This window comes from Tetrao urogallus (assembly GCF_951394365.1).
Source record: "Tetrao urogallus genome assembly, chromosome: 4".
Classification (NCBI taxonomy): Eukaryota; Metazoa; Chordata; class Aves; order Galliformes; family Phasianidae; genus Tetrao; species Tetrao urogallus.
The window spans coordinates 62,513,810-62,657,988 of NC_136817.1; the positions used below are offsets into that span (position 1 = coordinate 62,513,810).

Consider the following 144,179-nt stretch of genomic DNA (forward strand, 5'->3'; position numbering starts at 1 on the left):
GGGGAAGGATGAGGTAGAGAAGATTGGAATGACAATCTCCTTACATGCAACATCACCTAAGCTCCTTCACTCTGTTATGTGAATGATAGTTCTAAAGCATGAAATCCAAGTGGTTTTTGTCCTTTTCCTTGCTTGCAGGTAAGAGGTTTGAGACCTCAGAGCTTTTGAAAGATGCTGACTGATAAAGTGAGGGAACCCAGTGCAGGCATCACACGTGGGTGAGCTTCCACCTGCAGACATGGGGACACAACAGCATCCTGGTGGGTGCAATTCCTGGGTATTGACAACAGCCACCTTCAGACCTGCTCCACATCCACACAAATTCTGACAGCCACTGTTACGACCTCCTGGAGCAGGGGGAATGGGGCCTCCTTAGCCATCAACTAAGCCCTACATAAAATGCAGTATAGCAATCAGACCTAAAGAGATTATAAGAAAGGTATGAATTACTACAGAAAATAAATACTAACTTAAAACTGGTAGAAGTAGTAGTTGGTTATTTTGCCAACCAACACCAGAAGCAGGATTTGACCCTTCACTGATTATCACAAATCTTGAGCCTAATTATTCCCAACAATGAATTGCAAAAAAATAGGGCTGGAAAACCTCAGATAATCACGAGGAGTCAGAGCCAACCAAATTAAACAAAAGGAACTGCACAGGAAGAGACACTTCCAACAAGATGCAGCGTCATGCAAACCCACAGATTCTTATTTTAATCTACAAGACTTTCTTCTTTCTAATCAACACAAAAATTTGTTTTTGTTCCATGAGGATGTTGTAAATAGTGTGCAAAAATTCTTGGATGTGAGAGAGAACTTGAACAGCTTCAGATGCTCATTAGCTTCTGGACAAGACAGCATCTAGGCTTTTCAACATAAATTCCAGTTTCAATTCTGATTTTGTGTAACCTACTCTTAGGTCTTGTTCAAATCATTCTTCATACCAATAAATTGAACTAACAAATTATTACCATCCTTTAACAACCTGAATAGTGAATACAACACACAACTAATGGGTTTTTTTCTTCAATGCTTTTACCTATAAACTGTTGTATAACACAGAATTTTGTTTTTCTTGACCCCCAAGGACAGTTACCAATTAACAGTGATGACTCACTGTCTTTTGTTAATAAGTATTACTTAAAATTATCAAGTTGAATCAAATAAGAAACTCGCTGACCATTACTGACACAGCAGTATTTGTTTGCAATATCTAAAATCAGAGATAGCGTGTTAGCAGAATGTCTAATAGATAGCATTATCTTTTAGCAGAAAAAAAATGAGCCTAAGACTCGCAGAGAAGAAAGATAAATAGCAACACAACCAGAGATAATTTGCAAATTCTCCAAAACTGGTCACCAACTAGAACAACACATTAGTACAAACAAATCAAACCCTGATTTTGTACTGATGCTGAAATGAGTTCACATTTTAGTAAAAATAAACAGTAGGCACTGGAAAGAAGAAAAGGATCATGACAGGTAGGCAACAAATAACAACTTGAAAAAGTTTCCAATTCATTCTCATTTGTAGTTCAATCTCATCAAAAGTCACAATGACCCCAGTGTACAACCTCTTCAGCACATGCATGGCCTGGATGAGATCTCCTGCTATTTGAGCTAATTGTTATGCAGGTGAAAGTCAAGTCCCTCACCCCCACCCTCACAAAGATGAAAAACCCTAAGAGGAATTGATATGAGACTAAGCAAAGGCTGGCTCTTTGAGGCAGAGGCAGTGGAACATCTTGGGATTTCCTATTCAGTGTGTGCATTCCCATTGCAAAGCAGTGAAATTCTCAGGGCTGTGAAACTGTGCCACTTATGTGATCTTTCAGACAGTTTTGGGGAGGGGGATAATTCTGTGTGACAATTCTGTTGCTGTGGTTTGTAAAAGATGGTTTCCTGCCAGGCTGGGCCTTCAACACAAGTTTCATAAGAGAAAGAAAAAAAATGAAAAAGGTCTGACAAGCAAGCTAGACACAAGTTTAGACTCTCCAGGAAACCACAAAATAACCTTTCTGAAGATGGTAGAATGTGCTATTTCTACACACCTTTATCATCTTTTAAGATGAGTGATGGAGGAAGAGTGAGAGAGGAGAGCTGAGCACAAAAGCAGAGATGAATGAACACAGGCATGAAAGAAGCAACAAGTGGGAAATGCCAAGCCCTACTGAAGTCAACAGGAATTTCATCAGCAGCTTCATGGAGCTGGGGCTGCAGCCAAAGATACAAATCCTTCAAGACAGGAACAAAGACAGATGTCCAATGTCAGCCTGGGAGCATTGCATGGAAATGCCCCAGGATAATAGAGCAACCTACGCATGAACAGTAGGCTGGAATCACCAAGCTGGCCAGAATTACTGCAAGATTAAGCCACCACAACCAGACTGTGGTTGAGGTATGCTGATATTTTAAGCAAGCCTTCTGCATAGCAGGGAGGGCAAAAGGGTGGAAATTGTTAGCAGGATTCTCTTTGAGCATCACTAACCTTCACCACAAGGGTTTGAAAACCTCGTGGTCAAGAGCAGAGGTTAGCCTCAACACTACCTGTGTGCTCTATATTTGCTCCAGCTCAAAAAGCTGTAACTGAGAAACATATAGCTTGTGGAACATAAGTATGAAGCAGAATGGTTCATCGACTTCATTTGCTTTTGACACTTAAAACTGGGCAACATTTCAAAAAGAGAGCAGCTAGGTGAAAGCATTTGTATCAGATTAATGGCTCTCAAATGTCAGTGAACTCTTACCCTCTGCCTCGCTTCATGGTTCACATTCATTCTCTAGCAGTGAAGAAGCACAAAAAGCTGCATTCATTAGGCCAAACTCCAGCTTTATGTTACACACTCGCACTGCTGGACACCACACAAACTTCCAGTTGTGACTGCTAAGAGCTAGAGCACAATCAAACACTAAAAATGAAGAAATATCAGTTGGTCAAAACCAGACCCTCATCTGACAAAGGCAAAATACCATTTTGCAGAAATTGTCAGAATGCTTGCACCCCTTGCTATCATTTTTCAAGATTAGGTGAAAAAGCTCTACAGTTTTCTACAGCCAACTGGCAATCTAACAAAGAAAACAAAATGGAATATTTAAGTCTAATAAACACATTCCTTAGATATATTTTGAACATTTTAGTCTTTCAATCAAGTGACAGATCCTCTTCAGCAGTAGTTCCAAATATATTCATGTTCTGCATTCAAATCACATAGCGTTTAATTTCTTTATTTATTTTTGGCAGCTACTACCTCAGCAAAGAAAATCTGCTTTTAAAAAGTTTTTTTTTTTTTTTTTTTTTTTTTTGCTCCAAGTGGAACAGTAAAGCCATAAAGCCACAGGGGGAGAAGGAAATTTCTTCTTCGGAACAGTAGTCAGTTTATACTTCTAACACATGCTGCCAGCTTGATTCATCAACTTCACTTGCTACAAAATTGTTTAGTCCAAGTCTAAATGAGTCTCTGGCTTAAACATGAAGAGGAGCCAGCAGACAAGGTGAGATGCCCCATACTCAGCAACTCTAACTTTCAGCAAGTCACTTAACTCTGCAGTTTATCTCCAGTTGACCTTACGAATGTCCTGCATGCCCTCAGCATGAACAATATATGAAAAGTGCTAAGCAAGTGTAAAATAATCTTATCAGAGCACTTTTTTTTTTAATACTTGTTTAAGTAGCATATACTACAGAGAAAGGTTATTGGGGTTACAAGCATAAACACACTCAGAATTAAGAAGTTGCTCTCTCCAGCAAAGCATCAAATCAGTTCCTTTGCTTACATGCTATGGCTGCATATTTACATCATCACCAGGAGACCCTTGCCTCACACAAAGCTTAGCATGGACTCCAGGCATTCTCTAACTGGAATCGTGAGGGGGTTGGAGCTCAGTAATCTTTAAGGTCTCTTCCAATTTAAGCTATTCTGTGATTTTATGAGGTATATTGCAGAGAAATGACAATAAAAATCCTTCATTCTTTGCCAATACTTTGATTCCTCCCCCCTCCTGCTGCCTCTGGTAGAACACTGCACTGCCTTCAGCTGAGGACAAGTTGAACCAAGGCCGAAGGCCAGTGACAGTGTGCTTGCAGAAGACAGCCTGGCTGGCTGCAAGCTGCCTCTTTATTCTTCCAGCTTCCAACTCTGGCTCAGACCTATTTTCCCTTAAACTTAAACGGTTTTCAGCAGCTGTGCTTCTCCTACTTTGCTCCCTGCAGGTGAATCTGCGTCACGAGTCAGCAAGCTAAGAAAGTTACAGTAAGATATTCTGGTACTGTCAAAGCACACAAAAAGGTCTATCTCCTTCTTGAAAGTGATTCCCCTATTAATAAATTGTTTCTACCTTCATATTGTATCCGCATACAATAATATGACACAGCAAGGCACTCCATCCCAAGGGTTCAGAGCTTGCATCAGTCTCTGGTCTATTTTATTGCAGTGTTTTTGCCAGAACCAAGCATTGCAAGGCATGTTCTTCTGGCTATAGGCAGGGACAGTGAAGGAGAACAAACCCAAGCAATTTGATCACTCACTCTGACAACAGCTGTTGCATAGTGCATATGCAACAGCATAGACATAGGTGTGACGACAAGTGCTGTGCCATAAGAAGTACATACATTAAAGAACATGGGCCCATCTCTGGAGCTTTTATAAAAGAAATTCCATCTGACAGAAGTCTGAGGAGTGAGTGGAAGAGGAAGGGATAAATCACAATGGTCAGCTGGTTTCTCTTTTGAAAGATTCTCTCATACCATGCACAGCAGACGTCCCTCAAAGAGAAAGGACAAGAAGAAGCTACTGAGATACTACAGCAAGTGAGCACATAGTAACTTCCACAGCTATGGAGAAGTGCTATGGGGAAGTGCACACTGAGCTCCTAATAATTGTTCTAGGATAGTTCCTCTTCAGATAGTCAGGGCACTGTTTAGGAGCCATCACAATCTTACTGGAATTCACCTGAAGTACCCTGGATTTCTTATAATTATCAATAGTTGATGCACATATCTGAGTAGAGATGAGGATGTGGGATGAAGGAACTGCAGTCTTCCAGCTTCTGAGAAGAGGAGGAGGAAGTGACAGGTCAGACACTATCTGATTCTACTCCTTTATAATGGAGAGAGGAAGAAAAATTTCTTTAGTTCTTCCTCACTGGGGACTAATTCTCAAGCTCACTACATGACAAACAGACACAATCCATCACATAGAAAAGCACTGAACATAAGCAAAAGCTGGACAAGTGGTTTCATCTTGAGACTGGAGGTCTCCAGCATCTTTATCAATAATATAGTGGGATTGAGTGTAGCTTCAGCAAGTTTCCAGACAACACCAAGCTGAGGGATGCCGCTGGTATAATGGAAGGAAAGAATGTCATTCAGAGGGACTGGGACAAGCTTGAGAAGTGGGCCTATAAGAATCTCATGAGATTTAACAAAGCCAAAAGCAGTGTGTTGCACATGGGTTGGGGCAATGCCAGGTATACCTATAGACTAGGATAACCCCCTTGACGGCAGCCCTGCAGAGAAGGACTTAAGGGATCTGTGGGCAAAAATATGTACATGAGCCAGCAGGAATATGCTCTTGCAGCCCAGAAGGCCAACAGTAGGCTGCTAAAAGAGGGGTGGCCAGCAGGGCAAGAGGAGATTGTTCCCTTCTATTATGCCTTTGTGAGGCTCAACTGGAATACTGCATACAGGCCAAGGTTCTCCTGCAAAAAAGAATCAGAGTTGTTAGAGCAGGTTTAGAGGAGGGCCAAAAGTTGATCAGAGAGCTGGAGCACCTCTCCTATGAGAAAGGCTTGTTCAGCTTGGAGAACAGAAGGCTCCAGGGAGTCTGATAGTGATAGGAAAAAGGGAGACGGTTTTAAACTAGAAGAGGGGAAACTTAGGTTAGATGTTAAGAGGAAAGAACATTTTACTCAGAGGATGGTGAGGCACTGGAACTTCTCTGCACTGGGCTCTTCAGAGAAACTGTGGATGCACCATCCCTGGAGGTAGTCAAGGTCAGGTTGGATGGGGTGCTCAGCAACCTAATTTAGTACCTAATTAAGTGGTTGGCAATCCTGCCCACGGCAAAGGGGTTGGAACTGGATGATCTTAGAAGGTTCCATCCAACTCAAGTCATTCTATTATTCTATCATTCTTTGATATCAGAAAAACTGTTAACACCACTGCTTCCCCCCATCACCAAGGCTTGACATCAGGGATCTGGTGGCTAAATATTATTCCCATAATACCGTGACACTGAAAGGCCCCAAACCCTTAGAGCAAGCACAAACACAGCTTCAACAATACAGTAAAATAACTAATTCAATTAGGATAAAAAGGGACTAACAACTTTCATGTGGAAGACACCCAATCCCACTCTTTTTTTTTTTTTTTTTTTTTAACTAACTCTTCCAGTATTACAGAGCCTCCTCCTTTAAAGCTTGGATGCAACTGTTATCCTGGAAAAAGTTTCTTCGTAGAATTAGTAGAAGTCATCAGCACCCTGCTGCTGCTTTGTAAAATAGCAGTGTTTTGATGTAATGCCAAAGTAACCATTAGCACGAAGGGGTTTAAAAAAAATAAGCATACAAGACCACTCTCCAAAACTACTTACATCATAGTAATTTTACATCATAGTAATACCCAGTTTCAAGGAGCTAACCTGAAAATACAGGAGAATCAGCACAGCAAAGGGAACAAACCAGACAAAAAGTAGGAAAATGAATAAGAATACGAGGAGCATCTCAGCAGTTCTCAGACCTTTTAATTGAACCACCAGCAAGATAACTCCATGTACATGTTCCAAATTCAACTAATAAAGCAAAGCTGCTGCAACTACACGCTTACACCCAGTGCTACAACAGGAGGCAGCTGAGCTGGAACAGCGTGTGTCTTGAGACAATAGAAGCTTTTGAAGTTGAAGTCTTTTTCAGACCCTTCTTGACACTGCAACATTCTCAACTGAGTACATGCACTCATAGAAGCTTGCTTTAATGAACTGAAAGCCTCAACTTCCCATTGGTGTGGCAGCTGGACTTTTTCTGCAATGGAAATGATTGTCTAGGCAGCATTTGCGTAGGGCTGCAGACACCAGTGAGCTGTTCAAGTACCTTTCATAATAAAAATGAAACTATGAGGAGAGACCATTCATTCTTTACCTCTGAATCAGGAAGTCCACTCATTCAAGCAACCATCAGCCCACACTGCAACTGCAGCATTCACACCACCCCTTACATTCTTCCCCCAAACATTAACTCACAAAAAGCTGTTTCAGAGGTGTCCTTAAGCTCACCAGGAAAATCAGTGGGGGCTTTTAGTAATGCTGCTTATAGTAGTCTAAGGTCAACAACTAATTTCATCCAGGGAAAACCCAATGCCATTTATTTAGTATTTTCTTTACTTAACACACAGATCGTGTAGGTCAAAAAAAGGAAAGTCCTGAAACAACCATGATGTACCCAAAGTGGAACAATATTTTGTGTCAACAAAGAACAGCCCACAACAACATTGACAAACATATCACACTGCATGCCAGTTGCTACACTATTCTGACGAGAATAAACACTTACCGCAATGCTTACAACACTTTGTTACATCGTGTAACCTCCCATAAGAACGGAATCTCTATCTCAAGACTGAGCTAACCCAGGAACTTGACCATCCAGCATTCATTAGTAGATACAAGTTATTTGAACACAAATTGTCAAGAAAAGTTGCTGCTTTAGAAACAGGAGAGCTGGATTCTGTTCTCATCTCACTGTTCCGAACCACTAGTGGTGATAACTAGCTCACTAAAAGGAACATCAATGGTTTGAGATGCATAAAAGGTACTAAAACAATTCCAAACAGCCCAGAACACATGAAAAACAGTCCTTCCTCTACCACTATCACAAGGATAGATGAGGAACCATGAAAGGAGAAATAAGTAGGTAAAGACAGTGGAGATTTAAAAAAAAAAAAAACAAAAAAAACAAAAAAACAAAAAAAAAAACGTGGAGAGAACAAACAAAATGAAGAATTGGGAATGCTGCTTCATTTGCAAATCCTTTAACAGCAAGAGTTAATACGTGTCCAGAACTTTCTTAGGTGCCTTTTTTTTTTTTTTTTTTAATGTAAATAGAAAACTTAGTGACACGAAAAAATGAGATAAAGCTAGAAAATGAACAATAATTACTAAAATGCCAATTTATTACAACTAATAAGTCATTAAACAGGCTGCAAAAGGAGGTTGCAGCTTCCATCCTGAAAGGTTTAAGGCCAAACTGAGTAAACATCTACATAATTTGATCCGTTCTCAAAGCTAACCCTGCTTGGAACAGTTGCATTAGAGAATTCCACAAGTCCTTTCTGACCTGAAAAATCTTACCCTGTGCTCCTATTCTGAGATTTTTTCTGGTTTCAGCCTCTGACTGAACAGACCATCCAATTTTTCAAGGTTTGCAATATGGACATGAACACAAGCAGCATTCAGAGTTAAAACTCCCTCTGTAACCAAGTAACTATTTCCCCCAGCAAAATAGAAGCCATCTGGTGATCACCTGTTGCCAAGTAATGCAGCAGCTTTGAGAGAGCAGCAGAGAGCTGGCAACAGCCATACAGTCTGCACAGGGAAGGTGCTTGAGATCACCTGGTGTGGCCTTACCTCAAACAGTGGATGCAGGTTTGGCACCACGATAGAAGGACAAGAAACTTAGAAAGCATCCAAAGGAGGGCTACAAAGATAGGGAAGGGTTCAGAGAGCGAGATGTGTGAAGAACAGCTGGAGGCTCCTTGTTTTGTTCAGCCCAGAGCAGAGGAGCTGAGGGGAGGCCTCATGGCAGCTGCAGCTCCTCACAGGAAGCAGAGGAGCAGTGCTGAGCTCTGCTCTGTGTGACAGCGACAGGGCCTGAGGGAACGGCATGGAGCTGTGTCAGGGGAGGGCAGCTGGGGTGAGGGAAAGGGTCTGCACTGAGGGCAGTGGGCATGGAACGGGCTGCCCAGGGCAGTGGGCACGACCTCAAGCTGTCAGAGCTCAAAGAGTGTTTGGACACCACTCTCAGAAAGATGGTTTGAATTTTGTGTGGTCCTGTGTGGAGCCAGGGGCTGCACTCCATGACCCTTTTGGGTCCTTTCCAAATCAGGATATTCTATGATTCTGTGATTTCATCTGTAAGAAAAGCCCAGGCTGTAACACATTACACTTCAGTGCCCTACCAGATTTCAGGGCTTACTGCCACTATGAAAATTGCTGCCTATGCTCCATGTTTGCAATTGGGCCAGATTACAAATACAGTACGCAGCGATGCTGCGACTTGGCACCTTGCAGCATGCATGGCCTAAGTCCACCTCCTGGAACTGTCAAACCCTGCATGTGGCAGGGGGGTTGGAGATTCAAGATCCTTAAGGTCCCTTCCAACCCTGGTCATTCTGTGATTCTGTGAAATTATTTAAAATCCGGCTGAAGTTCGAAATAGTCCTGATACTGATCTCTATTCATGAGAAAGCATCTACTGCTGGCAATGGCAGACAGCAGAAGATGACTGTGAACATAAACAGGAAGCTCACTTGGCTGCAGAGCAGATGAACTTCTGTACAGGCCACACCATTCTTACTATGGGCAGAGCATTTCCTTTCCAGGGCACCTCCTACAACTACGGACCTCAAGAATGCTACTAAAAAAAGGAGCAGAAGTATTTCAACAATTCATCCTAGGGGAAGAACAGTACATAACCTCCAGATTTTGAAAGGATTGGATGCACAGCAATTACTCCTGTGGTTCCAACAGCTGATACTCAGATCGACTGTATTTTAAAGATGAAGCTTCCACAGTGTACCCAAACTTCCTCGGTTACACACTGGGCAAGTAGGAGATCGCTGACATGAGCATTGCTACTTCAGCAAAAGGTACTCAAATATTTCAAGTTGACTGCTGGGTCTTATCATTCCTGAAAAACTTGCAGCTTTTGCAATCCCAGTAACCCCACTTTGGCTAATGTAAAGCAGTCAGTACGCTCACATCTTCTGCTCAGATTACGGCAACTCTCTTAAAGCATCATACCCTCTTTACAGAAACCTAGTATCCAGTGTTTTGTACTGTTGGATAAAAGGACAATTATTTCCTCAACTAAACACTCCATAAAATCAAAGGTAACGGAAAACTTCTTTTCTTTTTTAAAAAAGTAAATCAAGTGTCAAATTTCATACTGAATTCTCAATAAAAAGCTTGAAGAGGCAACTTTTCATTCTACTGGAATAAAGTTATCCTTCCAGACCAGGAGGCCTACATACACTTGCCACACTATTTGCATATTCCTTGTCTCCTTCCCTCATGTTAGCACAGCAATAGGCGATTTCAATTCTCTATACACTTCTCAGAGGGAAATGGCAAGATTTAGCTGCATTAGATGAATCCATTCTGAGCTGATCATCTGAAATTAGCCCACTCTATGCAAATGAGTACATCTGCTATGAAACAAGAATCCTCACTCAATACAAAACTCACTGCTTCTAATGAAAGTTCTTAGTTTCTCTCTATAAGAGAAAGTAAGGTGAACAAAATAAGTCACGTGCTTTCTTGGAAATTCATTTCTAGTAGGTAGATATAATGATCACTGTACACAGTAGACAATCACTGCTTGAAGTCACATTTATACCATAGCTAAACTCCTTCCACATATTCAACATGTAAGCTGTAACTACTTCGTACGTAGGATGGTGATATTGTAGCAGTTTAGTCCATGCAGTACCGACCCCAGAACACAACCCACAGCATTAATTAGCTTTTAATGCTCCTATCGCCTCATTTGCTACTAAAATTTTGCATGACACCTTTCAGATGAAAATTTCCCCCTATCTCCATTCTGTGCTCCACAGAACAAGCATCCTTCAGAGACATAAAAGAGCTATTTAATAATGATTAAAACACCTTTCCACGTAGAACGGTGATATGTAGTTTTCAGATCACAGTTCCCACTCCCTCAAGGAAATGTGGTGACAGGAAAAACTGCAACCAAATCAACCTGATTCCCTGATGTGGTAAGACAAAAGACAAATTTACTAAAACAAGGAGCAGGAAGGGAAAGGTGCACAGAAAAACAAAGCACCAGGGGTCTGTATTACTTCCTGGTCACAGCTTTGAGTTATATGCTTCCTGCTTTATCAAAATCTTTATGAAATGACAGAAGACCAGCAGATCAACAGTTCCTACATACCTCACTGACTATCTTCTCCAGCACATGAAATGTCATTACTATGCTTGGAATGAAGGAGCTAAAAAACACCAGACCTCTTCTACGACCACGTAGAGAACAGCTAGGAATTTTACTTCATTTTGACCCTATCAAGCTTACTCACAACATGGTCTGGCTATGGTACAGGCTGCTACATCTGGTTTTAGCCAAGCATCTGTCCACACATGATAAGAAATGCTATGGCATAATTGCAGCCTTACAGGCACACGTGAGACAACAGTTTAACCAAAGAAACTAGAAAATGTAGTACTAATTCCTAAGATCTATTGCCACAAAGCCTCTACAGCACATCATTGCTTACACAACCCAATTTCTTCATAAGTACTTTCAGAAAACCTCAGTCACAAGGTCTGTTTAAAAGCAAGAAGGAACAACTTGTTGAGACAGCTTGGGATACAGTGGCTTAAGTTGCACAAAAGAACAGAACATTTGGTACATAGAACACCATGAAGCCAAAAGCTCAAATGCTTTACAGCTCTGCAAAAATCACCTCTTTCTTTTCTTTTAAAAATTGTTAAATCCATACCCTCTACAAGATCTCACAACATAAGTCAGGCATGTAATCCAGCCACAGGTCTCTGCTGAACTGGGTTTGGTGTTTCAAACTCCCATAGCAACTCGGGCAAAGCAGCTCTTTGCACCCTGCTTTTTCTATGAGAAGGAAGAAAGTGTCTCACCTCTTTCCTGGCCCAGTTATTCCAGCTGTACACTGGTCTGGGAAGTCAGCCAGTTTGGAGATATTTTAAACATAACTATTCATTAGTAATTATCATAATGAAAGACCAAATCTCAATTTGGCAATTTGCTACTGAATTACAGGAGTAACAGTAAATGAGAAATACTGTCAAAGCAGGTTGAAACAAAAGCTTTTTCAGAAAATAAATGGATTAAATCAGTCCTCTAACAGAACAAAGCAACTTTTCCAAAAAGCTGCAAGCCATAAAAACTTGCACTCAAAAGCTTCTTCATGCTTTACAATTTAAGTTACAATGAAAAAAAAAAAAAAAAAAAAGGAACTACTAAAGACTTCATGATGGAAACAAATATCCGTTAGTACACATTTTAGAAATATTTTTAAATTATCTTTTTTCCTCTTCTTCATTTACTCACAGCTACCTCATTTTGGTTCTCACAGAAGATAAAATTAAGTGCATGTTTATTGAGCATAGCCATGAAATAAAGGGTTCTATAAAGTTTAGGCCTACAAGATAATGTTACCACAAGCAGAAAAATATAAAGAGGAAGTAGGATCTGAAGTCAGCATCTCTATGCAATGTTTCAACTCGACACATTCAAAACAATGTTATCTTAACACCACAGGCCTGTTACACCATTTAATCACACACTGAAACAGAACATCAATTTTCATACATGTAATTGAAACAGGTAACATGCATGCTTTTCTCAATTATGTTGCATTATCTCCTGCAATCTAACACACAGAAGGCATTCCAGACCATACCCAAAGAGCATTAGGCTTTTGCTTTTCTCCTCCTCAGTCATTTCAAAACACTATCACTTCCACAATTTCTCAACCAGCTGCCCTGTTTCCCCATTGGGCTACCTTTGTTTGGTTGAATCTGTATTGCCAGAAGTATTATTAAGAGTGTCAACTGCTATAAAAAAAATCAATCTAAGGTATAGATGATAATCTCCCAGTTTGAACACATAAGTTTTTTTGTTTGTTTAAACAAGAAAGCTGAGCAACAAGCAGAATCACCCAGCCAAGTCTAGAGATTACCATCTAAGACTGTATTTGGGCTCCAGCTCCCAAAATCTCATACCTTTACATGCTCACATACTGCTGGTATGAGAAAAAGGAATTGGCAAGCAGACCAACCCCTACACCACATTATTTAAAAGACTGACATTGAGAGACAAACATATCTTTATATGGGTAATAACTTCATTTTAAGACTTCTCTTCTGTGTTTAGTCTACTTGCATGCATCACCATGCAGATTTTGGCAACATCTTGAGCTAGAATCTCTGCCCAGACCTAATCCATTCAAGACTCCCTCAGTTTCTATGCCTAAGATGTTTCAAAGCGTGCAGAAATGATGTTCCTATTGCACAAGCATAGATTGATGTAAAAAAAAAAAAAAAAAAAAAAAGTATTAAGTGGAGAAAAAAAAACCCAACACATCAGCTACCAGTAACAAAAGCAGGAGACTGCAAATTCAGACCAAATAAGATGCCAGCTCTCTCTAGTAACTCAGCTGTGGCACACAATGCCCAAGAGGGCAATGGTCAAGAGGGGTTTAAAAAGCATTTCAGAAAAGCCATTGCTACAATGATCACAACTAGTGGTCTTCGAACTGAAATTAAGAAATATTTTTTTAAGAGAGTAACACTTCTGATTTTGCTTGAGAATTATTTCTCATACCACTCAATCAGTACACTGGCCTGCTTAATTCTCACTTTCTCACCTTCTCATCTTCCTGTGTAGCATTACAACCCCGGCTGCAGCTCATTAGAGAATTTCAATAACATCTGAAACTTCTTGCAACTTTACATGTGCCTTATGTCAATTCTTTCATCATTATTGGTGCACAGCTACCAATAATGCTTTTGTATCAGTTTACAGAGCAGTAAAATACAGTCCTAAGCAGAAAAGTGATGTATTCAAAACCTACTTCTTGCAGGTTGACAAATTGCTATAAAGTGTTTAACACCTGGCATAGCTCAGATAAGGAGCAACACATTACATAACAGACTAAAGCCCTTTGCCTTTATTCTGTTCTCACCCACTCTCTATATACTTAGAAACATCAGGCCAGCTAATCACAGATTACACAGAAACAACAGGCACTCCCAGGTTTATTTTATTTTTAAAAATGTACAGTCCATTTTACACAGTGAAGATACCTCTCACTCAAGTAACATAACTCATGGTATTGAAAGAATAAGCTTTTCTACAGAAAAGCATTCAGAAATTTTCCCCACCTGGTGAAATATGTGAAGTATGATCAATGTAAATGACACAGGCTCAAAGGCAGCTGGGAGAATGAATGACTGAAACAGTTTCACTATAGACCACAAATGGCTTGGGCAAGTAACCTGCAACCCAGTTACACTATTGAAAAGGTTCATCAATTCTTTAAATGGACTTTTCAGATAAGCCCTCAGTCTCAGAAAGGAAGACTACCTTATAAAGCTTGTAAGATGGATGACAAAGAAAGATGCAAGTAGAAGCTGCACATAAGATGAATGACAGCAAGCCATGTTTCCATTATGCTTTTCAAACAGAAGAGCCTGTTCACTTGCTAACCAGGAGGCAAAGACTTAATCTGCTGGCTGCTATAGAAAGTAAGAGTAAACTCAATTAAGAAAATTGAAAATATGACACTGCATAACGCAGCAGAGGAAGGCAAGAGTACCACTACTCCCACTTTCAGGAAACAGTTCAAGCAATCACATCTTTCACAGTCAGCAGGACTGCAGAGCTGTGGTCTCACTTACAGTCATGAAAATTCACTCACTAGAGCAAAGAACTTATACCCTGATATAATCAACATATGTCAGTGAATATGGTGATGAAATGCTATATAAAATTTGTCTTTCCCCACTAGTCTGTTAAAGTTGGTCCACGAAGAGCCGTTTCTCTTAGAACTTGGCTACTTCTTATTTGCTCTTAACTTATCAGTGCCTATAAATACCTGAAGGGATGACAGAACCAGTTTCTTCTCAATTGTGCCCAGTGCCAGGACAACAGGCAGAGGGAATAACCTGGAGCACTGATCTATCTGAACATCAGGAAATGCTTCTTTCTTATGCAGGTGGAGATCTGGCACAAGGACCCAAAGAATTTGTGGGGTCTCCTTCTGGAAAAGCTTCAAAAGATGCCTGGGCATGGGGGCTTGGACACCCTGCCCTGGATGGCTCTGCTGGAGGCAGGAGTTGGTCCAGAGGCCCAAACTACTCTCAGCCATTTTTTGAACCTGATCCTGTGAAAACAAGGCCAATAAATAAATAAATAAATAAATAAAAAATTAGAAAACCTCAACTTAATTGCTCTTAGCTGCACTGCAGAATCCAGTTAATGGTCAATTAACAAATGGACAAAAAAGCTGCAAAATGTCCTGAATACAGAGTGTATGAGATAAGGCTTATATATCCAAATACATGATTCCGAGTGACTTGATTCCCCCCACTTTTTTGTTTTCTTGGAAGAAGAGGGCTTTGCTGTTTAGGTATTGCCAGTTAACAAAAAATCACTTGATGTAGATGAATGGTTTGCAGCACGCAATCCGTTGGAGCAACAGCAGGCAGCAATACAGTTATCCGGTCTGAGGAGTTCAGCATCCCAACCTGCCACTCTCCAGAGCTCTGGATTTCAATCCTGTACTTGAGACATAAGAAAAAACCCTCACACAACATCATGCTGCTTGCATGCACAAGACTACTATCCCAAACCGCTGTACTAACTTGAGTCGGCTGTCTTCTTGAAGGAAAACAAAACTGGAAAGCAAGTCTAGACATCTTTCCTTCAGAAAAATCAGACTTGTATAAGCTGTGACATACTTAATGTGGAATGCATGCTAGTTCACATAATGTAAGTTGCAGATAATCACAAGTTAATTACAACAGTATTTTATTAATTTTACCATGTAATACTATGCACTCTTTTTTCCTCCACAGGTACCACACCTACCTACTGCTTCCTTTTATAATAAGGATAAGCTGAAAGTAAGTATTTTTGCAGCAAAAATGTTAGCTTCCTATATGTTCTTTACCCTTAACATATTTGAAATGATCATTTTGTGTCTATTAGGGCCTATCAAAGAGATGCTGGCTTGAGTTCTCTGTTTAGCTTTCAGGAAAAGGGGTGAAGAAAACAAAGGCAGGTGTTGAATCAAGATTACCAGATGCTTATCAGAAGTCAGTTTTCTGAGGATTTCTAGAGAGGAACTATCAAGTTGCTCTCTCGTGCTATCTATCCAATCTGCACCTCTGCAGATTTGTGGATTGCTGTACTTCTGTCACACAGATGTACTGGAATGAACATTTAGGTTACAGACCCAGATTTCACACCAACTCTTGGTGACTCTGCATAAATAATAGCTAGTGACATAATATTATGTATTCCTGATAAAAAAAAAATACATTCAGACTGGTAGAAGATTTACAAAAAAGTAACTGTGGAAAACTCAGAGTACATGATCAATACACACCTTCTTTAATCTTCATTTTACAATTTCTATAAACCACAGGACAGAAATTGGACACTAGCCACTTGAAAATCCTATTTGTAACTACCATCTTTGTAAGCAGAACAATAATATTTCTTCTGGACAGCACAGTTATAGAAAAACAAAGCTTTACCTGATGCATTTTTCATCAGCTTATGTGGATTCAGAGTGCAACGACAGGTACTTTCTTCAATATCTCTAAGCACTGAGCTGGAGGAGGCCCAACAATATAGCTAAAAGCTGCAAAGCTGAAACTGAACACAAAAATGTGAAGAACAGAAATGATGCCAGAGGTCTTGTGTTATTTCTTTGTTCAGTTGGAAAAACAGAAAAGAAAATAGAGAAGACATCTTCCTTTGAACAACAGTTGTCTCAGAAAAGAGCAACTGCAAAAAATTTACTCCATTATAATGTATTTAGAGGACTCTTCTACTGGAAGTTCTACTGGAAGTACCTGAATGTACCGTCTCTGGATTTAATACGCCTGAAGTCAAAAAGCATTTTTGTCCAATAAGACACCTTAGTGTTGCATTTCAACATATTTCACATCACTACTTGGGCACTAGAGAAACATGCTCATAATTCAGCAAATCCTTATTAAAACCATTTAATGAGCAAAGTGGCAGTAATTAACTCATTTGCCCAAGGCCAGAAAACTCATAGAACTCAGTTTATTACTTTTAAATCTCATGCCTCCCAGACCGCTCTGCACTTATCTTCACTTAATTAAGAATTGAGAAAAACAAGACTTGCCTTTAAGTTTTCATCAAGGTGCAACAACAGATCCATTCAGATTTGTTCTTCATGCTTTCTGTGCACTGCATGCCACCACATCAGTTATACTAATAACAGACAATGAAGCTTCAGGCAAATATATTTGAAAAGGATAATTAATGCAGACATATATTCCCTAGGATTTCCAAAGGAGGCCTGTTCTCCTAATTGAGGATTTCAAAATAAAGAAAAGCATGTCATAGTCATGCATCATTCACAACATCTTTGTTAACAAAGAATAAAGACTACTTTTTCCCCAATTTATTAGTGGAAACTATAACGAGTTTTCTAACCCCATCAAAAATAACTCAATATTCTTCAAAGCTTTCCTAATCTAGAGAAAATGGAATCCACATCACTGTTTGGTCACATGACATCAACTCATTTTTCCACTCCATGCCCCAATTTTAGAGCAGACATAGAGGGTACAAGTGATGACATACACTGCCACCTTGTGTTATACTTTAGAACTGAGAAAGCCTGCAAGGATTCCCAACACACCCAGCTTTAGGTGTTCTAATAGCATTTTTCACAGCTGCTGTGCCATATTAAAAGCATCTAAACTGTTATGTAACTAAGACTGAATTCAGGCTGCAACAGATGCAAGTCTCAATGGCCCAAGAAACAGCAAAGCTCACTCTTCTCCAGCAATTGCTGCAGATATTTTGAACAGTATGCAGTATTTGCAGACAGTGAAAGCTCAGTGGCGTTGATACTAGCTTTTAGTTTTGAGATGCTCTTCCTTCAGCACAGGTAAATAAAAATATTAAGTTACTCCATTATATGTTACAATACTCCATTAAAAAAAATGAGGCTATGCTATTACTTTCCTCCTCATCTTGAACCTGAAGAGTAACAAAAAAGTTTTCCCCTTTAAGCCCCAGGTCAGTAATTTGATAATGGGTATTTTATCATCCCCTCCTCTACATAAGGAAGGCTGAAATCTCATTTACCTACAATGGATGAATGTAAACTGAGCAACTATATTCTGAACGAGAAGCACAATCTAGGATGGGAGCTCCAGGACCGGCAGAAAAGGGATATGAAATTGTAGGTGTCTCAGTGGTTTGTAGCCAAGGCAGCCCTCCTGCTACATACTGGCCTTAAAGGGGAAATGGAAGCAACAATTCATTCAATGTTCTTAAGTCTCAAGCCAAGTGTAGTTGTACTGTCTTGCAAAGCAGTCTCAAGCCCAGCAGCTATAGCACAAAATATGTTAGCAAGTAGAAGAAAAAAAACAGCATGGGAATGGTTCTGGAGAAGGAAACTAGTGGGCTCTGAAACTGCATTGTCCTTTCAAATATACATTGAATGGAAGTTTTATTTTCTGTAAAGAAAATAAAAACGGAAGACTGGCCTTATAAATTGGGTAAATACAGTCATCCAAATGAAACGTAGCTCTATTCTAAATAGTAGAGTATCAGAAAAATGTTTTTAAGTACAAGACTAAGACACTATGCAACCTGTAAAACACCACTAAATTGTTAAATACTTACACAACAGTAATACTGAGCCTACCTACTTCATTTCTACACTAATATTGCATTGGAAATATTTGTATTACCTTGTTTCTCAACAGAAGCATTATAGTAATTCACAGAATTCACAAACAACTCCAGCATTCAGCAGGAATCTTTGCTGCAATAGCAGAAAGCTTTTCCCATCATGTGAGGTGGAAAACAAGAGTTCCTACAGAAACATGCTAAAATTAAGTAGCACTCACTGACCAATCCTGAGAGAATGTTAGATTCAGTTTAGAATACCACTCTATCCAAGTACATTTCTTCCCTCACCCCACCCACATAGAAAAAAGCAAGACACAGGTCTTCTGCCATACTAATGTATTCCATCTTTCAAAAAGAAAGACATGATTTTAATATTACTTAACAATATGTTAAAAAAGTAGCCAGTTAGGCTTCAGTGTTAATACAATTATACACTCTATAACAGATTCGATAGTGTGAGTACTGTTCTTTTTTTTAAATTTTCTCCATTCTGCAAGTATTCTTACACAAGCTGGCTACAAGTCAGGAAAAAAAAAAAATCAAAACACAAATAGCGTAACTTGTACACTCTTAAACAGTAGATTGTGAAAGAACTGAGGAAATACTTGTCCTGTAAGAGCCTCTTTTTCATGAAGCCATGTCAGGAGAATTTTGGAGCAGATGAAAGCACAACTGACCAGGTCCATTCCTTTGTCAGGAGTCAGAATGACAAAACATAGCTAGATGCAGAAGTGACAGGAGCCACTGCAGATGATGCAAACTAGTATTTTGGCCTCCACCCAAGCCTAAGCAATTTAAAGTCTTTGAGGCCAAGGCATTCAGAAGGAGATGGAAAAGAGCTATTGTTTCATCTCCAACGGCATACAGCTACAATCAAGTAAGTCTCACTCACAGACTACAAGCACACAAGCTAACAAATTCAGGTAGAAAGTGGCAATTTTTCAGTCCGCAAGAATTATCAGGCCAAAGGGTTCAGTGCAGATCCACACAGCACTGGGGACAAGGCAAGGCAGCACTGGCTCAATACCAGATAAGCTCTCAGCACAGCAGGACAGGTAAGTGGAGTTGTCGTTCATTGATTCCTGCAGGATTCCCTCCCCATATTGTGTCATTTCAATGTGCAGCAAAGGTGGTTTTTTTCAAGCTAAAATTGGACCAGTTGATGGAAAGTCTCTGCCTTGTCTGTCTGGCAGAATCCAAGCAGAACCTGAAAAAAAAAGTGAAAAGTGAAACCAATATATTAAAAAAAAAAAAAAACAAAAAAACAAAAAAAAAAAACCACCACTGATGGCATCCCTTTTCTGAAGGGCAGCTCCCATTCAGAAGGGCAAGACTTCACAAAAAATTTTATTAAAAAAAAAAATGACTTGCCCATTACCCACGTAGATCAGAAACTGGTTGTTTTAAACACCACTGTATTGGCAAGAGCAATTGGGAGAAGAAACAAGGAATACTGCATATTTATCAGCACAGAAGCTCACTGGGTGTTAACCAAAACCAGAACTGACATGACTATCTATCAAAAACCCTGTAACAACAAGAATGAATAGTAGGTAATTGATAAAGCACAATAGTCAAGGGCACAGAGCACTGCTCTTTCCTCACACCAGTCTGACTACAGCAAAGTGGCATTTGAAATGAATATTTGAGGAAAGGGTGTTTGTAATACAGCAGACAAAGAGTCCACACACTAGAAAAAGAATCTTTAGCACAAAAAATCCACTTGTATTCACTGGGCACAATGCATACTTAGGGAGGATCTGTTGGAAAAGGTTGGCACGCACTAAGAAAAAGGCATTTCAGAGACTGTTAATTCATGCTCAGGACCTTTATCGAGGTCTGGTGTAGCTTGTTTGGGCTAGAAGTTCCATGACAGCATCAAGGTAACTCCTATGTGAAGGAGTTCCCTCTATGGAAGGCTACAAAGGCTACATGTTTTCTCCAAGAAATGAAAACCAAGTAAGGGGAACAGACAGAAGAAAAAAAATAGGAAGGTACAATGGACAGTCAAGTAGATTTCTTTTGTTCTTTCCATGCCAAAGTTAGAAGCAGTTTGCAAAATTAATTCTGAAGTCAGGGTGTAATAATGTATCTGTCACTCTGCTCCAAAGCAACGAGAAAGGACGATAAATTAACAAAATCAGTATAGAGAACAATTCCCGTGGAGCCTACTGCCATGGAGAACAAGAAATATTGCTAGCTTGCTGTTGATTGCATTGGAAATTATTAAATGACACATATTAAAGGTGTCTCCATGGTGATTGCCTAGAACAGCATTTATAGGGGCATTTCAGGCACCTCTTCCAAACATGAAAACTGGCGTGTGTGCAAACTGTACAGTTACTTCCTCACAGATGAAAGTTAAATAGATTGTATCGAGCTGATTAACACTCATAACTGTACTGTTTTACAGCTGTTCATCTGGAATCATCTACGGCAAACTCCTGTATAAATTTCAGCCACACTTTTACATGTAAAGAACACATTTCTTCACCAGCACTATTTAATATATGTCACGTTCCAACTATAAAACCTTTCAATCTAAACAGCTAAATCTGTTAGCTGGTCAGTCATTCAAGAGTATTTCTGGATATTTTAAAACACTAACACTGATTTAAATAACATACGAATTTTGTACAGGAATACTCAGCACAGAGAAGCAGCTGTCCTTTGCAAGATTCAGATGTGTATTACTGCCCAGCACACAGACTATCAAAAGTATGTCAGAAAAGATTCAATATCTGTATGGAAAGCCTGATTTAAAGAAAAAAGCCCTACTCTTTAAAATCAATGGCTTTAGTTGTCTTGTGAAACAACCACCGATTCTGAAATATCCAACTACTGAAAGTTTATTTATCTATAAATCTTTTTTTAAAATCATGATGAAAAACTTACTAAGAAGTATTCATGGGCAACTAGCACAGCCAGCTATAACTGAACAACATACATGTGAGTAGTTTACAGTGCTATGGAAGAACACACTGTATTATGTATGTATGAGCTGTCCGCCCTTACCTGAAGAACTTAAACATAAATAACAAACTCCAAAAGCAACCAAAGGCTCAAATACCAGCTCATTTTATTGTTATTGTCACTGCACTAGCATAAGCATCTCCTCTGTCATTAGTAGAAACTAATATTTGCATTTGGGCTATCTCTATTTTATGCGCAGTATAAAATTCCAAAGTAATACCTCCCATAAACATGTAAAAACCTCATGAAATAAAACTCATGAAATATTGAAAAATAGCATCTGAAATGTAAAAGTTACTTGTCCAATAAGTAACACCTTACATAGTATTTATCACTTCACTTTAAAAAAAAAAACAAACAGTAGCAAGTATTTTGTCTGTATTTTATCCACATGGATAATAAAAGAAATATTCAAATTTTGCTTATAGAAAAGAAAAGATAGCTGGGGATATTCTGAAAATCTTGATGAGAACATTGGGGACACAAAGACAATCCTAGGATTTGGTCACTAAGCATACTGGAAGAACCACAACAGCTTTCCATGCAGGAATTACAGAACTTTACCTTTTAAAATACTCCACTTCTCGCTCTGTTTCATCCATTTCCACACTGTCTAAATCAATGTCTTTGGGTAGAAAAACATCATCTACAAAGGAAAAAGGATTACATTACATTACATTAGATTTCACAGGGGAAGGAGAGAGAAGAAAGTAAGAAAAGTAAGAAGCTGATTTTTTTTTTTTTTTTTTTTTTTTTTTAAAGAACTGTCTGAGCTTTTTAGACCAGTGATTATTCACATTTAGGCTGAATTAATACAAATTTGTCATTGAAAATGTGTTCTTAAAAACCTCGGACTATTATCTCTGCTCAATCTTTCAAGGAGTTACATTGGAAACAAGGAAGAGACAAAGTAACAGAATCTACTGATCACATGGATTGCAAAAGATGCCAAAAGCCTGGAATACACATGAGAAACATCAAATTATAGGAAGAGGCAGGCAGGAGATCGTGCTTGACTGCCTGAATTTTGATGGCTTTGCTACCATAAAGGCAGGTTTAGAAAAGACTGAAGAAATTGTATTTCTAAAGAAAAAACTTAAAGAATTCTGGTTTTGTAGAACTTCAGTTCCCCTCTGGGACATCACAGGTTGCTTGTGCAAGTCACACTATTTGTGATTAGGATTCTTTTCTAAACATTATTCTGATATTTTAACATGGTCACAATTGAACATCAGCTATTGTAGCTACTGGTATACTATACTGTCCCGGTACTTATTTTTCTTGTACTTTCTATCATAGATACTTCAGAAAATGTGATTTGCAGCAGAAACCAATTCCTTTCCTCTTTCTTTTAATTCTCCCTTTGCATTATGCACCGTTCTCCTTTCTGAGGCAGACTCAGAACACATTCCAAAGACAGCAAGACTCAAAGCACACAGCTGAAAACACCTAGCACACAGCACTACTTTCCAGAATCCTTGGAACTATGAGAGCAGATAACTCTTCCCTAAAGACTTTCCTGACAGCTCAAAAATTACGTATCTTTGCCTTGCAACTTACTTCTGAAGAACCTGAAAGCCCTGTGCTTCCTATATCCCAATCTCTTCAAAAAGAGGAGTCAGAATGCTCTGCCAGACTATTTCTTCAAGAAACTGAGATCATACCGGAAGCAATGTTTGATGACCTTATGTTTCTTCTGGAAACAAATTCTTTGTTGCCTCAGTTCTACAATACCTGTACATTTTTCCACAGCTGATCTTTTGTGCCTTTGCTAGTTTAGTCCAGCAACCCAATATCTTGAAGAAATTACAGCCAAAGAAATTATTACACCATATTACACCACCTTTCTTTTAGTTCTAAAGACAACTACTCCATGTGGCTACCCAGACCAGATCCAGAGAGTTGCACAATTACCTCTTTATAAAATCAGACTCATGTTCCTACATTTGAACAACAGCTTTCAGAAATCGTTAAATATATTTGTATTAACAGCAGAAAAAGCATCTGTCTGTGTGTATCTACATACACAGAGAAAAAGAGAAGAAAAGATGCAAGAAGTGACCTAAATTCCTTCTACAGTATACCACCCATCCCTATGCAGAAAAGATCAGAGTTTTGTCTTACTTAAACGACTGGAATACACTGTTCTCTGTAAATTAAAAAACAACAAAGCAAACAAAACCTCGTAACAATATAGTATTCAGAAGAACTAAAGTATAGGAGAAAAAAAGTTCAGTGCTGTGCCACTGGAGGACTGAGGTGCTACACGCTTACCAGGCAGCACAGCAGCATGAACTGCAGTGTTAAGTCATTCTAGCAAACACGCCACTTGTGCACTGCTGCTCCTCAGCTGTGTGCTCTGAGCAGACATTTCTGTACCACAAAGCTGCCCCGACCACCAGCCCCAGGAGGGACCAAGTGCACTCAGGAACAGATCCAGCAGATAGAGCAGCCCGCTGCCAAGGCAAATCAGCTAGCAGTGCTTGTGTTCAGCAGCTTTGCTATTGGCCTTAGTGGCTTTCAGGAGAGCAGAACAAAAGAATGCAATGGAAAGAAAATTATGTCAGTGCAACTTTTTGTTTGAGTTTGAGTTCATCCAAATTTCTACGCTTTTACTATTCTTATCGGGTGTATAAAATCTATTTCCTAGCACAAGCTGATATTCACATGGAGAACACACTCAATATATTTAATTAAACAACATTTCACTAAAATTTTCACACTGGCAAGTGAAAAAAAATAGTAAATCGGTTTACTACACCTGTTAATGTAAATAGTAAATGAAAATAATTATTACCACTGATAAACGAATCGTTATTCTTCAACAACAAAATCCAATAATTTTCCTTGTGCACAGATTAAAACTATTTTAGATGAAATTCAACTCTATTTGAGGAACATCCTTGCTTTTACACAAGTTCAGAATGGAATTCAGCAAATTCATGCTTTAATATATGGAATATTTCTTAACAAGTACAGGCTTTATGGATGAGACTGCCTTTCTTAGCAGACAAAACCTGACAAAACAGAGGCATATGCTACCTTACTCAGGCTTTAAAGCCTTCTACATCTCTTCACTAGAAGCATATACACATATCCTAAAAGGAAAATGCTATCTTCAGACTGTGCATCACCAGCGAGCACCCTGAAAAACAAACTGAAGTTACAGTGACCCGAGGTTTTCCTGACACCAATTTCTCTGGGCTTTTGTTGTTGGATTTGTTTTACATTACCAGATTGAGTAAGAAAAGATTTTAAGCTTCTGGACTTAAGTAGTAACAGTAAAAAAAGAAAACGAACAAGCAACTTGATTTTTCTTACCAATGGAATTGTTGACTTTGTCCCCTTTTTTCTTCTTGTTTTTCTTGTTCTTGCCTTTCGGTTGAGGAGAATCTGCAAGTATTAGCTTATTATTCTGCTGCTGCTCACTTGGTGAAGGGGATTCACTTGTGATGGGTGCTTTCTCTTCCTTTATGTGGTTCAACTGTTTTTTGTTGTTGTTGTTTAATTTCTTCTCTTCTTTTTTAGGTTCTGCAAGCACTGGGAGCTCTGCTGCTTTTGCTTTGGATTCTATTTGGTTTCTGGTTTTAGTCTGAATTTCAGCTGCTTTGGAGGATTCAACAGGCTTTTTCACTTGTTCAGAGCACGGTTTGTTTATTTGCTTTAGTTTCTGTTTGTTGTTTCCTTCTTTATGTTGATGCATAATATCAAGCAGAAAAGAGAGGGGCTCATGCTGCTTTACGCTCCCCTCTTTCTGATAAAGCAGTTTTGAGTCTCTAGTGTTCACAGCATTGGATGGTTCACAGCCTGCCTCTGAAAGCGGCCTCTGTTCTGTGTGATTCACATGTCTCGACAGTGAACCAGAGGAGGTTTCTATCTTTTCTGATTGCTCAAGTGTACCATTCTGAATGTCTTCAGGTGCATTTGGGACAGATTCCTTTGCTGCCTGACAGTTTTGAGTAAGCACGTCCACCTTTTGACAGTCCTTATTTGTTCGCTCTTTCTTCTTTTTCTTTACAGCCCTCAACTGCTGAAGTTCTTGAAGCCGCTGTAGTTCTTGTTTCAGCCTCTCTTCTTCTTCCTCCTCTCGCCGCCTCTGCTCTTCAAGCAACTGGTGATGCTCCCTTTCCCTGGCTTCTGCTTCAAGCCGAGCCTTTTCTTCAAGCTACAAAATAACAATTAGATTACTGGAAGTGACACAGATTTTGAAAACGAGTTTTAGCTGTCATTACTCGTTTTCTGTGCAAACATTAAGTCTCAGAATGTTTGCATAACCAATTTATTTGATCCACAAGCATGCAGCAAAAGAAAAAAAGCTGCCTTTTAAAGTACATTGAAATCCTTTTGGAATTTCTGTAACACACCTGACTGTTGTCAGTACCAACTGTTCATCTTCTCTTTGCTACTGCTAAGCTTAACTTCATACCAAAGATTTCTACAATCACAAGAACTTGTTGAAAATGAAATTTCCCACTTGATTCTTTCATCTACTTGTGTATTACTGAGGTAACCAAAGCTTGTGTCATAGGTTGCATCACTTATCTGTTCTCTTGCTATGTATGCCAGCAGCTTCTCTGTTTCAGTGTTTAACATTAGAAGTAATCATTAAAAGCAACTCAAAACAAAACAGCAAGCACATCTAAGATGCATTAAAAGCTGTCAAGAACAGTAAGGATGATGACATTTTGTTACCTGCAAGCTCACAACTAAATATAACAAAGATATAAAGGACTTTCACCAGCTGTTACTGCAAGTTCCTGAAACTGTGCAACATTTATCTTGCATGACAAGCAAAACAAAAGCTATATGCTGAGAACAACTGTACTCATATACTCTTCTCACACATTTCAAAGCATCTACAGAGGATTCCTTTTCCACAGTTATAGAAGTCATGCAAAAAGCCCCATCACCCTGTTAAGGGAATACCAGGTCTTTCGAACCTATGGAAGCATTACAGCATGCAGACTTAGTGCCAACAAACTAAGCCACATACACAAAATAGTTACTGTGAAGTCACATAACATGATTATCAAAATACAAAAACTTCCAGCAACTAACCTCAGTTGGTTTAAACAGTTTAAACTTCACACTTAAAATTGATAACTAAATTGCAATAAGAAAAGCAATTTCTCCTCTTGTTCAACTTAGAAAAATCATTTTCCTCTGTTAACTCAGCAAATGTTGTTTTTGGAAAATAATTTCCTTATTAAATTTAAAAGGTTTTTTTTTTTTTGTTTTTTTGTTTTTTTTTTGCTTTATATGTTTTCACTAATTTTCATTTGAAAGTGATATATTTTCTTTTTTATTGCCCATTCCTTTGCAGCTTTGCACTTCACTCTAACTTATGATGGTCTTTGTGTCACTGTGAGCCCCTTTCAAGGTGCCCAATGCAATCATGCTACAAATATCAAAACTTGACTTCTCCACTTTCTCAAAAGCACTAATCTCATGTTTTTTGCCTTCCTACAGTCATCCATCATAACTATCATTCCAATAAAGAGACACTGATTTTCTAACTTCCTGCACTTCTAAAATGCCCATTCAGTGCAACAATCAGATTTTTATTTCTGAAATGTAATAACTGTGTGGGAAATTCCCACATAAAGATGACATAAAGAGACTAAGAACATGACAGCAACGTTGTGAGAACTCTTCCTAGTCTAAGTAACTTCTAAGAGAGCATCAGCAAAGGTAAGCAAGCCTCACTTAAGCAAACAGACAGAACCATCACAAATGACACAAAAAACCAAGTAGGCCACTATTATCAAGTCAGCACATGGTCATATACTTACAGGGAGGTCACAAAACATGCTTACAGATTCAAAAGTGTGAGGATTTAGGATAAACACACTCTTTTATCTTACCTTTCTTTGCTTATGTCTTGCTCGTTTGGCTGCCCGAGAACTGCTAACTGGTTTGGTTTCAGAGCTGTTTATGAACTGTAGCAAGTCTTCCACCTTTCGATGGTCAACAACACTTTCCCTTTCAGAGATCTGATCCGGTTTCTTGGGCTGTTCCTCCTTCCTTTTGGTCAGACGTAAACGAAGTTTTTCTCGCATCTCAGCATAATTTCTACTGGTTGGTGCAGCTGGTGGCTGAAGGACATCAGAAAAATATTTCGTGACTAAATTTCACTGCCCTAACACAAGATTTTGAAACTGCAGAGACCTTAAAAAAAACTAGGAGTTCAAACCAGAGCACTGAATTCCATGTTGTTTGTAGGCATACCTGAAGGTGTATTTAACAGGCAACAGACGTATCAGGCTTGTTGCTAACTTGTGAAGTCTATTTCTTTAAAATACCTTTTAAATTAAGTCAGCACTTATCAAAATGCTCCACTAAGGCAGATTGTTTACAATAATAAAAACAGAGAATGTATTGTTTGGGTTTTCCTTTGATAAAAATGTTATTTAAACTTACACTGCCTGAGTTCTTTAAGGATAGTTGTTGGGGTTTTTTTTTAGTATCATGTTAAAATGAATACTTCAAGAACTGAGATTTCTATAGATAGAATTGCTACAAATGCTTTTTTTTTTAATAAATCATCTTCTATTAAGTGCATTTTTACTTGAACTTACCACATTATAAATAATCACACTACCCTAGATAAGAGCACACACTCATGAAGATATCTACGTGGCAGAATGCCCATTTGCAGTTTCACAGTCAAACATGGGATCTATTATCCAAGTCAACTGCTTGCTAAAGCTTTTAGCCATTTTTATTACTTTTTATTTGCCTTCAACTGGTCTTGTTTCGATTTTTCATTTCAAAGAGGAAAATTAAGTTCTGCCCACACACTGAACTTCCTTTTGCTACTTATCTCTTCAGTGAGTTCCAACACTACTCCCACTTAGCTGCAGTCTAATAAGATCCATGCAACTGATGATACGTTAATAAAAAAGCAAAATAAAATTGAAAATCCAGCAACTTACTCCGCCATGGCCGAAGAACTCACAGTAACAACAGTCACAGTATTTTCCTTCCTTCTGGTTTGTGGATGTTGAGGTACTTGAGCTGTGCTCTGAACAGCTGTCTTCATCTTGACTCTCCTCTCCATCATACTGCTGATGATCGTAAGTGTTACTGTTCTCGCAGCGATGGCCCTCACAGTCAGGATCACTGTGTGAAATTAAGTAAAAGTTGGTAAAAAAAAAAAAATATCTGGATAATAATGGAAATAATGTTTGAAAGAAAAGAAACAAAAAAGCATACAGCTATATTTACATCTACCAGGAACAATGATTCTCAAACTGGGATGTCAATCACCAGTGATGTATCAAATTCTAAGGCCCTCATACAGTAGCTTTCAAAGGGAGATGCTCAAAACTAAGCAGAAAGAAAAAAATCATGCATGGTAAAGTGAATTATGAAAAACTCATCAGGTGCCTCACTAGATCAGTAGCCTACAAAGTGAGTTGTGGAACTGTTCTTCTTTGTCTTAAACCAGGAAAAATAATTTCAGAGGCAGAAATTTTTAGCTTTAATATTGAATGGTTTTGAAACTGTCACCTGCCTTATCACTTGTGCATTGCACAGCTCTCTTCATACCACAACTTATTCCTAAAATCCCCTGGTTCTAGACACATTTTTTTTTTCTCAACTTAAAAAATTCAGGATCGGCTAAAAACAAGATGGTGCCACAAGATCCTGTTTGTCACTTAATTTTTTGAGAGGGGGAAAAAAAAAGCAGGTCTCTTCAATAAGCAGTTACACTTTTGTAATCACTGCTTTGTAACTGCTTATTGAACAAACCTGCTTTTTTATCCCCTCCAAAGGGCTGCATAACTACGGAACATATCGTGGTTCCAGAAGGACTGAAGGACAGATCTGATTTTCCTGTAACTGTAAAGTATTGAATTTAAAGGAAGATCTCATCTAGTGTTATTACTTCTTTGTTCATATGTTAGCAAGGTGAAAACGCCATAACCTTTCACATGCCAAAACGTATGCGCATCTTCTTTCTGAAGCAAGAAACTCACTCTTCCAGCTCCCCAGAAAAGGAAATTCATCAAAAATTAGTGATCAAAACAGTGGAAGAAAAAAAAAAAACCTGCTCAAATTCAGTATTCTAATTAGGGGAAAAGTACGAGAAAACATAACATATAACAACAGGTAACTGCTAGTTAGCTCAAACTTCCTGGCTAGTCAGTCTGAGCAATGCACCTACTATTTTCTCTTGTCTGTAGAGAGCTGGCATTACAGTGCCCAGCAGAACAGTGAGACAGCACATGCTATGGAACAACAGATACAACTCCGCAGAAATCAATGCTTTACTGATTCTATCACCCAAGCGCCAGACTCACCTGCAGACACTTGGTGGGGCACTTACAGAGCTGTCTGTGGTGGAAGTAGGAGGTACAACCGTAGTAGGACAAAGACCTGAATGGGGATCCACAAACCCAGGGGCTGTTGCAGCAGTTTTGGGAAAAGAAGGAGCAGCAAGGTTTGGAAGATGGGGTGTAGAAGCTGGAGACAGTGCAGCAGGAGACAGCGAAGGAAGCGATGCTAAACTGGTAGGACTATTTCGTGGTGCAACTGGTGCAGAATGTCTATGGTCCTCTTTATTAATATTGTGGAACACTTCACCTGAATTTGGACGGGAAAAAAAAACAACATTACAACTGGAAGAAATTAAGTATCCAATTAATTACCCAAGCAGTCACTTAAAGTGGTAGACTTTCTCAGCCTCTCTAAAAACTATGTAGTACTTCCTGATCTGCCTACTAGGAGTCCCAAATGCTAATATTAAGATGCCTTAAAAATTTCTTCAAGCCAGGAATACAGAGATTAAAACTCAGGAGTATTAAGAACACCAACTAAAGATAATACAAACTACAGCAAATATACATAGAACTTCGATGTGTACTGGAGACAGTTACTAAAAAGTGTGTGAATTAGAAATCCTTACCTATTGATGAAGGTCTCTTAGATGATACTTTGAATTGGTTGCTGCTTGACTGCACTGTAGTAGCTGTGCAGGAGACAGAAGAAGTAGCAGAAGAGGTTGCCATGACAACTTTGTTAGCTTCCATAAAGGCATCCTGGAAATTGTACAGACATTTCTTCTTCGCAGCATTTTTCTTTTCTTTGCCATCAGTAACAGCTGATCCTTCATTGCTAGATGTGGTAGGAAGTGCTTCGGGTCTTATTTCTGACAGTGCTGGCGTTAGTATATCATTCCCTTCAATTGAAGTGCACAGAATAATTAAGTATCACAGAATTACAGAATTGTCTTTATGGTACTCAGAATTAAACATGTAATAATTTAGATGTGACGCTACAAGACCAACAAGGACACCTCGTTCAAGTTGGCTTAATCAGTTCAGCAAAGTGATCCCCTCCCTCCCAAGGATCTCTTGCCCTGAATACAGATGCAATAAAATGTGCTACTAAGTCTCAAAGCAGAAGTCAATAACCTTAAAGTTACAGTTTTAAGAATCCTGACATATGTGCAAACAAGTAGCAAAGATGCTACATATCCATATGCATTTATTGAAGAATTAAAATTGGATACTTTATTACATGCTAAGCATGTAAACTTCAATATCTGAAGTCCACATTAGCCATGCAACAATTGCAACACATGAAGTAGCAGCGCATTCTTCTATGAACATGATACAAGAAATCTTTAATTATTGGTGATTCCAGCTAACTATGGTAACACCTTTGTGATCAGACCTCCCACAGAAGCTTGCCACCAATCACCCCTTCGAAAAGGTACTCCTAACCAAGTCTGCACAAAGACAAGCTACACTACTGGTGAGGTTCTCTGTAAGTTTCTCCATTTCTTTTCTTTTTAACATCACTTCAGTAGCTCGATACAAGCAAACAGCAAACCACTTTGAAAAATATTCAAATATAAAACCAGGCTTCCTTTTTCACACAAATTACATTTTACAAGAGCTTTTCTACTTCTTTGCTATGAGGTGAATGGAAAGGCACGTACACACTTATTTCTCTATTAACCTCTTCTATTTAACTTCAACCATTAATATCTCCAAAAGCTTCCTGGCTTAAATCAACCTCTTCGTACGTGTATGCCTCTGGAATGACAAGGTTTATTTCTGTGCAAGGTAAGGAGGAGAATGCAGTACCACATTACCAGTGCTCTTGCAGTCCCATAGAAAATAAGCAGATCTTGTGGCAGATAAAAAGCAACTTAAGTTCTCCCTGACTTCCAATTTCTTTGCAGTCTTAAACATTCAAGATGAAAATATTTCTACAGTGAGCAGAGGTGAAAAACATTGTTATTCTTTTGCCTTTGGAGTCCTATTTCCGAGATGCGAGAGTATATTTTCCAATTTTCAGTCCCACTCAAGTAGAAATGGCAGCAAATCCCTGCCAGAATCCCATCTCATTAAGAACATGATGATGAAACCTATCATTCCTGGAAATAAATGCCACATCCCACTGCATGACAGAAGGATTTTAACTAGTCAGTGTCAAGTAATAACAAAACCTCACCAGGAATTGTATCAGGCAAAAACGTAGCAGGATTCCAGTTCTTGTCATTCATCATCTCTGATCCCCAGAGACTTATAAATTTAGAGCTATTCCAATCTGGAGTGCTCCCAAAACAGCTTGGATAAATATGATCTTGGAGAGATGCATTGAATACTTGATGCTTGTTTGAATGATTCTGAACTGGAGCTGGCGGTAATGCCTACAAAAATAGAGAGTATTTTCCTCATTGATATTCTATTTGCTTACACAGTCACTCCAACAGCAACATTCAAATCATAAATTGTTTCAATTGTGAAAGGCGTCATAAAAAGCTAAGGGTAATAAACGTTATTTCCCAGAATGATAAAAAGATCACTCTGTTGATTTTTAAAAGCAGATAATGTGTTACACAGATTTTATGTACAAGTGTGTGTTTTATGATCATAAACTTCTCCTTCAGGTTTTGATAACAGATGAATACAAAATAAAGCATCCTCCAAAAATGTTTGGGTTAATATATATTGGTGGATCCTCATTTTTCATCTAAAAAAGTACTTATGTCAATGTACAACTTAATAGGAATTATTATTACCTTCCAAAGCCCAAGATGCTAAAAGCAATCCTCCGTGACATGACAACCATTACTACACAAAGCAGCTGTGATAAAGGGATTACTAACACTTCAGGATTGGAAACAAGCACAGTAGAAAACAAAACACTGTTATCTGAAAGCATCATTTTCAACTTGGTTCTATTTGTCTGCTTTTCTCATCTAGAAGTATTAACAGGTTCCTGACTTAAAACTTCACAGCAATGAATGCAACCTTCTGTTCTTAAAAGCAACCAAAAACAACAACAAAAAACCCCACAGAAATACTTTTTCTGTTTTATAAAGGCAAGTTGTTGCTCAGGGTTCAGAGACCTCGAGCAGTGCAAGCATTACGTTCAATTACCACCACATTTAAAAAAGCCAAAGGGAAGTGATTCTATCCTATTTCTGCACTACATTTAATGCAATGAAAAACCTAGACAGATGTAGACAAGTATCAGCTGAGTTCAGTAACATTTCAGACACTAACATCTAAACACAATGAAGAAAACTCATCATATACCCAGTTACTCTTGTTTTTTTTTTAATCCAGATATTTTCATTATCTGACTGATCTGGAAGGCTGAAGCAGCTCAAGCATCCTCCATAAAAGAAAACTTGCACATGTGGGTACAAAAGAAACATCACAGGGACAGAACAGCCTATCCATGATATAATGAACCAAGTCCTGACCTGATGGGGTTTATTAGCTGCTTTACTACCAGCTCTGCCAAATTCATCTGGCTGTTCAAATACAAAAGCTCCCTAAAGCTTCAGCTTCCACATACGTCTTTCTAGCTCCCACATAACAAAAACACACGGAGCCCAGCTGGTTCAGGTGCTGTGCCAGAACCAATAGATCAGGGCAGTACAACAAAGCCACTCAGTGCTAGCAGCTTGCCACTCCACATGGGGCTGCTGGTGTAGCCTCAAAAATACACCGCAGATGTTCCACCATGCAAAGATCTTTTGAAAAGAATGACAGCAGAGATAAGGGTATCACATGGATGGCAGCTTGAGTAGACTGCTACAAAGGGATGGGGAAGAGTGCAAGAAGGATGGCAGAAGATGGTGCAACAATTTGGGATGTTAGAAGAAAGGCTGTAGGCTGTTAAGAAATGTCAACACAACACAACAGAGAAGGAAGAGGTAACAGTAAGATAGGACAAACAAAGCTGATGTTAATAGCGATGCTAAAAATTACTCAATGATCATCATAGTGAGCTAATCTTCTTTCCTTGCAACCACAAGATCTCTGGATCAAAAAAAGGAAGGTGAGAGGAATGCATCATAGTAACCAGTCTTTGCCCCTTTAAGCAGGGCTCATAGTTCAACTGAATGAAATATGTGAAATGGCACCACATCAATGTCAATTCCTAATTTTTGATTCATGCTTCCAAAAGGAGACACTAGGCCTTAATCCATGCTCTGTACCACTTGCTTTTTCATTAATTACATGCTGAGTCAAAAGAATTTTGCAGAACCTGCAAAAAACCAAGTTCTCTCAAAGCACAAAAATCATTTAAAAGACTCCTATGCCTAACTGTCTAAAAATAAAAAAGTGCTAGCATTTTGAACTAAAAATCTCAGAACATTATCGCCAAAATGGAATATTAAATTTTGACCTCCTATATATTAAATGAAGATTTAATTAGTCCTATTATACTGACGAAAGTCTCATTACTCTTCCCACCATTCCAGACCCATTTGACTCTAAATTCTTTCTAATGAAAGCAAGGAAATTATCAGTCTTCCTGTTGCAAACTACTCTTAGTTTTGCTGTGCGAGCCTTTCTCCAGTTCTGACTATGCCCCATTCCTTACACTTCACTATTCCCTCTAACAGGGAATCAGAATCCAAACAGACAACGATTTAAAAAGCAATGTTTACAGTTTTACTGATGCTCAGTCACCTGCTAATTTATGCCAGCATACAGTAATTTCCTAGGATCGGGACACATCTACCTTGACAGGCTTACCTTATTGTGTGTAAAGGGGGAAGCTGTATACAAGGTGGGATGGATAAGTGGACGAGGAAGGTGGGGAATTGTATGCAATGGTATATGTCCATGGATATGAGGATAAAGATGAAGTGCAGGATGTGCAGGCTTTTCAGGATTCATAAACTGATGGCCAGCAGGCAGGCGTCCAGTTGCAAGTGCAGAGGCTGTTAGACCTGAAGCTTCTTGTTTGCAAACATGACATTCACAAGCATTTGGACCTTGGTCAGCCTGTAAATGCACAACAAAATACAATCAATGTACTTGACAATACAATCAGATAATTCTATACATCCTTTTTTCTTAATAATCATAAATACAATTTGCTTTTGAATACATCTATTAATAAACCCAGAGCATCCGGAAAATTCCTTCATCATGAAAAAACATTAATTAATAAGTACTAATGGAGGATCTTCATCTTAGATAAGCATGGAATGCTCTCAAGATCAACATGGTTTGATACCAGATATTGAATACCTCCTATCAGTGACAGTAAGATAATTTGTATCGAATTATCAAGGACAGGCAGGAAGAGGAAACCTTGATAACATTAGATAGTTGCTAGATTAATTCCACTATAAAAATGGAATTGGATGTTTATATTTCACAATTTCCCAAGCATATGGAAAAACAGTACACATAACAGTAGTGGTAAGGGCTGATTAGCTGACAAAGTTGGAAAAAGCCCTAAGAGTTAGGGAGAGCATGGCCAGTAAGTCAAGGGAAGGGATTTTTTCCCTTTGCTCAGTGATTGTGAGATAAACCTGGACTGACGGGTCCTCAGTACAATAAATGAGGACACACTGGAGCAAAGGGTCACAGAGATGATTCAGGATTTAGAGCACACATCTAGGGAAGACTGAGAGGGCTGGGATTGTTCGGCCTCCAAGGAGAAGACTCAGGAGGATCTTACCCACATGCATGAATACCTGACTCAGGGAGAGGAGGTAAGCAAAGATAAGAGAGCCAGGATCTTCTCTGTTGTATCCCATGAAAGGATGAGAAAAAACAGGCATAGATTGAAATACAGGAAATTCCACTCCAAGTGTTTATGTACTTATTCTATTGTGAAGGTGGCTGAACACTGAAGCATGTTATCCACAGCAGTTTTGAAGCCTACAATCCTTTGTGATATTCAAAATCCAACTGGACACAGAGCAGAGCTGAGGCTCCTCCTGAAGAATTTGCTTTGAGTAGGATGGTAGGACTAGACCACTGCAGAGGTCCCTTCCAAATTCACTTACTATGCAGCTGCCTTACAAATAAATGCATGCCTTCCTGGAATCTTTTACTGATCATCTTCAGACTCTAGTCTTTAAAGGACTCAGGTACTCTGAAAGAAAAGACACTCAGGAAAGAGCTGTGTCCATTTTCTTCTCTCAGCTTAGTTCTTTTTACTACGACTGTCAACTGACATTTTACTGAAAGACAGTTTTACCAGAAGGAATACAGGAACGCTTCCCAGCTGTTACTTCTTCCCAATAATGAGGCTTTACACATCTTTTCCAAGAAGCAACAACAGCTTCTTAGCTTAGCTTTCTAGAAAAGAATTGACAGGTAGCATTTCTCTGCAACACGCATGCTTTCCTCTCAGAAACACATAACACTTCATCTTAGAAATATTACAGCCTTTGACAAAGGTTTTTTTCAAAACATGAAGATTTCTTAAACCATATACAACAAATGAATGAATTAGATCTAATAAGAGCAAATACAACTTTCTCCTGAAACAAGTATTATCACAAGCAACAAGTAATAATCTAATAACAAATTAAAAAGAGGAAAAATAAACAAAAAAAAGCAATGTGAAGATTCAAAATCTGATTCTGACCAGCCTTTGGGTACTTGGTATGAAAAAGGAATTTAAAGTGGAATTAAGAAGTTGATGGAATCAATTAATGACAGAATCACAGAATGGTTGAGGTTTCTTGGCAGAGACCTCTGAGCCTTCTGGGCCAAGCCCTGCCCCAGCAAGACCACCCTGAGCAGGATGCACAGACCCACATCTAGGCTGCTTTCACAGATGCCCGAGGAGGAAACCCCTCAGGCTCTCTGGACAGCCCTGTGCCAATGTTACATCATGCTCACAGCAGAGAAGTACTTTGTGGAGTTCAGATGGAATCTTCTGTGCTCTCATTTGTGCCCAGTGCCTCCTGACCTGGTACTGGTCACTACTAAGCAGTCTGACTCCATCCTTTTCGCACCCTCCCTTCAAGCCTCTCATCCATCAGAATCCCCAGGTCCTCCTCCAAAGGGCTGCTGTCAATGAATTCTTCTCCAAGCTAGTGCACAAATCCACCAATGCACAAGATCACCGGAATGCGCAGGCATGATCAGCCCTTGGTGAAATAGTGCTGAGTGTCTCAGATCATCACTTCATCTCCTACATGCCTTAATGTGCCTTCCAGGAAGATTTGCTGCATGATCTTTCTGTGCCTCTAGTTCACCAGGTCTTCCTTTCTCACTTAAAAGCAGGAATGATATTCCCTCTTTTCCAGTCACTGCAAACTTCAACTGACAGCCATGATTTTTCAATGTGATGGAAACAGCAAAGAGATCCCCATGGACCTATTTGTCCTGAGGCTGAAGAGTCCCAGCTCTGAGCATCTCTTCAAAGAAGAGGTTCCCTAGGCCCTCCATCATCTCTGGCAGCCCTGTATTGCACTCCTTCCACGGTATCCAGGTCTCTCTTACATGGGAGGCCCAGAACTAGATACAACACTCCAGGTGTAGCCTCACCAACACTGAGTAGCGGGAAATGATCACCTCTTTTCAGTGCTGATATTCTGCCTAATGAAGGCAGGAAATTAGAAATTTCAATAGATGGTACAAAATGATCTCCAACACATCAGTGAAATGAATCACATGAATGCAGCATTACAAAGTAAATACTCAGCTTTGATAAAAAAAAAATTATCAGGCAAAAAAAAGTCATTAGGAGTTCTTCAGAATTTTTTTCCCCCCCAAAGCAAACAGAAAAAAAGGGTTAAATAACATCTTAGGGAAATAACCTAAACTGTAGGGTGAAATGGAAGCAGACTTATATAATTTCAGCATCATTTGATTTTCTGCAACAAATGTGAAATCTGTTCACCCGTTTCCAGTTAGCTTGACAAGCTAGATGTCTCAGCACATTTGATTACTGCATCAGTAAGTCACACATAGAAAAAAGATTTCTCAACAAGCTTGTTGAGAGAAGTTGCAGCTTAATACTCAAAAGACACTAGAAAATCCTTCCACCAAAAGGCCTTACAGACATGCTAACCACAGGGGACACCTAACAGCAGCTCCCACCTGACTATCAACTAATCACAGAATTGCTGGGGTTGGAAGAGATCTCCAAGAGTTCATGAAGTCCAACCCCCCTGCTAAAGCAGGTACCCTACAACCTACTCTGGTGTCCAGCCAGGTCTTGAAAGTTTTTGCAGGAGGAGACTCCAGAACCTCTCTGGGCAATCTGTTCCAGTGCTCTGTCACCATGCCATAAAGGAAGTTCTCCCACATATTTGTATGAAATTTCCTCTGTTCAAGTTTTAGGTCACCGCTCCTTGTCCTATCACACCACCAAGAAGAGCTTGGCCTCATCCATTTGTCTCCCACTTCCTTTTAGATGTTTTTAAACATTTTCAGATACTTCCTCAGTCTTCATTTCCCCAGGCTGAACAGACCCAGTTACTCAGTCTTTTCTCATATGGAACATGCTCCAGGCTCTTAAATCACCTTTGTGGCCCTCTGCTGGACTCCTAGGAGATCCCTGTCTTTTCTGCACTGGGGAGCCAAGAACGGGATACAGCATTTCAGATGTGGCCTCACCAGGGCAAAGTAGAGGGGGAGGATCAAACCCCTCAAAGACTTCCATTGGCGTAGAATCCTTTGTACAATAAGAGTGATTTTTAGAGTAACATTTCCTCTCTCAAAGTAGTAAACTCATGTTAGAACTGTAGGATAACTCAGATTGAAAGAAACATAAAGACAAGTCCATCAGATGAATTATTTTGATGGTCATAGAACTATTTGTTTAGCTGTTAAACCAGACCCCACTACCTGCTGAGCAGATACTCTGGGTAAAGTTTCCTGTGTGTTTTAGTGAACTTACAGAAGAGAGTGCAACAACCTTGAACAAAAGCAAGAAAACAAAAAAAGAAAACATGCAAATACCCAAAAAAACACACAATAATAAAAAACCCACACATTATCCATACAACAAGCTACTACCCAGCATTTCAGCAAGGCAAATTAGTCCTCAGATGTGACATTAAAAAGCACCCATTAACAACATGCTCTCATTGTAATCCCCCCAACAGCAGTTTCACATAACACCAACATTTAACAAAGACCGAGCTGAAACCACCAAGATACATTTCTTAGTATCTGTTTTTCATTCATATAAGCACAAGATAGAAATCACTTCTACTGAAAACATCTTTAATATAATTAATGCGTTTCAAGTTGTGAAAAAAGAAGGATATTACCTAGGACAACAGACAATCAACTGAAACATATTTTAGATATCACAGCTACCTACCGATAACTCAATATATTCAAGTTAAAGATATAATTCATATTCACAGTCAAATTTCTGATGTTACTAAAAGGTTGTGTTTTTTTCTTCATAGGTTACAATACCTGTTGACTAGGGTAAGAAGGTGGTGGACTATCCATTTTCGCTTCATCTTTCCTTAATGCCCTTTTTCCTAGAGACATTTCCTCCTTTTGAGTCCCTGGTGGCTCACCACTACTTTCTCCATCCGCTTCTTCATCATCTGCTTCTGAGGAGCTGCTGCTAGTACTGCTCACCTGAGGAGACTGTGTAACATTAACTCATTAACATGGGAGTGAAGGACAAGCTTTTCTTCAGCAGTAAGATCCAAATGCCAGAAAAAAGACAATCTAAGTGTTGTACCTCATCTTTCAATGCCATGTTTTCATCTCCGCCATTTAGCTCACTGTGAATTCCATTCATGTTGGCTACCACTTCTGCATCATCGTAATTATTCAGTGGGTAGATATCAGCAAACTTTGCTGATAATGGTGCAACATCTTCATCATCACTACCACTGAGAGGAAAAGAGGCTTAGATAAATCCCAGTGCTTAGTAACCTCAGTTATTGTGAAAGTAGTCACCAAAAATAAAGTTGAGAACATCACTTGTATAAAAATCCCAATTAGGAATTCAACTCTTCTCTTTTGAGTTAACTGACCTTACTTTTCAAATTAAAAAATAAATAAATAAATAAAATCAAGCAATCTCTGTACACTCTTACTAGATACAGTGGCTTCATGCCAGAACAGAAAGTAAGATTCTCTGCTATTTCTGTGTAAGATATTATTCCATCAATGTCTTGTGACCAAGAAATCTACTGTCTTTGTAATGACAGGATACAGATGACCTTTAATTTGATGAAAAAATGCCAATGATTTTGCTTAAAGAAAGTGTGAAGTGACAAAACAATATAATACATACACAATATGTCAAACAAGTAACTTTAAGTAATCAACATTGAACATGTCAAAGTAAATCTTGAATTTCTCAACTGCAATTAGTTCCTAAATGACCCTTCACCTAAGTGCTTTCCTGATAACCTGCTTTCAGTCTTAACAGAAGTCCTGTTTCCCCTTTTACAATCAGCTAGAACATGCATGTTTTAGTACCCATTCTAGGGAAATGTTGCAAAGATTCTTTAATTCATGTTTTTACAGCAATCCAAAGCTCTTAAAAAACAGCCCTCACACTGAGCACCGTATCTTTTTACATTCTATGAGACACTTCACCAAAATTTAAGTGATGGCACCATAAGTCACGCTTCAAATGTGCAACAAGAACATAAAACAAGCAGGGTTAGGTCCAATACAAGAAATGCCTCTCCCTCAAGAAGCAGTGATATTTCCCTTTAAAAAAAAAATAAAAAAAAATGGACTACTTACACAGTATATACTTGGATACAACTTGCTTATTTTCTGAATTCTGCATTCTTTGTTTCAATTTCAGCATCAAAGCTCATGAAAGTTCACAGATATAGCAAACATGCTTATGCAGCAAACTGTATTGCCACATAACCTGTTTTCAAACATGTCCCAAATTGATACAGAAACTCTAGTCCTGTTATGGAAGTGTAAACCATACATTACAGTGGATGCAACAGGAAACTGAACTTAGTAAAGTCATTTCATCAGAAGCATCCCCTTCATCTGTGCTCCCATCATTCATCACACCACATTAACACAGTTCTAATGACAATTCCTTGACTGTACAATCATCATGTACTTCAGTAGCATTCCTACCAGTACTGAAGACTTTTTTTTTCCTTCTCTTTCTTTAAAACATTCTTCCGGAATTTCACCCGATTAGAGACTGATGGCAAGTTCCGCCCAAACTGCATACAGAAGTCAATCAACCAGTTTTATACTGCCAGAATTATGGTGGTGGCAGAAGTCTGCCATTAGACTAAAGCCTCGAATCTCACTGTGATCTCAACAAAATAAGAAAGGGTGGCAAACACTTCTGACAGGGAGAACTCTCGATGCAATTCTCCAGTTAACACGCCTTCCGTAAGCCTAATAAAAGCTTTTTAGGAACTAAAGAAAAAATATATCATAAGCAGCAACCATTACTCAAAGAAAAAATATCACCATTTACCTTGTTCAAATTAAGAAAATGTGCTATTTTAAACTGATGCCTTAAAGCATGCTTGTAATCTCAAAGCAGAAAAGTACATATGATGCATACATCTAGCAGTGCTGTTAAGTCCAAATCTTTGGAAAATTTAAAAAAAAAAAAAAATCAGGATTTTTGTTTCACAATGGATAGAACTGGACTTGGGGGACTTCTGAATTCAGTATCAGGATTAACTTATTTTCTTATAATTTTCTGATGTTAAAACAGAATTATCTAACGGTGGTCAGCCTGCATAACTTGCCTTCTGAAGTTCAATTCAGTATTCCAAATTGTTAAAACTGAGAACTTACAAAGTTGGTGCAGAACCATTGTCTGCGAGGATCAGCCTCGGATGTTGCTGAATTGTTATAGGTGAGCTGGAACCCGATCCTGAACTTGCTGAAGACATACTAGGTGGGCGGATCTCAGATAGATAATCCGGAGCTGAATCAATTTGCAGTGGTAACTGGTTAATGTGGATATCATCCGTTATAGGAGAATCCATGATGCCACACGTCAAAATGTGTGAAAGGCTGCAGTCATCACAAGTACATCTGTTCAAGAATTAAGATTACACACTTTTATGACCTTCAAGCATTCATTTGAAGTAACCAGACTCTTTCTTGCAATAATGTTTCCTTTTTTCCTCTAACACGAGAAATGAATCATTTATTACGTTTTCAAGTTAAAAACATCTGCTCACCTTCTTCTATAATTACAGTTGGGACAGTCAGGCATGCTCAAACGTGATGACAGCATGTGCCTCATTGTATCTGTGAAGTTGTTCTCCCCAGCTAGTGCTTTCTTGTTATTAAGCTGAAGTAAATTATAAAAGCATTGTTTTAGTAATGCAAGTCTTTCCATTAACAATTCAATAGCACATCTGATTAACAAATGGCATAATAAAAAAGGGTTCTTTGGGCAAGATATTTTAAAAAAAAGTTTTACCAAAGTAGTGTTTTAACCACAAGTTTAAAGATTCCAATTTACAAACAACACACTTTTAGCACTCAAACTTCAAAAGAAACTGTGTTTCTTCTATGAAAAAGTAAAGTAGTCATGTCCACCTCCTTTAGTCATTTGTAACTGCATCCTGCATGGTATTTCTGCTGACAAATACTGAACTTGAGCAGTTCTCATCTTGTTTCATGGTATGGACAAAGGACACAGATGACAAATGAAGAAAGAATGCAAACTCATCCTTACGTTGCAAAGAAAAAAATATTAGGACTAATTGTGCAGCCACAACTGGATAAACTCAAGCAAAGAAGTAGCTGCCCAAAATAAGATTTCACCACTCTAGTGAAAAAAAGAAAATCCAAATAACCCCCAACTGGCAGAGGCCTAATCCTGAAAGCACTTAATTTCATTAGATACCTACAAAGCTTAGGTTAAACAAGGATGTGCCTAAGCTTCAGACCTGACCCTTACCCAAGCAGCCATTTGCTTACAGCTCACTTAAGCCCAATTAGGATCAAGTAAAAAGAGCATTTTTCCTCAAGTCCTCTGAGGAGCCCTGTTCAACCGATGCTCTGAAGTTGCAGCTAACAAATGCTTATGTTCCATATAGACAAAAGTACTGATGACCTTTTTGAGCAATTTAAGCTTAAGTTTATTAAAACGTACAATCATATGCTCTAACTCATGACTAGCATTTCTTTCCATACAATGGTACATGAACAGAGATCCAATCTTGGCTTTAGCCTAATCACTGTATACTGTTATGGAAAGGATAATACACGCTTGAACAATTTCAGGCTAGAGAATAGAGTGTGTCTTAAGCAGCAGATACAGAGAAGTACAGCTGGCCCCTCCCTGGCTACAGCTTAAAATCAAGCAGGTAGCTCTGCTCAAGCTTTACCCCCAGAACAAATTTAAGAGCCCTCTCCAGGATTCCCCGCTCCAAAGTCTGAATAGATGCAATCATCTTGCCCTGCTGCTGTTTCTCTCAATCTGCAGCTCTGCATACACAGGAGAATTTGATACATTCTCAAACACAATACTCCCTATCACATACATCAAGGCAGCTCTATGCTCAACGTTTTAGATCCCACTCAGAGGCACAGAGAATTCTCCTTCCATAGCATCAGGAATTTTAACACTGCATATTCAGTGCTAAGACCACAGTGCTTGTTTTTACCTTTTAGTAACTCTACTTGGATCTTGCTTTGTATTTTAGCTGATCAAGTTTAAAGCCTGGCATAGTCACACAACCAGATCATACAGAACTAGTATAATACACTATACTCAAACATTTGCATTTTGAAAATACACATGGAGTATTAGTATTACTTAACACGGTTTAAAAAAAATCCTACCTGCTCTTCAATAAAACGCCTCTGTTTAAAAAATTCCCAGTCTTCCTTTAGCATGCGTTGTTTTGTTTTCATTGCCATCTAAAACAGAATTAAAGGAAAACTCAGTAGTTTAATCACAGAGATCATAGGCTTATAGTCAGTTGTTCTATCAAAGTTTTGTGAAATGTAACTTACCTGTATCATTTTTCAAGCACTTGCATACTCAGTCACTTATTTTATTTCCTAACCCTACTATTTGAATCAGTTAAATAAATAATTTTTATTCATTTACACTTCAAGTCAGATTTTTCCACTATTATTCCTTAAGGATTTGCGTGTATTTGCTTCTTCCTCTCAAAAAATTAAGTATTTTCATAGTATTTTTCATAACTCATGCTTGGCATTAAATCTTCCACATCTCAAATCCACTGAAATCCATTAAAATGTAGTGACAAGAGTTTTGGCAAGGCCTCAACGCAGGCACAGTGCCAACCCATGTACCACATGTAGAACTAATCTATGAGTGCAAAAAATTAGAAGAGTAAACATAAAATGAAGTAGTGACCTCGACTAACACTACTCCTTTTATCTCTATGTATTTCATGCTTGTGATTTACTTAAAGCTGGAAAAATATTTTATAACGACTAGGCCTCGAATCACACTGTAAATGCACAGAGTCCACAACTTCTTGCATGGAAACAACCTTTTTTAATTTAGTGAACAAACTCACTGACAAAACCCAAAAATTTCCATGAACTTTAACGGAGCAAAACACAAGAACAAAAGTTTCTCTTGCTGGATGTTGCACCTTTTTAAAAGCACTGGCTCACTGATCAATAAAATCAATTATTTAGGTTATCTATTTTTTTTTTCATTTATTTTGTTAATAAAGAAAATTCTAACACTAGAATATATCCAACTTTTTCATAAAGATTTGTTAAAAAAAAAAAAAAATCAGAGTTCAGTAGATTATGCCACTGCAATCTTTCTTTTTTCTTCAGAAATGTCTCCCAAAACTCATACTTGAACTGAAGTTGTATGCCAGAATATTAATTGGAGTTATTGCTACTACCATTATTTAACCAGGGAAACTGAAGTTCTAAAACTGGGAATATGAAACAGCGTTAAGTGGCGGAGTTTCACCTAATCAATTTGTAACACAATCAGCAGCATGCAATTCTAATTACTACTGTGAATTTTGATTTCCCTTGGTACTGTGAGGCTACAGGAGTAGCAAAAAAAAAAAAAAAAGAATTAATTGTGCTCATGTATGTGCCTTTTAAAACAGAACAGCATGTATGAAATATCCTTGAAGCACTGGTACCATTTCTGAGACACTACTAATTACTGCAGAGCCTGAGACCAGAAGAGGGAGAGATTTCATCTTGGTTGCATTATCGCCATCTGAGCACCTTAAAGCTACACTCAAAATCAACAGAACTCATAGCTTTCAATGCCCAGACATGTTACCATTAAAGACAGGCACCTACACTTATTTAAAATTGCCAGTGCATTAACTGGGAGCTGCCTACTCAATCAAGCCTGCCAAGAAACTGACAAGGAAAATAGTATGGTTTAACTCTTGGTACTCTTAACTATTAATGGAGGAAGGAGCTGGAACTAATGTTTTCCTACTTCCAGCTTAGCAGTCTTTCCTATAGCCCCGTCTGCAAGTATCTTATTAATTCCATGAATAACAGGCTATCACTTGTACCATCTTTTTTTTTTTTTTTTTTCCACCCATGAATATTTGTTATTTCAGTAGAACAAAAGCAGCTTCAATACAAACCACGTGATTCATGCCCAAGAAATCTTTTGGGACATGGGAGATACAAATTCAGATGTATCAAAAAGAAAAATTTACATTTCGATCTTGCACATCTGCAACAAATACACTAGCAATGCTGCCCAATGGGGGAAAAAATGTCCGCCGCCACGCTTCTTCCTTCTGCCCTGTTTATTCAAAGGCTAACAAGCATTTGAGATCAATTAGACATGCTTAAGTGAGACAGGCAGGTGAATAAGTACTTTTTCCCTCTGAAACAGATTTAATCATAAAACAAAACCAAGTATGGTCAGAACTGACATATAACAATAGATCTCCTACAAGAAACTCTGATGCTTGCACACGTTTGGAAGCATCAAATATCCTGTGATACTTTAAAATCTATCACATGCGGACAGTACCTTCGAGCATCCTAAATTCCATCTGTCAAAGCGATCAATTTCCTACCCTGTTTGATTTACGTAGGTAGTAAAAAGATAACAAAATAACACCAACAAATATGCCTGTAAAATACAAAAATTAATTTCTACTCTGCTCACCAGGACTCTTAACAACCTCAACAGAGAGCTGAACAAGAAACTCTGTGCTCTCAAGGCGCTGTGCAAAGGCAGCTCTGTATTCCTTCATTCTGTGGGAGCCAGCAGTATTAAAAATGGAAATGCCCACAGAGTACATATTATTATCTAGCCATTACCTATGGTAATGATCCAAATATATTTCAGACTTCTCAAGTTAAATACAATCTAAACTTGATAAGGAAAATACTAGGACCTGGAGGTACAGACTACATTTATTCAAACTCTTGTATTTCAGATACTTTGAACACCTTCCTCAGACCTGAGCTAGTCACAAATAAAGGTGCTGACACAAACAAATGATTTGCTTGAATTTTATTACAATGTGCACCCATGAAAGAGGAGTGCATTAGTACTACAAGCCTGTGTGTGATACAGCTGTCTTACAGTCTTTTAAAAAACTGCATTATTCGTATAGAACAAGCATCAAAACACCATAGGAGAGATCTGTATTATCTCCATTGATTCCTTGTCTGAACATTGAGGTATAGTTCCAAAGACAAAGAAGGATCATTTATCTGTGCTGATCTGCGTGTTCTAACCTTTGATACACCAGCAATAGAACTTAACTGTTTTATTGAGCCAAGAAGCAAGAAATGAACATGCATTCACAGTTAAGATCAACAGTTTCCACAGTAGCTGGGCTCTCCAATTTCTACTTGACAAAAATATCCCTGCAAATGCAGGTAAGATGGTCATACTGAATTGCACATTTTTGATTAAGAAAGTATAATAACCATCCATAGATAACATCAACATAGGTTTTAATGAGAGACAGTGAAAATTGTCTATGTGCAAATTACCAATTTTTATAGAATGTATTCATATTTAAGTTCCAACATGATGAGAACTGAATTGGGATCCCTTTCTTACTGTGGCAGCAATGACAGCCACAACACCCTGATATCATAGGGAAAATGAATTGTAGTTACACAACATAATAGATGGCAGCTCAGTGAAATTTCTTATTTAGGTGCACAAAAGCAGCCTGACCAAGAGAAAACTTGGTAATTGATAGCTCAGTGATGCAGACCCTAAATATAGAACAATCTCCAAAAATAAAGTTATTTATGCATCATCTCCATCTTGAAGGCTCTGAAATTACTAGAAATTTACTTAAATCTTTATCACACAGAAGAGCCACCGAAGGACATCTTACAGTGTTACTATAACACTTGAAGGCATCTTACTACTCATAAGAGTAGCGTAGCATTAGTAAGACTTACATTAGATCTCCGTACTTGTAATGCTCATAAAACTTTAAAATACAAGTAGATCTATAAAACTCTACCTTCAGTTACTCCAGTTGTTTGAACTAGGGACAAAAAGCAAGTAACTTTAGGAAAACCTAAACACTTTCCAAATAAACAGCAAACTTTTCTAAAAGCAAGCTCTTGATAATATACGAATCAGAACAGTAACACCACGTTCTGTAAAACAGCATAGACACAGAATAAGCTGTGAAAACTCACAATTAAAAAGCAGGTGACCACAGATGTCTCAAATACTTCTGTAGTGAGACTTACAAGCTCTGCTTTTGAAAGCTGTACAAAGGTCACTGTCACGCTACAAAACATGTATAAATACAAGTCATTTTAAAGCCATCTCTTCTTATTAATTTCACCCAATGGAATTATTTCTGAAGCCTAGTATTCAGGGATTTTTCTCCCCCTAGTAACAACTAGGGAAGAAAGTTTCATATTCATGCACTACAAGTGTTTTATAGACGAAAGCCACTCAAAAATATCTCCAAGCCACAGCATAACAACTTGCTACAATAACATGATGGTATTTTTGTAAAATTACTGTTCCATTTTGGCATATTAGAGTTCTTCTCTATTTTGAAAGACCGACATCACTAAAAAGGTTACATTTTGCAGCTTCAAAGCTCTGGAAAGCAATACCAAAGAAACTCATCACCAGAGGCACAGCCTTCCATGGGCCACTCCCAACATAATTAGTCATGAAACTGTTTACACAGTTCTTACCTGTTCATCAACATAATCATCTATTCTTTTCTGGCATTCAAGCCATGCTTCAGCAACTTGCCCCATTTCCTGTTCCAGCTGATGATACCTTTGTAGCAAGGTACTATACATATCTTCACTACAGGAATCGTGTGTTGTTCCAAGCCTACAAGATCAAGCAGCACTTGTTACACATAAGATATTTGACTGGAAGAAAAAAAAAATAAACCAATAAAAACAATCACACATAGTTCTACCAGTCCATAAAGTGTTGAAGTGCAATTATTGATACACCTAGGCCCACGTAGCTGCCTGCATCTCAAAACGAATACTTTTAGTCATTTTTCAAAAAATACTCAACAATTTTTCCAGTGTTCTATAAGCAATAATAGAAAGAATGTGGGAAGTGCAACCTTTCTGAAGCCTCTTTCCCATGGGTAACCAGATGTCAACCCTTCTGAGCAATACTTACTCTCAAAATTTTGATGCTTGATATATTTATCCTTTCAAATCCTACAGGCTAAATATACCTGTTGACTGTTTACTGAATAGTTAGATTGTAAAAATAAAGCCAGAAGCTCATTAATCTGAACTCTCATGATCAATGCTAAAAACATTACTAGACAAACTGGAGGTCCAGTTGGGGAAAACACTGTGAAATGATGCAAGAGAAATAACTCGGTTGTATGCAGTAATCTACTAACACTTGAGATGCAACATCAATTTCAAAATGCATTTATGCCATTCACTGATGGCTGCCCCCAGAAGGGGACCCAGGAACAGGAAAAAGACTTCATTTCTTTTCAAATACTTTGCTTTCATAATTGATTTACTTATTTATGGTATTTGCTGTAAAGCACATCATCACAATGACTCAAATAAGCAAGCTCCCTAAATCTTGACTACGAAAACAAGGACAAGTCAAAATTATCTTAGGTATAAGATTAAAGCACACTGAACTGTAATGACCTATGAATTGGTACAGACTAAAGCTTCTCAACATTACTTTTACTGGGTAATTAAGGAGAAACCAGCTGACACTTAACTAGGCACAGAGGTTGTACATTGGTCAAAGGGCTTGACAAGCCACTGCCAAAACCAAATCCCAAACATCTTAACAGTTGACATCAAAGCCAAGATCCAGCATTTCTGGGAGGTTTGTCACAGATTTCAACCACAACAGGATGCTAATCCAAACCAAGAACCTATCACCCTGCCTATGAGCCCTTAAATTTAAGGTGGCAATTAAATATAAACAAGCTGAACAGACAACTCAGCGATCATTAACTTATGGCCCTTAAACATCACTTCACCAATGAACTCAAGTTTCATATTGTTGGTTTTGCAATCTGCAACACAACCACTTTAGAAGGCTACGTGAACAATTCTGTACACTAGAAGCTCAGGAAATCCTCCTATGATAGGGTGCAAAAACTACTTCAAAGGCATATGGCCATTTTAAGAATCAATGTTTCATGATTTTTCCTGAATATCAATCCAAGCACTGACAATTCCTAATCTTAGATCACAATTCACTCCTTTTCCTAAAGCCTGTGGTTTTTCTTTATATAACATTGTGCAAAATTCTGATCCTTACTTCACAGGAATCAAGTTTATTCTCAGAGCTGCCACTGAATAGTACTATTCTTACAAAGATCAGTTCTACATAAAGTCTAACTTAAGTAGGATTTGAAGTTACAAGTAAAACTTTTTAAAAGATTTCTGTTAACAATGCAGCAGAGTCAATACTTCCAATTTTTACTGTGACTCTTGAGTAGAGATCAACACATTTACATGCTGTCATTAAATGTATTGGAATCCCCAAGGCATGTGTAAACAAACAGGTGATAGGATTACTTTAAATACTGAAAATAAACCCTTACAAATTATAGTGTCTGATCTAAAAGTCCTCCTGATTGATTAATTGCTTCTAAGCATATGGGCAGTTCTTATTGCTGTCTGCAGACTGCACAACTCAACACAACTCCTAAAGAAACCAAAGTCAGTAGAACATGCTGCAGTTTGCTAAGATCCTGCTAGTCCACACTGAGTAGATGACCAGCCCTGGAACAGCTAACCTTGTATCATCTAGTTAACCCATCTCCCCCCCAAGACTGCCTATATTTAAGTGCCCTTAAGAGAACATCTTGCAGATGTCAAACATATTTGATAAATACTTTAGTTGGTGTGCTGTGATAATTCCAAGTCTTTTGAAAAAGCCAGAGACATACAAATGATGTAGTAATTTACCTAAGAGATGAAAGAAAGGGGTGAATGCTCAAAATCTAAATAAAGCCAAGATGCCAAAACAACACTATTTCACATCTTGAGAAGAATAAAACAAGGAAGCCAATGTCTTCTGTCATGGAACTCTGGCAGCACTTTATCATCTATTGCTTAAAAGAAAGACTTTCTAACTGCATCAAGGCAAAATTGAAAAGGGTTACATGTCAATTAGGATTACAACCAGAAGAATACCCCTACCAGACAACTTTATTGCCATTTGTTATTTTGCATGGGGTGGGAAGAAATGAAAGGGTCTAATCAGGAATCTGGACTGTGGCAAAAAAAAAAAAAAAGCCCATTTTGTATCCTAAACAAGGAATAAGACCACCTGTACTTCAGTAAGTTTGAAAGAAAACAGGTGATTACTCCTAGAATTTATAAGAGGAATAGGTTTCTGTTGAGAAAATACATGAAGTCCAAAATGCCTTTTTGTAGAAAAAGCAGACTACATAACACTCCTGCAAACTCTTCTAAAGAGTTTTCCAGTGCTTTGCAGTCAAATTGAAGTATGTGCTTAAGGCAATAATTCAATAAGAGATTTATTCAAATGAGTCTCAAATTTCTGAACATTTCAGACAGAGCAATCTCTTCATGACAGCTACAGGAACAATTAAAATGCAAGTATTTATTGTAATTGTATCACATCAAATAGAGTTTCCAGAACTATTGACGTCTGAGCTTAGGAATATTTCTGTGATAGGTTAAAAGATCTATCCCAACCAAGATGTTTTCCCTTCTTTTGTGAACTAGCAAAATAGCAAGAGCCTGTTTGTTGGAATGCTAATAGATGCAACATCTAGAAATAAGACCAGTTAGGCGATTAAGGAACCTCAGACTCTCAAAAAATAAAAAAAAAAAACAAAAAACAATATATGCATGTATAAAAAGGATTTTAGCTACAAAATCTATGGCATCTGTTAGACACAAACTACTCAGATCTTCCCTCTTTGAAATGGCTGAACCTCTCATTTCCTTGGGAATTTCTAGTGTACATATTACAAATCACCACTCTACAAATGCAACCCAGTTTGTAAACTGGGCATTATTCCTTCAAAGAAAGGTTCTTAAAGGTATGAAAGCAGCAGCAAACAGTGAAAAAAGCCAATACTCATCTGCTACTCAATAAGAAATGATTGGGAAGCTAGACTGATTCTGATGCTTGCCCAAGCGAGGCCTCTGCTATGACATCCTCTATTGTACAAGATACCAAATTCCCAATAGAAGGCAAATTACTCCAATTTTTCAGGAAAGACTAAGGTCTAAAAAGCTCACAAGTAAAAAACATGCAATATATGAAAAGTAACAGCAATAGTCTGTGCTTACAGAAGAAACAGGATAGAAATCATGGAATAGGAGAAGTCTGTGCTGAATCTCTCCTTTCAACAAGGCTCGAGAGAATCAGTGTTGGCAAAACCATTGCTTCTTAACTGAAACACTCTTAAGACTACCCAGGAAACACAGACATATCCAGAAAGGAATTCCTGAAGGAAGAGGATTCTGTCTTTAAAACTTGATGATAGCTGTCACTACAGTGAAGATCTGTAAGGAAACAACTTCTCTTGCTTAGGTTTGAATTCCAGTAGCATTTGAGAACAAGGTAAACACAAGCATTCCAACACCTTTGTTAAGAAATGACTCTAAGTTTCACATAAGACCATTCTTATCTCTGTAGGTAAAGTATCAAAAGCCTCAATAAACCAGAAACTGATGGATCAAGAAGTGCAGAGAAGCCTTGGCAAAAAACATTCAAGGTGGCTGAAGACAGCATCACTGAAAATACTACTGGGAAGTCTAGCACAGATCAAAGAGATCAAAGGGAAAGCATGCAATTGAACAACACGTTTAACAGAGTGACAGAATTACCTGCCCGAAAGAGAAAAATGGGGCCTTGGTAGCAACCCAGTACTGAGTCCAGTGACAATTAAGTTTCCCTGCTTTCCTTTCTAACAACTGCTAGCAAAAGAGTAACTTAGAAGTTTCTTCACTTACCACAAGGAATATTTCTAGCAATTGAGATGCTAAATCAAATTGTTCTCGTAGCTTGGAAAAAAATACCCAAAACAACACACTTGGGACAAATATACAGAGAGTAGTAACACCTTCATCAGAAACAAGTCTGAGAAGTCAACATGAGCATTACGTGGCTGTACGTTATAGAGATTAAACAGAACTCAAGATGAATAACAATATTTCTTTACATCAGTAATACTTTTCTCTCACAAAACAAGCACTTTCAGCTACACAAAACAAGCACTTTCAGGTACACAAAACAAATAGAACCATCCGGATAACAAAGCACACATTCTAAAGTCCTGGGAAATGCAATATGCCACGCAATCTACAAGAACATAGCAAGGGTGGGTTTTTTGTTTTGTTTGTGTGTGTTTTCTTTTAGCCATCCATTCATTTGTAGAAAAAAGGAAACAGTACCAGTGCCTTTTGACAAGTGAGGATATTACAAATCATTAGCATTTTACTAGGACACTGTCATCGTATTAGGTAACCTACAAGTAAAGGAGAGTACAGCAGTAATTCTGACAAGCAAGTCATGACAGCAGGTTGCTCAATTGAAAACAGATCAACAAGACTTTTTACCTATCAAGCTGGACGAGTAGCAGACTTGTTTGTTTTGTTGTCGCTGTTTTTTTGTTTTTGTTTTAGATTTTTTTAAGTGGTGGTTGCAAACACAGATCTTGCTTTCCTCTTTAAATTACAAAAAGAAAGTTTAAATCTTTACCTTAGCTGTGACACCAGTGTTGGCAAGCTATTCTGCAGGAGTGGCTCAGAAAATACCAGATTTTCAAACAGATGCTTGTTGTGCAATTCCCATGTCACCTGAAATTTCTTCAAATGTTCATTTTCCTATAATGAATAACAACCACAAATAAGCTCAGATTATAAAACACAATGCAAAAGAATGCTTTTCTCATGTCAGAATATATATATATATATATATATATATATTCCATTAAATCCCTCAACCAACAGGCTGCATTATGCAGTTGAGATATTACTTCATTTTAATATTCAAAATACAGAACAGTTCTTTAATGATTAATATTTTAAACAGATGTAGCTTCATACCTTTTCTAAATTGTCATGGATAGGGAAAAAACAACAAAAACAGACTGTGCTGTTGAAAGCTTACACTCTTTTATGCACTGTAAGATTTATTTCATGAATTAGTTATTGCTTCTCAGTTCTTTTCACCTATCTAGTAACAGACATATGGTGACAAGCTGTAATTTTTATTTAAAATTGACAGAAGTGAAGCAGAGTTCTTTCAAAGTGCAATTGCTTCAAAAATGCATGTTTTCTAAATAGCCAAGGGACCAACTGCTCACTTTTTATAACGTTTCTCTAATTAAGGTTACTTAACATACAAATGCCTTGAATTTCAAGACCTAAAAAGTAAATCTATTATTACGATTCATCAAAGACAGGAACAATTTTTCTTTCAAGTTAATTTCTTCCATACACAGATAGCAGTACACAGTTTTTTCTATATTAGGACTCTCTCATACAGCAAAGTTAAATGCAACTGTTCTATCAGATCAGCAAGCAAGGCCTATGCACTATAGCTTTGAGGAGCCAGAAATAAAAGAATACTTCAGAATTTCAAAGTTTTGTTTAGCATGGTGGTTTAAAAAATTAATATGTATTTATATAGGATCTTAATACTAGAATATCAAGATTTAAAAAAAGAATCGAGAAGTTTGAGGTCCTTCTTTTAGTTGTTATTGTTTAGACATGTTGCTTTTTTGCCTCCCAGTTGCACAAGAGACAATGCACCATATCAGTTTGAATACTCTAACTTCAAAATATTCACAACTACTATAAAATGCTTTTTTAAAAAATATTTGTAAGACAAGAGGCCTTTTGCTTTACTTTTTGAATTTTGTCAAAAAAAGGGAAACATTGGAGAAGATAGGCATCTTCTGTCTCAAAATCTTTATCCTACTTTCCTATAGCTGCAAAGTTTTCTTGAGTACTGACTGATAATATGCACCAGAGGAGGAATATGAGAAGACTATTTTCTGATCGGCTATATAATTCTGGCACTACTGAATTCATTACTGGTGAATCTAATGTGATAAAGCAAACCTTTGTACTGTAATCCATTTGCTTTGCAGCTGAAAATTCATAAGTTCCCCTGACACTCAGCTTGAAGAGCTACTTTTTCTACAGCACCTAGATTTAATTACTTAAAAGGTGCCAATTAATGGGAAATGGCAGTGACCACACATCTCCATCCAAATGATAAAGTTGGGAAAGAGAATGCAGTGAATAATAAATACAGACCACTGACAACAGCAAAAAGCACCAAATATGCCTGCGTTTCTACAGAGACATCTTGCTTCGGTCAATTTCATTTCACAACAGTCCCTCCTCAGAAGTGACACACAGGTTCCCCTCCATCTCATAGTTCTTATCTGTGATCTCTTACTTACTGCTCTTTTCCTCTCTTACATCCCCGGGCAATCACTTTTACCTAATTGGCAACACAAAATTTCACCACTTACAAGAAAAAGGAAGTACTGGACACAGCTATTGGAAATGGATGTATAGGAAAAGGTTTAAGGACCAAGGTTATTAATCAACAGTAACATTTGTTTACTGTATTAATTGCACATGATGGACAGTTTAACAAGAAGAGGCTACTGCTCATTTTCTACCTGCCAATACAATTCAGCACAGTCACCTGACAAAAACAATTAGAATATTAATTCCTTAGAAAAGGTCATCTTTCCAAGTAGCAATTCTTGCTTTTATGGAAAATAACACAAAAACATTAAAACAATTTGATTTAGTGTTACACATAGAAGTCTGCATCCTTTAAATGGGGTTCTCAAGAGAAGAGTGAAAATCAATGGAGAAATGCTATAATCACTCTTCAGTGGAGTTATCTAAAATTCTGCAGATTTCAGAACACGTACAACATGCCACCTTTTCCTTCACACAATTTTCAATGCATTCATTTTAGGAGATGTCTGACCTCCATTTGTGAAAAATGGAATTTGCATTTTCAGACTGTCCTTCACTTCCAACCATGTGCACACAGACCTTACATTTCACAAATCACAGATGACTTCTTAACCCAGAAACAGCTCAGCTAGCATCACTCCTATCAGGTTGTTTTCTCAGTCTTACCAGAGTAACTAGGAAGGCGCTGATTGTGCATGCTGCCTGACAGAGAGCACTGTATTCTTCAAGTAGGAGTGAGATGAACTGATGTGCCTGTGGTGGCCCTTGTATTGCTAATGTTGATGCAACTTTAGATCCCAGTGATAAGTGTCTGAGCAGACGGACCTTCATTTCAAGCACATATTCTCTAGCTTGCTGTTCCAACCGTTGGTAAAGCTGATATGGATCTCTTTCACAAAGCCTGTAGTTTTAGAATATTTGTGATTAAAAAAAGATACCTAATCAACAATTTTCAGTCTCCTAAAAACATTTAGCGGTTATCATCATTATTATTACAAAAAAGAAACAATGATTAGGGTTTACAGAACTACCTTGGGTTTGGGAGAACACAGAGCAGTTCCCTAACTCTACACTATGGAACTCAATTCCTACGTAGCAAAGGACATTTGCACCTGAGGAACAAATTAATCTAGGACCTCACTGCTTCACTACTAGTTGTGAGCTAAAAACCCTTACTTATTTGGCATGCAGCTTTACAGACGTACTTCTTTAGAACTTCTTCATATTCTTCCATACAGCCTTAATAAACGTCCCACTTAGAACAGCCAGATCTGGGCTCAATTAATGTATGTAGGACATTCCTTTACCTCAAGCTATTGGAGAAGCTTGACACATTAGGCAGTCAGCATTTGCCTAAACACATACCAGCCAGACTGGACTCAATAGTGAATGCTTTGTGTGACCCTTCTATTGCTAAATTCAACTGAAAGAGACAACTCATACAACTACCACATTTTTAACACACTCATTCATTAAACTCACTTTCATCAAGTTTCTTACCCTAAGTTGTAGATCTTCTGTACAAAAACATTTTTTACACTTTTATTAAAAGTACGTTACTACACAAAGAAATAATACAGGATTCACAGGGTCATACATGATGTCCTTCAGAGAACATGACTTATGGTACTATTTAGCACATAAGCTGCAATCATTAGAAGTGATAGGTGACTGTATTTCAGTTTTGTTTTGAATCCAGGGTAGAGACCAGAACTTGGAAGCTGTTTGTTCTAAGGAAGAAGACTAACATAAAGGCTCTAGATATACACTGCCCTCTATGCATTCTTTCAGCCATGCAGTAAGAAGCATTGCAGATATTGAAAGACACAGCTTTTGAGAGGGTCAGGACCTCCTGCAAAGGACAGCACAGAGCTGTCTGATACCGTCCTGGAAATGAGACATGGGTTTGAACCACCTCACATAGAGGAAAATGGTTCTCTGGCTCCTGGACAGGTGCTTTGGGGGCTACATCAAAAATCCCAACACTGAAGAATTTTGTACTCCAGCTGAAGCACCATGTGAACACTATCCAACAAGAACTGCCTCCTGCTGATGGTGTGTCTGGGCACAACTACTCGATGGAAGGAGATAACATGAGCCTAAACTGGCATACAGAAGAAGAGTTATACATTAAGAGAGTTCTCATACTTAGCAAAGGTTTAGTCACCAGCCTCTAAAAGGACTTCATAATTCATAATCTCAGTGGGCACTTAAGTTAAAAGCAGGAACAAGATCCGAGTCAGCCATCTTCAGAGCTTTCTACCAAAGCAATACTCAGAATGAGCCACTGGACACGATGGCTGCTTTGAAGCACTTTAAAAGTGAAATTGTACTATTTAAAGTCCCATGGCTTGGGGTTTAAGCATTTGTCTCAGGTTTTTGGAGTGCAGGGAAGTGAGGAAGAACAAAGAGATTAAATGAATAAGTTCACTGCTGTCTAGTCCCTGCTCTTCCCTCATCACTTATAAAACAGACTATGACATGCTGTCATGAACTGCTACGATGTACAGTAGGGACAGTACTTAGCACCACTGCTTACTTTTAACAAAGCAGGTAATTTTTTTCTTCAATTGCATTTAACACAGCTGAGCATTAAGCTATTAATAAGGAATTTGCCTTTTAAACTGGCCACAGCATATCTGGCATGCTACTATATATTTTTTTCCCATTATTACTTTTTAAAAACAAAAGTCATTTTCAGTACCTATACTGACAAGTTCTGTTAAATTTTTGTGTGACCTCAGCATCACAGACTGGACTCACCAGTGTCTGCACTATCCAAGCATCCTAACTTTATTTCATTATTTGAAGACTACAAGAAATTCTAGAGTGAAAAAAACATAGCAATATTGAAAGTCTTCTTTTTTGGGATCTTCTTCTTGCCTTTTATATTTTAATCATGTTTCTCAACAGTAACAAGCAGTTCTAGAGAAAGGCACCCATGTACATAAGAAAGCTACAAAATACGCACTACAGTCTTCAAAGCTTTTCCATTAAGGAAAACTATAGCTGTGATTCAGTTTTAATTAGACACTACATTACAATTTAAGAATCTTTGATTTCAAAAGCTATGTTGCATGTTTTGATCACTTAGTTTAAATAAACCAAGTGTGACTAACAGGAAGGCATATTGTATTATTCTACAGTTACACAACTCACGTTCAAAACTGACCATTCAGTTTTTATAGCAAGAGTACAAAAAGATCATTCAAGTATTTATTAAGACTCATTCGGAAATACAGTCACAAAGAACTGTACTAGATTAGAATCTTTCAAAATATTTCTCTACCTTACCAGCATTGCCTCAAGTAGAAATTCTGCTTAAGAACTATGGGTGCTTAGTCCAGCCAGACCTTTGTAAATTAAGTAAGTACAGAGTCAATAAGAGAATCTACTCTTTTTTCCACACAATAAACTGGACAGAAAATGAAACGAACATGCTGGAGCACTTAAGAAAACAGTGTGGCTGTCTCCCAAGGAAAACAAACAAACAAACAAACAAAGAATTCAAAAGCATATCCTTGACTAACACCTAGAAAAAGACGCACTTTCAATTTCTGATATGAAAACAAACTTCTCATAATCTGCCTCTCCTAATGATCAAAGTCCAAATTTTTCCTTCTCTGACTTCTAGCTGCTACAACTACTACAGAATGCAATCACTATTATAAAATCAAGTTAGTTCAGCAAGGAAAGGTGTTTCCTGTGGGGAAATCCAAGCCAGACAGACTTATTAGTAGTAGTAATCATCTCAATATCTTTTGAGGATTAATGTTTTTGGGATCTTTTCATAATTATGCACTAATATTCCTATTGCAGATGCATATAAACATTTTTCACGTATTTCACACACTCAATCCAGCACTTTAAAATCCTGCATGGAATACAGCTGACCTCTATAACTTCTCATTCTAGTTGAGAGGCAATCATTCTAAGCCATCAGACTTAGAGCTGGTAAAAAAGAAATACACTAATTTAGTACTCATTAAAAGACACCTTTTAGTATTTAATAAGTAGTTTTTTTGAAGTGCTATACCTGTCCACCAGCTCTTTCATTCCTTCTTTATCTGGTACCAAAGATTGGTCTTGGTCGTCTGCCAAAGGGGTCCCAGCTTGGCGATAGATACATCGAACCATGTATCTTACTTCTGACCAGTAATTTTGAAGCTGCTGAGATTCACGTTCAGTCTCTGCTGAAATTTCTCTGCAAACAATGACAAAAAAAAAAACAAACTCCTCTTAATTTGTACATCACACAGGTGTATTTATTCCCACTATTCTGAAGACTCTTCCCAGGAAAATCATGTCTAAAACAGCCCAAAGAGTACATGCAGAAAATAAAATCAAAAATTGAATAAAAGCCACCATCCCTAAGTTACTGCTATTGTCAGATAGCCCCATTTAAGCCACAAGACTGCTGATAGTCTGAGTACAGGCATTATTCTAAGTCTGAATCAGTTCTTACCTGCGCTCATTACAGGCCTCACAGTTGCATGCTATGTCTGAAGGAGAGGAATTGTTAAGATCAGCAGCAGGCACTGTCTGAGCACCAACAGTTATCCTTCCTCCTCCTACAGATTCCTGCTGTGATCCACTGTTTCCAAGAGGCATGTGCAAAAGGAAATCTTGGCTCTGAAAGAAAAAAAAAAAAAAAAAAACAAACTGGTAGCAACTTTGGTTTGCAAGATTCAAGTGTGAAATGTTCATATGTAGGCAAATAACATGGCATTTCTTAGTGCTGAATATTTTTTGGGAGAAGACTCAACTGGCCACAAAGGATTTATCTTTGAAAAGCCTAATAAATGCCCAAGATGGACTGAGAAAGCCAGCAATGTAAATAGTTTCATTTCTAATAACTGAAGCACGTTGGTTATAATTATCACTTTTATGCACTCCAGCATAAACAATGAACTAAGCTAAAAGAAGGATTGCATCATCCACAATTAACCACATAAACTAGTAATATCTCTTCAGTCTCTTATTTGACAGTGTGTTTGATTCTTTTAGTTTAACAACCCATTCCACAGAAAGCATAAAATCTCCTTGTATATAGCAGCAAGGCATATTACTTGACCACAATGGATGTTAGCATCAGTTCCCAGTCACAGCAGCTTTCCATCTCCTGTGTGCAGTGCTGCTCACTGCTAACAAATGACACCACTCTCTCCAGAGGCTGCTGGTATTTCGGTCTCCAGTTTCTGCTCCTCCACTGCACTCCACCCACTGAAGCACACTGCCCTTCCTACACCCTCCCCAGGTTGCCACCACCTTCTGTGATGCCAGGCAGAAACCTCTCTCAGATTATGAGAACTGAATGGATTTCTGTGCTTCACCCCAAATCCTGGAGCAGGATAAGACAGACATTAAAACAAACTTGTATACATCCATCAGCAACGGTATGTGCAGCTACTGTGGCTGGTGCTGAAGCAAATCAAGCATCAGAACATCATGGCAACGACAGCAACAGCAGCCTGAGCACAAGAACATCTGCAGCAAGCCACTCACACTCTGGCTCACAGTGACTGAACAGATTTCAGAGCTTCCCGCCCACTCCGCCCTGGCTGTTTTTTCCAAAAGTGACTGGCCATTTCATCCAGTTAGGTGCTTTTTAAAGTTGCTGGAATTGAAGGACACTTCGCTTTTAAAAATTCCTCTTGCCAGATACCAACCACTTTGATCTTATCTAGAGTATATTTAACTGAACAAGACTTTTACAAAGCAAGTTCTGCCTTGCTTGCACATGCAGGCTGATTTCCATTTGAGCTCAGTTACAGTGAAATGCGTCAGAACTTTTTACTCAGTTGAACAATAATGTGCTTCAGTCCAGCTGTTCTTTGGCATCTCCAGAATATATTACCATCCAGCTACCAACATAACCCCCTTTGATATAATCTTTTTGGATTAATTTCCATAAGCCTTGTTAACAGCAAGAAAATTAGCAATCTTCAGCTGTAGGCACAAGGACATACTCTTAAATCTTCCGTATTATACTCCATAGGAACTCATATGTTAATATGAGTTTAACTGCATACACTATACAAAAACAATCTTATTTCACACTGATATGCTTATTGAAATAAAGTCTGTATATGCCCACAGGCTATTATCAGAAATGTAAGGCTACCCAAATCATATGTGAAGATTTGGTTTTTCGGTATAGTACTGCAGTTCAAGTCAAATGGAATTCACTGGACATGACATCAAACTTTTTGTATCTTAGTCATGAAAAGACAACTTTTTATGAGGTTGAATTCTCCTTTGAGAACATATTTTAACAGTTAATTAAAAAAAACACCACTAAATAAGAAAGGCAGCTTGAAATATTTACACTGGATATTAAAGCAGTGTCTGCAGTGCTGCAAACAAATTATTGTTACATGCACACTATAAAAAGTTGTCCTTTCTTAAGGAAAAAGAAACAATAACAAACAACAGCACAAGAAACTTCTCTATTCAGCTATCCGAATCTCAGACTTGAAACTCCCCATTTTTCAAACACGTGGAACTTACCTGCTTCATTTAGCTCACAGAAAAAACCTCAAGACCAACTGAAGTGCCATTTCTGCACTTGCAGCTGAAGTGGTTCCAAAGCACAAAGTAGCGCTCAGCATCTCACAGCACATCATCTTATTCTATTGAAGTACTTCAACTTACCACAAGAGATTGCTCTATTGTAGCATGCCTCTCCTCCTTTTCGACTGTTCGCCTACAGTCTGGACACACCCACAGTGGAAGATGCAGCATATTGTTTGCTTTTGGAGATGTGGAAAGTGCTGTTTTGCTAGAATTTTTTATTCCGCTCTCTGAAAGCGAACTATCCTTTCGTTCACTTCTACAAAGAAGACAATGCTCGCCAGTTGTATATGGTGCCCTTTGGCCCAAGCCAAAGGTAAATGGTGTCTACAAGTAAATGGCAGGAGGGAGAACTGGTTATTCACAGAACATATACTCAAAAAAACATCCTGAGATTCTCAAAGTAAAACTCGCCATCATTCCATGGTGAATATTTGGATTGTCTTAGGATCAAATACTGCAGTCTTAATATCAGTCTGGCAAACAATTGTGATCATAAATAAATTCAATATAAGAAGCAATTCTTCCAGGGATACAGCTTTCCTTTCTAAAATAATTCAGCCTAAGAGCAAAAAAAGCTTTTAAGTAAAAATTAAAAAAAGGATAATTTCTTTTATTGTTGTCACTCTCAGAACTGAAAGGGAAAGAAGCAGCTCTGAAGGTCAGTGTCATCTCTCTTTTGAAATGTGTTGAAACAAAAACACTTTTAGCTAAGCTTGTTGCTAAAGCAAAGCTTAGCTTCACTTTAACAAAGCCAGTCAAAGAAGCCTTAAACTCTACTATCAACTAATGAATAAAATAAACCTATGAGGACAGAGGCAACCAAAAATTTACTTTCCCTTCCAAGATTCTACTGTGCACGAAATTGCATTTCAGACCTGAAATTATGATTACTCATCAAGACTGATGTCCTAAAACATGTCAGGCAGAGCAAGCCAAACAACTTCACAGGAGTTCAAAGTTATAACTGATGGAACAAAATATGGACTAACTGATCTTGGAGGTTTTTCCACCCTTTGTGATTCTATGATCTTATAAAGGCACAACTCAGATTTCTCCCATGTGACAGCTACTAGCTCTGCCTTAATTACTAACACCCTCCATTCAAACCTCCAAATCATGGAAACATGTGAGTTAGAAGAGATCTTAAAGACCATCTAGTTCCAGCCTCTTGCCATGGGCAGAGACATTTTCCACTAGATAAGGTTGCTCAAAACCACACAGAACCCGGTCTTGCATGCCTCCAAGGACGGCACCATCCACAACTTGTCTGGGCAGCCTGTTCCAGTGCCTTAACACTCTCATACTGAAGAATTTCTTCTAAATATTTAATCTAAACATATCCTCTTGAAGTTGCTACCCCTTGTCCTATCACTGTTCTCCCTGACAAAAAGAGCTCTTTCCAGCTTTCTTGCAGGCCCCTTTTAGATACTGGAAAACAGTTTACAGTTTCTGAAGGCAAAATCTTACAAACATCAGCAGCAGAACATCTTCCAACAAGGAGGAAAAGCAGAAGACAACGATGTAAATATCCAGAAGTGAAGGCAACCTGACACTTTTTCTAAGGTAAGGTTCAAGGTAAACAGACCCCAGAGGACTTCCAGAAGCTGCAACTTCAGTTACACAAGTTTTATCAGTACCATTAAGCAAACAAAAACACACAATGGCAAATAGAGCAAGAACGACCATCTTAATGGCTGTTAACACACTATGTAAAATCTTAATAGCCTCCCCCAACTGGGCTGATATTCACAACCAAGAACTTCAAAGAAAGATTTTAAGTTCCAAACAGAGAGCTGGTTCCCAAAGCAAGACCTAGTCAACTGCTAAGAATGAACTCGGGATGGTTCATCATTCACATGTCCAAGTGCCCTCACTAAGTAGTTTAATCCTAATAAAACTGATAGCTAGAACCAGAGAATCAGAGAATCGCTCAGGTTGGAAAAGACCTTAAACATCATAAAGTCCAACCACAACCTCCCATACTACCCTAACTCCAACAACCCTCCCCTAAATTATGTCCCTGAGCACCACATCCAAACAGTTTTTAAACACATTCAGGGATGGTGACTCAACCACCTCCCTGGAAATGACACCACCATAAAAATCTATACCATCATCTAGATCACCGAGTTCTGTAATAGCTTTGTCATGTGGAAAGCAAGCTACGAATTGCTCTTTTGTATTTAACAGATTACGAACGCATTGAACAGTCGTGAACATTTCAACAGCAGTGATCAACTTTCTCATTAGCTTGGATTTCAGTCATGCATATATTTTGTATTTCTCCTTAGCATCGTCAGAGATAAGGGTACATTTTAAGCAAAGCAAGAGACTTTTTCACCAGTCAAGCTTAAAGAGAGATGGATCTCTGCAAGAAAACATCCAGTCTCACTTTTTCTCTCTGAAACATGCTCAGATGTAACATTCATAAAGGAAAGTTGGAAGTAGGACAAGCTGGAACAGAAATAACTGCCTCTGCTACGTATTTAGATTTATTTCCAAGAATAGCTTTATTACCATAAAACTGCATAGCTTTTTTCACACCCATGTCCAATTTCAAGCTTATTACAACAATAAAACTTTGCTTTCACTGCTTTTTAAAGCTTGAACTGTGAAGTGATCAGAAACTGACTTCAGTTACCAAAATCCTTAATGCAAACAGAACTGCAGATCATTTCCAAGGTTTTTCCTCTGTATGTCACTGTAATTCTCTCTCCCATTAATATCTTTCTGCTACCATACACACCCACAAAATCTGGCTGTACTTACCTGAGAAACCCCTGTGAACTCTGATCCAACAGAACTGTCTGTAAACTGCGTACCATTTAGTGAAACCTGGAAAAAAAATTCATAGCAAAATGGTTACAACAACCAAATTTTATGCTAAAAACAGCATTAACAATTTAAAAAAAAAAAATTAAAAAAAATAATCATATCCCAAATCTGAGGGCTGATAAAACAGCTTCTGAAATTTCAATGATTGACTGCAGACATGGATAACTCATTTTCAGTAATAAAATTCTACAGGTGCAAAAGTTAACAAGTTATATATTTCAAGCTTTTGCAGTACAGCTGTTTTATTAGCAGTGCAACTCTGATCAGAAAGAATCAATACAGGAAAAACTAAGACACAAGCAAAACAACTTTGTTCCCCTCTGTATTTGGTTGTTTGCTTTCTGCCTTTAAGCTTCTATTGTGAATTGAGACAATTACCAAAGATTCCCTCCTTCAGAAAGCTGAATACAATACAGCTTAGAAACACACTCTATATTAACAAGGAAGACTTCCATAGGAAGCCACAGAATTGCATCCAGCTTTTGCACTGCAGAAGCTTTCCTCCTACGCCACTTATAATTCATACAGAAATCTCTCAGATCTCTTCTGCACTGAGTGTTACAGAAACTACACCAGATAGTGATGAAGCGCTCTTCAAAAGCCACAAGTGTTTTCATAGAATATTATCTGAGGACACTAGAACAAGAGCAAAGTTAAGACAGCAAACGAACTAAAGTTGATGATGGCAAAGAGCCCTAGACCACTCTGATGTGAAGAGAAATGTAAAGGCATCTGATCAAAAAAAAAGGGAGGGAGGGGGACACGCAGTCAATTTTCTTCCCTCCTCCCCCCCCCCCCACCTCCTCTCCCACCATCCCTTTTGGTGAGCACTGGTTTATCACTCAAATTTCAGGCATAATTTAACTCATGCCTCCATTCCACTTCTAGCTTTGGTAACCTCTTTTGCTCTCCCTTTTTCTACCTACAACTGTCTGATATTACTTTTAAGACTCCTTCCAAGATACCTACAGCAACTCCCCTGTTTAACTTGGGAACCTCCACATCTTCTATAACAGACGGACACATCAGACAATACTATAATTAAGCTCCAAAGATATTTTTCTGAGAAAGTCCTAGTGGACAACTTTGTCCCACATCCCCACTTTGTCATTAAGAAAATCACAGAATCACAGAATTGTAGGGGTTGGAAGGGACCTCCAGGGATCATCGTGTCCAACCCCCCTGCCAAAGCAGGTTCCCTACACCAGGTCGCACAGGTCGGCATCCAGGCAGGTCTTGAACATCTCCAGAGAAGGAGACACCACCACCTCCCTGGGCAGCCTGCTCCAGTGCTCCGTCACCTCACTGTAAAGAAGTTCTTGCACATAAAATACATCTACATTCTCTACACTCAAGATTGCAATCACACAAAAAACCACCAGCCGTAGTATTTAAACATGTTGGTACTCAGTGACCATAAGAGCACCCAGAAACGTTACAAAAAGACAAGAAAAAAATATTGGGACGTTTCTAATATCTCGCAAATGGCAAGACAATATTGGATGTCAGGAGTGCCTGCTTTATGAAATAAGTTGCCTTTTCCTTTGTTAGCAGTATTGTTTCTCTTGATCTTAGGCACTGTGCATTATTTGATTCAAAATATTAGTATGAAACTCCCCAAATTTAGTAATGATCTTAATATCTGGAAGAGGAACAAACATGAAGGAATTTAAAGTAAGAACGTTGCTTGTTTGTTTGTTTTTTTTACCACACAAGATGAAACAAACAGAGGGAATCATCAAGGGTAAAATGTCTGTAGGCAATGAGAAGATTCACAACATTATGTGAAACAGACAAAATACAAAAAAAATACAGCAAAGACTTAGGAATGGGGAGGAAGGGAACAATAACATGACAGGGAGGAGAAGGAGATGACTGAATAGCATATTAGAGGAAATATTAGAAGAATCTTGTAGAAGTAATCCAAATGGGGCTGAAACAATAGCAAGCTTACAACAGACAGAAAAAAATGCAATGAGATACTCTCACCCAGATGTTAAAGAAAAGAGGAAAAAAGTGTGAGAACTACAACCATCACCTTTTTTAAAGCACATGAGTAATAATGGTGAGTAGGGAGCCTGGTAGGACCTGTGAGGTTCAAGTAAACAAACAGCAGATGCATAAGGTAATACTAAAACAAGCTAAAGTCTTGGCAGAAACACTGAGCGTGGTCTTCACGTTCGCTATGGAGCAGCTGAACGATATTCTCCCAGAGAAAGCCTTGATGAAAAATGTACTGGAAGATCTGCTTCCGAGCAAGGCACAGCTCAGAGGGGTGGGGGCAATACAAGAACTAGCCAGCAAAAGCAGATCACATTCAACCAAGAGTCCTAGAGAAGTCTAATGATCTAACAGTTGCACTAACAACCACAATACGAAAACACGTGTTTCCTATTTCACCGCTACCAAAGGAGCAAAAGGCATACATTTTTTTAAATATTTATTAGGTTCCCAAAGTGAACCATGGAAACTTCCCTCGTCCTAAATCTGTACCAAGAACGTCCCTATTTGACCAAGTTAACCAATAACATCAAATTCTTCACACTACTCAAGACACTGCAGGATGGCAGAAGGACCTTATAAGACCTAGTTACTGGGCCATATGCTGACAGATACAATTCAGTGTGCACAAATTTTAAGTAAGAGACAAACTATACAGTTGTCATATCTGGACAACCAAAAGCTCTTTTTTTTTAAAAAAAAAAAAAAGATATGTATGCGTGTGTGTACATGTATATATTTATATCAGACCTGGATATCCATTTCAGTCGTTGTAAAACTTCTTGTTTCAAAAAGATATTTTGTACAGGTAAATGATAGAAGGAAATCTGACATGGATCAGGAAAACTGGAACTGTGCACACCTACTTTCACTGTACGTTAATTGAAAAAAAGAAATATCTTTCTGTCCTTTCTATAGATTGTTGTTTACAGTGGAAAAAAAACAAACTCAAGCAAGCTGCTGCCATGATAAGTCACCTCTTTAAAACCTGAATTTTCTGGCAAATAGGCAGGCTGGCACAGGATAAGTACAAAGTACAAAGAAAGCGAGAATCCCAGTCATGACCAACACTCCAAGCTCACCTGAGTGACCCTGACGAACCGGTTGAGCAATTAAAGTGCACACACTCAAACAAAGTCATTATCTGCTGTAACAGCGAGTCGCAACCAAAGCCAGAGCTGAGGGGTGAATTACTGCACTGGCAACACACCCCAGGCTTTCCTGGAGTGGAAGCCTGGTTATGTCACACTCCATGGAAAAAAAGAGATGCAAAGTCGCATGAAAACTCAGGAAAAGAAGAAAAACAGAGGAAATAATAAATTAAATTCAACTCATCAGCAAGGAGCCCTCAGCAGTTCATCAGCAACGTGATGCTGAAAAAAAATAAAAAAATTTTAAAAAACACAGAAACACATAACCTTAAGGTTGGGAAAGATCAATGGGATCATCTATCCCAAACATCAACCCATCACCACATCCACTAAACCACATCCCTCAGTGCCACATCTGTCAGTCTCTTGAACACCTCTAGGGAGAGTGACTCCAGCACATGTCTGAGCAGCCTGATCCAAATGCAGCATTTAATCAAATTTCTCCTACAGGAAAAAAGATGGGAAACACAGCATTGACTTTGTCAAGAGCATTAAGAATGACACAGACTGGAGACAGCAATGTCACTGAGCAGAGATTAAGTTTACATTACATTCTATATGTCCTAACGTAACAAAGGTACCCTGTACCACTTCAGTGTATTTTTATAGGGAGCTGAACAACTGCATTTATTGAAACACCTGAACTTATGCTTTCTACGAGTGTCACAGCAATAGCAAAGAAATATACTGCTGACCACCCTTCCACTTCCCAGAAAAGCCTCCAGAAAGCCATCAGTGTATCAAATTCATTTTACTTGCTCTTCTGTCTGCACTTCTACCAAAAACATTTCCCACAGCTGCTCTGTACCCAAGCTCTCTGAGGAGCACCCATCCCAGCACTGCAGCTCCCCATAGCAGCACTGTCCACTCCCAGCAGACACTGTGCAGACAGCAGCCTTGGTGCCCCCTGGGTGCACACCTCCCTCATGCAGCCCAGTAGAGCTCTGCCTTGGGTGTTGTCCAGAGCCAGGCTGAGCTGTTCTGCTCCTCTTCAAGCCACAGTTCAATCTGTCACTGAGCTACTGCTGGCAGATGAATGGAGCTGACAAAATCATGTGTGACTTTTGGATATGCAGAAAGTCTTCTTTGTGCTTAGGGTTCAAGAGATAAGAAGAAATCCTAAATTTTCACTTTCTGAAATCAGATCTTCGCCCCGTGCTCACAAATGATAAAAGGACAGGGCATCGTAGAAGCCAAGTGCACAGATAACCTCAAAGAATGATTGTTAAAAGTGCACGAGATATAGGTTCAGTGTGAGATTAAATACAACATGATGCATGATATCTCTGGAAAGAGCACAGAAGGGTTATTCTACGCACACACTACTATTCCTCTCTCCACTCCTCCAGTACCAAGCACTGTCAGACAGGACAGTGTGCTGGGCAGACCTCTGGCACAACAAGGTCTGCAAATTTTGTTTGGCAATCCATTTCAAACATCGCTCCTTAGTGTTCTCAGTGGTGACTATAACCTCTGCAGCTAACCAATGTTACCCTGTGTCTTCAATTCTGTTAAAGAAAAAAAAAAAAAAAATACACACACACACATGCAGAGTAAACCAATCCACCTCCCTGGAGGTGACCACCACTCCCTGTCCACAGCCATGGAAATCCCACCATGAAGAAGCCCTTGACTGCAAAGTTTTTGTAACAGAAAGTAGATATCTACACTTCTTTCTTTTCATTTTGCTTTCCTTTGTTAAATAACTAGAGATTTTGCAGTGAGAGGTCAAGCCCTTTTAAGAAACTATACCAAAATAATATTTAAAGAGGATTAAATATTCTTCCTAGCACTAGAGCACAGTGAATGCAAAATTAACAAGCAGGAAAGTAATCAGCAATGCATAACACACTTTGAGGTTTATTAGCACAGCAATGCTCATGAAACTCAGGAAGCTATCAGAGTTAATTATTATTGTTTTAGACAAAAAGAAACCCTTTTGGATTTAATTCCAAAGAGCCTTTAAAGGAGTAGCTTGCAAATTGGTATAAATATGTGACTGGCAACAGTGAAGAGCTTGGAGGTTCCTTCCTACAAGCATAACCGTGATTTAACGTGACACAGCAGTGAAACTGTCCTGAGCTTCATTTTTAGGGGGGCAAGTTGTATACAAATAAGCACCTGCAAACAGTTTTGGTTATTATAGGAATAAAAGACAAAATATCATAGTATCCAACACTGATTTAGAAGTAGTAGCGTTTTGCTTTGGAAACTGATACTAGAACAACTGATGTGAATGTGATAATTACACACTTTAGTGACACTTGTTCATACAAGCTGGCTTGCCAGAGAGCCTCAGCATTGCAGGGGGCAGAGGAAGTGATTTCTGAGGAGCTGCAGGAGTCACCAGCTGAAAGGCACCAAGAAGGAATGCTGGGAAGGTTTTCCACAAAAGATGGAGTCTTTGTTCCTACAAAGGATTTCAGAATTACAAATAGAAACCAGAGAAAGCAAGATAAGGTGGTGAGAATCAAAATTCAAGTATCTGTATCAACTCAGCCACTTGATTAATTGTGCTGACCACTAATCCATTTTACCAAGCATGGTATTTAGAGCACAAACTCACAGCATTCTACGTGATCCTTTCCGAGGTTTATTCTAGCACAGATCAAACTGTTGAGATTGAAAAACTTCTAATTAAGAAAAACGTAACCATAAATCAGTCAGTGAGACACATCAGCCCCTTCACATTCCTTCAACAGCTACTGGACTACTTGCAATTTTACAATGAATTCACCTCAATTAATGAAGCTTGGGGAGAAATAAGCATTCCAAGGAAAGTTATAAGGCCTTGAAGACTCTTGTTATACCCCAAAATTTGAAACACCGAACCTCGATGTTATTCTCAAATACAGATAAACTACCTCTTAGCTCTGAAATAATTAAGCAGCGGGAGAAACAGAAATTGCCAGAAGTTGAACAGCTGCCAAGCGCATTAGTGAGAAATCTGGCACCGGTTCCAGATGGCAGAAAGCTCTCCACATCAATACAGCTAATGTGTCCAGTTAATCCATACCTATGCTAGGGCCCAACATACAGCACATTTACATTTAACAGCTATAGTACTTAACAGAAATCATTAATATTATAGCGTGTCAGAGAGCTCAAACATTTCATCTCACCACGCTGATCTCAAGTAGAAATCGCCAAAGCTCCATCAGCAGCCAAGGAGAAGCACAAGAGAACTGTACAAACCCCTCGAGGTCACAGAGGACGTTTGGGGAACAAGAGGAATCAAAACGAGGTTTGTGGCAGAAGAGCACATTAGCTGCAAGATGCATCATCCAGCCATGACAACCAGCAGTATGGCACTAATGGTGATTTAAGATGCTGTGAACAGACAGGTGGCTGCAGCAGGCTGGACACCTTGTGACTGCAAAGCACACCAGCCAGCTGCAGTACGATCCCTGCATCCTGCTTAGCCACTGGCAATTATGTACCCAAGCACTAAGCAGGGGAAATCAGCTCTAATGGGAAAAGAGGAAGAGAGACAATGTTGGCATCACAAAAAGATGATTCATTTAACTTGAGAGAATTTGCACTTGTTTTGTCTGTACAGACAAGCAGAAGACAGAAGAACGCTGAGCAGATAGCTCAAGTACTGCTCTCAGTTACAAAACCAAACACTCAGTTCCAGAAGCTAACAAGGCAGTTGCCAAGTAGGTCACTCATTTCACTCTCTGGAAGGTAAAGCATGGTATCATTTTAACATGTTAGGAATAAGATATCAAAGCAAATCTATTAAATGTCTGAAATATACCTGACAACACATAATCACACATTAACCAAAAATCAGGTACTCATTATGCAAGCACCTCCATTAAAAATATCTATAAGCAAAGTGACTTTTATCCAGTTTAACTTACGTTCCCACCAAAACAGAGTTGGTGATCCCAGGTAAACTTATTTTTAGCCAATATAATAGGGTTTTTTTTGTTTAAAATTTCCTCACAAATGCAAATTATTCGTATGCTATCAACTCCGCAAGACTTCAGTTTGGTGACACTCCTACTGCAATTTTTGTTTAGCTGATGCCGTAACATCAGCTGGCCTTGCAGTGCTTCACCTATCCATTAGAATTACAGAATTGGACTAACTTGCAAGACAGGTTCTTTGAAGGCTTCCCTTTGACAAGTCCTATTACTAAAAACTTGTCACTGGGATTTACGTAAACAATACTAACTCCATGGCTCTGTAAATAATACACCTAAAATAAACTTGTGTCAATGATAAAAGAGGTCAAACAAGCTGACAAACTGAGGCAGATTTATGAAGAAAACTTGATCTACCTTGCATATAGATCATGAAACATGAACGACTGAAAACGCCTGCAAAGTGGCGTCCTTCTCCCATCCCCAAGATACAATTTGTGCTTCTTTTCCAATAGTGGTTCCTTAGGGCGTTCAACATTAGGTGAAAAAATTTAAGAGACTTTTCAACAAGCTGAAATAATTACAAAGGAAATACTTTTTCCAACTGAAGCATTTATCACTGCAGAGGTTCAGCCTAAGAGAGAAAATATTAAAGAAAAAAAATTGAATTACTAGGCATACACTGGATTTGTTCAGAGAGACCAATACTCTCTGAGTTAGCAGAAAAGTTAATGCAGAGGTTGGAGTTTGCCTTGCAGGGCTATCCAAAACCAAAATGAGGAGACCTCCCTACCTCCTGCTAAAACAGCCCTTAGTTACCCGGCCAGATTGGGCTGGAGGGAGGTAGAAGCCAACCTGTACACACCCACAGTGTTCAGCATACAGCATAAAGATTCATAGTTTGGGAATGTTAAAGACATTTGTTTCTCCATTGCTTGGAAAACTGCTAGCCATGCACTGCTAGCAACTGACAGATCAAATACACAGGTTAAAAAAAAGTCACTGTAAAAAATACACATAACCAAAGTTTTGTTTTGCTTTTAAGATGACTTAGAGACATACAAGAAAAACAAGTTCAGAAATACAGCAGGAAGGAAATACAGCATTGAACAAAGCAGAATAGCTTTAAAAAAACCTTGCAACTTTAAGTCCTTTAAGAATGCAGGTCCTGTGAAAAACACTTCCTGTGAACGTACACAGAATTGTTTATTAACCAGATGCATTTTTTTCCTTCAGGTCGTCAGAGTCAAGATATAACATTTCTAAACACAGTAATCAGAACAGACTGAACTCTCAGCAGCCTCTTAAACTCACAAACCACAAATCCACCAAACCTTGACAAAATGATATGCTCAGAAACAGCCATCTTACATGGCATGAGCTACGCTGCAAGAATACTGGAAGTGTTCTAGGAAAGGCTGGTGGTTTCCTTTTTCCCTCCCCCTCTTAAACAGTATCTACAACAGGCAACATTGAAGCTGTACTTTCACAGAAATGCTGACGTCCCTATCTTGTACAGAGCTTCGAAGGAACCATGTCTATATTTTAGAGTTCTTCCTCCTGCACTCTCAGTTTCTCTTTTAGCTGAATCAATCTGAATTACATCCTTCAGGAAATGAGCACTTGTTAGGAAGCTCATGAGTTGTAGTGCCAACAATAGGAAAATGTTAGCATACAGAAAAAAAGCCATGCTATCTACAAGAATAAGAAGCATTCATAAAGAAGAATTTTAAAGGTACTTGGATATAGATCAGACTTGCATAATACCATGATCAGCCATCATTTAACTTTTAAACTGGAAATTTAGAAAGATTATACTGGAGTTTTACATTTGTTTTCATTTTGTTAAACAAGTAGAAATGTATTCCTTGGAAACTAATCTCAGTGATGCAAACTTGAACTATTAACTCTCTGAAACTTATAGATGGGTATTATTCATTCTCATGTCAAGCACAGCAATAACCTTCTCTTTTTCTGAAGTCTGATGTGACAACTAATGACTATCAAATACTGTCCTAAAGAAAAAAAAAACAACCAAACACACAAACTAAGTACACAGCTGCACTGTAGAATCAAGTGTCCAGATCCTACTTGACATGCTGCCTAAATCTGTAGACAATCTACGCTGAATTCCACCAATACAAGCAAGCCCACATAAGTTGTACTTAAAAATATTTAAGTACTGCCTACCATGTGAAGTTTGTCTAACAAAGGCCAAGGATCTTCCTGAATTAATTCCTGCTTGGAGGCTTTCTCAAAAGACATGACCTAGCAAAAACCCTATTTCAGGATTGCAAGAAGTAAATGATATAAACTAGAATTCGTGCAGGCTCAAAAGAACTACCAAATTTTATTGTTTATTCTCCATCACTTCTTTTTCTTTCTTTATGTATTCAGACACTGCCATCTGATGAACTGTTTATTCCTTCAGAGAAGCCGCAAAGTTAGAAAGCGGGCCCTTGGAAGTCAGGAGCACCAAGGCAATCCTTCCCAGCCAGCAGTCAGAAGAGCTGGTATTCAGGAAGAATTCACAGCCAGATACAAAATAACCATCCTCCTCTGGATACTGCGATGAGTCACAGACTCAAGGCCCAGGCTACTTGATGAAGTAATAAATTCTGTGCATCTATCTGCACATAGGTGCCTTCAGCACTGCAAGCACAAAGGTCTGTCTGTCTAGGTAGGTTACATGACACATGCCCACACTTGCATCAAAACTGTCTGTTCATCCTGTACCATTTGAGAGCTTTTTACTTTTTTTTTTTTTTTTTTAAACCCTAGACGCTATGCTCTTTAGAAACTTCACTGATAAAATTTCATGTTTTCTTCCAAGGCAACAGAAACACAGGTTCACAGCACTACTACAGTTCCCTGAACCCACTAGGCACATACCCTTTTACAGCTGCAACAGTAATTAATAACCAACAGCTTTCCAGGACCAAAAGATAAAGGCTATAGAGAAGACACAGCCCTCCTGCCCCAGCTCATGTCCTTCCCACAGGAGGATGCAGGTTCCAAGCAACGGCTATTAATGGCACGGTGAGCAGTGCTGCCCCAAGTCTCCTGTGGTTAATGGTTAATTGCCTTTCAGAAGGGAAGAATTGCCGCAGGAGAAAGCAAGAGCTCCTGGATGCTATGAGAAACACCTCCTGCTCGCAGGTCTGATCTTGTCTTCCCCTTCCTTTGAGCCCAAAGCCATCCGCCTTGCTCACAAGAGAGCTTAAAGTCTCAGAATGATAACTGATACCACGTTTAAAACCATAAACACATACTAGCGAAATATTATCTACCATAGTGAAATTCATACTGCACTGCAACAGATGAGAGATATTGCCCTTGGGGGACAACAGTAAGTAGCTTTATCCAACTGTCAAGTTTCCCTTTTTAAACAACAGCGTCACTCCGTGCAATTGGACAGCCTCGACCTATGAGCCATTTTCCCACAGCATCACAACCAGAAGAAAAACCTCACTTCCACAACAAAAACAAAACATTAATCTTGGTCATAAAAATCTATGCTTAAGTTTAACGAGAAAGAACAAGTGAAAATGGAATTTAGCATAGAAATATTACTGCTTACGTGAACAAAATGATGCGATGTCTTCACATTCACTGCTCCTTTGCAGTGACAAGAAGAATCAAAACCCTGTGTTTTGAAGTAGAAATGCCATACAAACCAGAAGGCCACAAACCATGACATAAGTTATAAGTTTGCACTCATCCAGTTTGTGATTATATCTTAGTTCTTTTCCTAACTTAAAAAAAATGCCTTTTCCAACCAAACCCAACAAATGCCAGGATGAGGCTCTCAGCTCTTAAGCTGTGCAGCCAAGAAACTACAGTATGCCTGTGTGCTATCAATTACTTGGCTGAGTAAGAACATTCAATCAATTAAAGCCAGCAGCAATTAATACCATTATCTTCTCCAAATTCTGTATTGCATCCATCTGGAATACTGCATGGAAACTGAAAAGCAAGTATTAGAAATTGGTTAGTTGTTGTTCTCATTCATTTTATTTTTAATACTATGACTGCATATGTTCGTACTTTACCACTTGTACTGATAACTTTGTCTTTCTTTCATCTTAAGTTCTTCCCACCACCTCTTACACTTCACAAATCCAATTGTCAAAGTTTTGCAGTCACTAGCTTCCTCCAATCAAAACATTTCTCATCTTAAAAGAGCATTTAATAACTCAGAAGATTTCAAGCATCTCCTGCTGTATTTGCAACCAAACACTCTGAGATGAATTCTCTACCAAGATTTGGAAGTGAATGGGCAAAAGGATTTACCTATATTAATGGTTTGAGCTCATCCCAAAGGCTGCTAAAAGGAAACATGATTCCAGGATGCACTGCGCTGCATTTTGAGACACTGGAAAGTGTCAGTGCTGCTTCACAACCCTCAAAAATGCTCACTCACTATCTTAAGTTTTGTAAAAGTATTGACAATTGGAAAGATAAAGTATGAAATACAATCAAATTTAACATTAAGCCACGATGGTAGGAAAGAGGAGAATCTTGTCTTTTACTCATTAAAATACACTAATTAGTTGTGTCTTAAGAGTTCCCCGCAAGCGTTAAATGCAGTTCCATAGTTCACAAGTGAAATGGCAGCAGGAATACAAAATAACAGAACTTAATAGCTAACAGAGCCCATCCACCTCCTCTCAGGTTCTGCTTTCCCTCTCATAGAACAATGTCCTACAGTTTCATAGTAGATACACAGCAGCATATGCTAAAGAAATATCAAAAGCCAATAATAATGATTCAAGCACTTGCTCACCCCCCAGTATAACAGCCAGAAGTGTTCTGAGCAGGTAGTTAAAGCACCACAGAATTCTCTCAACCAGAGCTGGCAAGGACCAACCATGCATATGCCTTTTTTTCCCCCCTAGGACAGAGTTATCAGATTTTAACCTGCTGTTCATACTTCAATCCCAAACAAAAATACATGAAACTAAGAGGACTGATGCGAAACAAAAACATCTGAGAACATCAGCCTTTTCCTCCAAAAACTAAGTTGTATTTAGTCAAATGCAAGTTTAAAATACTAAGGACAAAGATTTAGGAATTAATTACTTGACCAGATAGCTTCAGAGATGCAACTGCAGACACAACCTAGAACAGGAACTGTGTTATAAGATACTGGCCTCCTCTGATTAATCAGGCACACTCGTAAAGGGTTAACCACACTCACTCTTGGCAGCAAGATCTTCTGAGACACGAAGGAAAGCCTTGCATAAGAAACAGCATTTTCAGAAGGTACAATGAAATACAATATTTGAAACCAGTTATGTTTCTTTTCCCCCACAACAGAGAAATGAAGTTGTGAGGTAAATGGCACATGCTGTATTTGGACAGGAACAGACAATTAAGACAAAGTTCTCTAGTACTTGGTGCCTTTAATTCTGCAAGATGAGCATCAGTAAGATGCAGAGCCCTGGAATAATAGCCAGACTTAACAACAATCATCAGAATTACAGAAGACACAGCAACTAAGTGTTAACACGGGAATTGTAACAACCAGTTAGAGGCCTTACTTGGAACACAGAGCTAATGAACTGCAAGTTGAGCTAGCATCCATATCAGACTATTTATCTTTGCACCTCATTATCCCAAAATTGCCCAGCTCAAGCTGTCCACTGTACATTCATACATTATACCATTTATTAATTTTCTCATAGCCCCATTTATTAATTTTCTCATAGCCAAGTGAAATACACTACTGAAACATAACATCTGGTGTGCTTCACCTTCCACTCTTCTAGCTGTTGTCTGCCCTCCTTCAGCCCCAAGTAACTCACTGCAGCAGCTCCTAAGAGAAGCAGATACGTACTTTCTTCACAGTGTCTGTTCAGTGCTCTCTCGTCACATCAGCTACTGCTCCTGATTGCTTGTTCATGCAGGTACTGGTCACACTGCTAACACAGATCGGAAACAGGTAAGCAGTTACACAACCCTGCAGAAAGCAGAGGCTGAAGTTGAAAGTTCCCAACCAGCCTTCATATCACAACTCAGACGTGAACTAATTAATCATGCAGACAACTCCAATCCCATGTGTTTGGATGTGGTACCAGAAAAAAAAAAAAAACTGCTTACTCTGATCCTATGATGAGGCTTCGCAGGCTGAAAAGCAAGAATGAGAAAGATTTCAAGGAATTAAGACATAAAAGAAGCCTGTCCTGTTTGCTAACTTCAGTAAAGAAGTTTCTTCTTTACACAAGCAAAACACAAGTGTTTCTAGATAAGCAATGAAAACCCAATAAAAGACCAAAGAAGTTAGAGAATGTAATTATTCACACCAAGTTAATGTGAAACAAGCAACCAACCCACAAGTGTTACCAATGTGCACACTACTGTGTGATGAGAAAAGGAGACAATTCTTCGCACATGGTCAGGACTATGATCCTCAAGGTCTCAAGGTCTATTTCCAGCTGGAAGGCTAACAGAAAGAGGATACAATTCATTCACAGAAGAAACAAATAGCAAACAAACTATTTCCAAAAGCCCAGGTATGCTAAGTCTTTTAGCTAAAGGATATAAACATCACAAAGCACACGAGCACTACCAAGCTGCAAGCGTACTGCACACCATCCCAAACAGTGCATGAGTGGGTGATACCTCTCCTGAGCACAAGGCAGAGTGAAGAAAGGCACAGGACCTCTTCTCACAAGGAAGTAAGAACTTAAGCACCTGCTGGAAACAGAACACAGAACTCCACCAGAAGTTGAAGAACTTGCTGACTTTTTGTTTTAAAACATATACAGCAACCAGAGAGTCTCCCTGTAGCTGCAGACAGCAAGAAAGAAGTGGTTGACAGTGAACACCGAGAGATGGTTTCATTAGAAGCAACAATAAAGTCAATGGTTATTGAAGAGAACAGCAAGAGACAAACTCAGACAGATTTAATATCATTAAATGAGAACTCAGAAGATAAGTCTAAGGCAGGGAAGAGCTAAGTCTCAAACAGCATAAAAGATACAAAGTCAAGACAACCAAGCACAACAAGAGAACAGAAACAGAGCAAGTGAATAATGACTCAGAAAAAGCACAGAGAAAATGAATAACACACATAACAAGCAAGAGGATGGAGGGGACAAATCAAAAAGGCTGAAGGCACAAAATGAAATAATTCTCAGTTTGAGGCCGCTATGCTGAGTACATTAGTAATAATGAGAAAGAATCTGTCCATTACTGAAGAGGAAAAAACATATTAGGAAGAATAGATCCTCACTACAGAAGGAGGACTGCAGTGAGTGCAAGCCTCGCACAATCAGTACCAACAAATGAGGAAAAATGTCCACTCAGAGTCAGCGTATGGGAACAGCCATATCATGTGGCTTTTTTGTTTTTGCTTTTTTCCTCCCAAAGTTGGCTTCATTTGATAACATTCAACCAGTTGCTCAAGAAGCCCTTCAAGTCATCTTGAAATCAATAACACCATCTTCAAAAACTCAGAGGATGCCCAAGATACCAGAAGTTTAGATTAAGGTGAACGAAGACCCTTTCTTTAAAAGGAACAAACCAACTAACTAACTAAAAAGAAGGAGTAAGAAGGACAAACACCTGGGGAACAACTCTGACTTGCTTCAGTTCCCAGAAAAGTCAGGTAAGTATACTGAGCCTATTACTATTGAACACTTGGATGATATTGAGAAGAGGAACACCACTCTGGTTTTGTCAAAAGCAAGCATTGTCAAATCAGTACATCTTTTTTCCATGACAGACTTGCCCAAGGGGGGAAAAAAAGTGTCATGACTGACTTGATTAATCAAGTTTTTGACAGCCTTACTCAGGAAACAGTTTAATAGACAAAAATCAAGATCTGGATAGAAGTGCTGTGAATTTCCAAATAGATATATGCACGAGAGTTAGCAAGGTCAGACTTGGAAAAAAGCTATATGTCCCATTGTAGCATTAGCCTATGTGACACATGACATAATCCTTCCACCTAATACTACTCCAGAAAGTCTTAGATGGAGAACTGCAACTCATTCTGAGCACAGTTCTTCAAGGCAGACACGGACAGCATGGAGAAACACTACAAGAGAACAAATATGACATCCATGCAATATTACCTGTCATGAAGGGTTGTAGGAAGCAGGGACACCCAGCTTACTGCAGGGAGGAACAGTCAGTTCTCAAACAGAACAAGCAATTAAGTAGTTGAATTGCAGCAAGGAGAGTCAGATCATACAGCAGAAAACTAACAGTAAAACATTTCAGGACGAAAATAAGCTGCATGGTGAGGTTGTGGTGTCTCCATCAATAAGGTCATTGTGAGAGCAGACAGCTGACAAGTGTAACCAATGCTGCCTCCATTGGCCAGGAGAGGGAGAAATGATTGAGATAAGAGAGAATGAAACTCAAAATTAAGATCTTACAGCACAGATAGATTCTGGAACATTACATTCAGGCCTGGTATGAAACGGCAAGATAGTTTTTAAAGTGCAGAAGGAACCAAAAGCCTATAAAGCAGCCTGAGCTCCCACTGAGAGTTACTGGGAGTCTAATAAGCTTGGATTATGAAAAAGGAACTTGAAGGGAAGTCGCAATATACAAATACCTCACAAGAACAAAACATCAGATTCTGAAGGACTCCTTAAAAAGAAAGCCTCCAAGACCCACACCCACGAACCACTGCACCTCCCAACTATTCAGCAACAGTATCTTTATTACCGAGTGACACGGAAGACAAGCATTTGGGTAAGATTGTAGCAAAGCATTTTCAGAGAAAGCAGCTACTCCGGACCAGCAGCAGGGCTGCCTATTTAGCTGCCATGAAGTTCAAACGGTAAAGCGTGGACATGGAACAGTTACAAGTAATAGTGTAAAATGAAAATAAATTAAATAAATGAAAATATAGGCCCAGAATAACTTGAAACATCTACAAAAGATTAATCCCATTCCTTTTCATTGTAAAACATGTGCCAATCAGGTTTAAAGAAATGCAACAGACATAGTATTCAAAATATGCACCATTAAGGCCATGATTTCGCCCATAACTCTCAAAACCAGTCAGTACATTGGGTGGCCAGCAACAGCCCTTCCTAAAACATTAGATATCAATTAATATTTAACTTCATTACAATGCAGCGTTCCTCAGTACAAAGTTCCTGCCTCTCCTACTTAAGGTTTCAAAATTCAAGCTAGGAGAGAAAAGTGTATAAGAATGGTAGCTTCCAGGATAGAAATAAATTACCTTTTTACATTGAAAATGTAGGTTGTTGTGGTTCTGTTTGTTCGAAGTAATGTGTACCTATACATCACGAAAGCTTTAGTTTGTCCACTCCTCCTCCTGCATTTCAGCCTCTCAGCCAGCACAGCACTAACAGAAAGCCCCATCAGCCTCAGCCCACTGCTCTGAGCTGCCTCAAATCACAGCACATACCGGTACAATTCCCCACAGAGCCTGTGACAAGGAGCACAGAATCACAGTCAGTGGAGAAGAATCATGGGAATAGCCAGGAAAAAGAAGCAAAGATGCAGTACAGATGATCACACGGATGAAGTTCCTTCTGACAGCACAGAAGCTTCCCATCTTTGGCTGAGTGACAAAAAAAAAAAAAATAAAAAAGCCACCACAAAATTCATCTGATATCTGTACCAACGAAGATTCTGTTCTCAACTATGTACTTTCTACAGTCACACACATAAGTTATGGCCAATCAAGTGGTGAAAAACTTCCAGTCAACCTCAGCTAAACCACTAACCTGCCATCTGTTGTGGTAGCGGCTTATTGAAGATAAGCAGCCTGGAAGCATTACTGCAATTAAGAAATCTTTTGGTCATTAACTCCACACCAATTAAACAGTAAAGGCTGGCAAAATTGTACTGCGGCTCTGATCTGCTTTTTCAGGCACACTCGCACTCCCAAATGACCGACTTCACTACGCAACTCAGTGTTAAAAGAAAATGTCTTCAAACATTTACTTAGGACTATGAGCAGCCTTCACACTCAAATATATACATGTTCTCCTAACGCAAAAATTTTACATGCACACAAACACTGGTTCACAACTACACACTGAGAGCAACATCATCAATCCACGTTCAAGAATGCCATATTTAAAGAGCTGAGATACCTACATGCACACATATGAGCACGCAGGCAGTCTCACTCATGCATCTGGCCGTGAAAGCCTCTGGGCTCACATCAGCATTAGGATTATCCAAATGCATACTTTGTGGAACACTCCCTACAACAAGTGTGAAGCAGCCAACTAATGGGTGCTTCTGTGATAAGGTTATAGAACTTGAAAGAGGTTCCCTAACTTTTTGTCAGTCACATCCGAACCAAAGTTTGCTATGGTAACTCCATTCATTCCAAGTATTTCTAAAATTACTGTTAGTTTGCTGCAACTAGGCCAAAGGGAGAAATAATAATAATAATAAAAAAAAACAGCTACCACATAATACTAAAAAATAGCTGAGAACGTTTGTGTACAACTCAGCCTTAGCACCATCCTCATAGCCTTGAAAGAGTTCTGCCCTGAGAGCTACTGCTACCATTCCTGTATGCAGGAAGAAAAAGCAAAACTACTTTAGTCCCAAAATACAGAAGAAAGCAGAAAGTTTGCAATGACCGCAGACAGCACACCAACACCAACGGCACCAACACGCAGCTGTGTGCACTGCTTCTCTTTGAAAGAAGCATCAAAGACAAGAAGCGGGTGGCAGCGTGCGTTCAAGTCTGGCACCTCTGCTTAAAGCTGCTTCTTTTGTTTGTGAGGAGCTGCCACTGTCAGCCTGACAGTACAAAGCTTCAGGCAGAACAGGAGTCAAGGTAAAGCCTCACAGCACTCTGAAAAACATTACACGTACATTACTTTTAATGCACTCTCCAAATTCCAGTGCTACAAACAAGGTATGTTTTAATTAAAAAAGAAAAGCATATTTTGAAGACTCGCGGCTTGCATTAATGGACTTCCTCCATAACTGGGATACAACGGGCTGCCTTCTTTGTGTCACTTTACAATGTCAATATAATTAAGTTTTGGTCATGTCCTTCGTAGGTTTTGAGTGTTTGTCATTAGGGATACATTTAAAAAAACCTTATTAGTCAAGTTCAACAGAAGTGGGTTACATAAAGTTGTGCCCAACTGATGTTTGAGAGTCCTTCCTTCCTCGACTCATTCATGTATCTCAAAAGGCTTTCTTTTCTTTTCATGTAACATCAATAATGTTTGCTCTTTTAGAGTTCTTTCTCCTCATCCAAACGAACTTTTCTCCCACGGCACACAGGAGAAAAAGAAATAGCATTTTAGTCTTATTCTTTCCTTCCTCATTCAACCACAAAACAGACTTGTACTTCCTTTAACTTACCAGACCTGTAATTGCCACCATTTCTTCTGACAGATGGGGATAAGCAGTATGCCAACAAAACCCAACACCAATCCCTAAGATGGGAATATTCTGCCATACACAAATTGCATCAAGATGCTGTTTCTGGGTCTTGGTCAGAACTTGGTCTCTTTGATATGTACCCAGGTTCACAACACCTAAACAGTTGTTAGTGGTGGTAATGGCAGTACAAGAAGATCATTTAGGGCTATTCCACACCAGCTAGACAGCCATGCTATTGCAAACCTGTGCCAAGTCCACCTGAGAGACAGATGAACCTACCACAAATCCAGACCATTTCTTACCTCGAGTGGCCAATTTTACATGAAAGCCACCTCACGAAATGGATGCTCCTAACACAATGTGCCATATCTGTTTTTGTCCCCAAGAGCTGAGTATTATTAACTAAATGGGATTCCCACCACTGCCAGCATCTTAAGGCTTCCATAGAGGAACACGCCTACTACTCCATCCTTTAGTCTCCAATACTCTGCTTGGGGAATAATTTCAGTGGTTACCTATTGTGCAGATTTCCAAAAAAAGGTGAGTTAGCATACCTTAAGGGGTAGAGGAAAAAGAAAAGTAAACAAAAACATCTCTCAATTATTTCACTGCTGTCCACAGAAGTCTAAGTGCTAAAAGCCCTAGTGCAGACTTAAGCTGGCAGTGTTTACATTCCTAATTAAGAAGCTACACATTCTATGGGTCTGTGGAGCCCTTTACAGACTCACAGGACGAGTATTGTACTTATTTACTATGGGGAATATATCAACTAGTGTTTAGTAAACCAATACCAATCAGCAGAGTTGCATGATTTTATACATTGTATTTAGAAAAGTTACCTTTTCAGCACATGCACAGATCTGGGAAATAAACCAACCACTGTCTCTACACTGTTTGATTCTGCTTTAATTTTTAAGAAGAGAAGCTCTAATTTCCAAAATGAGCAACAACTGACTTACGGGTAAATGCTGACATAACTGACATTGTGCTGCAAGGCATCATTTAACCAACACATTGGATAGCATAGGCATAATTAGCATCTAGAAGAATAAAGATGGGTATCTCAAGATTTAGATCTAGAACAGCAAAGTCCCCTGGGCTGCCAACCAGACACACCTACCCAGCCTGGTACCTTTTCCCTGGAGAAGACAAGCAAGAGCTATTTAGAGCAGCAAACACTGCCCCAACAGCTGATCACATCCTCCATCTGTTCACAGCTCACAGACCAGCGAACTCCTTTCTTACTTCTTAAAAGTGAACAAAGGTTGGTTTTTCGTGGGGTTTTTTTTTCAGTTTTAAAAAACAACCAAGATTAAGATGAGAGTGAGCTCTCAACCCTTCTGAGCTCCAATTCTATTTTATTTTTAATGAGAAAGCCATAACTGAAGAGACAAAGGACCAATACAGGCTCCTACAGAGATTTTCACCCTCTCCAACTCTGGGCACCCAGCTTGTACCAAATTCCCTTAGCACTTTCTATAACAACGAGTGGGGAGAGATGATTCTTCCACAGCATGATTCTGAAGTGCCTCTCTCTCAGGTACTCAAGTGTCCCCTCTTACTATTAGAATGGAGAGAACTATACTTTCCTTAAGTTACATAGCTTGTACAAAAGAAATTAAGTTGATTATATTAGAACACAGCTAAAGCTTGCACTCCAAGGACGTCTCTCTCCAACACTATCACCAAACACAAACAGCTCCAGTTCCACAGCCTCAAACAGCTCAAAAGCAACCCCAGTGATTTGTTCCCCTTTCTAAGGTGGAACAAAGAGACTAAGAGACTAAGCTCTGCACCATTAGAGCAGTTGTACATTCTATACCAAATTATTTGCCCTGAGAAAATATACTTCAGGAGAATTACTATGCTGCTCAGACATAGCTTTCATACTATTTCTGGTTTATTTCCTCACAGGGCTATGAGGTGAAGGTCAATAATGTCACAGGCTGCCTTGAATCTTAACAATATAAAATTAAATAACTCTCATGTCAAAAAAATAATGGTGTATTTATTTTATTGCATCCCCTGACAAGCCTCAATTTTCGCAGTTCCCATAATAATGTTAAGGGCAGCATTATAAATGTCATCTCCCAGCTGTGCTCTTCATTTACAGCACGAGAAACTTGTAGATTAAGTTATTAGCAGAGACAAGGAATTGGACTGCAGTACTCATCTATCCATTTACCTCAAATATTTCTTTATTTTAAATATCCTATGAAGTTTTCACATACAGACTGCCCCTCCTCAAAACAGAGCTGTTCAAAGCTACCTTGGTCACCACTAAAATAAAAAATCACCCCAAGAAAGGAAAGTGTAGGCACAGTTTTCATAACTCAAATAAGAGTTATGAATTGAGTTATGAATTGGCCTCTTTTCCCTACACTGAAGAAGCCCCAACAAGTACAACATCTTCTCTGATTACCAGGATCCATGTACCAGAGCCCTGCCTGGCACACACAAGAAGCCCTGTATATCCTAAGCAATGCAAGATGATTTCCAGTTATTTCTCCTAATAACTTCTTAACAACACAACTGCTGCAAATCTGTATTTCTTAAGGACCACCCTTGCTGAATACACGCCAGGGAGTAAACATTACCCATTTAGGCACCAAGTGCCACCAAAGTGAAATTCCACACACACTCAACAACGCCAGGGAACAGCAATAATCCCTTCCATACAGGAACTGGAGACGAGAAGGGATCTGAGGACTCCCCTCACGATGGGACACCACTACAAAAGGATAAATGCAGTAACAAAAAAAATCCAAGATTAAATACAAAACATGAAACTTCAGGTACTATTTTGGATCAATTAAAAAATGCAAAACTGAACTGAACCCTGAATACCGTCACCAATATGCACCCATTTCAAGAGGAACTTCTCATGCTGGTCAAATTCTGACCTAAATCAACTGGGTTTCACTTACAGTCAAAAAGCAAAAGTTGAGAGGGGAATGGAGTTACTTTTTAAAAAAAAAAAAAAAAAAAACAGTCAAAAGTATTTTTTTAATCTCTCAACCACTTTGTAACCAACGTAGCAACAAAGACAAACCCACTGCCTTCATAACAAAGCCATAGTAGGACACTCCACCAGTACTGATTAGGCACCACTGCCCAGATGCAATTTTTTTGGACACGCTTTCCCCACATTTCATTTCACAGCTCACAACCAATTATTCTCGTTATCAATTGACCATGATACAGCAGGTGCAGAAGGTGGGAGAGAAATGGAGCCATCGGGGATTGGAAATACGTCAAGGTCATGAGCACACGCAGGCTCTCACTTCCCAGGAGCGGCATTACACGATCTGAGCCACCAGCTAATAGGCATGCCTGTGGCCTCACATCTATTAGCAGAAAAATGCCTCAACTGATCATGAGAAGACGCTAAGAAAGAGCTATTAATGTGAATGTTATGCAACCATTAAGCTTGTTTTAAATGAATCTAACTAGAACACTTCAAACTTTTAGTCGCAATAGATTCCCCTTCTAAATTAGCAAGTTAACTCAACCATACCACCTAAAGCCAATCCTAATAGTTTCATCTGCTATCTTGTATCTCCTTTTATTAAGGAGCAAGCAGAGCATAAGCTCTTCAAGGCAGAGATTGCACCTCCATTTAAAATAAAGAAAGACTGAATTGCATTTAGAGGAATAACTGTGCTCCTGGGCTGTCCAAAGACTCTTTTTCTTAAAATAAGTATTTCGAGCTTATAAAAATATCTGCTTTCTTAACCTGAAGTTACAACACCACTTGAACTATCTAATTTACCTGAACCTTAATAAAAATTGATCAAAATACATTTGCCTTTTTTGGGGCTACACAGAAGTACAAAAGCTGGCTATTCAATCAACTTCTGAGCTCTTGACAAAGCTCACTTTTATATACCTTTTCTTTTGAATGTTTGAATCACTGAGGGGGAAAGAGAGAAAAGGGAAAACCTCAAGCAACAAATCAAGCACAGATACCTGTAAAATGCAATCAACTGGAGCACTGAACTACAAAGCTGATGGGCCAACCTGCTCTACAGAGTGGCAACGTACAGTCCGCTATGAATAGAATATCTATTGAAGAAACGATATAAGAAAAGTCCAGCAAAATATGTTATGAAAATTATGACAGCTCTCAAATGTAAGATTTAATCATTGCTACACTTGACAGATATAAACAATATAAACTTTGGGAAAGGAAACAAGAAAATGGTAAAATGGCTTCTGAATTATTTAGCTGAATACAAGGCAGCCAGGGCTGCAGCAGATCCCATCACAGCAGGGCAGCCATGGACAGCAGCCCTTTCAGCCCCACGTGCACCAGCACACCAAGTACAGCCCACCTGCCCACAGCAGTACTTGGGGTTGTGCAGTTGCTGGTTACGATAGCCCAGAGCTCCTTACAGCATGAACAATCCAACCAACATCCAAAAACGTAAAGGAAGAAATTAACAAGACCGAATGCAACGTATTACTGAATTTAAAACAATTCAAAACAGACAGTATAGCCTGTTTCTTTAAATACATCTACGAAATTTCAAAATATCTCACTTTCTGGTTACAAATGACCATCATTGATAGGATACTCGACTCTTCCTAGTGCTGCTGTGATCAGTTCTGTAAGAAGAAACACAACTCTTAGGGAAGCTTTGCACCACACCAGAATAAGTAACTTGGTTTCCAGTTCCAGTTTCATTAGACTCGGCTACAAGTTTCCAATAGTAAGATACTCCCTTACACTGAAACACTGCCATAGCATCTTCCATGTCACTATCACTCTAAAACATTTGCTTGTGCTGTAAAGGGTGAATTCTGACGCTCTTCAGCATGTGCACGGGGCAAGGTAGCTTCCAGTTAGGTTCCATTAGGTGTCACCCAGCGGAAGCTCAGAGCAAAACGTAGCACATACTCTAACACACAATTAAGCCTCCACTCTTAAAAATAATACTCCAAAGATGATGTATGAGAGGCTCAATTGAAATACAACACTTAGCTACAACAGTCTCAGCTAGAACGTCAATTCTGGAATACACACCTCTAGTTTCAACCACATATAAATCCATTTTATAAAAGATACTTAACGTATACTTAATTCTAAACAATTATAGATAGAGAGAGACATAGAACACATTCTGGATCATTTCTTAAACCTCTTCTTTCATTCCATATTTTAGATAACTTTTGGGAGAAGCATTTTATGCAACTTCAATAGAGGAACGTGCCTACAATATCCAGAACGGATGCCCTAAGCTCAGGGAAGTAATGCAAGATGGAACAGAAAAGTACATGAACAACTAGAAAACACTGCAGAAAATGTGAAAATCTCCTTTCCTTTTTTCTTTTTTGATGTTTTATATACATACATACATATATATATGTGTGTGTGTGTGTATATATATATATATATATATATATATTTGCTTATATTTCCAGTTACATGGGCCCAGCAGAGAACTGGCTGCTGGTTTTCTTGCCCACTAACAGGAACCTCACAATGTGCTATGTAAGATGCAAGTAAAGCAAGTCTGGTTACTACTTCACAGCTATTAGAGCGTTGCTTACTTTCCATCCAGCCAAAACAAACATTGCACCTAATTTAGAAGCAATCAGTCATCTAAAATACACAGTTTTCTTTCTTAACTTCATCCAGAAGCAACATATGCCAGTCCTTCGTTCACAGAACGCGCTCTTGTTTTGACCACGTACCCTCAATTAGCAAATTATTAACCATTAAGGATATCACATTTACAAGTAAGTAACAAGTTAATGGTGATTTGAGACTTCACGTCCGAAACAAAACCGTCATTCAACTGTTAAATATTGGCAACTCCTGTGCCTCAACACCACTGGAGAGGTATTGGAAACATCAAGGAAAAAGCCACTGTAACAAGTATGGAGAAAGTAATGCCAACTTTAAAGGTGCATCTCTAAGCACAGGCATTTACCCTTTGGAAACTGAGCACAGGGATTTACCTATCCCCATGATGAACCAATTTTAATGTTTAGTGTTTGATCAAACAAGATCTTTGCAAAGGTTTAGTCTAGCTTAACTAAATGGTTTATTTGACAAATTTCTTAATTCCTCATCTGTCCACCAGCCTCAGGATCACTCCTACCATGCTAACAACAAAAAGACAGAAACATCTGATGAAATCATTTGCACATCTGGGGGGAAAAAAAAATAAAAAATAAAAATAAAAAATCTTAAAAACTAGGACAAAGTGACAAATGTTTTCAAAGTAACGTTGCACATACTTGGAAGAGAACAAACAATGCATTGGTAAAAGTAATAGACAAAAGTACTTTTCCAGAAATATAATGCTGAAATACTGCATTTAATTTGGGAAGTACAACTTATACTTTTCAATCAAAAACCCCTGAAGACTAAGAAATCTTATTAAGAACCACCTAGTCCAAAATGAAGAAGAAACATGAAGTAGAAAATCTAGAAGTGCTGCCGCCTTTTAAGGCAAATTTCAGCACAAGATCTGATGGAGTACAATTAGTTGCCAACCAAAGTCCTGGTGATGGAGTACAATTAGTTGCCAACCAAAGTCCTGGACTGCATCTTAACCACAAGACGCAAAGAGATCAAAACATCAGGGATAGTGGAGTCTTCGCCATTTGAATCACATCCATGTGCTGCTCTGCTCATCACTTCACTGCTTGTTTCCTTTGCCGTTATCATGTTTATTCCAGTGATACCCAGGGACCTGTGCCAGGAAGAACTTGCATTCTAAGCCATCAAGCAATAAGATACATCTCCTGGCAAGAGGTTTTACCAAAATACTGTTCTGTGACAATTTGCATAGTTACAAAGAAGTTCCACATCTCTTCATCACTCACAATGATATTCTGAATAAGTCATATAAGTGGTACTGTCCCAAACAGAAATGACACTTGAAATAAGCAACAGATTAGAACACACGGATGGTTCCTCTGAACCTCTGCAAGCCCCGGGTAACTAAAATATGATGGCACAAAAAGACAAGCTTTAAAGAAGAAAAAAAAATAGCCAGCTACAATTGCCAAATTGCTTAATGATCCAGCAAAATAGGTGGGAAAAATTACATAGAAAGTTAAAAAAAAAAAAAAAAAAAAAAAAGGAAAAAAAAAAAAAAAAGCATTAGTTACATGGTGGCATTTCAACCACCCCAAAGCACAAAAGCCATTTCTTCTGTTTCCCCCCCACGTGTACAAGTTCACGAGAGTGAGAGAGGAAGCGGAGCAGGCTGCGTGACACACATGGCCGGCTGAAGATGCTGTCAGCAGGAAATCCTTTTGTCAGTATAATACCTCAATGCAACCTTTGTGTGGGCAACATAAAAACCTGAGGTAACCTTTATAAGGGAAAGGCACATCAACTTATTTACTCTTTCATCACTCGAGCCATCGGACACCTTTCTAAAGGTTTAATCCTCGAGCAATTTCCCGGGGGGAAAAAAAAGAACCAATTATACCCCACACTCTGCTCCTACTAAGTGTCACCATCTTACGGAATAACGGACCAAATCTACACGATTTCGAGGCCCCAGCCCGACCCCCAAGGTAGCCCGACGCCCAACCGAGCAGCCCACCGCCAACAGGGCTCAGCTCCGCTCTCCCTGCCGCCTCCTGCACGATTTCCGCTCCCCCGAGGCGCGTCCCTTCAGCTCCTCTGTCAAGGTGGGGCACGAGGCGCGGACCCCGCAGCCGGGGGCTCTCGGCAGGGCGCCGCGCCGCCCTTCCCCCACAAAGGCTGAGCGGCCGGGGCCTCTCCCATCCCCACAGCCCCCGGGGGCCTCTCCCGGTTCCCCCCGCCCCCGGGCCGGCGAAGAGAGGGCGGATGACACGGCGAGCCCCCCTCCGTCCTTCCCTTCCTTTCCCTTCCCTCCCCCCAGCCCTCATCGCACCCGGGGGCCGTGCTGACGTCCCGGCGGCCAGAGCCTCGCCTCACCTCGCCGTGTCCCGCTGCCGCCCCGCCGCCGCCGCCCAGAGCTCCGCTGCCGGCGGCCGGGGCCGTCAGCAGGCCGCCCACCGCGCTGGAGGAGCCGGCCGCCGCCTGGCTCGCAGCCCTCAGAGGGACCGCTCCCGCCGCGGCCCCGGCCTTGCCCAGGCCTCCGGCGCCACCTCCGCCGCTGGGTCCCGGCCCGCCGCTGCTGCCGAGGCCGCCGCCCCGCTTGTTCTTCCGGCGCTTGGCTCCGCGCTTGGCGTCGGCCGGACTCATCGCGCCTGACACCCGGGCGGGGAGGAGGGAGCGGGGGGGAGGAGGAGAAGGAGGAGGGGAAGGGGCGCGGGGCCGCGGCGAGCTCCCGGGTGCGGAGGGGGCGGGCGGGGCCGGGGCACGGGGCACCCCGGGCGCCGAGGAGCGGAGCGCACCGACTGTCACCGGCAACGAGGACTCCCTCGGCCCCAGCGCCGCTGACCAGAGTTACCGTCCAATATGGCGGACACAAGGGGAAAGTGATCCCCCCTTACGTCGGGGGGCTCCCCCTCGCGCTGACGGGAACCCGCCCCGCGGGGCGCGCCGGGAAGCGTAGTTCTCTCGCGCCCCGCCGCCGCGCCGCGCGTGGGTCGAGGGACTACGACTCCCGGCGTGCATCGCGGGACCCCGCCGGGCGCGGCCGTAGACGTCACCCGCCGCCGCGAGGCCGCCTGGGAGCGGTAGTCCCGCCCGCCGCCGTTAGCCCCGCCGGCCGACGTTGCCACCCCGGTCAAGGGACTACACCGCCGCCCAGCAGCCGGCGAGCGCCACGTGACGCGCGCCCCCGCGTCTTAAAGGGGCCGCAGCGGCCGGGCGCTCCCGCAGAGGCTGAGGCGCGATGGGCCGCCTTCCGCCGAGGCGAGCCGGGCGGAGGCCTTGGGCTAATGCAGGGAATGGCGGCCGCCTCATAAGCATCGCGGAGCCGGGTTTAAGCGGCACCACCGGCCGGCTCCTCTTAATAAAGAGCTGTGTGGGAGCCACGTTTCATCCTCCCTGGGTGCAGGCTGTGGGAGGCACCAAGCCCCAGTGGGGAAGGCTTAAAATGGAGGTTACGCACGGTGGGCTGCACGCAGAGGGCCCTGCTCCTCACAGGTGGGGAGGTGAGCAGGCTGCCAGCAGGGCTTGGCCAACCCAACCCAACCCACCATAGGGACTCACACAGATCATTGAGTCCAACTCCCGGCTCCACACAAAGAATCAGAGACAATGTCCAAACACTCCTTCAACACCACTGCCACAAACTGCACGCACAGCCACCTGGATTTGCCATAGCCATTTCTCTCTGTGGATTGCAAACCTCCATCCGGAGTGGCGGTCAGCATCATTTCCTGAGATTGTTTTCCCTTTGTGGCACAACGTGGTGCTGCATGGACAGACCGGAAAAGGTGAAATGCTCCAGCACTCTGCTCTGATGCGATTTGGTGGTGTGACGTAACATTATAGACATGTTTAGGCACTAGAGTGTTGTTCTTCCCTTCACTGCAAGCAGGCAGCACAGCTGGGCAACCAAAAGACACAAAGGGTGTAAAACGTCTAAAAGGTCACAGAAACGATGTCTCAGGACTTTGGGAAGAAAAACAGAAGAAAGCTCTGATTCCAACATGTTCTGCTGAGACACTGGCAGCTCCAGAGATAGCTTCCATCTGTGCTGAAGCTGTTCCAGGCTGTTTGCCCTGATGCACATGAAGGAGCTTTGCAGGTATACACAAGCATCAGCAAAACCAGGAGAACATGTTTGTTCCTGGTGTGGTCTGGTAAATGGCAAGTTTTGGAGGAGCAGGACTCCTCCAAATATCCTTGAAGGGAGCATATAAACAGGAAAGGGAACAGCTGTTTACGAGAGTTGATAGTGATAGGACAAGAGGGAATGGTCTTAAACTGAGACAGGGGAGGTTTAGGTTAGATATTAGGAGGAAGTTCTTCACATAGAGAAGACTGGAACAGGTTACCCAAGGAGGCTGTGGATGCCCTGAACCTGAAAGCATTCAAGGCCAGGCTGGATGTGACTCTGGGCAGCCTGGTCTGGTGGTTGGTGACCCTGCATGTAGCAGGGGGGTTGAAACTGGAACAGGCTGCCCAGGGAGGTGGTGGAGTCTCCTTCTCTGGAGATGTTCAAGACCCGCCTGGATGCCTACTTGTGTGACCTGGTGTAGGGAACCTGCTTTGGCAGGGGGGTTGGACTCGATGATCTCTGGAGGTCCCTTCCAACCCCTACAATTCTGTGATTCTGTGATCATTGTGGTCCTTTTCAACCCAGGCCATTCTGTGATTCTATGATTCATAAACACACAGTGCTGTATGAGCAGCAAATTGCAGGATGACCAACCATAGGGTCATGCAATGCTCGCACAGTTGTGTGCAGCCTTTTGCAATGAATAAATAAATTCTAGGCCCTGTAGTATGAACTCAAATTTGATTTCTTAACATCTCAATACACAGAATTATTCTTAGGGTGCATGTCTTTGGTTTGAAATGTTGACATGTCTTATTTCAGACCTATACACAGCCAGCTTTTTCTTCCTTTTAGAATTATATTTTCATATGGTCTCAGCTGTCAGTGTCTCTATCCCCTATGTTACAGATAAAAAGCATTGTTATGAGAAACTATTATTGTTAAATCGCTCAACTGCGCAGCAGCTAAGTCAGCTCAGTCTGTCACCACAACATTTAATTCCAATACTCTCATCACAGAAACATGTACATTTTCCTTTCACTATTCAGAAAACAAGGATCATCCATACCACTTTTTAAAGTCAGTTTTCAGTGTTAAAGACAATTGGCAGTGTAAGACAGAAAGTTTTTATAAACTGTTGAGGTCAAGGTCTCTTTTCAATCTGCAAATAAATACAGGAAAATGAAGTACCTTTATGGTTTTGAACAGCACTCAGCTACCACACCTTATTTTTAACTTGCAATTAGACTGAGCCAGTAGGTTGTTTTAAAAACGAACTTGCCAGCTTGGTGGTGGATCTAAAGATTTTATGAACTGGAGCAAAAGAGAGAGGAAATTAATTTGACTGCTGTGAGGACATATAAACAAATTTCTTGCCTTTACTTGAATTAAATTATTTAAAATGCTCAACCTCATTCCTAAGAAAATACAGACAGTCTTTTGAGAAAACTAACATTAATTTACCTCATTGTTAATTTAAAGCATGGCATCACACTTCAGTGTTCTTTAGGAAGAAAAACTATTTGTACTACTAAAATTTTTCAAATTTTCCAGGAACAACATTTATGAAAATTCACTACATAAACAGTACAGAGTGCTGCAGTGCACTCACATGACTTCCTTTGAACCAGCTGTATTTCAGTAATTTTGCTGTTTTATCTGCAAAGCATAAAGTCAACAAAAATCTGTGAGGATTACCGGTCACAGTTACCTTTAAGTTCTGCCTTCACAATGTCTGGGAAAACTCAATGTGGTTTTACCCTTTACTGGAATATTTGTGCTGCTCTTCTCTTGTATACACATCTAAGATCTAAGGTATCTGTATTACTTGTTGGAGTTTAACCTGGCAGGTGGCTAAGCAACACACAGTCATTTGCTCACTCCTCAACTTGCAGTGGGATGGAGGAGAAAACTGAGGAAAAATAGTAGAATTGTGGGTTTAGATAAAATCATTTACTAAGATAGAGAAAATGATAATAATTATGACAAATATACACATGTATGTATATATGAGTATTTATAACAAGTGATGCACAAGCAATTGCTGTCCATCTCCTGACCAGTGCCCAGATGGGCCCCCAAACATTGAAAGAGAGCGAGATGAACTCCACCCCCTTCAACACTCCTTCCACGTGATGCCATATGGTATGGAATATCCCTTTGGCCAATTTAAGTCAGCTGTCCTAATTCTGTCACCCTCAGCTTCTTGGGCTCTTTGCTGTGGATGGCCTTAGCTGTGTACAACACTGCTTAGCAGTAATTATAAACAGTGGTGCATTATCAGCATACCTTTTCTCCTAAAACCAAAATGGAGCATCATACCAGACATTCTGAAGAAAACAATTCCATCCCAGCTGAAACTAATGCAATACTGAACAGTTGTTGTAACTGTAATTAAAAAATAAGTGATCTGTTAGTTATTACTGTTCTTGAAAAAGCAGTCTCTGTGTCAGGGAGGTTACAATTTATGGTTTCTTTGATTTCAAGAGGTTCTTAATTATGCATTTCATTCCCAATTCAGTGAATGCTACTTAATATTAATGTTAGTAATACATTGAAGTCCAAGGAGCAACTCACCTGCATGGCAAGCCTGACAAGAGTTAAAGCCATCCTTCTGCTCTCCACCATTTTGTAACTGCTGTCATTCACCAAATGACTGTTTTATTTACATTTCCAAAAATTGCTTTTGGATCCTCACTTTCTGTCAGTTTCCCCTACATGGTTACATTTGTACAGAGGCCCTGGGGCTTTGCACTGAAATCAACGTTATACAACTCAAGGAATTTGTCAACATAATTATTCTGCAGCTAGCACTAATTTGTCTTTGCTGTCCAACAATCTGTCATTTTAATAGCAATTTTGTTCCCTAAAAGCCTTTTCTACAAAGAAGTGAACATGCATGTGTATGGGCATAGGCAACTGTGTACTTACACAGAAGTAAAAAACTGGTGGATGATACGGCATGCAGACACTGTGTGCTCACAAAGGTCCTCGTCACGGTGAGAGCCCCTCTTCATGACCAACACATTGAACTCACATCCCAGTGCTGTCTGAGAAAGCATTTGGGAGTCACTGGGGGCTCATAGAAGAGCTCTGCCTGTGGTCTCACAGCAACAGCACCATGATTACAAACCAGCACTGATGCAGCACCACAGCAAACTGAGTGCCTTCTCATCAGCATCTGTTCTCATGTGCAGTAACATCTGAGCTCCTTCCACGTGCAGGGAACATTGGAATCACATTCCTGGATGGTCTTCATGGGGTCCTGGGCACTGCCTCCTTTCCAAAACCTTCTTGGGATAAGGTTGTTGATCTATCATTGAGGGACTATTTGGTTGCATGGTGGGATGATGCATTCTGCTAGCAGGGCTACCTGTACAGCAAAGGACTGTGGGCTGTTCTTCAAATGACCACGTTCAGTATTACCTCACCTCCTCTGGAATTTGTTTCACAGCCAGATGTTTATTTCAACTGAAATAAACTTTATGGAAAGCAGAGAAAGTTAAAGCAAAATAAAAGCAGTCTCACCTGCTGTATAATAAAACTTTATTTCATTAGCTTTACGACCTTTACAGCTTTATGGTTATTGGTTTTTTTATCTGCACAGTTCTCACTGGTCCTTAAACAATGTGTTTGGGAAAGCTGTGAGCATGGAGATCTTGCAGAGGGACTTGTTTCAGATGATCTGCCATGGAAAACAATATCTCAGGGGAACCTGGATTTTGTAACCAATGTGGCTATGAAGATGTGTGATTTCTGGGTGCTCGTTCACAGTGCCAATGCTGGAACACTTCTGTGCTATGCTGTGCTATAACAACAAATACAGTAACACAAATCAAGAAAACTATGTTTTTCTCAAGAATGCTTCAGTAAATAAATGGAACAAAAGTCTGTTTCTTAGCACAGAACCACAGAATTGTAAAGGTAGGTAGGGACCTCTAGAGATCATGTAGTCCAACCCCCCTGCAAAGCATCTCCCTGTAGCAGGCTACACAGGCAAATACAACATGTATGCATACTGCATTCAGCAATCTCCCCCAGTATTCCTTTGATTCCCTTTTTTTCTTTCTCAGAATAAGCTCTTCCAGCCTCTTCTGAAGGGTAGCTTCTTGAAACACCTCCTGCATTCTTGAGGCATTGAAATAGATCAACTAATGCTGCGCTGTGCAAAGCTGGGTTACATTTTTGCATTGAAACTCTTAGAAGAGTTACAAAACAACCATTTTGCACACTGGCTCTAAGTAAGCTGATTCAGACTCTGAAATTTTGTTTATCCTCACAAGGTGGGATACACCTGCATGCAGGAAAGATGTTCCTGCACATTGCTGGCAAGCAGCTGGGGAAGAGCCCCCCACAGCAGAACTCACAGCAGCTCAGGATTTAGTGGAGCGGTTTTGAGAAACCAACTTCTAAATCTTTAATCATAGAGTTGTAGAATGCTTTGGGTTGGAAGGGACCTTTAAGTACATCCAGTTCCAATCCCCCTGCTGTAAGCAGGGACACCGACCACTAGAACAGGTTGATCACAGCCCCATCCAGCCTGGCCTTGAATGCCTCCAGGGAGAGAGTATCCAAAGCCTCTCTGGACAACCAGTTTCAGAGCCTCACCACCCTCACAGTAAAGAATTTCTAATATCTAGTCTAAATCTGCCATCTTCCAGTCTAAAGCCATTCCCCTTGTCCTGTTGCAATGTGCTGTTACAAAAAGTCTCTACCCAGCTTTCCCATAGGCACTCTTCAGGTACTGAAAAGCTGCAGTAATGTCCCTCTGGAGCCTTCTCTTCTCCAAGCTGAAAAGCCCAAGTCTCTCAGCCTGTCCTTGTAGAGGAGGTGCTCCAGTCCTCTGATCATCTCTATGGCCCTCCTCTGGACTCGTTCCTGCAGCTCCAATCATTGAACACCTCAGCTTTCTCCGTATCCCTCATGACCACGTCTCCATTTTCCTTCCAGAGGGGGCACACACCTTCCCTGACCTTCCTTTTATCACTGATAATGATGTGTATGAGGGATGAAGTTTACTATCCCAGCTGAAGTTTTGGAAGAAAATCCAGTTTCCACCTTTCAGCACAGGTGTTAAGCTATGCAGTCAGAGCTTTGCTGGTGAGCTGATGGAGTGAAAAGAATATTTCCAGTGTGTGATTTCTTTTATCCACAGAGCCCAAATGTGGAAATGGTGGAAAAACACAAGCAGCTGTTTCTTCGCTCGTGATTTCCAGCCCTCCATGTCCTGGCAGCTTTGTGTCCTGTGCCCAGGCTCTCTGTGCCTCTGAAAGCTGTGATCTTTGAGGCTGCCCACTTCCTCTGCCTTCTGCCTCCATTGTTTGCAGATTGCCAATAATCCTTAAAATGAAGCACTGGCAGCCAGTGCCAAAGAGCAGTGCCAGCCTTTGGGGTTGGTTTGGGTGCTGGTCCCTGGTGGGTCAGAACTGTTCAGCGCTGTTTCACCTGTTGCCTGCTCCTCTTCCTTTTTGCCTTTTCTTTTTGCCTGTTAGATAATGTTGAATATATCCATCAGATTCAAGCAAAAATACGACAGCTGAAAGATCAGAGCCTCCTTCCTGGCAGCCATTACCACGTAAAGTAGACATCTAATTTCATTGCAAGTTTTGCCAAGAGAAGCACATTCTGCTTTTGCACTCATTGATCCAGAGCTTTTTAACATTATCTGAATGAACAGTGCAGCTGGTGAACCTTTCTTGCAGTTTATCTTTCTGCTTCTTTGGCTTTTGAATCTATCACCACAGGGGAGAAAACAATATCTCACCGCTCTCCCATCATCTGTTACCTCAAAATGTCCCAAAGAATTTATTTTTCCTTATCCCTGCAGTGTGATACAGTGGAGTTGTGGTTGTGGTCGTAGATCTCTCCGTAATATGAGGAAGCTCAAGAGTGCATGGATCATCCCGGTTTCCAATCTGTGCTGGAGAAATCAAGCAGGGAAAAGGGATGGAATTTTCTTGTCTCTCTTTGCATCTTCTCTGAACTGTTGCTGCCTCTGAGTGATTAAATTCCTGAATTTTAATTGTCATTCATAGAGCAGTTGGACCCAGAGTGTGTGAATGAGGGGTTTTCTGTGCTCTGCCCACCTTTCTCTGATGATGGAAGAGAGGGAACAGTGGATGGGACTGTGTCCTCCCAGCATGACAGCAGGGAATGAGCAGCAGTCTCAGAGATAATCTTTCCCCATCCTGGTTGGACAAAAGCAGGTGGAAAACTTAGGCGTTAGGATGCTGTGGTCATAGGAATTATTCCAAGGAAAGGCCAGTTTTTCTGACTGTCTTCTTAACATTTCATTTGTTATCAGGATATCCCCAAATTAGCTCCAGAAGCTCTCTGCATAGCCTTAAAAAGAGGTGGTAACAGAGAACATATTGTCCTGGATGGGGCCCCAGGCAGCCTGGTCTAGTACCAGATCTGGAGGTTGGTGGCCCTGCCTATGGCAAGGGGTTGGAACTTGGTGACCCTTGGGGTGCCTTCCAACCTAAGCCATTCTATGATTCTTTGGAAAAGATTAGCTGGGAAGAAAATTACCCTCCTTGTTAAGGCGTCAGCAACTCCTTCAGCTTGGACTTTGCTGGACATGGCATTGCCTGGCCGATGGGAATGGCACTGTCAGTGGTGTGAGGCCAGGCAGGCAGGGACAGCCATGCCAGGAGCGATACCTGCTGCTGCCTTCAGGAAACCCATGACCCTGTATGCACTTGGAACATGTTCCAACCTCAGACTGGCAGAAGCCAATGGTCATGGGCTGTTTCAGGTTCTTGTTTTCTGCCTCTTCCTTCCCCAGCTCTGCCACAGTGGGCCAGCCCTTATTTCCATCCCAAGTCTGAGTGGAGCCATAGAAAAGAGCTCCAGCAAAAGCCCATGAGCCTGTCTTCTTCACACCCCAGACAGTGTGCAGACATCTAGCACCAAACCGTGATGCTCGGCTACATGACAGTATAGGGCAAAGCTTCCAAACAAAGTTCTGCTGCTTTTGCTTCTGTCAGAAGGGTAATTTGAACAACACAATGCTATTCAGTAGTCACATCCTGTGTTCAGAGTGAAGGTCTTGGATGCAGAATATACTTGTTAAAGTACTAAAAAATAGGTAAGGTGGTCCAGCTGACTTCTATAACACCGTAGCGTTCCAAGAAAACCAACACCTTTGCAGTCACCTTGTCTCAGTGACCTGCTAAGAACAATTTTACCCCAATGATTGCTTTCATTTCTGCTTGACAGACATAGAGATTCCCCAGATATATCATCCTACAGGCATACGCAGCTATTATCTTCCACATTCTCAGGGCAGCCTCACAAAGGGGAATACGGCTTTCAGTTTCTTGTTTGTAAAAAGAAGAAAGAACTGCTGGCCAGCCACCGCAGGTGTAACTTCAATGCAGCACAGAAGATGCTGCCACTCTCCTGGCCAGGCAGAGGGAAATGGGAGAACTGGGAGTGAAATGTGGAGATGCAGAATCCAAGCCCATGGGAAAATTCCACTGCTCGTACAGTGGCATATTTCATTGAGGGCTGAGATACGGAACATCTTCTCCAAGGTTCCCCAAAGCCTGGATCATTTGGGGCTCACATGTGGTGCAAGACCAAAGATACAAAAACCATCTGTGAAATTCCAGTCCAAACTGAGATCCTTACTGCAGTGAGTGCCTGTACTTCAACTGAAATATTTTGTTGGCTTGATGAGATTATTTGCTTGCCCCTGCATTGTTGGCTTATTTCTATGTTTCTTCCTAACTTCCTAACTGTATCTTTTAATCTTCAAAACACTGAGCAGCTAATACAATCACAGAATCATACAATCACAGAGTCGTTTGAGTTGGAAGGGATTCTGAGAGGCCATCTAGTCCTGCAGTGAAGGAGGACACCTACAGCTCCACCAGGTGCTCAGAGCCCTGTACAGCCTGACCTTGGGTGTCTCCAGGGATGGCGCATCCACCACCTCTCAGGGTAACCTGCACCAGTTGATATGATACAAGATGCTAAGCACCAGAAACCTCTGGCTGTAGGCCCTCTCAGAGCTACTGCTATTCCAGCCATTTCCCATCTGCTGCACGGTGGGGCTCTTCCCTGGATTGGTGCATGGTTCGCTGTTAACAGTTGTATGGCATTTGTATGAACACAGTGCGTCATCGTTCTGAGCTTTCCCATTCCCGTGAGAGAAAATACCCAAGAAAATTTCCCAGGGGATGAGGCACATTCAGATAAGGCTGGCACCACTCCAAGGCATGCAATTGCCAGAGAAAGGAAATTTACTTGATGAGGAATGAGAGCATAGCTCGATTTACAGGCTAAGAGCTGACCCTGCAGGGGGTGGAACATCATCTTCCTTGCTGTCGGAATAGGCTGAGGCTGCTGCACATCTCAGGCCCCAAGTTAACAAACACTGACGTGTTTGCACAGTATGTGCTTGCAAGAGGCATTTCTCTAAGTGCAAGGAGGCAGTTTGTGCATTAGCGAGCCTGGAAGAGACATTTCCTGCACCACTTCAGTGTCTGAGTTGTCAAGTGCAACAGCGGTATCAAAAGCTTCAGCAGGGCTGGGTTTCTTAACATGCACTGTTACTGGGCACAGACTGTTAGCACGGGGCTGCAGCTGCTGAATTTCAGTGGTCTCAACATTACTGAGAATACTGACCCTATATAGAGACCCTATAGAGACCCTATAAATGCAGTCTCAACATCAAGTGCTCAGGTGCACCACTCCATTGATTTCTGCCCTTTTGATTGGTAAATAGTGGAAAGCTAGGCCACAAAAGCAGCAGTTTTGTACCTTTTGTGCCAATCTTCCTCTCATGTAGTCCCAGCTCTCTCCAGAATGGTGTCCAAAGGCTTTTGAACAGAACTGAGACAGTGACACAGCATTAAGTAGTCAGAAATTGTGTTTCCAAGGCTCACTTTTCCCCATAGAATCACAGAAATTGAACAGGACCTCTGGAGATCCTGCAGTGCAACCTCGTGCAAGGCAGGTTCTCCACTGTAGGTAGAGGGGAGCAAAGGAAAGCATCCAGATGGGATTTGAGTATCTCTAGAGAAGGAGACTCCACGACCTCTCAGAGCAGCCTGTTCTGGGGTGGCTCATTGGTACCTGAGCAAAGAGGAACTGAAAAATGAGATTTTTTTCTTCCCACTTTTAAAACATGCCCATTATGGCAGCCAGTTCTTGCCAGCTGAAGCTGGAAGAAGCAGACTGCTGGGTTAGCTTTATAAATGCTTATTTCATGCTGTAGGAGTGTTCCATCCCATTTCAGCTTCTCCAGGCCATATAGCAGCTCTGCCTTTTGGCTAATGAAGTGCCTTTAGTCATCCCATTCAAAATTAAAAATACGACCTTGCTGTTGTGCCAGATAAGAGATGGGTGTATTATCAGAATTCTTTCATGTCTTTGTGACACAATTGGAACCAGGCTGGGACAAAGAAGGGATATTTCATTACACGCCTGCAAGTAAATGGTGTATAAAGACACTCCACAGTACATCATGCGCTTCAGCAGAGCTGCGTGAGAGGTAATCTGTGCTGAAGATTTACCTAGAAATCCTGCACTTGCCAAAGGAGAGGCAGCCTTCTGCGTGTCTACATTTCCAGCAATTCTATTTGCCTCAAAGCACGAAAGGAAGAAGTGGAAAGTGGCTTTATTTAAGAACATATGGTGGTTGGGTGCACCAGAGATAAATAATAATGGTTAATAACTGAAATCCAGAAGGGAAAGCAGATTCAGCCTGAATGGATTTGAAAGCTTTGTCAAAGAGAGCAATTCCTCTCTGGCAGTGTGAAAGCTTAGGAAGCTAGCAGGGGGGGCTGCCTGACATTCGCTTCCTGACAGAAGACTTTTGTTGAAAAGATCCTTTAGAAATCAGTGTAACACAGGTTATCCACCCGACAGCACTTGCTGCTACTGCTCTAGATAGGGGCGTGCAGGGCCTGGGTTTCCTCTTTTGCCCAGTTCCCCACTGACTCTGAGCATTTATGTAACCTCATTGGCCTCAAGTTCCCTTCTATACCATGGAAATACAAACACTCTGCAGGTCTTCCTTCTGAGCTTCTCCAGTATGTTATCCAGTACTTTGTTTTCACAATAAATCATGGACGACTGGAAAGGCTCATTATCTACAGAGCAGGTTGGTCTGTCAAAAAGCTGAACTAAATGATGGTTCTCTCCTGCAAAACATAGCAGTAGCATCATGTAAGAAGTCAGATGAATTCTATGGTGGAAAATAAATGAAGCACAAATCAAATCTCTGTAAAACAACTTAAGAAGTGCTATCTAATATTGACAGCGCTTTAAAAGCTTATGCTTCTTTTGTTATCATGAGTAAAGATGGCTCAGCATTCCTGCAGCAAGCAGATATATTCCCACTGCCTTGTGACAGCATTTGTAATGGTTTGCTGAAGCATCATCCTACAAGCATTTATTCAATCAGCTTAAGAGCTTTTTTTTTTTTTTTAAGTGGCAGTAAAATACTAGAACAGTTACCTTATAGCAGTTTAACAAATGCTTGAGTTCTACCAGTTACTAACCCATAGCAATTTGACTGTTAAAGCCTTACAAAAGCTATGCTACCAGTTCCTGTACAGCTTCTTGTTGCAGGGTGAGATGCTGCAATTCAAAGACTGTCTCAGTGAGCCAATGGAGCTGCAGTACTTCCCACTCAATAGAATCACAGAATGGTTTGGTTTAGAAGGACCTCACAGCACACCCAGACTCAACCACTGCCATGGGCTGGGTGCCTCCCACCACATCAGGCTGCCCAGGAGCCATCTGACCTGCCTTGAGCACCTCCAGGCATGGGGCCTCAGTAGGACACTGCCTGTCTACAACTCAGGGAGACACCACCGTTTGATTTCACCCTAGTTCTTAAATGCTAAAGTCAAATCTTATTCCCCTCCCAGGTTTTAAAGAAACCACTTTCCTAAGAATGCCAACCATTTTTTAGCTGTGTAAAACTGGCAAGAGCTCTCCCTGTTGCTCCTAAACTGCAGAGATAAGTACCTGTTCCGACTGGTTACCTCTGGTGAGTTTGCACAGCATTTCCCTCGTGTTGTCCTTGGAGACCTGGGACAATGATGGCTTTGACACACCCTCAGCCATAATTATTGGTAAGAGCAGAAGGAAGAGGGAAAGCGGAGGAGATATGAGGTGGGCATTCCTGAGGGCACTGTGCAGTCTGTGATGCTGGGGACCCAGTGTCAGATAGCTGCCAGCTGTTGAGATCACAGGGGGTTTTGTGGGGACATGTGAGCGTATTGCCGTGGGCCTGGGCAGGGACTGGTTGCGTTTGTTCGCTCATGAAGAAGCTCAGCAATCTGAGGAAGGAAGAAGAGGCAGAAGACAGGACATGAGTGGAAAGCACAACTCTGGTTAGGAAAGTAGTGGCAAAAGGCAGAGGGGACAAGAAATATGTCAAGTTTTTGACCTACTCATTCTTTTACATCATGAGGCCCATGTGCAAGGGCAGTGCATCTTTGTGAGTCCTGCGTCCTACAGTTCAGCACAGAAGTGGTCTCCAAATGCTCCACACAACGCATGTGAGGTCATCCGTGCCTCTCTGTACAAGTGAAGAAGTCTTAAAAAAACAAAACAAAACAAACAAACAAAATTGTTATCTTAAAAATTAACACTTTGCATGCATCCAAATTCCTGTAACCTTTTCCTTTTCCAGAAGTCCAACCTGAGAGTCACTATGGAAACGCCAATGCCTGTTTTCTCTTATTTCCCCATTGACGTCGCAGTGGGGGTTGGCCTCACAGCACCAGGGATGTTCCCAGTGCCCAGTGCCTGTTTCTCATCCTATGAATAAAAGCAAAACAGTGCAAACAGGGTTATCTTCTCAATGAACTCAGCTTGTTGAGTTGTTGAACTCAGCAACAAAAGAGTTCTGCTCCACCGAATAATTACACTAATTTACGCTTTTCACTTCATTCTGTTTATCACATGCAATCCCTTCCCACCACTCCCAAGGCCACATCAATAGCACAGCTCCTGAATAATTCCCTAGCGAACAGACAAAACAAGGAGCATCCCCTTGGTTCTTAGCAAGACAAATGCTATGCCTGTGCTGGGCAGGGGCCTTCCAGTATCTAAAGGAGGGGAGAAGATAGAAGGGGACAGACTCTTTTGCAGGGCCTGTTGTGATAGGACAAAGGGAAATTGTTTCAAACTAAAAGAGGGGAAATTTAGATTATATATGTGGAAGAAGATTTTTATGCTAAGGGTGGTGAAGTACTGGCACAGGTTGCCCAGAGAGGCGGTTGCCCTGGAGACACTGAAGGTAGTGATGGATGGGGCTCCGAGAACCTCATGAAGCTGTAGGTTTCCCTGTTCATTGCAGGGGAATTGAACCGGTTGACCTTTCAAGGATTCAACTCAAACTGTTCCAGGAATCTATAGTTCCCTTCTGCTGCATCATTAATACCTAAGCCCTCTCCACAAAAGGCAGAACATACACACTGCCTCCCTCTCTACTCTGCCCTCATGAGGCCTCATCTCGAGCGGCCAGATCTGGGCCCCCAGTACAAAAAAGACAGGGGGCTGTCGGAGAGGGTCCAGAGGAGAGTTACAAAGATGATCAGGGGCTGGAGCAGCTCTCATCCAAAGACAGGCTGAGGGAGCTGGGCTTGTTCAGTCTGGAGAAAAGAAGGCTGCAGGGTGACCTCATTGCAGCCTTTCAGTACCTGAAGGGAGCCTAAAAACAGGAGGGGAATCAACTCTGTGAAAGGGTTGATAACTGCTGGACAAGGGGAAATGGTTTTAAGTTGAGGGAAGAAAGATTTAAGTTAGATATCAGGGGGAAGTTCTTTACAGAGAGAGTGGTGAGGCACTGGAACAGGCTGCCCAGAGAGCTTGTGGATGCCCTGTTCAACACCTGCAGGTGTTGAAGGCCAGATTGGATGGGGCCCTGGGCAGCCTGGTCTAGTATCAGACATGGAGGTTGGTGGCCCTGCCATCAGGGGGGTTGGAGCTCGATGATCCTTGAAATCCCTTCCAACCCAAGCCATTCTACAACTCTGTGATTCTATGATTTTGTGCACCACTCACCCCCGGCTGGTGAGGCCAGTTTCCTGGCTGCAGTAGCAATGAGCTCCCTCTGTGACACAGTGCCAAAACTCCTTGTGATAACAAATGAGATGCCAAGGGCTGCAGTGCGGAGAGCTTGGAAACCTCCATCTTTGGTATCAGTACAAGACTTGAACCCACTTCCCAGCCCCAGAACATGCAGGAAATACTCACCACACCATACCCATGGCTGAGGAGTCAAGGGTGGATGTGAGGAATCAGCCCAAGCCAGGATGCCTGCACCTGGGTGCTGTGGCCAAGCAGACAGAGCGCTCTGGAGCAGTGCCATTTTTGTTGCCCTGCACAACACCCAGCTTTCCTCTGGACATCGCAGAAAGCTGCTCCGCCGTTTCCAAGGTGATCCTGGGGTGAAGGCTGCTGCATATTCCCTTGCAGGTAGCAGCAGCTGTCGTCGGGAGATGTCCTTGGACAAGCCATTGTTTGCAAGGAAATAGGGAAAAGCAGAAAAAAAAGATCTGTTTGTAATTATTTCTTAAAGACCTGTAAGAAGAAAAGACAAATTAGGGCATTTATTTTGGGAGATGGTGAGTGTTTTCTAATGCAGCACAAGCCTTTGCACCTGGGAATAAGCACTGCAACTCCACTGTAAACAGCAAAATTAATCATTTAATCCTCATTAATCCTCCCCACTGTCTTCTAATGCAATGGATACAAATGCAGTTGGTGCCTCCCACCGAAGCTGAGGTTACGGGAGGAAGACGCAGTGTGGATGGAGATGTGTGCTCCTTTCCATGCAGCACACGGCCCCTCATGGCCCCACGACCTACTCAGATCCCAGAGAAGTTCTTTGGGAACAGAGATAGGAAAGCCTGAAAAATAGGAAAGCCGCATTTATTTTGATTCAGCCACATTGGAGTCCTCTTACTGACATCCTTGAGCTCACAATTTCACAACACCCTGTGGTTTTGCAGGCAATGGATGCTTGCTTAATAGGAACATTTCAGTCAGTTCCCTACAAAAACAAAGAGAAGCTCACCCCAGAAGAGATTTGTCTCCTTGCAGTTTTCCTTCTGATCAATCTCGGGGGAAACCATAAGTGTATCCTGCACACACTTGGATGTAGCCCACATCTCTGGCTAGCATCACATTAAGCACCCAGTCTCACAGGGCAGACGGTGATTTCCAGTAGGAGTCCACCTGAGCCACCTGCCTCCAGCAACTGATGCCAGACGTTGTAAAGGATTAATAACAGCAACCCCACACTCAGTTTTTAGGTCACCTCTTCCCAGGGAAGTTTTGCCCAGCCTCCTAGACTTCACAATCAAATTAAACACTGGGAAATAATGAGCTGCAATACAGCACAGGCAGCCAGAGAGCAGTCATTGGCTCATTGGCATGTATCGCCTTTGCTGTGTGGGCTGGAGTTTCCGATAGCATCACGGTACATTCAGAGAGCACAATATGCATCTGCACTATGGGACAGCATCAGTCCAGCAGCACACGGTGTACACTGGCAGGTTATGTGCTTGTCCATCAGCTCTAGCGGCGCAGGGAGCACCAGGGAACACCAACACTGTTTCAGAATGAATCTCTCTTGATGTTTACATCTGCTCACGAACATCACAGCCTTTTAGTTTGCCTCCAGCACACTGAAATTCCGCAACACACTCACTTTCATTGACTTATGATTTCTCAAAGCATGCACAGGGCTTGGAACAGGCGTGAGGCAGATGAGGGCAGATATGAAATGCAGCTTTCAGGAGCCACGTTTCTTTTTAATTAATCATACCCAGACCTGAAATGATACATCAGTCTGCTGTACAGCAATGTGAAACTGATTGGATTTCCATGTAAAATTTACTAAGTGGGGGAGCCACTGCTGGACTCTTCCTATCCAGATGTGCAGTCCATCCAGTGCCGCTCTCCATCTCACTAAACTCAGCCTTCAGCTCCCAATCCCTGACCCACCCCGTCCCCTCAGCTGGCAGGTGGCACCTACTGACCTGGCGTCCCTCCAGGGCTGTGGGATTAACAACCACATTCTTACAGCAAATGTCAGGAAAACCATTACCTCCCCATTACCTCAACAGTGTTTTCAAAAGTTAATTTATTTTCCTCTCCTCTTCTCTTTCTTTCTGCAATTTGCATTATCGGTTGCTAAACAGATGAGGGCATGCTTCACCCCACCTCACAGCCCTCCCCTTCAGCAATGCTTTAAGTAATTCACTGCTTTACCTTATTATTCCAGCATGTTGTCAAGCACAGCAATTTTATTTCCATCCAAACCACCACTCTTCCCCAAATTAATACCCATTATTTTCTTCTAGCAGAGTTTCAGCTCCTTTATAGCAGTAGAAAGAAAAGATTTCTGGCCACCTGGTGCCATTAGGGAGAGATCTGTGAGACAGCACTGTCCAAGCACTGCCCGTTAATCTCTCTGTTGGCACTGAGATCATTTGGAGTAGAACCCACAGCTCCCCTCCCTATGCACCACTGGATCCCCAGCCGTCCCCACTGTTCTTCTCTTGGTGTCCCTAAGGCTGCTAAAGGCTGGAGAGGAACCACAGCACACACATAAGGAACGCACTGCCTTGTGCTTATTGGGAGGAAAGGGCACCAGCAAGGTGCGAGGAAGAGCTGAGCCTAGATGCTAAGCCTAGATCCTAAGCTTTGGACCTAAGCTAAAGCACTGTTTCCTCTGCTTGTGCCCCGCACTGCATCCTGGTTTGGTGAACTGCGGTGCTCAGCATCAACATGAGGTGAAACGGGGCAGCCACGGCAGCAGCACAATGCCCAAAGGCTCTCTCAGAGATGTGGGTGTGCAGAAGGACACCGTGGGTGGTTGTGGCTGCAGATGTGGAAGCACAGAGGTACGAGCAAGAAGGTTACATGGCAGTCTGACACCCAGCCAGGTGGCAGAAATAACGTTTAGTATAAAATCAGTTTATAGGAGAGCATAAATGTAGAGATACGAAACATCTGCTTTCAAAATCATTTTGAAATGAGCTGTCTCAGACATCCTAACAGAGATGGAACAGCAGCAGAGCCAGTGAGGCCCCACTGGGAGCATGGCAGCAGCACTGAGCGTGAGCAGCTGGAGAAGGGAAACAAAAAGATGGCAAAGCTGGTGAGCTGCATCGCCCGGCAGAGCCCTCACCCTTACAGAAGCCCCTCAAATGTACTTCAGCCAGAGGTGGTGCAAAGCCAGCCCTCAGCAAGCACTTCTCTAATCAGAGCTCTGCAGCCACCGGTCCTGAGCCCCCATCACACTACAGCACACACAAGGCATTTTCTTCAACGCTGGAAGCCTTGCATCATATTCACCCATTGCAGCCATTTGGCAGGTTGGAAACGAAGCTTTTAAAAAGCCTTGTTCAATGAATGGCTAAACCTTTACCCTAGGCTGTTTTAAAATGCATCTGCCTGCATAGCAGCAAGGAGGGAGGCATGAAGGTTTGCATGATCCACGTGTGAAACACTGACAGCTGAATTAGAAGCTGTGACCCTTTTTCCCATTGATAAACAATTTAGGGAAACTGCTAGAACATCGGTCTCTGCAAGAAAGGTCAGTAGGAAACACACTTCAGGAGTTTTAATAGCAGCACAATTCAGAATCAGGTCCATCCTAACACAACGGCCTCAGACCAATGGAATAAACAAGATTAAAGCAGACCTCTGATGTGGTGCATTTGTATAGGCAAGTAATGTTAGCTAACATCTCTATAACTGGCTTACACAGACATGACAGGGCAGCCTGGACAGAAACGTCGTTTCCCCCCTCCTTACAGTGCAGGAGCTTCATTTGGAAAGAATAAGGAAGGCAAATCAGGGGCATGAGGAAAGCATTAGATAGCAGTGGCACCTTTCTGGCTTGTTTGGAGCAGAAATGAAATGACAGTGGCTGCTCCCTGCCGCCCTCCTGGTGTGTTTCACACAGCCATGGTACTCACAAGCAGCACCAGGAGCTCTGCCAACACCCAGCAGCAGCCCCAGCACATGGCAGTCCTTTGGAATCCTTGGAAGTGTCACCAGCAATTCAAAGGAAGAATGCTTAATTGAGCAAATTATTTTTTATTTCCACCTGTTGAAAGAGCTGTTTGCTTACCAGCAGAGTCCAACACAGATGTGACATACAGACATGAATACAATTAAATACAGGAAAAATCGAACTATATACAACGAGACATACATTTACAGAATGGAAAAAGTCTTTATATTATCTATCAGCTCTTGCCAATGTGAAACATCACTGGAACGCAAATATATCGGGGTTTCCTTTTTCTTTTTAACAAAAAGAGGAAAATGCAAGTTAGCATTTGTCCACATACTGAGACCTTAAAGTTTGAGATGTACAGATTTGTGGCACTTCACAGGGTACACAAAAGCTAAAAAAAAAAACCAAACAAACAAACAAACCCTTTTTGTTAAATATTTTATAGTTTGGGTATCTAAATTCCAATTAGGGCTACTGAAGCACAAGCTATAAAGTGGTATTTACACAGAGGGAGTTGTGCAAAGTCATGTCAGGCTACAGCTAGTAACTATGGAAGCTGCATGGATGTGACGCAGCCTCACCTGGAGGTAATCCATTAAACTCTCTCATTACCAGCCTTCCAACGCAGCAGCCACCCAGGGAAAACTGGCCTGAAGTTCTTTCCCCCTTCATGACCTTTAAATATTTTCACAGTTTAACGTTGGGCTGCTTCTTCTCTTCATTCATATTTTAAGTCACCTTTAGGACTGTTTCATCATTCCACCCTTTTCGGATCAGGACTTCCAGCCCTCGCTGTTGCTGCGCTGCCCTAAGCCTGCTTTATTCCTTCACTTACGAGTTCATGTTGCCATGGAGGCACAAAGGAATGAGAGAAGTGTAACTTCTTGGTAGTTACAGTATTGCCACAGTGCAGGACCTGCATTTTGCTGGTAGCAGGGCCAAACCCACGCTTCCCCAAAACATGCTGGGGAAGGTATTGCTGTTCTGCAGCTGGCCTTTACCCAACACGGTTTGGGATGCTTCATTACACCCAGTAACGCCCCGCGACATCCTAACAAGAAACTTGGCTCTTTGGATGCAATCTTCAATTGAGAACTTCAGATGGCTAATTAAAAGAGCTGGTTTAATTAAAGGCTTCCTACCGATCCTTAGGACAAGTCAGCAAAGAAGCATCAGATCCACTGCTAACTGAACGCATCCCACAGTCACATTGTGCCCAGGGCCCAGAATGCTACTTCTAAGGTTTTTCATTACCAACAGTTTTCCAAAAGGTACTGACAGTCTCATTCTGGATTTACTTCACATACTGAATTTCAGTATTCACAGATGCGGCTACAGCATATATCATAAAATACCAGTTTTAATTATCTTGCTTATTATCCTACTTGCATCAGCTCATCTGGAATTTCATATCAGCCTGCAGATTTCAGCTGGTTTATAGTAGATATTTTTAGCTCTGCTCTGGAAAAAAAAATAAAATAGTAACCAGACAACAGTGCCTAAAGCTGTGCATTCCTGCCCTGTTCCAACAGAAGAGCTCTCTCCCAGGACAGGGAGCTCACATCTCTCAGCATCACGCACACAAAGAAGGATGCACGGCCTTTAGAGCAAAGAGATTAAATAAAGTTCCTCATCCCTCTCAATTTATAGCATTACAATTATTCAAACCTTAATCCTGTGCATCAGGCTAAAACCAGTCAGGTGTGTCAGTATAGCAACTGAAGAGAGCAAGGAAGGGAATGGACTGAATTTGAAGCATTGCACTGGGTACACTTGATACAGTAAAAAGATCTGCCTGGGTGGTTGGGTATTCAGCTGACAAGAGCAAAGCATACAATTTGCTTCTCATTCATCACTAGCAAGCCTAGAGGATACTACCTTCTCCTCAGCCATAAGGAGACAGAGCTCTGTAGAACTGCAGGAAACCCAAGAGACCATCTCATCACATTAGAAAACAGAAAATAAATTCAGTGTTGTGATTCAAATACAGGAATTCCTGGCAGTATTCTCACATTGTACATGCTGCAAATTGGGCTATGTGTTCCAGATCTCACGGAGTCCATAAAGACATCTACATGTTCAAGCTGCCTGCTTAAAGAAAACCAACCATCTGATTGCTGGTTAACAGCAGGTTAATTTATTGCGTTGTCCTGGATGTCAATTTAGTTAATGATGAAATGATCCACTGTTACAGAACTTATTCTATCTGGGCAAAGATGATTTAGCAGAAAGCAATACATAACGAGCATGCTTCAGGATAAAAATAAAAGCGTAATGAAATGGCAAATTGTTCATCTGTTTGAAAGGTAACTATTTCATATCTGTACAGAACTGTGAGAATAATTTCAAGAATAAGAAATAACAAAATATTCGGACCCCTCTTATTCAGGCATTAAAAAAGTAGAAGGAAAGTTATTTCCTCGAGTTATTCTCAAAAAAATCAGTTTTATTTGGACGTGTGCACAACCTGCTGCTCCTCAAATCTTCAGAGAATTGGAAACATGACATTTTTCCCCAAAATCCAGTTGAATCTGTCCTGAGGAATGTAAGTACTCATATATAAATCGGATGGTATTGTCTATGAGTGAGTTTTTTCCTACAAGTTGGGCAGGAGTTGGCGTTCCTAAGAGAGTCGCGGAGGCACTGACTACAGAAGACATGGCCACATTTGGTTGACACAATAAGTCGTCCACTTTGCACGATCTGGAAGGAAAGAAACCACAACAGGTGTTTCACAGAGCTGTGGGGCTCGGAAGGGACCTCCAGAGATCCCTTCCCCTGTTAAACCCAACCCCTGATAAAGCAGGATCCCTACAGCAGGCAAACAAGGAATTCAGCTCTGCCAGTCTACTGGCACCACTTCGGTTCCCACGATCAGTACATTACTGCTGTAGTAACAAACCTAACTCACAGTGTCTTCTCACCACCTTTTCCTCCCCTGCACATGCTACTACCTAGTTTTACCTTAGAACCCACGCCTGCACTCCAAGCGAGCTGTCTGTACCGTCCCACATGTCCTAATGGAGTTGTGCAGTTCTCCTTCTTCCCCATTCTCCCTCCCATTGAAAAGAAAACAACAAGAAAAACAAATGACAACGTGGATCCTTACCTCCGAGTAGCCATCCATGCAAATTGGACAGCTAACAGTACCAGAAGGCCTTGTTGTAAAGGGAATAAAAAGAAACAAACATACATCCATCAATTTCACAGTACACTGAGAGTTACTGAAACATAAAATGTCACATAATCATCTGACCGCACTGACAAGCCATGACATTTCATCTGAAGATCTCTGCATATCTTAAACTACATCAAATTGTCGCATTCAGTAAGCAGTTTGGGTCTCTGTCACCTAAGGGAAACAGCTTCTTGGTTTCCATTCCTCCTACAGCAGCCCTCACACCGTGCAGGACGCCTACAGCAACATCCATCTTCAGGACATCGTATCAGCTGTGTTACAGAACCATGCAGCTGTCCTTTATTTACTGCTCACTCTAGAAATGAAAGAGGCTGACAAATTCACACATCCCATACTCTAATTAAGCAATGTCCCAACCCAGTAGCATACAAGTACCACAAACACCTTCCTTATAAAATGAATGATCATACAGGGCACATTTTCACACCGGCTCTTTTATCTACTGCAACTGTTTCCATGTCTCTTAATTCATTCTTAATTCATTGTGCAAGATACACTAGTTAATGATTTCATGGGAGTTTTTGTTTCTTTTTTTAAGAATGAGATACCTTCTAGAAAAGCAGCTATATTTTAGATGTAAGCAGTATATTTTAGGTTACAGCCTTAGCACAGTCAGAGTCACAACCTTACAGAGATTGCTCCTGCTGCAACCAGAAAATAAGCTTAACAGGTAAGAATTTTTGCAGTGTTTTGTCTTCATTTACTTTTACCTAACAAGGAGTTTTTTGATGTAATCCAAATACTATATTTAGTATAAAATTTAGAGGTACACACTTCAGAGGTAAAATTTAGAGGCTTCTTTACAAATAAATGACTTGAATATCACAACTACTGATTGCAAGTTTTATCAATTCATGGCCAAAACTGGACTAAGAGCTCTGCACAGTCACTGCAGCCCCAGAATTACACACTACACCATTCTACATTCAGGGTTCTTGGGCAAGGGGAAGCCCTCATGATACTGCTGCCTTGGGAAACGTTATTCAGTTCTTGCAGCATGTAGGCCTGGGTAGCAACACATACTAACAGAAGGAAACATTCCCCCAAACCCCTTTGCTCAGAAGACCAGCTTGGCAGCCGTTTCTAAGCTGAGGTCACAGCTGCACCTCCTCCTGCCTTTGCTTGCCAGGACAGCTGTACTGCAAACACCACACACCAAACAACCCTGCATAAGGGAACGTGTCATCTCTGTGTGCTGACTGTTTTCTATTAGGAGTAAGAGCTTCCTGCCACTTTCACGGACAGATTCATCTTCATTTTAATTGATCACAAGAAGCAGCTTCAGTAACTTTATACCATAAACTCTTGGCTTTACTGCACATGCAGAAAAACATCTTTTACAGTGCTGGTGAAAAAGCACTGGAACAGGCTGCACAGAGAGGTTGTAGAGTCTCCTCTGGACCTCCTCAAGACCTGTCTGGATGCTGATCTGTGCCTCTGCAGGGAGCCTGCTTTAGCAGGGGGTTAGGCTAGATGATCTCTAGAAGCCACTTCCAACCCCTGCAATTCTGCAATTGTGTCACCTCCCTTGTTAAGCAACAGTTTATATAATTCATTAATGACAAGAAGGATAAAAAGCATGAGATATCCTTCAACCCATAATCTTAACTTCAAGCAGCCAGTAATATCGGTCTATCCCTAGTTTCACATACATAATTAAATTCCATTAATTTCTCCATTTTTTACTACTCAAATTCTTTAAGCAGAGGCTATAATACCAACTCAATAATTCATCACAACCGATGATAACCTTCACGTGAGCAAGACTAACTCAACTCTGTACTCTGCCACAGAGCCACTTACAGTGTGAAACTATAACCTCACCTTCATGTCAGTGATAAAAGTTACAGCACTGAGTTGTTTTAGCCCTGCCAACACAGAGCAGGAAGGCCCATCTTTAACGGAAAAGTACAAGCTTGAGGCATCTAAACATTACATTTTTACATTAACCAAAAATAAGCTCAAAATAACAAGTCTGCAAATTCAGTGACAAAGAGCACTGCTCTCATATGCTACAAGCATCTTCACACAGCACATGTAATAACTGAAAACCAGTGTTTCTGTTCTCCCCCACACTGCCCTCTAGTAAACTACAAGGCTCAAAGCTCAGTGTGATGAGCTGCTTCCCAAAATGAGCTCAAAGAGGCTGTCATGGAGTCCACCTTAAAATGCCTCCCTGAGTTTTAGAAGAAAGAAGTTAGCCAGCATCCATACATTTGTGAGTTTGGTTTTTTTGTTGGTTTGTTTTTAAATCACAGTGCATGTCTTAACTCAGAGGAGATTGCTGGGCCACAGAGCTGGATCTGAGTCGAAGGTACCCAAAGAAAGGATTAACAAAATCTGAGCATTAAGGCCACATATAAATGCCTGCAGACACTGGGATGCAAAGAAGGTGAGTTAGCATATCCTCACTATCACACTGAGTTGTCTCTGTCATCATGACAGACCACTTAAAATTCAAAACAAAATCCCCCACCACTGCTCTTCAGAGATTATCAGCACATCTTTTGCTAACTTGTTATCCTTTACTCCCTGGTAACGGGAGCAGGCAGATCAGCTGTGCTGTAAATGCCATTTACTTGGCTCAGATCCAGTACCTCATGCCATAAGGTCAGATGGGGATACTGAAAGTTATAAGCTTGTCAGAGATAAGAACAGCTGTCCCTTCTCAGTAACTGCTCTAAGTCAGTCGTTAAGTTTGACTATATTTAAAGTGCATAAGCAGGTGCTTAGGAAGTATATATAATGCAAAGAAGAGCAGATTTTTTTTCTTTTATTTATTATGTATTGCACTTCAGTTGCAGTTTGGTTTAACCTATTTCCTCATCAGAGAGAATCACTTAATGAGAATACAACCTGGACAGCATGGCCAAAGCACACAGCACAACAGAAGCCTATATTACAGCCCTTATTAGAATCTGCTTTTTTTTTTTTCCTCCCAAAAACATATTTTCAAAGATATTTATACCACTTTTCTCTTGTGACCACATAACAAGGGCAGACAAGGAAGCTGATTTCATTCATAGTCTAGGAAATCATGATACCAAATCATCTACATCAGTGGAAAAGATTTCCACACCTTAACAGCACTCCAAGAGCTTGGCACGAGAAGTAAATGCAAAACATCATGAGCCACAGATTGTCACTAATCCTCCTTCCTTGCCACATCTCTTTAACTTGTAAGTTGTGTGCAAAGCTGTACATCCATCCTGTGTTGGCTTTTTAGTCAAGAAGTGCAAACAGTATCATTCTGGCACTGTGTGAAATGCTATGCTGTATTAATCTGAAGTGGAAACTAAGTTCTGATTTCAAAGATAAGTCAGACCATAACGATCTGAATTAGTCCTGCATGTACAGAACAGCAAAACTCAACGTTTGTTAGGTCGTAAGGCATACATACTTGGAGCTTGCAGTTTCATCCTCCAGTGGTCCCAGCTCTCGAGACACTTTATCTGTCACATACACATCATTATCTCTTGTTTCATCTTCATCATCGCTGCTGAGCACACAGCTGTCTGACTGCCGCTGGCCTCTTAGTCTGAGATTTCTCCTTCGCTGCTGATTCTCTGCAATTTATTTATTAAGTTAGATATACCATAAAATACATACAGAGAATCCTACATCACTATTTTACTACCTTAAAGAATTAAAAAAAATTCTATTTGATTCTTTAAAATAAATAAAAAAGGGTAGAGAAGACTCAAGTTTCTGAATAGCACAGTGAGGTCGCGCTGCAAAAAGGTTTGGTAACAGTGAGCACTTTGTTCAGGATGGTATAATGCTTGAGCTTAGAAGGGAGCACCATCCCCCACAACTACCTAAACTGCTTAGAGCACTGATATCATTGCCAGCAGCCAGTTGCTGCTTCAGGGGATTACTGACCATATGCACAAACACACACAGACCTCAGAACATTCCTCTGGTCACAGAGTTAAGTCATTTTTCACAAGTGACAGAAGAAATGCTTAAGTAGCACATTTAAATTATGTAGTTGTTTTGGTTTCTCACTCATTCAAGAACAGAAAATTTTAGCGAGCCTGCAAAACCCACAGGTTATAGAACTGCTGTTTGCTTCTTCACCATTAGAAACTGCATACAAGAATTTCTTTGCAACTGCATCATTAACACCAATCACGGAGCCCTACTTATAGTTACATAAATAACCACAAAACTTAAAGTCGCTCTTATTGAGCTATAGCCTCTATTGCATGTGGGGCTTTTCTTTTGTTGTTTTTTCACTTCCTTCCTTTAGAGCCCCAAATGGATTACATTCTAAGTAAGCAGTTAACAACTTACTAACACACCTCAGGTATTGAACAAGGTCTGAAAGGTATAAAGGATTAATTTTTTATACCTTGCCTACAATTACAGTTACACCTGAAGTAGAAAATACCCAACTTGTTAGCACTACGCAATACTGCATTTGAGGAGTGTCAGACTACATAATGAAAATATTATCAACTCTGATATCTTTCTACTTCATTTCCTTCAGTGCAACACAGGCTAATAAGGTCTTTGAACATTGTCTTATTCAAAGCAGATATTCCACTGCTACAAATGCTAACCCAAGTGACTTCACGCTTATGGAACTTCTGCAATGGAGGAGAAAAATGTATTTTGAGAACATTTAATGGATTTTATTTCAGATACTTTAGCTTTCACAGAGACCATGAAACACAGATTGAAGCCATTCTCTAAGATACTGGCCAGGTACCATAGCATTGCTCTTTGTCTTTTTCTGAAAGCAATTTCAATTCATGTTGCTTGAGTTTGTTGGAAAAGAAAAGGTTCAGGACAATTCCTTGATCACTCGTAAAATAGGAACTCACCTTCAACAATCTTGAGCCAATACACACGGCGGGGGAGGGAAAAGAACAATAAAATTAGATTTCAGTATGCACTAAAGTTTTATGTACAAGTACCAGAAATCTATGCAATTAACAACAAAGCAAGATAAGAATTTCAGGATATCACAGTGTTATTTTGATTAACAAAGTGTTAAAATAGTTTCAGAGCAATGATTAATTTATTAAGTGATTACTTCAGGTTTTGCCTTTACTCCTGCTAAGGGACAGAAAAGGAGGCAGCTTAGGAAACATCTTAATCTCTCTGCTCCCCAGTTTCAGTACCCTAACTCGACTGAGGCTGGAGACAGCTTTACGTCTTTCTCCCCCCAAAACAGAGGTTCAGGTGTGATATCCATGAATGCTTCAAATTACACTAAAAACTCCTAAAAAATAAACAGAAAACCAACCCGCTGTTACATTCAGTGGAGCCAAAGCCAGGGCAACGCAAACCATGCTATAAGGATTGTGGCATTCCCCTTGTACAGCAACAAACCCTGTTATTCCTGCTGCTTGCTTTTGCAAGGCAGTAGTGGCATCCCCAAACCAGTGTTATTAACTACACTGCAGACTGGATCAAATACTGCTCAAGCTTTAGTAACAACAACAAAGCGAATTTCTGAAGACTTCCTAGAGCAAGAAGTTTAACTAGTTCCTACCGTGGTCAGGCAGCCTACAGATGCCTGAGCACTTCATGTTTGTCACCCTAAAGACTTATTGCTACTTATTTTTCTCTTTAAATCATCAGCCTTTTTCTTTGAAATATTCAGTGCAGCTTCAGCTTTAAATGGCATTTACTTACATGTTCCATGATGGGTATATAACCCCAACACTGGGAGCAACAAGCTATTTTAGACTGTGCTCATTACCTGCAGGTGGTATTCGTAGATGTAAATGCATTAATAGGTCCATCCAGGATTGGATGTGAGCTCTGAAATGCTAAGTAAGAGCCATGCTTTAACCTCTTAAGGTAGGCTACTTACTTAGAAGGCAAACTTAGAAGCTCATCTTCTGAAAAACCAGGGCTCTGGTAAGCTACAACCCAAGCCCCTGTCTTATAAAGCCTAAGTTTATTTCTGCAGCAAGTATTTCCATTTGCTTGTACTGCACAGACCTCCTAAGGCAGGTCAACACACATTTCAAAAGAATGCATATATTGAAAAGTCAACTTTGAACTCATCCTTAGACTCTACCAGCAGCAAGCACAACACAGAACACATCTGCTACAGCATTTAGATAAGCGTGCCACTACTTACCACAACAGAATCATTGTGAGTTAGATCAACTACTACAGGATCAGAAGATTCACACGTGAGATCTACTACTTCTTCACCAGCTTAAAAACATAATGTTAGAACACAAATCAGAGATCACAGGAGGAAAGTTACCCATCAGTGTATAACAGGCTGAGTGTATAACACTCAACATTGCCCCATTCTCTTCTCTTTGGTAACATACTCAACTTTTCACTCAAGCTTTGCTGTCAGCAGTGTATATACAGTATTAACAGCTTCTGCAAGTTGCAGTGCATAAGTAACTGACCTCACATACTTTCTGATACAGCAGTAGCTTGTGAGAGGTAGACAGCAACACATTAATAAAGGAGAATGCTTATCACACTGTAAAACGTGAATCAAACAGGATATAAGAGTCTTTTCCCGTGCAGAGCTGTAAGTGTTCCCGCCTCATGTCTCACATACCTTTCAAAAGCCAAATACATAGCAAAACCAGAAGGAGCCATTTATTTACCTGGAGACCACCAGCCACTTCTATTCCCTTCTTAAATTTCAGAAGACGGTTTAATTAAATGCTCAGAAGGTTAAAGAAGCTTTTTTGGATTCTGGCTGTTTGATGAAACACACTTGGTCAGGGCCCTTCCCCTCAAGGGACTGATGACAGACTTTTAAATATCTTTTAAAAACTTGTAAGTTCCCAAATTTAGTTTGCTGTTATCTGAAGCAGCAGCTGCAGTAACTCCAACTGTATCAGATTAGATAACTGGATGTGTGAGCAGCACGTGTGCACCTTTCTTACCTAATTCACTCATCTCTGGAAATGAAAGCACTGCACCCCAGTAACAATCTTAAACAGTTGTTGTTAGGCTTGCTGTTTACTGCTTCCATACTACGCCCTTTCCTAAATAAATAGCTTTCCACTCTCCTTCAAGGGGCCTTGAAACTGGCAAAACACATGTTAAGCGAATCCCCAGCACTCCAGGAGCAGCCCACTTTCTCACAGAGGAAAAAAGAAAGCTTACCACTTTCTTCCAGTTCTATTGGCTCTCCTTCTGAAGCCATCTCTGTGGTAGAAGCTATCAGCCTGCTTCGTTTCTGAGCTTGCCTAGAGTTAGCTGATCCTCCACGGCGCTTTCTTGGAGTCTAAGAGAGAAGAAAGCCTTAGCATGTTCTTTAGGACTAATATTAACGCAGCCCTCACTTTTGCAACATCGAGGTCTGCATATCAAGGTAGACAAATCGCACTGCTAGAAGCCTAAATACAACATAAATGTAACAGTGGTATGGGGGACTCCTATCTGCACTGATCACATCAAGGAGCAGACATCATGTCAGGTCTCCCACCAGCTGAGTGACAAAGGAAAGAGCCACACCACATTCTGAAGGTCTACATGAGAAGATGAGCTCAATTACATCAGGTGTTAGCTTTCAGCCAATCATCTGAATCAGTCTAACCTAAAGTTTTCACTCATGCACCAAGTATTTCTGAAACGCTGCTAGCATCTAGAGATGAGAGATTTTTAAATATCACAGAACATTACGTTAAATGAAAAATTAGTGCTACACCATACTTACAGTAAACTGTTAAAAAGCTTTATACAAACATGATAAACAATATATTAAGAATCACTTTTACACTGATCAGTAAAATACTTACTGTACTCATGGTGTTTCTTGATCTAGAGTTACAGAAAAAATAAGAGGTACAAATACCATAAAATTAAATGCAAGGAAGCTACAACTTTCAATTCCTTATATTTCTTTAGGTAGTACACTGTTAAAAAGTCCAGATTTCTCAGTATCTTAGAATGACGTTCTTCCAAACCTATAAGAAAAGAAGAGAGAAGATTACCTATCTGTAATTCCTGTTCTCTCAAATACACCCGAACTTAAGGATGTCGTTTCTGAGCCACGAGCTTCTGACCAGAGCTGGAATGGAAGTCCCACAAGTTTAGTATCAGAGCTACAGACCCTTAGAGCAGGGCCTGCAGCTTCACTTAAGCTCACTTGCCTAGCTAAACGCCGGAGTAAGTCAGTTTAACAGCAAACCAGAAAGATACTACGGAGTCCCAATTAAGCTTTATCTGAAAAACAACCGATTATTTGAAGGCAAGGTTTGTGTGGGGGCAGAAATAACCAGGAAGCCATCTTTAGAGAACAAAAATTACAGATAAGCAGTTCTCTTTTCTCCAAACCATGGCCAGATTAAAACACATGGGAGCCAAGCAGCTTGAAAGGAACCTAAAGCAAGTGGAGAACAGAAATTGCTGCATAGAAACGCTCCGGGAGACATTCTGTGTCACAATGGCAGGGGCTGTGCCCTGCTCAGCAGGCAGCTAGCTGCTGGATGACCCAGCCCTACTCTCCCTGCAGGGCTGAGCTCACTGCTCTATGCTCACAGCTCTGGCTCAGGGCCAGAGTTCATAAGGTGCCCAACTGTGGCTCACTGAACAGGCCCATGTCTGCACAAACTGCACCCAGTGCAGTTCTGGACACAAACATGGGCACACATCTGAGCACTGCTGAGCCGACTGACTCTCACACACTCCACTACCTGCACGCAAAGCAGTAAGCCCTAAAGATGCTCCATGCACACAGAACTCACCCACACAACCTTTCTCATTTCCGTACCATTCTGTATCTGGGTGGAGTGTGTACACCTCATCCTGCTGCTTACAGGTTAAGATTTTTTTTCACCTCCCAGTGAAGGAAGCTTTTCCACCACATCTCAGCCTTACCAAGGCTTGGGAAGATCCTGTTTTACTAAAGCAATGCCCTGTTCGATGATCACAATCTTCAGGTGCTGTACACCTCCCTTCTGCACAATCATTACTTACAGGTTTTATCCAGGGGCTTTTAGAGACAAGGGGAGAAGAGGGAGCTGAAGCAAGGAAAGCAAGCAGCACGAGGGATGAGGGATGTCAATAAAGAGCATGTCCCCTAAACCCAGCCCTGGCACTGCTGCGTTCCTTCAAACTGCAGCTTCTCAAAGACAAGATACCACCTTCATCTGCCAGCTTCTGAACTGTTGGCAAAGCATGCTGCTCCCCCCACAGCAGGAAGGTAATGGGGTGAGCAACAGATGAGGCACATTAACTCACTGTGCCACTGCGCTCTGTATACCAGCTTCACCCAGAAAGCCAAGCTACAACTTCCTCAGCTTTCCTCTGATACAGAGCTGGAAAAATACTTTGAGAATAAAAAGCTAGGGAATACTGACACACACACATATATATATGAGGATCATAAGGAATTAATCTTCATACAAGCTTTAAAATTACCAACAGCTGGAACCATTTTTGTTGCAGTCTCTTAAAGCAACCTGATGTATCCACACTTAATACAGAGCCTACACAAAGCCCCAGTGCTCCTGCCCTGTTCTAGTTGCTAAGGGCTCAAACCTGAACTTCTCTGGGAGCTTCTTTAAAGAAGAAAGTAGAGGATGGATCATCACAGGGAGCTCACTGCTGTAAAACCACCTGAAAACAACCCAGCGAGAGAAGATCCGCCAGCATCCACAAGAGTCACTAACAAAGGAAACCAGACTGCTGGAATTTGTTCCAACTGTGGAAGATGTCTTCTGATCCAGCAACATGTTTGTCTCGTAACAACAAACCTCTTCTGTGTGGCTGCAGATTTCTACAGTAGGTTCTTGGCTTACTCAGGAAGCTTCTCCCAACGTGGACTACCCAAACCACAAGGAGGAAGAAAAATGAAGCCTAGCTTACTTTCTTTGGTACAACACAGATCAAGTTACCACAACCTGAGAGCAGAATTAACAGCTGCAAATCCTGCTCATTTAGGCACCTGCTCACATTAGCACTAAAAGGCTTTCAAAGCCCCAGGACCACTCACAGGCCCAGATAGCTCTATTGACCTGTAAGGTTTGTGAGTTCCTCCTCCAGCACACACTGCTCAACCAGCACCACAAGCAGGCACTGGGGGGTGCAACCCCAACCCAGAAGCATCAAATAACTCCAGCTGCAGCTATTAACAAAGTTATCTATTATGTTTGTAGCATAATCACTTCCAGATCCTAGAATGAGGATTATTACTTTTTTTTAATAATGAGGATTTTTTTTTTTTTCCAAGTAAAGTTCAAGATTCTATTCTTTTTAAATGCAAAAAGTTTGCAGATAACTTAGCAAGCCCATAAATGCTTCCAACTGGCAGAGAACTTGTATTGCATCACTGCAGGATGATGCATTCCTGGAATGAACTGCTCGTCCCTCCTCATTCCACATGCAGTTACTGTTCTGTCATTCACCTCTCCCAAATCTTAAGTGTTGCTGTCCTCACAGTGAAGCCCAAGGCTTATTCTAGCCAACCTATAAATAATTTTGGTACTACAGATACCAGCTTCTCTGGACAGGTAAATACTGGAGAAAAACAAAGGAAAAGCCATCTAAACAAAGGATGTTAATAGTAGGAGTAGAGTAACATTGCATCTTGTATATTTATGGCTTAAGTCTCCCACTAACTTTTTTTAAATATAAAATAAGTTAATATTTCCACTGAGTTCAAGCTGACCTCATTTAATGGCTCAATTACATTTCTAAAAACTGCATTCTCTATATGGTATGAACCAAAAGCTTCTCTTGCATGACTCTGGGAACAAAGTTTTGACCTCTCACATGCTCAGAATGATTTGGAGCAAATCAGCTTAAGCAAGCAGCAAGTATTTTCACTGTGTCCAACTAACACAAACAACACTTCACTTCATAAACATTCTAAACATTACCAATGCACAGAAGGCAGTAACGTCAGACTCGGTATGTGCAAGTCACAAGTGACACAACTGTACAAATCACAGAAAATCCCAAGTTGGAAGGGACCCATAAGTATCATTGAGTCCAACTCCTGGCTGCACAAAGAATCACCCAAACCAAACAGCACAGGTGGGATTTGTCAGAGTAGGACAGGTTGTGCCTTCACATTCAGCTCTCACTTCTCTCAAGACCTCTCAGTGCACTCCTAACAGCATGAAACAGCAACAAAGATGTGAGCCTATTAAAAAATATATATTCAGTGTTTCTCTCTGCAGTGTTGCCCAGGGCCAGGTCCAGAGGCATAACCTGGAGATCAAGAGCTCCCCTACCCACCAGGCAGTCCTGCTGTGTTGGGAGATGTAGGATAGCCATCACAAGGACCAGAGAGGCGTGGGGTCTTCTCCTTGGAGAAAAAGAGAATTATAGAATTGTTTGAGTTGGAAGGGATCTTTTCAACGCCGTTTGATCCAACTCTCCTGCAACGAACAGGGATACCTACAGCTTGATTGGGTGCTCAGGGCCCCATTCAGCTATTCAACCCATTCAGACCAACAGCCTGTGCCAATATCTCACTGCCTCATTACAAAAAACTTCTTGCCTACATCCAATCAAAATCTTTATTTTTCTAGCTTGAAAACATTTCCCCTTGTTCTGTCACCACAGACACTGCTAAAGAGACTGTCTCCTTCTTCTCTGTAGCTCCCCTGAAAGACTGCTATCAGGTCATCTCAGAACCTTCTCTTCTCCAGGCTGAACAGCCCCAACTGTCTCAGTCTGTCCTTGTGGGAGATCCATCCCTTGGATCACCTTTGTGGCCCTGCTCTGGATGTGCTCCAACAGCTCCAACATGTCTCTCCTGTACTGAGGGCTCCACATTTGGATGCAGCACTCGAGGTGAAGCCTCACAAACACAGAGCAGAAAGGCAGGATCATCTCCCTCACGCTGCTGGCCACAGTGCAGCCCAGGATCAGGTTGGCTTTCTGGGCTGTAAGGACACATTGCTGGCTCACGTCCAGCTTGCCATCCATCGTTACCCCCAGGTCCTTTTTGGCAGGACGGCGTTCCAAAAGCAGCCTGGACGTGGGTCTGGGCATCCAGCTTGCGCAGTGCCAGGCCAGAGATCCGTGAAAACCTCAGCCGTGCGTCCCAGGCGTCTTTATAGGCGGCCCTAGTTTTTCTCCAGACCGCACCGACAGCGGCCACTCAACGCGCTCGATTCCCGCACTGAGGCTCGCAGAGCCGCAGGAACTCGGCACGAGGTGCTGCGGAGCCAGAACGAGCGCAGCCCCGGTCCGGCCGCACCCCGGGCACCGCGCACAAATCCACCGGCAGGCATAAAGGCACGGCCGCGGGAACGCAGCCAGAGCTGCCATTTGGCCGCCCGATCTGTTTCGGGAACGCCAACAAAACGCGACGAGGACCGCTCGGGAGATCGGGCTGCGCGCGGCTCTCGGTGCGGGATTTTCTCGGCGGCCGCCGCTCGCTTTCGGAAAGACGCGGAGGCACGGACGGAGGCGGGATGCCCGCAGCCGCCGCCCGCAGCGCCGCGTCACGGCGCAGAGCGCAGGCCGGCTCCGAGCCCCGTTCCCAACCGCGGGCCGCGGCGGCGGGCCGGGGCTCCCCGCTCGGCTCGGAGGCCGCGGTGCACGCGGGTGCCGCGAGAAGCTCCCGAGCCGCAGGCAGGGCCGGGCCGCTCCCCGCCCGGGGAAAGGGCCGCGGCCGCCTCCGGGCCCCCGGAGAACGGCAACGCCCGCCCGGCCGCGGTCCGGCGGCCCGGTCCTCCCCCCGACCCGGCGCCAGCCGCCCCGCCCCCACCGCGGCCGAGAACCGCCCCGTAGAAGCGCGGCCCCCTCCCGGCCTTCACCTGCCGAGTCGCGCGACTTAGCCGGCCGCCGCTCCAGGCCCGGCGGCGCGAGCCCGACCCGCTGCGCTCACCTTCCGCCGCCGGCCCGGCAACGGCGCAGAACGGCTCTCGCCCCCGCCCTTCCGCCATTGGCTGCAGCGCCGCTCTGCGGCGCGAGGAATGGCCGCCGCGCACGTCGGCGGGGGGGTGGGGATCTGCGTGGCCCTGCCTCGCTTCCGGCCCCGGGCGCCGCTGGGAGTTACGGTTCCTTCTCGGCTCTGGAGCCACCCCGCGAGCGGCTCTCCCTGACCTCGGCTGTGCGGATTCGCGCTGAGCTGCGTCCCTTCTGCTCCCTGGAGACGTTCCCGCACGTCCTGGGCAAATTCGTCACGGCCACAGACCCCGGGGATCGTTCCCTGTGGCCTCTGCCGCGACTAGTCCCGCTCCTCAGCCCGTCTCCCCGTAGAAGCGCACAGAGCGGTTTCCGCGGCCTCACCTCGCTGTCAGCAGGTTTGCTCTGGCCGCTGTCCCTCAGCTCTGCGCTGTCTGCCTCCCGCCCCCACCTGCCTCTCTGCCGTTCTGCACGTACACTCGTAGCTTTTCCTGGAGTCTTCTGTCCCCTTTTCTGGGTGAACAGTTCTTAAGCTTGCACAAGGTTTCTGCCTGCCACACCAACAGCGCTCTCTGTCTCTGCGTGCAGACAAAGAAATACTGCTTAAGGCAGATATGAGTGCCTAGCTGGCACTCGGGCTTTGCCTCCCTATGAGGGTGCAGGGCTGAAAGAAGCACCGACACAGCAGTGGCTGTGGGTACAGGTTTATGTTAAACCTCCTGCTCTTCCACAGCTATTCTGGGCATCTTTATACCGTAAGGCCACGATGAAGTTTTGTGATCTGGTCATTTACACTGAAACAAGGGCTCTCACTTTTATCCAGGTGATTCCAGAATGTGAAATTTACAGCGTCAAAAAAACTTTCTTACTGAATGAGTCTGTCACTAAGCCCCCACAGGAGAAGTTTCTGATTTTGTGTCTGCATAGGCTATTCAAGAACCAGTCTTGTCCACTTATCCTCTTTTCTCAGAGGCACACACTTAAATGAATCATGAATTATTCACACCCCTGTGTTTACAAGCTGACTCCGAATTATCTGTGTGCAAATCAGCCCGGCCATTGGTTATCTGTGCCACTGGGGCAGCACAGTGAATGCAGCTGTATCGCTTCAAAGCTCACTCAACTCTGATAGCTTTGCAGCTGGTTTTGTAATTCAAAGCTGACAAGTCCTGCCAGGCCTTTGCCAGCTTTCTGTTGGATTGCTTTAGGTCTCAGTGTAGCATATTCTTGGAATGAGCAATATTATATTAAGTGCTCTGGTGGCCGTAGGCAGAGTGGCTTCAGACAGGGTCTGCCTCCAACATCAAGTTATACATGTTTTTTTTTTTATGAGGAGCTGTGGTATTTTTAGTGTTATCTATTGCAAGATCTGCAGTCATCATAAAATCAGTGGGCAATGGACAAAAGGAGTATATTGGAATGTTTCCTCAAAGACTCAAAATTTTCTACATTCCTCAGAACATCAATTCTGAAAATGAATTTGCTCATCAGGTCCTCAAGTAACAAGAACAGGGCTCTTTGTCACTTCCAATGGTAAAGAATCCACAGCTAGATTATTGAGATTCCTCAGCCCTTTCATTTGGAAGCTGGGAAAATGTGGAGAAGGAAATAGTTATAAGTCAGTTTGAGTACAATTCAGTAAGAATTCTGAAGGGGGGAAGGAGCATACGGTATATTAGATTTCTTAAATTTCTCTGTCACTTACTTCAATACTTTTTTTTTTCCTTAACATTCTCGAAACACAAGCAGCATCAAAAAGTTTAAGAAGTACTACTCAGCTATGCAATATCCTGAACCATGAGTGTCAGCCTTGTTAATTGCTAGTTTTTGGAAAACAGAGGTGTTACAGTCAAGAGCTGGCATTCTGGAATACGACACAACAAAATACTGAACATCCACAAAGGAAGATCAACTCCCTGCCACCCACTGTCTGTCATTTTAAGCTTTTACACTCCTCTGTCAGATATCATGGCAATCAATGTCATGGTTGCCTCTTCTCTGTACTTCTGCTGTCATTCCTTCTTTTCACTCTCTTAGGTTAGGAGATAAGTTCCCTGTCTCTTCCTACTGAGAACCAGTCCTTCATTGCTTTAGTGCACCACGGTAGTGCTTACAATGAATGAAAGGCACATTTTGTCAGCTTGCAGATTGTGGAAACGATCCTCACAGCTAGATGGCAACAAAAGAATTCCACTGGACTTCCTACAGTAAAAAGTGAGAAATGTAATGTTGTGGGAGCACTAAAAGCAGCTGCCTGACTCTAACATCAGCGGCATTTTCCTTCAATTTAAATATTTGCAATAGCCTTAATTAAACACTTAGTAACTGGCATCACGTTGAAATAGAAATACATTACGTAGTCTTACTGCTGTGCAGACTTTAATTGAGATTTATATCCTCCTTGGTTTTGTGCCTAGAATAAGTCTCGTGATTTAAGAGCTGTTTTACACAGTATAGAAATTGTCATAGAGGGCAAATTATCTTCTAGGTGAGTAACAGAATTCTGACTTTCCTGCAAGCAGCTTGCTAAAGAGATCCAACAACGCTGTGTCCTCCTTACACTGTTTAAAGACTGAGAAGACTGCAAATAGAGGGATGGTCTCTTGGGTTGCTGAATGCAGCCTGTGGCAGCTGTAGGCTATGGTGTCATCTCAATCTTCCAAACAATTTTCTTTCACCCTCTAAAACCAGTGTTGAAACTGGTGATCTTGCTACACATAGTTACTGTCATGTAAGATGATGTGTTAGGAGCTCGGGCCGAGCATGGCTGCTGAAAAAATGCTGATGTAAACAAGTATTGCTTTTTTTCCCCCCCTCATTTTTATTCTTTAGGAAAGTGAACACAGCAACTCATGGCACAGTATACAGTGATGACAGTAATATAGACCTCAGCATTCTTACCCAGACACTGGCCATTTGGGTTTCTTACAGCTTTCCATTCTAATCAGAAAAAAATATATGATTACAGCTGAAAAATAGAATTCCCTTATAAAACATTAACACATTTCGATTCTACTATGTCTGAATGACCCAAATTTTGCTATTAAAATGGTAAAGATCAAATAAAGATTACAATTCAACCTTGTAGCAAACAGTTGCACTGGGAGATTTCCAGCAGGCCTGGGCTTGTTCCAAGTGTACTTTATTTTGCTTGGGAGCGCAGGATGCAAGCTGTGGCTCCGCTTCTTGCTGCCTCATGGGCAGCCATTTTCTGGTCCGTTTCTCTGGCCATGAAGCCGTACTGAAGAGTCTTGAACCGCCTTTCCCGACTCTCTTCCAGTTCTTTCCCACGGCTCCACTGCAAAGAGTCCTGTAGAGATGACACACAGAAGATCAGACTGCTGAGAATATAATGGTTTTGTTTAGAGGATACACTGAACTTTTATTTGACAATTTGTCTGGCTGGCAACACAGCTAACACGGCTGGGAAACATCATCAATTTGGGCATGATGAATGGAAAGGAACTCACTTGGGTTGCTCAGTTTATGATGAAGTACACAGCTGCAACACTACACAGAATGTGTGGTCGATAGAAAACTATTGGGATGGCTTGCTCCCCTGCCAGTACCTCGTGTTCTTTCTCTGCAATCAAGTTATCCTTGAAGCCACAAATGAACAAACTCCATCACACTCTGCTGTTAGCTGATTTAAAAGCTGGTTCACAAGGGAGCATTCCCAAAAAAAGCTCAGAAGCAACAGAAAACAGCTACTTCTTCATCTGATTTTTCACTGAATGTGGTATTTTTTTTTTTAATTAATAGTAGTTTTCAATATTTTTTTTTTCCCCACAGAATTGTAGGGGTTGGAAGGGACCTCTAGAGACCATTGGGTCCAACCCCCCTGTAAAGCAGGCCCCCTACAGCAGGCTGCACAGGTAGGCATGCAGGGGGGTCTTGAATATCTCCAGAGAAGGAGAATCCACAGCCCCTCTGGGCGGGCTGTTCCAGTGCTCTGTCACCCTCACTGTGAAGAAGTTCCTTTGCATATTGATGTGGAACACACTATGCTTCAGTTTATGGCCACTTCCCCTTGTTCTGTCCCCACAGACTGCTGAAAATATCTTAGTTTTCCCAATTGCAATATAAATTCTGTTTATTAAGAACTTTAATAGTTATTTTCAAACAAATGTTACTTTCAATTAAACCAGCACAAGCCCATTGGGCCTCAAGGGCTATCCCTAAAGTAACTGAAGCCTCAGTCTGAATTTGGGGCTGTTGTACACAGGTTTAGTCTCACTCCTTTTCAGTATACTGAAGAACCTAAAAGGTACAAACTGAATGCCAGGTAACTACTGCACTGTAATTAAACACTTTTCCTATAGCTTTACTAACACCATTTACAGCAATATGCAGTTCATCTAGAATGAAGATGCTGTTGGGCATATCTGACATGTACTGAGCTACTTCCCTGTAATAACATTTGGACGGGGTCATGCAGGGCTGAACAGCACTGAGGAAGATACACCAAAACATCTAAGTAATTTAGAGTAACCTCAAGATTATCCTGTTTTTTTGTTTTTTTTTTTTTTTTTCTTTTTTACAGATGTCTTAACAACTAAGCAAGCCACAAACAAAAATATTGTGACATCTTAGGAGGATAACTGTCTAAAGCTTTGCTAAAAAAATTAATAAATAAAATATAAAATCTAACTTAAAAACAAACAAACAAGCCTTTTCATGCACTTTTATGCAACACAGGAGCACTCATACAGACCCACATCAGTACTAAAAAGTCTGAATTTATAATTTGTTTATCTTATAAATGTCTCACATTTGTAATTATATAGCTTCTTGCCTTCGAAGTCTGCATTTATTGCCTTTACTTTGTACTGGACCCCATTCAGCAAAGTGATTAAGCATATGTTCAAAGTCTCAGTTCAGAAAGCCATCCCAATTTAGGAAATGCTTTCTTCACTATTTTATTTGCTAAAAGGAACAGACCTAGTGTTCTGTGTAAGCATTCACTTACACACGCAGTGGCTTGAAATAGGGATACTGAGGTCTGCAAAAATTGGTACTCTGAAAGATTGCACAGTTTCAGTTTTTAAACTATGTGCATTTGAAAAATACAATTTTCCTCTTCAATGAATTCAGCTTCATCTTTCCCACAGAACAAGTAAAGAGTTATTATTTTTGTGGATTGGGAGATGTAGTTCTAATTTCTTACTGGACTGGTAAAGCTTTTAAAATGTGACCCCATCATGACTGTTCACTGCAGTGGCAGGGGCGGCAGTAGCAGCAGTTCTCACCACTTGACTTCAGATGTTTGCCAAGGAAACACAACCACTGCCACCAGCATTAAGCTGGTGAAAGCACCAACCTGTCAGTGCTTTCATTTGATGTTGTTGGATCAGGTGGAGGAAAGGTCAGGTTAAAATCAAAGGAATGATGAGCTGAAACCTGCCTTGGGTGTGGGAAGCATCCCAGTTTGATGTAGTGAGATGGTGAGACATAATTAGGGACAGAGGTTAGATGCTGTTTCAGTGTGTGGTGACATGAGTGGAAAGGTAAGTACTGTGTGGATGGACCCCAGTCTGTGGCAGCCAAATGTAAGGCAGGGAGGTGAGGTCAAGGCCATGGTTTGAGGAGACTGTGCCTATGCAGGAAGCAGGGACTTGCTACTGTCCCTCCAGTATGGCTTCTGCCACCCTTGCCAGTGCTGGCAGTACAGCAAAACTCTGAACAGGTCTGCTGCAGAGCTCTTTTCCTTATGTACTTCCAGACCTTTCTTGATGCAGTTTTGGCTTTCTGGGGGGTGATCTTTAAGAGTCCTGCTTGCTTTTTACGCTCCATTGCTTTCTCTACAATTTTTCTCTGCAGATTTAAAATGCGTTCATCTTTCATTTGCCTTTCACCAGACTGGGATTTTCTTTTCTTTTCTTCTTGCCTGCAAAATGAAAAAGAAGCCATGAGAATGTAAAGTAATAACCTACGGAATAAATCCATCTGATTATGTATTACTTAGATGGTAATGAATTTGCTTCTGCTTCTGGGAACCAGGTTGGTTGAAAACAGGTTTAAATCACATAGCTCAATAGATGTGGTTTTCACAGCTTGCTTCTTGTTTACAGAACAGCATTACTAAACAGTATAGAATCATTTCTTCCCATAGGATTCCATGATGACAATATCTGACAATATTTCAAGCCTGACATGACATTCTTTAGAAAAAATACATGTGCAAAACTTATGTTAGCACTGCAGGTTTTTGCTTGTGGAGTTTTCTTAACGTGATCTTTAGTATTCATCTCAGTTGCTGTATTTATTCCTTGACAAATGCAAGATGTTTGTCTCTGTGTAATCTGGATGTCCAAATTCAGAATCTATGGGGTGGTGATGTATTAAAAGTAGAGGTTTTAGGAGAGGACCAATTGATGGTACCATGTGTAGCATATGAGTAAGGCATAGGAGAGTAGTTATTGGATAGTCTTATTCAATTATATTTTTTCCCTCCTATTGTAGCTGATTTTTGTCTTTTTAGTTTACATTTTTGTCTGGTTTTGCTTGCTTTCATTCAGCTGGTGCAATGTACTCAGATTTTTTTCATGTAGTTTGTATCACCTTATATTGTGATATACTTTACACCCAACTTTCTTGTTCCCTCAACACTGCCCTTGAACTTGGCTGGGTACCATCATGCTGCAGTTCTGTGTCATGACCAGTTGTGATTCCCTGTCCAAATCCAGAGCTAAAGTAAACATCAGATCTACCAAGGAACATGCATCATTATCTAGTATATCACCAGGCTAGATCTGATGTTTTCTCTCAGCTGAAGAGTGCGAGGTCACTATTTCACTAGTACAACTGCTATTATTGGGAATCAGAACAGGACTTGGAATAACCGAGAGCAGAGTGCACTGGGGCCTTGTTAGCTGGTGTTGAACTCTTACTCTGTGAGTGCCAGGTCCAATTTCAGGGACAGGTTGTCCTTTGGAAATGTTTTAGAACAGAACTTCTCCCTCATCTCTCAGGTCTTATTCCATGGTGTTTTACCGTAGGTCATGCTATTCTCATGAAGAGGTCCCTGCCAACCTTAACTCTTCTGTGATGCTGTAATTCTCAAGGAGTTGGGAAAAGGAGAAGAAGCGTTTTTCCTTGATGCTAAAACCACCAGTTTGCCTTCAGAAGTGTCTGCATCAAGATTCCAGTGATCCAAACACTACTGTCATCTTGAGAAAGATATTTTTGCTTGTCTTGTTAACTTCATCTTTGCTAAGAGAAAATTCCTCATATTAGCAGGTATTCTTCAGAGCAGCCATTCTAGACTACGTTTCCCCAAATCCTCAGAAATTGGATGCACAGGAGATTTCACCCATGCTACACTCCTAAATGCGACTGTGAACTCTTAAAAAAGGGCACAGTGTAGCTTGGTTTCTCTTTGCCAGTTGATTTCCTGAGACACTTCCTGAGCTTCTCATTTTGCATCATGTTGTCTACTGGGGTAACATTTCTGTCCTCTCCTTAATACAGTCACACACTGCAACAGTGAGCTTAACTTTTAATACAATTCTGTAAGTCTAAAAATTATGTTCTACCATATAATCTAATTGAGAACATGGGTTATTTCTATTTGCATTGCAATGAGGCATTGCATTCCAGGGGATCTAAGAGAATATAACAGTAAGGTTTTATATAAATAGTCAGTGATTAAATATCATCAGTGGGAATAAGCAACAAAACCTTTCACTACATGGAAATTCAGATTCTTGTAAATACCATTACAAGAGAAATAACAAGAGGTTTTACTTCACGAAGCAGCAGTAGCTGCTTCTGAATTAACATTATAAATAGTTGGCTATAATCAGACAAATATTCAGTCCTCCTCTACATGAAGTCATCTGCCAGCCATGTACGCTCTTCCAGAAAGCAGCTAGCCCCATAAATTTTCAGATGCCACATCACATTCTAATGGAAACTCAGAGAGGGGAAAAAAAAGGGATTTTTCAAGCTCTATTTTTCTTTGATGGTCAGTGAAGAACTTGTAGGACTTGAGACATAAAATCCTCATACAACTTCTCTCTCCCTATATCACATATCTCCTAAGGAAGCAAGTTAACAGTCACTCAGAATGGGATAGTCCATGGCTAGAAGAATCCTCACTGGATATAACATAAAATTATGTGATAATTTTTGGAAAGCATGTACAGAATTCTTAGTTTACTTAGAATTATAGAATCCTTAGAGTTGGAAGGGACTTTTAAAGGCCATCTAGTCCAACTCCCCTGCAGTGAGCAGGAACATGCACAGCTACATCAGGTTGCCCAGGGTCTGGGCCAGCCTGGCCTTGAAAGTCTCCAGGGATGGGGCATCAACCAGATCTCTGGGCAACCTGTGCCAGTGCCTCACCGCCCCCATTGTAAAAGACTTTCTCCTTTTATCTAACCTAGATCTACCCTCTTTTAAGCTTGAAGCCATTTCCCGTCGTTCTATTACCATAGACACTACTAAAGAGTCTGTCCCCTTCTTTCTTGTAGCTCCCTTTTAGATATTGAATGGTCACTACTAGGTCACCACACCTGGAGAAGAGGCTCTCTTGTCCAGGATGAACAGCCCTTGCTCTCTCAGCCTGTTCCATCCCTTGGATCATTTCTGTGGCCCTGCTCTGGATGTGCTCCAAGAGGTTCATGTCTCTCCTGTACTGGGGACTCCACATCTGGACGCAGTGCTCCAGTTGAGGCCTCACCACTGCAGAGCAGAGGGGCAGGATCACCTCCCTCACCCTGCTGGCCAGTCTTCTCTTGATGCAGCCCACAATATGGTTGGCTTTCTGGACCGTGAGGGCACAGCTGGTTCATGTCCAGCTTATCATCCACCAGTACCCCAGGTCTTTTTCAACAGGGCTGTTCTCAATCCTTTTATCCCCCAGCTTGTATTGGTAGTGGTGTACCATGTTAGTGGTGAGAATATGCAGACCCAAGACCAGGCTAGGTTTAATCCAAAGTAATCCCAGCAAACCACAGATTTGAAGTCTTAGCACCAACTGTTTTCATCTGCTGCTTGATTTTTGTTGCATTAAATTACTTGCAATATAGACACAGCCTCATTGGAGTGAAAGAGAATTGTAACTGAAGTGTACAGGTACAAGCCTATAGTACATTAGCATGTATTCCAATAGTCAGAAATCTTTTAGAGTTCATACTGAGTTCAAGCTGAGAACTCAAATGTTTGTCCACATCATATGCCAGTGCTCATTTTCAAACTACGTGAAATTCTAGCAATTAAAGAGAAATCCTGCATATACACTGAACTGATTCTTAAATGTTCTGCAAGCACTTATAAAGCTACTGCTGTGATGGATGTAATGGCTTTCAATCTATTAAAGGCTGATGTTTCTGTGATTTTTCATGTTCCATTTCCTATTTTGTTTAATATAGTTCATTATATGCTTGCCCAATATGCTTCTTTTGTCTTGATGTATGTCTGTAAATGATATTGAAAGGAACTTGCTTGGTAGGGACCCAATTAAACTCCAGCTGACACTAATTACAGCAGATCTGTTTAGCAAAGCTTAGCCATCACACTTTGGCTGATTAGCAAGAGCCTTTGACATAAGACAGTTGCAGGTATAATATGTAATTTTGTGTTGATGCACAGTGGTATCTGTGAGCACCATTAGTAAGATTTGCTATGCCTATAATTATGAATTAATTCTGTAAGCATAATTTAATCTTTACATCTCTTGTGCAGTATATCAATACAATTTAAGCAATTAATCACACTGACTTGATAGATATTTTGGGAGTCTAGACCTGTAAATAGGTTTAAGGCACAAAGCCTACGGTTTGTTTAGAGAAAAATGAAAGCTGCAGCAAAAAGTCTAGCACACGTAAGTATGCCAGCATGCTGTATATTAACAGAAATACCACCACAGATTTGCATTCTAGATGATCAAGCATTAAAGGCATTCCTGAAGAACAATGTTGTGATGCCTCTTTATAATTAATGCTCCCAAGTTGTGACCTAGAGTGCTTGGGAAGCATGAAAAGAAATGTCTTGTAAAATTGATACTGAAAATTTGTACTTCCTTCATTTGGAAAACAAATGGGTCTCCATTAAAATAAAGTATATTTCTGTATTCCTTATCATGAGTCTGAACAGAAACCATCATTGGCATGGTCATCTGTTCTAAATAACATCTCAAATATGTCAGGACAAATCCATGTTAACTTCACATTCCAGCATAGCTTATTTCAGGATTGGAAAGGTTTTAGCTCTGAATTAAGACAAAGAGCCTATTTTAAAGAAACCCAGCTGTGTACAGTATGTACACACTGCATATCTACCATAACAAGTTATTTTTAGAATACGAGAGAAATGGGTTTTATGTAGTATACAAGTTCTTAATGCCTGGTTTGAATCTCCAGTGGCAAGCAATGACTTGAATTGCTCCCACAGGATTTCACATAACACTGAATGCTTGAGATGGGAATTTGTCTTCAGCTCAAAGTCTACTGCAGGTCCTTTAGTCTTCTCTCCACAGATGACAAAGAAGAGAAGGTCACTGATCTGTGCAGTCAATCCACTGGAGCTGCAGTTATTGATTCACTAACCTCATTAAAATAAGTTCTAAAGTACTAACACAGTAAAACCTCACTCTTTGGAGATTAACTATCAGCTACAAACCAAATCAGAGCAGGGACCAGTGAAAACTGGTTAAATGAATACATCAATACTGTCTTCTGTAATTGAGATTTAGAACTGGAAGATAGATCAATAACATAAATTGAACTCCTAAGAAGCCACCTTTGGTATCTAAGTGATAAACACAAATCTAAAACATGTCTAAAGATGCATAGCTTTAGCCTGATAGAATATGTTTTCAGAATGTTAGCCTGAACATCTATTTGCAAAAATAAATATGGCAAAACAAGAAGTAAACTATCAAAGTCACAGGAGAGAAGAGGTGGAAGAAAACTTGCAAGAAAAAAAGGCAGTCAAGATGCAGTAAAAATGGCATGAGAGCAAGAGGTGATCCATATTTTACACACTTACACAGGCTTTCCTCTTGCTCAGATTTATTTGTAAATAATTTAAACTTAGATTTTACATTCCTTGTGGGTGGGATCTGTCTTCTATGTATGTAACCATCTATGATGGTTATGGATCCTTTATGACAATGAATAATAAATATGATAATTAATAATAAATATGCATAATGAATACAAAATTTGATCAGAGAGCCTGTAAGCAAAGATTCTTCTCTTTGATCTACAGCTATAGTATGTTTAATTTATATATTATTATTATTATTATCAGAAAATCTCCCTCTTAAAGTATCTTCTAAAACAATGCCTGGTCTTTCACATCACAAATGAAGTTCAAAGAAGAAAACTATAGCCCCAATATATTGGTTTAGATGAAAATGAGAAACCTCTTTAAGTAGCAAGTAAGAATGATTATAATAAAATCAAATCAGTTCTGATTAACTAAAAAGGAGCAGAAGAAAGAGCTTCTTTCTCAAACACAGTTTTGGCTCTGAATACCAGCACAGTACTCTCAATACTAGCTGAATACAGTGTCTTCAACCATAAATTCAAGTTTATGAAAAAGATTTGTTAAATTTGATGCAAATTATTTTCAGGAGTAAAAAGAAATCTTGGTCCCAGTGTAATCTTTGACAAAAGCTACAATGCTTTATGAAAGGGCTGAATTTTGCTCTTGACTTGTTTTTCTTCTCATGGAACTAGCAAAATATTAACAAAGTTTCAGTGTGTTAAGTGCCATATACTGTTTTATACTGACTTTAATGCAGCTGCTCGTCCAAGTTCTGCTCTGAAAATGGAAATCTGGTCCAGTTTATCTAGAAGAAGTTGTTCCTTAGCTTGTTTATCTTGAATTATCTGGTCTCTCTTCTCTTCCTCTGCTGCCTTCTGTGCTTCTCTAAGTAGAGCGAGGCGTTCATGTAGTTCCACTATTGACATTTCACAAATTAAACCATGGCCACCAGTCTAGGAAATAAGAAGTATAGATTTAAATAACACTGTAAATGGCAAGGAGAGAGAAAATGAGTACAATCACAGTATTTTGATTGTGTTCCAAATCATGCTGAATATCTTTTGACTTCAAAAAAGACAGGGATGACTCTGACCTAACTGCTATTTACAAGCTGCTTTTAACGTGTTGAGATCATCTTCTGTATGTGTAAAAACAGAAGGCTCTCAAAACATTTCATGAAAAAATGTTGAAAAATAGAATAAACAAAAACACAACATATTTGCTGTACAATAAAACTCGACTTATCATTTAGTTTTAATAAGCTTTTTAAAGTTTTGAAATCTGTAAAACTGCATCTTTTCTATTTTGGTAAAACCAAAACTGACTTTACATTCAAAAATATGCATTTTTTGTATTCATCTACATCCAAACTACGGATATGAACTATGATGACATCTATCATTTTTATCTGAAAAGACTAGGAGTAAGCAATGCTCTATACTCAGGAAATTGAAAACTTAATGCCCAAATTCAAAATATTCAAATCTGAATTGAAGGCTCTTAAAAATTCACTTTGTAATTAAATTCACAGTGAGCCCTGTTATAAGACGTAATGAGACAGCAGCACCTTAGCTTTCATGTGAACACAGATAATTTCTAAACAGATTTGTGTACACTTGAAGTTTTCAGCCCTTATGTATACTCTCCCTTTCCCTGAATCTACACATAAATACATCTGCAGATAGGGAAAATTTGCACAAATATATATGAATACTGATCTACTCTGGATCCATCTTTGCAAAATTTCATCCCTTTCACAGCAATTAATATTCTGTTGTTTAACAACATATTTTTGGTACACATCTTTCATGAGGATCTGGTATTATGGCATGTTACAATGGAAGACATGGGTGCAGGACATCAAGATGCTTACCAAACTCTTTCTATACACTTGCAGAGTATTAGGAATGAAACACTGGTTAAGATTTTGATCACAAGGGCCTTGATCTAGTTAGTTCCACGGAAAACGAATGACAAAGTTTGGAAAGGCTGAATTTGAGGAAGGCAAAACAAACAGACAACCACTCCTCCAAATGTTATTTCTAAAACTGAAAATAAGAACATAAGTGGTAATGATAAATACATGTAAATAAAACTCACTACAGTCATTTCAATGGAGAGAAATTATTCAGCTCAAGAGCTCATGTGTTTTCAAGTAATCCTTTCCAGCAGAAAAACAATCCCTTGTATTGAATACTGAGTTGCTTGTTGACAGAGTACAACTTGCCTTTCACAAAATAGAACATGAATGGGAAGGGAAAAAATCAACGACCAGGAAGAGAGAGAGACGTTCTGTTATAGACACATACTCAGATTGTGAGTTTGGCTGCAAGACACCAAGTATCACAGAAACAGACTTATCTATCTGCTGCTACAATGGTGCTTTAGAGGGCTTATTATTGAGTTAGTCTGGAGAGCCTAATGATACAAACTCATCAGTGAAGGCCAGTGAGTCTTGGGAAGGAACCTGTGGAGTCCTCCAACATTTCCAAGAGTTTCTCCTGTGGTTTTGGTCCCCACAGCTTCTCTTTCTAAATCTTCAAAAGTTGAATCAGTAGGAATAAGTCATCACTCGCTGTTTTTTACCTAAAGTTTGACTCTTCAGTTTTGGCTCCATGGTTTCTGCTTCCACACTCCTCATGTTTACCAAACATGACCTAAACAATGGTCACGTACACACAAGTACACACGAGTACAGGAGTAGCATAGAAGAAGAGTAATAGAATAATTCAATTAATCTTCTCTTTGCAACTTCTTCATAAATATGTACCACCATAACTAAATGAAAAGGTAAATTATTATTAAAATAAAATAAAATATAATTATTATTAAAAATAGGGAAGGCGACCGATGTCATAGGGAAGGCGACCGATGTCATTTTCCTGGACCTGAGCAAGGCCTTTGACATGGTCCCCCACCACATCCTCATCTCCAAATTGGAGGGAAGTGGATTTGATGGGTGGACGACCCGATGGATAAGCAATTGGTTGAAAGGCCGCAGACAGAGGGTGATGGTCAATGGCTCTATGTCCAGGTGGAGGCCGGTAACAAGTGGTGTCCCCCAAGGGTCTGTCTTGGGACCGGTGCTCTTTAACATCTTTATCAATGACATCGATGAGGGAATTGAGTGCACCCTCAGCAAGTTTGCTGACGACACCAAGCTGAGTGGTGCGGTTGATACGGTGGAAGGAAGGGATGCCATTCAGAGGGACCTCGACAGGCTGGAAAGCTGGGCTCGGGTGAACCTAATGAGGTTCAACACGGCAAAGTGCAAGGTTTTGCATTTGGGCCGGAAGAACCCCAGGCACCCGTACAAGCTGGGAGGAGTGGTCCTTGAGAGCAGCTCGGCAGAGAAGGACCTGGGGGTCCTGATGGACGAGAGACTCAACATGAGCCAGCAGTGCGCTCTGGCAGCTCGAAAGGCAAATGGGATCCTGGGCTCCATCAGGAGAGGGGTGGTCAGCAGGGACAGGGAAGTGATTGTCCCTCTCTACTCGGCTCTTGTGAGGCCCCATCTGGAGTACTGTGTCCAGGTGTGGAGCCCTCAGTACAAGAAAGACATGGAGATTTTGGAAAGGGTCCAGAGGAGGGCGACTAAGATGATCAGGGGGCTAGAGCACCTCCCCTATGAGGACAGGCTGAGGGAGTTGGGCTTGTTCAGCCTGGAGAAGAGAAGGCTGCGGGGCGACCTCATTGCAGCCTATCAATACCTGAAGGGAACCTACACCCAGGAGGGGAGTAAACTCTTCATAAGGGCTGACAATAGCAGGACTAGGGGAAATGGATCCAAGTTGAAGGAGGGAAGATTTAGGTTGGATGTTAGGGGGAAGTTCTTTACGAGGAGAGTGGTTAGGCCCTGGAACGGGCTGCCCAGGGAGGTTGTGGATGCCCCGTCCCTGGACGTGTTCAAGGCCAGGTTGGACGGGGTCCTGGGCAACCTGATCTAAATGTGTATGTTTGGTGGCCCTGCTAGGCAGGGGGGTTGGAACTACATGATCCTTGAGGTCCCTTCCAACCCGGGTGATTCTGTGATTCTGTGATTCTGTGATTCTGTAAATGATTATTTCTCTCCTGAGATTTCAGTTTTGAGTGAAATTTGGTGTGAAATGAATTCAGTTTTGAATATCTTGCCACTAATTTAAGCTACTTAGTGACTGCTGAACTGTATTCACAGAAGGTGAAAGGAAACTGTTTTGCAGCAGGGCATATATACCAGTGATTGTGTGTGAGCATAGTAAGCAGACACCAAAAAGATTAAGGAAAGACAAGCAATGTAATGGTAGGGATGAATACTTTCAGCACATGCATTCCAAAAACATTCAATGAAGACAGTGAAATGATTCCTAGAATAAGAAAAGTTCTATACTTGTGCAGTAAGTAATGCTGCTACTAGAGAAACTGAAGTGCCACCAAGGGAAGAATTGGGTACTTTAACAATTTTGAGAAGTAGTGTGAATTTTATGAATACATACTTAATTTCACTTAGCCTATAAACGTCTTTTGGAAAAAGAACAAGTAGGGCAAGCCATCACCAAAAGAATGCTAAATTACTCTGAGAACCATTGTAATAGTGGGTATAAGTGAATTGTAAAATAAGCTGAGATATCATTCAGGTTGACTCTCTTGCACTTGCAGATGACCTGTATGGCCATCCTACTTTCAGCAACCTTACATTTTAGTTACTGTAGATATAGCATACGCTTGATTTCAGTTGAGTTTTTTTAAATATGCCTTGAAACCTACTGTGCTTTTCTACTTTGTCTTTTGAGAAGAGCTAGATGGGAAATTTACCTTAAAGCCTGTACTTAGTTACAAACAGAATTTCAGTGGAAGCTCTGTGTCAAGTTGGCAGCCACGTATACGGCAATGAAATTAACTATGTTGAAAGTAAGAAAGTACTGACATTCCAATCACCTTCATTTTCCTCACTGAGAGCCTGCACCATTTTATAGAAGTTGCTGTGATTAAAAAAGTAATGACATTTCCACATGCAACCACTTTGAACTGTTTCATCTTTGCAGACTATATCTTACGACTTTGCAGCCCACATCTTATGATTGAATCCAGGTAAAAAAACAAAATGATCACATTTAAAATTGGTGAGGTCATTTTGTATTACTCTATGTTATCCTTCTTTTCAGTTTGGAAAGGAAAGGAAGATGAAGGAGTATGTTTTAGATACTGTTTTTGATTTAGGGGTAAGATAAGAGATTTCTGGATGCCATGTAAATCTGGGAATTCTGCAATAGTGACCAGTCAGGTGTATCAGCTGTGAATCAATAGTAAGTTCAGGAAGTTTGGGATACATTTACATGGAGTTAATCACATATGCACTCACAAGTCACTTGCCCAGTACATGCACAACAGATAAGCAGGTTTTGGGTTTTCCAGACAATCTCTTCCATATACCTGAATGTTGAAAGTTTTAAAAGCACAGGAAATTAATTTTGTCAATTACTGTGGCAATCACCACTGCAATATGAGCAGCTATACATCACTTTGCACTCTGTGCTTGTGTCAGTCCTCACTGAAGACTGACAAATCTGTGACTTCGTTAAAGTGGATGGCACACGTCGTACTCAGTTGGCAGTCTCTTTTTGGAAGATGTCTGGAAATTTAGATACTGGCAGCAAAATTCAAAGGAAATTCAAAGAGCCTGTGATTTCACTTACTAACAGAAGTGGTGAGTTCTCACTTCTCATCAGAATATTCTCCATGATAATATTTTACAAACTCTGTGAAAATTTCGGATCTAATCTTTGTCTCATGGGGTCACTTTGTGCTTCACACTACGCATCTCCATGCAGTACACAGTTCCTATGAGTGTGTGCAACACATATAGTACTCATGAATGTAAAAACAGTGTTTTTTTCCTTTGAGCTTACCTCAGTTAAGTCAACAAACTTGTGTTTAAGGATTGGCAAAGATTCAATGGCTCGTATTTGTTGAATTAATTCATATTTTTTCTTAAGTTTCTCTTCCTCTTCTTCTAAAGCTTGCCGAAGTAGTTCTCGATTTTCTTCGCAAACTTCCTGAACTGAAAGAAAAGAACCAATCTCTGTTAGCCTGTTGCATATTTTAACAAGTAGTCCATCTGGAGAAAAACTCATGCGTTTGTGAATAATGATAATAATACATATCTGGAGGTACTTGAAGGAACAATCTGTCATTGGTGGGAGGAACAATTAAAGAAACAAATGAGTACTCCCACCTCCACTATCTATCATTCTATTCAACATAGAAGCATATTGTATACATACATGAAGTAGACAATTTGAATGATTTCTTCTTAATTTCTGTTCTAATTAATGTATATCATTTCATTTTTAAATAAAAGGATATTACACAACATCAAACACTTGTAGTTTATCAAGCTGTAGGTATCCTAGAAATCAGTGACCCACAAAGCTTGGTAGGCTTTGCTATGCCATTTCAGATTGGCTAACACTTTCTGCCACCCTCAGTACAAGTATAGAGATAGTGAAGCAGTGAAAAGTATTCTGCTCACCAAAATATGCACAATTTAAGGGAGCCCTCTTGTACACTGTTAACATTTATTAACATGTGTTAACATTTGTTAACATGGTATTGCACTGGAATATGTACAGCCTTCTGCCTGGGTTTCATTCACTGATGTATTAGCTAGGAATTTTATGTAAGAATTGTGGAGGATGTGTAACACAATTTCTCTTCATTCTAATGGCTGGTCTGTCTTGTGCTAATCCTTCTCCTTTGTGGTACTGTTCTTTTGGCAGATGTCTTTTCTTTCTTGAGCTACAATTATCTCCTCCGGACTGTCTTCTCTAAAGAAGACAATAATTTGGAGCTATGATTCTTTCAAAGAGGTTGCTAGGCAAATCCTCTCTTAATGGCATGAATCACAGGAATCTGAGCTTGCTAAATTGATTTGACAAAAAGTATAGCCATTCAAGTATGCTGCTTTTAGATGGAGGAGAAACCAGTTGCAGAACATTAGCATTGTAATCTTCCCTTTTAAACAAAGTTTAATTCCCATAAGCGGTGAATTAGAATTTCTGATCTACCTGCTACCAACTTAGTCCTAAAATTCATATTAATACATTTATGGGAATTTATATCCTGGATATTTTCCACAACTTCCTCTTTCTTTCAGAAAAATTGTAATTGCCCCTCTAAAACAAAGTAATCTGGGGACATTTGGCATCATATCTAATTTTTCTGGCTATATATAAATACCTATCTGCTGTTTGTGTTTCTGAAGCTTTAGTTTTGCTTGCTTTGCATTCTTGTGTCCTTTCACGACCTTCTCCACCAGCTCTCTCATTTCTTTCTGTTCCTGTAGACATCTCTCTGCATAGTCATGCATCAGCTCTGCTTTCTAAATCCCCAAAAAAAACAAGTTAATAAAATTCCTGATAACCAATGATACGAGTGTTTCAAATAATTGAAATAGTGCAAAGACAACTGCATTCACTGGACAGTATCATCCCTGAAACTGAGGTTAATATAATGGCTACAATCATTTTTGTGTGGCTGAAAGCAACCACACTGTGTTCAGTTGTACATGTTAGGGTTCACTTCAAGTTGCTGCTTGATAGTCTGTCTAGACAAACTTAATGCCAGAGTAGCTAAAAGGTGTATTTTGAAGGACAGAAAAGGACCCCATTAATACTTTAATTTAATTAATTTTAATATCCCTTTTATATTATGCACTTCTTGAAAATCTTTGTGGGTCTATTCTAAATTGCAGAGTCACTACTGACATCTGTGAAAGATGACCAAGAGAAAAGTAGTGGTCAGCCTACGGGGCATAGCAACAAAGTGCCAGAAAAAAGTGAGTTTTGAAAAAAAAAAACTTAGCAATGTTTTGGGGAAAATGTGATTTGCCATGTTGGAAAATATGTTAAAAGGTACTTTCTGGCTTCAGTATTCCATTTTCTGTATCTGTACATCAACGGAGGGTTCCTATCTGAATTTTCCCCAGGAGACATACAGCCATGTTGGATAATATGAAATAAATCGAATTTATCTTTTAAGGAAACAAATTTG

General features: G+C 40.7%; 3 protein-coding genes across 3 annotated transcripts in view; all 3 read right to left on the reverse strand.

Annotated features, from left to right (window-relative positions):
• Nucleotides 1-19,789: 19,789 nt before the first annotated feature.
• FAM193A (family with sequence similarity 193 member A) lies at nt 19,790-90,719 on the reverse strand (the record flags this gene model as incomplete). Its single annotated transcript, XM_079534850.1, has 22 exons — nt 19,790-19,883; nt 22,214-22,295; nt 24,971-25,814; nt 27,514-27,744; nt 28,585-28,771; nt 29,956-30,238; nt 30,561-30,833; nt 32,117-32,315; nt 34,663-34,914; nt 39,313-39,492; nt 39,590-39,743; nt 41,653-41,895; nt 42,045-42,157; nt 43,660-43,737; nt 47,989-48,133; nt 52,991-53,115; nt 55,405-55,639; nt 58,775-58,942; nt 59,204-59,370; nt 61,393-61,638; nt 64,084-64,149; nt 90,450-90,719. The coding sequence occupies 22 exons, from the start codon at nt 90,717-90,719 to the stop codon at nt 19,790-19,792; spliced, it is 4,635 nt and encodes a 1,544-aa protein (XP_079390976.1).
• A 20,987-nt stretch (nt 90,720-111,706) lies between these two features.
• On the reverse strand, nt 111,707-120,891 carry RNF4 (ring finger protein 4; the record flags this gene model as incomplete). Its single annotated transcript, XM_079534152.1, has 8 exons — nt 111,707-111,856; nt 112,263-112,311; nt 115,753-115,918; nt 118,446-118,532; nt 119,454-119,574; nt 120,089-120,110; nt 120,205-120,256; nt 120,879-120,891. The coding sequence occupies 8 exons, from the start codon at nt 120,889-120,891 to the stop codon at nt 111,707-111,709; spliced, it is 660 nt and encodes a 219-aa protein (XP_079390278.1).
• Nucleotides 120,892-128,298: 7,407 nt separating this feature from the next.
• CFAP99 (cilia and flagella associated protein 99) overlaps nt 128,299-144,179 on the reverse strand; it is a gene marked incomplete at both ends in the record, with an annotated part of 47,807 nt that continues 31,926 nt past the window's right edge. The window contains 5 exons of the mRNA XM_079534509.1: nt 128,299-128,466; nt 130,881-131,043; nt 136,899-137,104; nt 142,037-142,188; nt 143,367-143,508. Of these exons, the coding sequence (XP_079390635.1) occupies nt 128,299-128,466; nt 130,881-131,043; nt 136,899-137,104; nt 142,037-142,188; nt 143,367-143,508 (831 nt within the window). The remainder of the gene's footprint in view (nt 128,467-130,880; nt 131,044-136,898; nt 137,105-142,036; nt 142,189-143,366; nt 143,509-144,179) is intronic.